Source organism: Patagioenas fasciata, chromosome 3 (assembly GCF_037038585.1).
Source record: "Patagioenas fasciata isolate bPatFas1 chromosome 3, bPatFas1.hap1, whole genome shotgun sequence".
Lineage (NCBI taxonomy): Eukaryota > Metazoa > Chordata > Aves > Columbiformes > Columbidae > Patagioenas > Patagioenas fasciata.
This window is the reverse complement of record NC_092522.1, coordinates 15,550,133-15,691,499: the sequence shown is the minus strand read 5'-3', so window position 1 is coordinate 15,691,499 and position 141,367 is coordinate 15,550,133. Positions and strand designations below refer to the sequence as shown.

At 44.0% G+C, this 141,367-nt stretch overlaps 8 protein-coding genes and 3 long non-coding RNA genes across 19 annotated transcripts in view; 3 read left to right on the top strand and 8 right to left on the bottom strand.

Moving 5' to 3' along the window:
- Nucleotides 1-27,202, bottom strand: part of DTD1 (D-aminoacyl-tRNA deacylase 1) — a 30,943-nt gene extending 3,741 nt beyond the window's left edge. For both annotated transcript variants that reach the window (XM_065835721.2, XM_071805867.1), the window contains exons 1-4: nt 27,043-27,202; nt 24,446-24,536; nt 20,467-20,702; nt 9,196-9,293 (exon numbers count right to left, since the gene is read on the bottom strand). In XM_065835721.2, coding sequence (XP_065691793.1) covers nt 9,196-9,293; nt 20,467-20,702; nt 24,446-24,536; nt 27,043-27,085 — 468 coding nt within the window. In that variant the 5' untranslated portion in view covers nt 27,086-27,202. The remainder of the gene's footprint in view (nt 1-9,195; nt 9,294-20,466; nt 20,703-24,445; nt 24,537-27,042) is intronic.
- A 1,030-nt stretch (nt 27,203-28,232) lies between these two features.
- SMIM26 (small integral membrane protein 26) lies at nt 28,233-30,501 on the bottom strand. The gene is made up of 2 exons (XM_071805866.1): nt 29,997-30,501; nt 28,233-28,913 (listed from the first exon to the last, which is right to left on the bottom strand). The coding sequence occupies exons 1-2, from the start codon at nt 30,493-30,495 to the stop codon at nt 28,729-28,731; spliced, it is 684 nt and encodes a 227-aa protein (XP_071661967.1). The 5' UTR covers nt 30,496-30,501; the 3' UTR covers nt 28,233-28,728.
- Nucleotides 30,339-32,510, top strand: LOC136100023 (uncharacterized). The gene is made up of 2 exons (XR_010651145.2): nt 30,339-30,753; nt 31,537-32,510. It is a non-coding gene; the product is annotated as an uncharacterized lncRNA (long non-coding RNA).
- On the bottom strand, nt 31,159-55,585 carry SEC23B (SEC23 homolog B, COPII coat complex component). The gene is made up of 20 exons (XM_065834744.2): nt 55,449-55,585; nt 52,957-53,192; nt 51,885-51,942; nt 51,164-51,250; nt 50,717-50,953; nt 50,245-50,330; nt 49,328-49,472; nt 48,655-48,813; nt 44,469-44,584; nt 40,764-40,887; nt 40,187-40,267; nt 39,769-39,858; nt 38,883-38,989; nt 38,545-38,698; nt 37,114-37,191; nt 36,657-36,818; nt 35,752-35,838; nt 33,689-33,844; nt 32,782-32,847; nt 31,159-31,633 (listed from the first exon to the last, which is right to left on the bottom strand). The coding sequence occupies exons 2-20, from the start codon at nt 53,175-53,177 to the stop codon at nt 31,544-31,546; spliced, it is 2,304 nt and encodes a 767-aa protein (XP_065690816.1). The 5' UTR covers nt 53,178-53,192; nt 55,449-55,585; the 3' UTR covers nt 31,159-31,543.
- A 6,451-nt stretch (nt 55,586-62,036) lies between these two features.
- POLR3F (RNA polymerase III subunit F) lies at nt 62,037-72,758 on the bottom strand. Of its 2 annotated transcripts, XM_065834434.2 has the most exons (9): nt 72,643-72,758; nt 71,293-71,410; nt 69,194-69,261; nt 68,060-68,127; nt 67,181-67,293; nt 65,143-65,286; nt 64,263-64,370; nt 63,310-63,501; nt 62,037-62,692 (listed from the first exon to the last, which is right to left on the bottom strand). In XM_065834434.2, the coding sequence occupies exons 1-9, from the start codon at nt 72,696-72,698 to the stop codon at nt 62,615-62,617; spliced, it is 945 nt and encodes a 314-aa protein (XP_065690506.1). In that variant the 5' UTR covers nt 72,699-72,758; the 3' UTR covers nt 62,037-62,614. The 2 variants fall into 2 exon arrangements, with proteins under 2 accessions (XP_065690506.1, XP_065690508.1); XM_065834436.1 differs by lacking the exon at nt 69,194-69,261 and having other exon boundaries at nt 72,643-72,739.
- Nucleotides 72,759-72,806: 48 nt separating this feature from the next.
- DZANK1 (double zinc ribbon and ankyrin repeat domains 1) lies at nt 72,807-104,366 on the top strand. The gene is made up of 19 exons (XM_065834514.2): nt 72,807-72,884; nt 73,510-73,566; nt 74,501-74,626; nt 75,281-75,434; nt 76,776-76,893; nt 77,258-77,354; nt 78,106-78,230; nt 78,773-78,858; nt 79,530-79,647; nt 80,615-80,728; nt 84,506-84,598; nt 86,503-86,625; nt 87,668-87,832; nt 88,474-88,702; nt 94,486-94,589; nt 97,272-97,346; nt 98,309-98,405; nt 99,576-99,661; nt 101,492-104,366. The coding sequence occupies exons 3-19, from the start codon at nt 74,518-74,520 to the stop codon at nt 101,525-101,527; spliced, it is 1,929 nt and encodes a 642-aa protein (XP_065690586.1). The 5' UTR covers nt 72,807-72,884; nt 73,510-73,566; nt 74,501-74,517; the 3' UTR covers nt 101,528-104,366.
- LOC139827509 (uncharacterized) lies at nt 93,084-100,681 on the bottom strand. 2 transcript variants are annotated; one of them, XR_011738152.1, is made up of 4 exons: nt 99,643-100,681; nt 97,915-98,085; nt 94,524-95,499; nt 93,084-93,675 (listed from the first exon to the last, which is right to left on the bottom strand). It is a non-coding gene; the product is annotated as an uncharacterized lncRNA (long non-coding RNA). The 2 variants fall into 2 exon arrangements; XR_011738153.1 differs by having other exon boundaries at nt 94,524-94,659.
- Nucleotides 104,367-104,479: 113 nt separating the features above from the next.
- Nucleotides 104,480-106,666, bottom strand: BIRC5 (baculoviral IAP repeat containing 5). The gene is made up of 4 exons (XM_065834515.2): nt 106,502-106,666; nt 106,300-106,409; nt 105,982-106,099; nt 104,480-105,736 (listed from the first exon to the last, which is right to left on the bottom strand). The coding sequence occupies exons 1-4, from the start codon at nt 106,625-106,627 to the stop codon at nt 105,653-105,655; spliced, it is 438 nt and encodes a 145-aa protein (XP_065690587.1). The 5' UTR covers nt 106,628-106,666; the 3' UTR covers nt 104,480-105,652.
- Nucleotides 106,667-109,714: 3,048 nt separating this feature from the next.
- On the bottom strand, nt 109,715-129,026 carry KAT14 (lysine acetyltransferase 14). 6 transcript variants are annotated; one of them, XM_065834674.2, is made up of 10 exons: nt 128,508-129,025; nt 126,320-126,438; nt 123,876-123,997; nt 121,205-121,386; nt 120,259-120,678; nt 118,792-119,363; nt 118,115-118,251; nt 117,430-117,605; nt 114,150-114,340; nt 109,715-111,535 (listed from the first exon to the last, which is right to left on the bottom strand). In XM_065834674.2, the coding sequence occupies exons 1-10, from the start codon at nt 128,761-128,763 to the stop codon at nt 111,362-111,364; spliced, it is 2,349 nt and encodes a 782-aa protein (XP_065690746.1). In that variant the 5' UTR covers nt 128,764-129,025; the 3' UTR covers nt 109,715-111,361. The 6 variants fall into 6 exon arrangements, with proteins under 6 accessions (XP_065690746.1, XP_071661963.1, XP_065690747.1 ...); XM_071805862.1 differs by having other exon boundaries at nt 114,150-114,208; XM_065834675.2 differs by having other exon boundaries at nt 120,259-120,675.
- A 3-nt stretch (nt 129,027-129,029) lies between these two features.
- Nucleotides 129,030-134,852, bottom strand: PET117 (PET117 cytochrome c oxidase chaperone). Its single transcript, XM_065834676.2, has 2 exons — nt 134,673-134,852; nt 129,030-129,182 (listed from the first exon to the last, which is right to left on the bottom strand). Exons 1-2 carry the CDS (start codon nt 134,766-134,768, stop codon nt 129,033-129,035), a joined length of 246 nt encoding a protein of 81 aa, XP_065690748.1. The 5' UTR covers nt 134,769-134,852; the 3' UTR covers nt 129,030-129,032.
- A 389-nt stretch (nt 134,853-135,241) lies between these two features.
- LOC139827510 (uncharacterized) lies at nt 135,242-136,675 on the top strand. Its single transcript, XR_011738154.1, has 2 exons — nt 135,242-135,841; nt 136,400-136,675. It is a non-coding gene; the product is annotated as an uncharacterized lncRNA (long non-coding RNA).
- Nucleotides 136,676-141,367: the final 4,692 nt, after the last annotated feature.

The window sequence follows — 141,367 nt, the reverse complement described above, 5'->3', positions numbered from 1 at the left end:
AATCGCAAATTATCCAACACCAAGCCAAACCATGGCCAAACTTGCTGCAACAAACCTATAAACAGCTTTTGCAGTCTGTATCCCTTTCTTTTACTGCAGCACCGAGGCTCCTAGCAGTGACTCTTTTTCAGCAATAATGATGCTGAAAAAAATCCTTTTACCTCATAATTCTGAAACTTGTAACTCCATGAAACTTCATTGTTTCTGTAAATAATGTGATTATTGAATGACATGATATCCCTTTCCCTCTAACTAGTGCTGCTTCTTACAGAAGAAAAAGCCTAAGACACATGACAACAACAGTTTAAATTGAGTTACCTTTATCTTTGAGATGGCTGTGAGCTAACCAAATAAAGCTAACCCTGGATTTTCAAAACATGAAAAGCAGTAGTGTATTCACACTGTGAACCTTGTGTTATTCAATGAAGAATCCATGTCCATAATGTATATTTGTTATATATAATTTACATATAGATATAGAAATGGCTCAATATATGACAGCATGTCATACTACCATGTTAAACATGCCTATACTCACCATTTTCCAACATGGTCTTGGGGGCAAAGAGCATTCTCACTAAGGCTTCTGAAGTGCATACAGTTATAGTATATCCAGTTTTATAAAAATAAATATATATGTGTACATATAGTCTGATGTACAAGAGGAGTAGCATTTATAGGCTAAACAGCATGCAACAGATGGTCTTCAAAATTATGACATGTATATTTATCACAAATGACTTCATGTTACCTAATTCTGCAGCTAATTAGTTTGAGAACAATGTAGAGCAGAGGGCAAACAAAACAGCAGATAGACAGAGATAAATCCAGATCTTCACATCCACCAGATAAATTTCCACCTTCACATCCACCTCTGTAAAAGATCCAAAGCACTACTCATGACTACTCAACAACATCTCTTCCTCACAGGCCAACATCCCTAACAGAGAAAAAACAGGAGCAGGAATACCCTTTGAATATTTAGAACAACTCCCAGGTTAGCATCATCTGACAGCAGTATTCACCCAGCTCAAAGAAAACTTACACAAATTCATTTAGATGAGATGAGAGGGTAAGTTGATAAACTTTGTTAATCCATGCCTCATATGAACAGGATTTACTTTTTTAAAAATTATAACTAATTAAAGGTAAAGTTCATTTATTAACTGTTTCATTAATCTAAAACTCATATACTTCTGAAATAGATAAGGATTTGTGGTTACCTATGGACATGAACACACACATGTGGTCTCCAATCTGTGCATACCCTGCAATCACGCTATGAACCAAAGTTAAGACACAAAGATTAAAATACATTTCTTTGTAAATAAAATATACAGTTTCATTGTTATTATGCAGGCAACAAAATAATTACAAATCTCTTAATTTTTTCATTTCTGTGCTTATAAGGTGCTCAAGTAATTCAAAAGGATGCATTACAGGAGTATACTCCACTACAAAAGAGCTGCCAATGAGTTGAAAAAAGTTAGAACAGTTGACTTTTTGGTATTACAGTGAATAAAACTTCAGACACACAAGTCTGGTTCAATGAAGTGTATTTTTAATGTTTTCCATTTAAGCACAGAGTGCGTTCCATATTCATCGTCTCACCTGCAGAAATATTGTGAGCTGTTTGTGTCTACTGCTGTGGAAATGGTGCACCAGTACATAAAGTGTCTAGCTCAGCTTCACATCTATGAACCAAAATTCATTATTTTCTGAGACATCCTGGAAGGCTCCTAAGAATTCCAAGTGTGGGCATCTTACAGCAGGAGAAGCACTGTTTCACGGCAAAAGTACTGTGTCCGCCTAAGATGTAGTGCTGGGTTGGTGAGCAACATGTAACAGTTACATCTACGCAAGCGCTGAAATGTTCACATTTCTAACACAAGACTGACATTTTGCATGTTGAGCTATGACATGCTGCATATAGGAAAAAATTTGTGCACAGGATTAGAATCAGTGCCCCTCACTTCAGTAAGACAGTCTTAAGTATAGACATAACAGGAGTAACCAAGCCTGAGAACTCATGTGGAAAACAATTTCAGACGTAAACATGTATATGGCAATACTTTTATCTCAAGCCACAGTACCCTGGAATCACTTTGGGTTATGATTTTGGCCATAACCAAAGCCCATAAACGAATCTACTGTTCAGAAGTCCTTTATGGTCCCCTCTCAGCAGCCAAAACCTGTGCTTTGGGGATCAGTACCTCATCTGATCCAACTGCTGAATATCTGAAGCCTGAAAGAAGTCAGAGAAGTCTTGAAACATCTCAGGTTTTAAGATCATCTCCCTTGTGACCACGCACCGAAATGCAAGCGTCCTCAGTCCATGGAAGGCAGCTTTTCTTTTCTCCCATTGTAATACAGATATTTTACACTGCTGAAACACTGTAGACGAGCTAATAATCTCTAGCTACATGGACATTGTTTCATCCCCAACATCAAAAGTAACAGTTTTGAAAAATATCAAAATTTACATAAGTTGACAGTGTCTTTGGTAAGTTCTATCCTGACGCAATTTAACAGTACACTAGAAACGAAATTCAAAAAATTGAATCATTACAGTGGAAAGCTAGACTTCACTGTGAAAGAAGGTTGCACCAAGGCAGAAATGTCTGCTGTTATGTCAGCTGTGATACTATGTCACATAAACTTTGCAATCAATTTGCTGTAGCAAAAATATGCAAACAAACTGGCACACCAAGTGCCCAACTTGAAAATGCTAACAATTATCTAGGTTGGTTGTTTTGCTGAAGTTCTTTTCCCACATTCAGAAATGCCTCAGTGTCGGCCTTCCTTGAAGGTCTATTTTGTTGAATACAGAAACATATTCTTCATTTTCCTTTTTTTCTCTATGATCAGTGTGTACACAGAGGTTGCTGGCTGCTCTGGAGACAGCTTTTCCTTCTGCATAACCATGAATAACACCAGGAAGAAGTGAATGACATCAACAAGAGAATTACTTTGTTAGCTGTCTGCCAGAATCTGCCAGAAAATCAGTGGCCGTGTTCATGTTTCTGGAACCTCAAACTACAATAAGATCTGCAGATGTATGTTTCAAATTTCAGCAGTGGTGTGCCAAGCTGCTACAATTGCAAATCTAAAAAAAAAAAAAACAAACCCACCACAAAGTTAAGGGCAGGTTACACTTCAGGAAGAGACTGATCCTTCAAACTGCCATAGGGCATTACAAATCTAGCAGTTTAATCCTGATGCGATTAAGCAAATGATAGCCCTGAGATAAAATGATTATCAGAGGTTTACTGCAAAAATAAACCAATGGAAAGGTTGTGACAGAGAAGGGCAGTCCACACAATCCGTTAAGGAGACAGCAGATCATCTGACTTTTTCCTTTTACTTTCCACACATGTATACCTTCAACTTACAATCAAAGTGTTAACAGCAGCTTTTTTTCTCTTTGAGGACATAACCTTTTTGGCCAATGAGCAGTTCAATTACATCCTTCATTTTGCTCCTAGAAGAAACATGAGCAGCACACAATGAAGTTACACTATATGGGCCCAAAGCTTGAGGCAAGAAAAGTGCTACCAGCCCTTCATCAGTTCACCTGGTCTAACTCACTGTCCAGGGCCTTGGAAAAATTTCCCAGCCAAGCAGTTTGTCAGCTGTATGGCTTCTCCACTCCTCCTCCTCCCTCCCACTACTGTGTTCAGTTCCAAAATACGGTTTAAAATACAATGTACAAACAGGTCCACAGAGATCTATTCAGTGTCTAATTAGAATATATACATTAAACACTGAAACTGCTAAGCTACTTTCCCTAGCAGAAGAAATAAAAAAGCACTGAATATTTCCAATCTGAAGTCCATAATTATCGATAATGGCTTTAAAGTTCAAAGGGCTTTTTTTTTTTGGATTGTCACCATACCATCGCCCTGGGCACCCTCTAAAACCTCTTTCTGCTGCATATCTGTTTGGCTGCTTCTACTATTAATAGCTAAAAATTCCTATGAAAAAATACCAAGTACACCTGCCTAACCTTCTCCAAAACAGGATATAAACATACAAAGCATTCTGGGCATCACTAACCTAACCTCAGCAATGATAACAAACTTCACCAAGACAGGACAGAAATTCACTATACTCAGCGCTGACCTCTCTAATTATCTAAGTGGATGCATTTAAGTTCAAAATTGTTTCACCAGTTAAAGGCTGGAAACCACAACCCTTGTGATTTGTACCTGAACATCAGAAAAAATACTTTTGTTTTCTGCATCATAGCCAAGAGTGAAGAGAAATACTTGATTTACCCTCACTCTCAAAGACTATGTAGGAAATGTAGTCACTACTATTGAACTCAGAACAGAATCACCACAGACGTATATTGACCTTCTTCCATTTTATATGTTTTTGTTTTCACATTTCTTAGCCAGCTTCTAATTCCTGGCTTCATTTTGCCTTTCAAGCAAAATTTATTGTACATCAGACTTACCAAAAGGCAACTTAAGAGCTAAATTAAATGCCGCTATTTTTTATTTTCCTATTATTCCATTCACATGTCCAAAATTGCAAAAAAAAATTAAAAATCTTCAGAAAAGGCCCAGCAATCACTGACTACTGCTGGTGTAAGAATCTTCTAATTTACTTCACACTTTCAAATAATTTGCTTACTATTAAGTCAGACCACAACAGAACTGAACAGTTCACAACAAACTAAACTGTCATAGCTTTCCCTGATCACTAGGGTTTCACAAACAGCTGGGATATTCTCTTTTATGCATATATAGATATATATATATATACACACATTTTTAATATAAACAAATATATATTTCTTGTATGAAGAGGACTTTTAAAATTAATTTTAATTAGCTATGTAAGTGATTTATTTATACCTCTCTAGCACAAGGAATATAAAAATATATTTGGATTAGTTAATCCAAATGTATTTTTACTAATGACAGGGTTAAGGAATTCTAAAGATCAGATTACCAATTACAAGCGCAGACAATTGCTCAAAAAAATACAGGTATTTCATTGTCATATCCAATGTCAGAAAAAAGCTATCAGCAATTATTTGTCTAATGTCTTTCTGTTAACATCACATTAAACACTGCAGGATGATTTGTTTATCTCTTCTTGCTAATGCAGAAAGCAAAAAGATAAAAAATACAACATCTCTGAGCCTTTGTTCCCATGCTACAAGTAAAATCAACAGACTGTATGACAGCAAAAAAAATGCAACAGTTGGGGAAGAGGAAAAGGAATGACAAATTTAAACTGGTTCTTCCTCATCACACGTCTTGTGATGAGATGATGGCACACATGTCAAACAACAGCAAGATGCTTAAGAGTGTCAGAAACAGCAGTTCCTCTGACTATGTGTGTTAAGGTCCCAATATGAGCTAGAAAAGATATACAGTAACAGTTAAAAGAGCTGCCAGTTTTCAAGTAAATGGGGTTCTTTGAAATGTAGCAAAGATTAAATTATTTGTGCATCCAAAGCACAGGCGGCTGGTTATCAGCGTCTATGCCATTGTAAGAGCTCATCCATTTCTGTGACAAACAAGAATCCCCCACATCAGGACCTGCAATGAGCTGGAACTCAGCAGGTGGCTCATTAAACGTGTGCAGGCAACATATCACAGAGGGCAGGCAAGTAAACGTACATTACTCTTATTCTCATATCCAGACTGTTCGGTACCTGCCCAGCTAGCCCTTGTATGCAAGGACTCTGTCCTCCTTTTCACGGGGCCCAGCGACTGACTCAGTAACAAGATACTTGGTGTATCCTCACCTTAATACAAATTACCGTGTTCTACAGACATTCTTCACAATAAGCCCCATCTTTGCTGATGAAATGAGGTTTAAAGAGGAACAGAGGGCAATCAGCATGTGAGACTGAAGTAGAATCAGACATTCACATTAAACAAAGACTTCGTGCTAGAGAAAGTTTGAAAACAAGCATCCTTCCCAGTCTTCAGCCCATGTTGTGGCCAGCAGGAAGGTGGTGTCAGACGAGAAAAGCAGGCAGCCTTGAACTCTGAGGACAAAATACTTAAACAAGCCACAAGATGGAGCCCTGGTGGTTCCGCTTGGGTTATTTTACACCCACACAGAGGACAGCAGGGGTAAAAGCTCTCTCAGTGGCTTTCCATTTCAGTCAGAAACTGCACCATGACATCCTCCAGTGATCCACCTACCCTTACTCCAGTGCCTCCCACTGACTGCTTGAGCAAAAAGGACTGGTCACCAGAGACCAGACACCGTGGGGCTCCATCTCATAGTCACAGGCAGCAAGACACAATGCTGCTATCCATCTGGCCACTAATGCCCTCAACTGCAGGCTACAATACATGCTACTATACAAAGGAGATGGCCTCCTGCATCTGAGACAGAGCCATGCAAAAGCATGGAGAATTTGTGCATGGAGGCAGCATGGTGGCATAGAGGGAACACGTCCTTTCCTATTCCACAAAGAGTTGGAGTGGTAAAAGCAGCGGGCTGATCTATATCATAAACATGGTACCTGAAAACAGCGGGCTATAACTCTCTTGAGGATTGATGAATAGTTGAAAGAGGACATCAAAGCACTCTGTTCTCTGCCATCCAGCTTTCTGCAGACTATTTCCCAGGCAAATCAGGCAGCAGCTCAGTCATTCCGAGTGGGAATGTGAGTGCTTACATCTACAAGCAGCTCTCACTCCAAAGACAGAATTGCTGCTGATAACCATTCCTGTTTTGGGCTTAGAACTCTTTGTGCTAAAGCTGTGCAGGTACAAAAAGAAAGACCAGGAGCAGTTGTAGTTCTTTCAAGGGCTAAAACATCACAAAAGTATTCAGAACAAAATTTGGAGCTAAAACAAAACCAATTCCAAACCAAGATACCTTAGATATCTAAGGCAATATGAGATCCTTCCTTTGGTTTCCTCATGCTCTCTTCCCTTTAGGCTCCAAAGACTTTTAGTATGGTATTTTGAGATATGCAGAATTCCCACCAAATACAGCCACCAGATGCACTGCAGTCATCACAGAACCTATAAGCAGGCTTTAAAAGAGCAGGTATAAACACACATGGCTGGATGAAAAACCCAAATGTCTGATTTTTAGTTCAGAAAAGTGATGGTCAGATGGTGACTCAAGGACAGACCCCATCAGCAAAGTGATTTTATCTTGCTGGTCAACTGGTCAGGTAATTTGGTAGGATCACAGAACATAGGAGAAACTCCAGGTAGAAAAACTGAACAGACTAGACTAGAATAATTCAGTTGGAAGGGACCTACAATGATCACCTAGTCCACCTGCCTGACTAATTCAGGGCTGACCAAAAGTTAAAGCACTTTGTTAGGGACATTGTCCAAATGCCTCTAAAATACTGACAGGCTCGGGGCATCAACCAAGCCTGTTCCAGTGTTTTACCACCCTCTTGGTAAAGAAACGCTTCCTAATGTCCAGTCTAAACCTCCCCTGGCGCAGCTTTGAAACATTCCCATGCATCTTATCACTGGATATCAAGGAGTTCTGCACCTTCCTCTCCACATCCTCTCCCTTAGGAAGCTATACAGGGCAATGAGGTCACTCCTTGGCCTCCTTTTCCCCAAACTAGACAAACCCAAAGTCCTCAAGCCACTCCTCACAGGACATTCCTTCCAGCTTTGCTGCCCTCCTCCAGATGCATTCAAAGACCTCCACAAATTGTGGGGCCCAAAACTGCACACAGCGCTGAAGGTGAGGCCACAACAATGCTGAGTACAGTGGGACAATCACCTCTTTTGACCAGCTGTTCATGCTGTGTTTGATGCAACCCAGGGTGTGATTTGCCCTCCTGGCTGTCAGGGCACACAGTACTGACTCGTACGGAGCTGCTGCTGATTGGCATGCCCAGATCCCTTTCTGCAGGGCTGCTCTCCAGCCACTCCTCTTCCAATTTATACTTGTCCCCACTGTTAGTTCATCCCAGGTATAAAATACGGCATTTGTTCTTGTTAAAATTTATGTCATTGATGATTGCTCAGTGTTTCAATCTATCCAGATCCTCTGCAAGGCAGCTTGTCCCTCAAGAGAATCAACAACACCTACCAGTTCAGTATCATCAGCAAACTTACTAATGGTGCATTCAACTCCTGCATTCAGATCACAGAAAAATGTATTAAACAAAACTGGCCCTAGAATTGAGCCCTGAGGAACATCAGTGGTGACCAGTCACCAGCCAGATGTAGCTTCATTCACCACAACCCTTTGAGCTCTGCCCTGCAGCCAGTTCTTCACCCAGCACACTGCGTACCTGCTCATCTCACAGCTGGACAACTTGTCCAGAAGGATGCTGTGAAGGAGAATATCAAAAGCCTTACTAAAATCCAGAAAAACTACATCTACCACGTCCCCTTCATTACATACGCAGGTGACCTTATTGTAGAAGGATATCAGATCAGTTAGACAGGACTTTCCCTTCATGAACCCATGTTGATTGTGCTTGATGACTGCACTGTCCTTTAAATGCCTTTCAGTAGCACACAATATAATCTTTTCCATAATTTTTCCAGGTACTGAGGTTAGATTAACAGGTTTGTAGTTTCCTGGTTCTTACCTTATGCCCTTCTTAAAAACCGGAACAATAATTTTAACAAGGTTAAGTGAATTGTTATACAAATAGAGTTGGTGTGGCCTTGCTGAAGCACAGTTAGTAATAACAATCCCCTCACTTCTCTTTCAGGTTGTAAAAGTTGATCACTGTTGTGTTTAGAGAATGAGAAAACCTTATCACCGCATTTAGCTTTTAGCATAGCCTGCGCTGTTCCTCAACAGAGCTAACTCTCCGCTCCGCTCCAGACTTAAATTCAGGACTTAAATTTGCTGTTCTCTTGTTTCTTAGAAAGACGCAGCTCTTCAGCTAGTCCTTCTATTGAGCTACCCTCATGCAAAAGCCCCTAAATGTCACGAAACTTCACTAAAACAAGGTGGGGGGGGCGGCAGGGCAGATCCAGACACATTAAAAATATAGTTAATGAGTCATGATTAAACAGCAACCTTAATTATGAGGAAGAATACACTGTAAAAAGTTCGTTTGCATTACACACACATGACCTTTACCAGGACAGCAGGCAGGAAGCGCAAGGACCTCATGCCTACAGAAAGCTAGATTGCTTCATAACAGGAATGATACAAATTCGCAAGGGAGGCACAGATTATAGATTCACCCTTCCCAGACAGGCACTCTGGCTCACTTACCTGTTTAGGGTCAACTGTGGCAGCCGGGGACTCCAGTTCTATTGTTACAGGACCATCGTTCTGGATGTGTACCTGCATGTAGGCACCAAACTTGCCATCTGAAAAGGGAAGAGACAGGAAGTTCTGAGGGCTCTTGAAAGAATAACAGATAGTGCAATCTTTCCCAAAAGTGCTACTAAAAAGGGAAAAATAAATGCATAGAACGATAGCCAACTAACAAATTGCAGAAAACTACTAAGGAAAAAACAGTCTATATGCACTCAGCTTTGTGGTCTGACATTCAGAGACAATAAATATGCAGCAAAGTACAGTGATGTCCACAAAACAAGTCTACAGATTAAGGTGCTCACAGTTTAGGATGGGCAGGATAGTTCTCACAGGCAAGGAGATGACATTTTAAAGGATGTTGCAGCTAAGTCTAGGGATCCAGTCCAGCTAACTAGTTCATTTTTTCAATAAATCTTATATTTGGGCAAAAGATAAAATGATTCCAAGTCTATTCTGAAGCAGTTGATACTGAATAGTCTAGAGCAGGGGATACAGGTGTACAGCTCAGTCCCAATCTGCTACAGTAATTTCTACATTCCTGTAGAATGGCAACCCAGGTCATTCTTTGTCAGAGTTTGGCAAAAAAGACATTGTCTGCTCCCTCAACCCTGCCTACTTCATGGGAATGCACTTCTGAAATCAGAAGTGTCTACCCATTTTTCATCAATAGCATTTATTAGCACACACACTGTGGCACAAACCACATTTTTTGTAAGCATTTGAGAAGTTCACAACACAAGAGACTCCTAAGATTTTTACCCTGTATAGTCTAGAAAAGCCGTATCTTTGTATGCTGTTTTCTCCTCACATCTCATTTTTCTTTGTGCAAGCTTCCTGGCTTCGTTTTTTCTCGTCCAGTTTTCTACTCCTCAAACTCACCCCACCCCCGGCTGAGCCTACTTGACTGCTTGCTCCTACATATTCTCTACTCCTGCCATGCATGCCTGAGTAGCCTTTTGAGACCCTCCTGTCAGGGACAGCAAAATGAACAGATACTACTAAATCAATACAAATGCATGGAATTTAAAAATGTGTGCTGCAGCAAGCAGAAAGCAGGTACCAAAAGACTGGAACAGCATCACTTACTGGGAAGGCAGGTCTGGAGCCTCCCCAGCAACACAACCAACTACTCTTCCAGTACCACCTCTGGCAGTGAGCAAGAACAGGCTGAAAGCAGTAAACTCAAACTACAGTGGAGTAATCACCCACTAGGAATATTTGCATAAGACATTGTAGAGCTACACAGCAGCTTTCCATGGCAACATGTAATGTTGCTGACCAAAGACTGGTCAAACCAAACTGTATTGATTTTTCAAGAACGTGTTATTGGGAACAACGAGCACTGGAAGAGTTTTCAGTCTCCCCCTGGCACACATGAATCAGACAGAAGTCTGATATTTGCTTAAAAGAAAAAGGAAAAAGAAAAGGCATGTCTGGCCAGCACGCATGGGTCATATCACAACACAGACAAAGCCAAGACGTTTAATGCTTTCTTCACCTCAGTATTCAACACTGATGATGGACTCGGGGGCCCCCATAGCCCTGTGTTAGAGAATCATGTCTGCGCAAAACAGTAAACTTCCAATCAATCCAGAACTTGTATGGGATTTGCTACTCCAGCTAGATCCCCGCAAGTCAATGGGGACTGATGAGATTCATCCAAGGGTGCTTAAAGAGCTGGCTGAAGTCATAGAGAGACCTCGATCTGTGATCTTTCAATGCTCTTGGGAATATGGAGAGGTCTTGGAAGACTGGAAGCTGGCAAACATTGTCCCAATCTACCAGAAGGGCAACAGGGATGACCCTGGCAACTACAGGCCTGTCAGCCTCACTTCTGTGCCTGGAAAAGATTATTCTGGGAGTTATGAAAAAACATCTGAATGACAATGCAGTCATTGGTCCAGCAAGCACAGGCTAATAAGGGGAAAGTCTTGCCTGACCAATTTAATTAATTTTTATAACAAGGTTACCCACCTAGTTGACCAAGGGAAGCCTGTCAATGTGATCTTTTTGGATTTCAGTAAAGCGTTTGATATTGTCTCTCACACTATCCTCCTGGACAAGATGTCCAGCACACAGCTGGGTAAACACACAATGCAGTGGGTGAGCAATTGGAGGACAGGATGGGCTGAAAGGGTTCTAGTAAATGGGGTTATGTCGGGCTGGTCACCAGTCACTAGTGGGGTTCTGCAGGGATCCATCTTATGGTCAGTACTCTTCAGAGTCTTCATAAATGACTTCAACACAGGACTTGAATACTAAGCAAGTTCGCTGATGACACAAAACTGGGAGTAACTGTTGACACTTTCGAGGGCAGAGAGGTCCTGCAGAGGGATCTGAACAAATTGGAGAACGGGGCAGTCACCAATCGCATGAAGTTCAACAAGGGCAAGTGCCGAATTTTGCACCTGGGACACGGCGACCCTGGCTTACATACAGACTGCTGGAAAACAGCTCTGTGGAGAGGGATCTGGGGGTTCCGGTCGACACCAAGTTGAACATGAGCCAACAGTTGAGCCAACTGTTGGCTATTTTCCATTCTCTGAAGTGAGAGTCTCTGACATCTGTGGGTGAGTTCCTGACGTTCACTGCACAGTAAGGGGGAAATAAAGCTCCTTAATCCCAGGGCAAAGTCATTCTCACTCATGGCTTCGCTTTTCTGAACACATTCTGCAAGTGCAGAACGGCATGTGCTGCAGCTCATGACAATTTAGCCCCTTGTCCAGAGAGGATGACTGCAGTTCATCAACAAGGCAAGTTAGTTCAGATATATTTAATAATGATTTTTAGGGAGATAAATGTACAAAAGATGGAAAAGTTGGCTCATGTTGGCTCAACTGGCAGCCAAGAGGGCCAACCTGGGTGCATCAAGCAGAGCATTGCCAGCAAGGTGAGGGAGGTGATTGTCCCGCTCTGCTCTGCACTAGTGCAGCCTCACTTGGAGCACTGTGTGCAGTTCCGGGAGCCACAGGATAAAAAAGATATTAAGTTACTAGAAAGTGTCCAGAAGAGGGCGACAAATTTGGTGAGGCGTTTGGAAAGGAAGCCATATGACGAGCAGCTGAAGTCACTAGGTCTGTTCTGCCTGGAGGAGAGTGAGGGGAGACCTCATCATGGTCTACGGCTTCCTCACAAGGGAAGGACGAAGGGCAGGCACTGATCTCTCTGGCAACCAATGATAGAACCTGAGAGAATGGCAGGAAGATGTGCCAGGGGAGGTTTAGGTTGGACATTAGGGGAAGGTTCTTCAGCCAGAGGATGGTGGAGCACTGGAACAGGCTCCCCAGGGAGGTGTCACGGCCCCAAGCCTGACAATGTTCAAGAAGAGACTGGACAATGCCCTCAGACACATGGTGTGAACTGTGAGGTTGCCCTGTGCAGGGACAGGAGTTGGACTTGATGATACTTGTGGGTTCCTTCCAACTCAGGACGTTCTATGATTCTATGACTCTATGTTTCTATGAGACCTACTGCCCAAGTGCTTTTCTAAAGGCTGCATGCCACAAGCCACCCCATGAGCTAGAGACACAAGCTCTGGAAAAGACGAAAACTAAAGCGCTGCACAAGTCTGCTGGCAATGGTCCAGCAGCCAAGGAAAATGTTCCTGGACTGACCACTGAAGAGTCGTAACAACAGAAACATCAATGGAAAGGGGCAAGAGCATGATCCGAGGAAGTATTTTTATGAAAAGGAATGTGATCTACTAAACAGAGAGCTACAGAATTTTACCAGCTGCACTCCTCAGCCTTTTTCTGCCCCACAGAGGAGGCAGCAGAAGAGAACCTGTGCCCAGTGTTCCAGTTCACTGTCTCTACTCAGGCTCCTTTGATCAAATGGATCTTCTTCAACGTTTCCCATGGGCAGAGAGATGTTATGGGTGTTGAATCTAGAAACCCAACAAAGGCACAGTTACCACAGCTGTACACTGCCAGGTCCAAACAGTGGCAAGGTTGAACATGTATTCCCAGTAGGCACACATGCACGAACACATACATGCTACAGACACACACGCATACATATCTATACACACAGCCAGTGCACAGATATCAACACAGACACACTCAGCACCCACAGGAACACAAACAGCACCAACAACCTCACCTTGAAGCCCTACTGGCTGATCAGGATGAAGGTCCATTAGTGAGAAATATGTACATATATACAATGGGGACCCCTCCAGTACCTAGGCTTAGACACTCAGTCCGTCCAGTAGCTTGCCCAAGGATCTTGGCCTCCTCAGGTGCTGGCACCTGGCTATACAAGTCCCTGAGGCCGGCAGCCCTGCTCCTGCTGCTGATACAGACCCCCTGGCACATCCCCACACCCACACCTCCCTCCAGCTCTCTGGCAGTTTCCTGGCTCCCCCCATTCTTACCCTTAGAGACACACTCATGCACACACACAGGTCTCGTCCGTAGAGACCCCTGCTCTCTCCAGCAGCTTGCCAGGACTCCTCCAGTCCTTCCAGGAGCCAGTTCCTCCTGTGGTCTTACCCTTGGAGACACACATCCAGACCCAGTTCTGGCCACCACAGTTCCTTGCCAGCTCATCCTGCTGTGTATTTACTCACTCACCCTCACTCACAGACACAAGCCTCAGACCCAAGGTCCCGCTCCAGTTACTGCACTCAAACCCCCATTCACACACACACAGACAAAACAGTGGGTCGTTCAAATAGTTAGAAATGGACTTCAGTAAGAAAACAAGGCAGTCTGTGTTGATCAAGTGCAGGGCATGGACACAAGTGTACTGGCCACTCATTGCTTGCATGTGGCTGGCCCTTTTTATACCCATAATCCTCTACATTTCCATGCTTGTTCCTCCCAAAATCACCTAGATCCACTCCCTTCCCTGGCTTCAGTTCCTCACCTAAACATCCCATAATAGCTCTTGTGCTACCCCAAAATGCTCTCCCCCTGAATGTGCCCTCGTATCCCTAGGCACTGTCTCTGCTCAGTCCACAAGGTGCTCTGGAGACTCCTCAGGATGGGCATCACACCTGGACCATGGGACTGAGGGTCCCCCAGGACAGCCCTGGGAAGGGCCTGGACAGGGTTTACAATCCTCCAGGTCCAGAATTTGGGTTTCCCTGCCTGTTTCTGTGCGCCTTTGTGTGTGTGAAGATCAGTTTTGTGTCACATAACCTGAGGAGAACAACTGCAGCAGGAGTGAAAATGTCTTCTCATTTGACAGCTCCAGCGTAGGGTAAGTACCCTATGGAGCGAGGGGACAACTGAGGCTGCAGTGGCATCAAAGAATGGCACATCACAACTTACTGCCACATCAACAGCGACTGCTTTTCAAAGGTGCAGCTGACTTGACTGGGTAACTTGGGTAAACAGAAATACCATGAAGCTGCCAGTATTTCAGGAAAGGATCAGTGTGTTCTGAATGCTAGCTAACAGTGCAGAAGAAAAAAAGAACAGAGTTACTAAATAACTACAGAAAATAACAGAAAATTTAAAAGACAAAAGTATTACAAAGTAAAAAAATTCAAAAATACCTGTTCTCATTTTAAAAATTTGCAGGACCTTGGAACATGTAAAGGGTCCCACTGAGAAAATATGTCAGAGCAATCAAAAAGCTAGGGATTCTAATTTTCCAGCACAGTTTTCAAAACCTTTGCCACCCACGATAGATGAGAACCTGCAGAGAAAACTCAGGTAGCTTCTCCCTAAACCCATAGTTTATGGTCTCACTGGTGAATCATGCAGATACACATTTTCAAAGATGCCTCTCAGTTGAGAAATAAAAGCTTGAAGAATACTTGGGTTTTTTTAGCTGCATCTGCACCTCTGAAGTCTTATCTACCATAATGTATAAGAGTCTCTTAGAGAACAAATACCAACTACAGCACAAGAATCTCAAAGAATTGTTTCCTGCACAGAAACAGAGAGCTTCTGCATCTGAGAAGCACAAAAAAACAAGACTCTGTACTTTCATGCAGACCATGAGGGAAGGATTTACTAACATGCTTAGAAAGTGTTTACATTGCTTCTTTAGGAAGACCAAGCAGATCATAGTTATATTTACAGTGTATATGGAAAGAGATGTACCTATACTCTGATCACATAAACCAGGCAAAACTAATGCATCTTTCTTCAACAAAATAATAAATGAAAAATACCATCTTTATTAGTGGGAACACAGCTTTTCAAACAGATCTCTACACATTGTGTAATCCCTCTGCTGTACTTTACTTTCAGAAAATGAGTACCTTTTCCGGACCTTAAAAAAAGATAAACTTCACAGACCCCTTTTTTCAAAGGCTGACAAACTAGTCAAACAAGCCCCTACTTTTATCAGAACACTCAAAGCACTCCAATGTCACAAACACTTTCTATCTTTTTTTGGCACCAGAACTATTGCCAAGGGACATCTTTCTATAACCACTCCCTCCCATTCTCCTCATTCTTAAATTTTCAGCCTTCTGACCAAGGTCAAGGTGAATCACAGCTCAAAAAGTTTAAGATTTAGAACTAATGGAAACAGTACTTAAAACAGGTATGTCTGTTAATGCACTCCTCTGTAGCCTCTATCTTCCAGACCTTCTTCTCAAAGACAGAAAGGGTCTCAATGCCTTGCAACCACCACAATATGAAAGGCAGTGTGGGTTTCTGTCTCAGCAACTTCATTGTCTCAAAGGCTTTAAAAAGCCAACTGAGGAAGAATTTCTTCACAGATTCCAAAATCCCTTTATTGATCTGGACCACCACATGCCCTCATCTTGAGGCTTCCAAACATACTGCAAAGGTGATGTTATTTGCAGAAGTAGCTGTCACCTTCCCTTATAACAAACTGATCTGCCCTGTAGTTTCAGGGACCATGGTCCCTGCACAGTGTGTGCTTTCCTCACGGGATGCATCTGGATTTTCGTACTGGCCACTCCCTTATACAACAAAACCAAAGGGTTCCAGTGGTCCATTGGGACAGCTAAAACCTAGTTTCACAATTTCTTCTTAAATCAATGCCTAAACCCTCCTTAGAAAGAGATGCTTCTTCAGCAGAATTTGCCCCAGTGTTGGTTGCCTGCCTTAAAAACATGTTCCTGCTCTCCTTCCCCTGCCCCAGCGTCTACCGTAGTTTCAGTATATGGCAATTCATATAACCTGCCAGAGAAGGCACTTTTCATGTGTGTGTTATGTCATCCTGCAGAAGTAACCTGAGAGACAAGCCTGACTCCCCTAAAACAGACTGACATATGTGGTACCACTGCATTTTGCATTCACCTAAGATCACACTGGTGGAATACATCACCTCTGCAGCAGACAGGCTGCAAAGGAGTTGATTATCCTGCCCTTGAGTGCAACTTCTCAAACCCTGATGCAGACAAATCCCTCTTCTGCACAGGACTGCAAAGAAACTGAAGACATCATCTCTTCCATCTCTCTGTCCCAAGAGTCTGTCTGGGTTGATTTTCATTTTTCAGTCAGAAGGAAAGGAAGAGAAAGAATCCACCCTCCCTGGATGTTGCTTGTTACCCCACCAACTTCTACTGTCCACGGGAGAGACCAGTAACTTACCCTTAAATACTCTTTTTTTTTTCCTGCTTTTTATATCACAAAGCTCATCCATGTATTAAGAACCTTTCCCCACTTTAAGACTTCTTGACTGATCAAGTCACCTCCTTGCAATATCCTCTGCAACAAAATAGGATCCTACAAGTATCATTAAAGCGAGAAGTTTATTCTGCTGGACACCTATGTCTTCAAATTCCTTTTCCCTTTAGAATCTGCCATACATACCTCCCTCAGAGGCAAAGAAGATCTTGATCTGAGGTGAGACAGACAAGCCACATCTAAGATGTAAAGACTTGAAAATGAGATACAACTTACTTTCAGAATATTTTTTGGACATATCTCAAGCTTCATGACCTAGAAACTTCACACTGGTTTTATTCATAAGTTATTTCTAAGCTTATCTACTTGGAAAGTTATTCCTAATTAGCCCCATGCCGGTACTCTTGCTCCACATAAGAGTACTTATTCCAAAGTGACAACACTCACAAACGCACTTAATCAGAGGGAATAATTCTGCTTTTAACTTGCACCAAACTTTAATCTGAATTAAACTCTGCCTTGTGCAGCTGTCCTCTCATATTTACTAAGATATTAAGGGAATGAGATATTTCACACTCTCTGTCCTGCTAATCCTTACTGCTTCAGAAAATTAAATACACATTCAAGTAAGAGAGTGAAGGCCCTGACACACAAGGAGAAGCCTTGGTAAGCCTAGGTTTTGGATATTAGCTTGCACAACAGAGTACACAGGCCTGCATTCACCAGCTCTGCTCCTCAGAATGGAGTGAGGTGTTCAAGAATTAATTTAACAACAAGAAAGCAAGACAAGTAAGGACTTATGATACAGCCTTCTCTTTCCTAGATATGGGTGTCCACCTGCAGTCTTAAGACATCTGCGTTAATTTAGGAGCCACAGTTCTGAGCCTTCTCCAAGACTTTGTTTTGCCAAACGTCCCCCTGCTCTGGGTGTGAAAGAACGGTTTGCATTTCAATTTGGGGAACACTTACCATTCTGAGCTCCAAGCTGGCAAGCTTCAGATAGACCAGATACCAGATGGAGGAAGTGCCTGCCCAGCACCTACAACAGTGGCACACGTAGTAGCTCAATTTCCAACAGCCGAATTAATGTACTGACAAAACATAGGGACTAGAAAAAAAAAGGCTCTTTGGCAAAATGGCAAGACATTTATCGATCTGTCTTTGACTTGGCTACACAAATTTTACTTTAAATTATTAAATTATTCCTCTAAAATGCATTAAGCAATTTGTTCGATCAAAGGGAAAGGCACCTATAGCAATCCAGAGAATCAAAATTTCATCTCCCAATACGAGTACAGACTTAGAAGGTAGAAAATAGAGCCTCATGCTGATACACTAAGCCTATTTTAATAGTCCAGAAGCTGATTCACCAGTGCTCCTTCCCAGTGCCCTCCCATCACCCTTCGTAACACAGTAACATGTAGGACAGCCTCCTGCAGGTCAGGTTCTCATTTCCTTAGGACTTTTTCACAGAATCGTAGAATGGTTTGGGTTGGAAGGGACCTCTGGAGACCATCTAGTCCAACCCACCTGCTAAAGCAGGTTCACACAGAGCAGATTGCACAGGAATATGTCCAAGTGGGTTTTGAATGTCTCCAGAGAAGGAGACTCCACAACCCCTCTGGGCAGCCTGTTCTAGTGCTCTGGCACCATCAAAGTAAGGGCAGAATTCAATATGTTTGCATGCCACACTAAATCACAGCCCAGGTATTACAATTTCCCAAACTTATTCTTACACTCAAGCAGTCCTGCTCACATATAGCCTGCCTGCATGTAAAGGCTCTGCGCTCTAATACACCTCAGCTCAGGGAAACTGTAAACTCTACTGACGAAACCACAGGACTTGGTCTACTATCCAAGTAGACTTGGTCTACTGTCTACTGCCAAGCTTCAGAAACTTTGTATGCACAAAAATAAATAGATAAGACAAGCAAACAAACAAAAATAACACTGGCAAAGCAACTAGCACAACAGAAACTTTGATCATAAGAGTCTAATAGATTTAGATGGAGCACAACATAGACTGGCACAGTCTAAAAATAAAGCAAAATTAGAAATTAACAGGTGGCTCCAGTGCTGTCAGTTAGTTTCAAATGCATGTGTTATCTGACACAATAGCACAGGCAGTCACTCTTGGGTTTCTAAATCTATGTTTACAGCATGAAAAAAAAATGCAGAAGTGAAAGCTGTTTTGCCAGAAGCATTGGCAAACAAGTGCTCAAATATGGGCAGTTAACAAGAGTGGCTATTCACTTCACATGTGTAACCATTATTCACTGAAAAGAGAAGTTCAAAAAGCTGCTGTCAAAATATAAACTGTTTGAAAGTATTTCAGAAACAGAGCATTTTCCAAAACCTAAGCATAAAGACGTAGATATACAGAGATTTATCAATGTTTCCACACCTCGTTTAAATGAAAGAAGTCAGTCCATACTTGTCTTTAGTTTACCAGGACATAAAGATTCAACTCAAATCTTATCAGAGCAAATCTTATTCCCATTGATTTCCCAGGAGTTCTGTTACCAATTTCAGAAGCACAGGAATGGGTCCTAACTTAGTCATAACAAAGATAAAGACTCAAAAAGCACATACTCTGAATTCATTAGAAGTTAGCTATGTTACAGACTGAAAGGGATGCAGGGAAGGGATATCAGAAACGCATTCCTTATCATCAACAAGTGTCGACTGGAAGAACATATCAAGCTACTGGAAAGCTGACATAAGATGGACATTTTATATGTGCATTTCACTGTACCTCCTTGGAAAGCACTGGTATAATTAATTAGCTTCATCTACAGTCTGTATGGAAATTAACCTCTAAGTCTTTCCATAGATATCAGTTCTCTGTCTTTTTCTCCTTTTTTTCCTCATAAGGAAGGTAAGGTTGACTACTACCTATTAATAGCTCCTATTAAAAAAATAGTCTCCTACACATTTGTCTTCTGGGCAAGTGTAAGAAAAATTCAAGTTTAAATACGAAAATGGCCAGAAAGAAAAGAGAGAAGCAAACAGAAAAGATTAAGGTGGATAGAGCACAAACGCAAAGGGAAGCCAACCATTTTTTGGTAAAGAGAAAACAGTTGCGTACACGGCATAGAGTTCAGAAAAGACAGTCTAAATCAAACACTGTTCTCAAGTAGTACATTACACCTCCCACTGCCATCATTACCATCTAACAGAATGTAAAACTAAAGTGACAGATGGAGCTACACTGTCCACCACACACTGGCAACGCCTCCGAGCCTGACTAATCACATATGCCTCAGAAAAAATGTTCCTAATCTAATTAATGTGGCTACACAGCACAAAGCATCCAGCCTTTGAGGGAGCCTGACCCCAGAGCTTGTTCTCATGGCTGCAGGCTCTCTGGGTTACGTAAGAGTCATTGCTCACGTTGTACAACAAATAACAATACAATAGCATCTACGTGTCAAACTATTCCAGAGAAACGCCAGGAAACAGCTTGGCTAGAGGAAGACTGGAGTCATCACCCCGCCAGACTGCTAGTGAAAATACCATAATATCCCCTCATCTACTGCCATGTAAAGACTCCTTTGCAACACAGACAGAAAATCACAGAATAAAAAAGTAACCATCAGGCAAGAGCACATATAAACAAAGCCTATTGGTTACATCAAGGACCTTACCAACCTTTTGCCCTTACCTTTAATAAGCTCTGGTTTGTAGGCTTTCCTTAGCTGCTCTAGGAAGTTGTTATAAAAACATTCCGCCTGCTCTGTGGGCATTGCCATGTGGTAGTCAGGCTTGTTTCCTTTCAGAATGCACTGCAGAGTAAATTGGCTCACACACAACACTTCATACTGTTTATCCATCACGCTTTTGGACCAGTGCTTCCCACTTTCATCTTCAAATACTCGCAAGTTCAAGATCTTTCGAACCCTAGGAGAAGAAAAAGATAATTCCTGAATTGTGCCATGTAGGATCAACAGGTACAAGTTAATGCCTACCACACAGGATAAGATAAAAGTGAAGGCAGGTGAATATTCATTCTGTCTCCACATAACAAGAGATGCCCTTGTCCCTTCCTTCCTAAACCATGGGAATCTCAGCACATTAGGCAGAGCCATAACCAAGAAAGCACATATAACAGTCAGACCATTCATTAACATGATCATTTTACAGAGCATGAGATCAGGACAGAATAACTGCAAGTTACAGGGTGACATAAAGATGGCATAGGAAGTAAGAAACTTACTATTTACTATCTGATTTCATATGTCACAACATTATTTAACTTGTGAATAGCTTTGAGAAATGTAATCTCCCCACCACAATGGGAAATCACACTCAGTATGAAAGGAGATGAGATGATCACGGTTGTTTCCAAACATGATTCACATATATTCCTTCAGCTTTGTGACCTCCTAGGACTCCTCCTGAACCAGGTCCCACAGGCCAGATGAGGACAGCACTTTTTCATCTGGATCATGGAATCATAGAGTGGTTTGGGTTGGAAGGGACCTTCAAAGGTCATCTACTCCAAACCCTTGCAAAAAGCAGGGACATCTGCAATTAGATCACGTTGCTCAGAGCCCCATCCACCTTGGCCTTGAATGTTTCCAGGAATGAGGCATCTACCACCTCTCTGGGCAACCTGTGCCAGTGTTTTACCACCCTCATTGTAAAAAATTTCTCCCTTACATCTAAGGTAAATCTCCCCCCTTTTTGTTTGAAACCATTACCCCTTGTCCTATCGCAACAGGCCCTGCTAAAAAGCCTGTCCCCATTTTAGGCTCCTTTTAAGTACTGAAAGGCCACAATAAGGTGTCCCTGGAGCCTTCTCCTCTCCAGGCTAAACAAACCTCTGATCATTTTCGTGCCCCTCCTCTGGTCCCTCTCCAGCAGCTCCATGTCTTTCTTGTGCTGAGGGCTCCAGGTGGGGTCTCACCAGAGCAGAGTAGAGGGGCAGAATCACCTCCCTCGATCTGCTGGGCACAGGTGACAGGAGGAAGACAAGGAACAGTCCAGAACTGCAGGTGGCAGCAAAGCAGTGACTAGGACACGTTTGTGTTTGTATTAAGGTGGATATTTGGATCTGGGGGGTAGGACTGGTTTGAATACTCAGAGAAGACAAGGAGACTTTCACAAATAGATTCTGAAAAGCAGCAGGCAGACCTGCAACGTAGTCTATGGCTGGACTTTGATTGATAACAAGACTGTATGCATGCCACTCTCCTGTCTTTGGTTTCTTCTTTTAGCTTCTACAAATCTGCAGCATCTATGAACAAGGGAGCATATCAAGTAAAAAGCATTTCAATTGCAGCCATCAGTCAGACATTTTACACTGCACTAGAGGTGAGGCAGTTAGTATAAAATAAAGCTGAGACTTTTTTTTATGGTCATAGAACAGAATCAAAGAATAGTTTGGGTTGGAAGGGGCCTTAAATGGTCATCTAGTCCAACCCCCGTGAGGCAGACTCACAAAAACCATCTCTGCCAATTCGTACATGTCAAAGACAAACAGAATAGTCTCCTGAATGAAGTGGACAGTTAAAAGCCTGAAAGAATCCAGCACATAGACTTAAATCGCTGCCACTGCTATGATTTAACAATAAAGATGTTTGTGGCTTCATTTACAGCAAAAGAGCTGGTTAAGCTGGTTTCTTTCCTTCCTTTTTTTTCAGATGCTGGCTTCCTGCCTTTCCTCTGTCAGTCACTGCAATAACTTGGTGTTGCAAGCACAGTTGATATAGATCACCTACTTGTAATATTCTGAAGTAACTTTCACATTCATCGAGGCAGGAATGAGAAATGACAATAGAGCAAATGTTACACACTGAGAAGGCTAACAGTAGAGCAAGCCAATGGAGCATGTCACGATAAAAACACTTTCAGCTTTGCTGCAATCCTCTACAAGTTTCACATGTTCATAGAATCATAGAAGCATTTTGGTTGGAAGAGAACTTCAAGATAATCAAGTCCAACCATAACCTAACTCTGGCACTAAACCATGTCCCTAAGAACCTCATCTAAATGCCTTTTGAACACCTCCAGGGACGGTGACTCAATCACTTCCCTGTTTCTGTGAATTAATTTTTCCTAGTATCCAGTCTGAACCTCCCCTGATGCAAACTGAGGCCATTTCCTCTTGTCCTATCACTTGCTACTTGGGAGAAGAGACCAACACCCTCCATGTTACAACCTCCTTTCAGGTAGCTGTAGACAGCGATAGGGTCTCCCCTCAGCCTCCTTTTCTCCAGGCCAAACAGCCCCAGTTCCCCCAGCCGCTCCTCATCAGACTTGTGCTCCAGACCACTCACCAGCTTAATCGCCCTTCTCTGAACTCTCTCCAGCACCTCAATGTCTTTCCTGTAATGAGGGGCCCAAAACTGAACACAGCATTCAAGGTGGGGCCTCACCAGCGTACAAGGGGATGATCACTTCCCTAGTCCTCCTGGCCACACTATTCCTGATAAAAGCCAGGATGCTGGTGGCCTTTTTGGCCACCTGGGCACACTGCTGGCTCATATTCAGCCACTGTCAATCAACACCCCCAGGTCCTTTTCCTCCAGGCAGCTTTCCAGCCACTCTTCCCCGAGCCTGTAGCGTTGCCTGAGGTTGTTGTGACCCAAGTGCAGGACCTGGCACTTGGCCTTGTTGAACCTCATACAGTGGGCTTCAGTCCAACAATCCAGCCAGTCCAGAGCCTTCCTACCCTCCAGCAGATCAACACTGCCACCCAATTTGATGTCATCTGCAAACTTACTAAGGGTGCACTCAATCCCCTCATTCAGATCATTGATAAAGAGATTAAACAGAACTGGCCCAAATAGTGAGCCCTGGGGAACACCACTCCTGACTGGCTGCCAACTGGATTTGGCTCTGTTCACTGCAACTCTCTGGGCCCGGCCCTCCAGCCAGTTCTTTATCCAATCCCACTCTCTACTTTCTCGTCTGCATCTGCTAAATGTTGTTTTCACCCTCGCTCACATTCTCCTCTCTTTGCTGCTTGAGCCTTTGCTCTCCTTAACATCAATTAGCTCTACTACCCATTTCTTTCATGCCTTCATAAGAACTAAGGTCAGCCCTAGAACAACAAACAATCCACATGAGACAGAAGAGGACCCTGGAGAACTCTCTATTGCATGTGTTTGCCAGTTGAATGACAATATTTTGTGGTTGTGGAACAGATGGCCAAAGCTAATCCTCCAAGCTGCCAAAACTGATTCACCTTCACAGAAAAGTAACTCACAAGACCATCCAGCCATTTGGAAGAACAAAACTTCACATGTGCAAGCTGAAATTGGAATCTGAGGTTCTGATACATCCCATCCTTGAAGGATGGAGCTCTTCAAGGTAAATTCATAGAGTCAAAAGGACAGATATTTTAAAAAGGGAGATCAGAAAAACTCAACATGTTGATTCTTTGGTTTTGAGTCTGTTCTTGATTAAAAAAAAAAACACATAGGGAATGGAAACAGATTTTTCTCAATGGAATGTAAAAAGAAAACTCTAACTAAGAAACCTGTGTTCAAGGTAAAATCTGAAGAGAAACTAACAGGCAAACTTGTGTTTCCCAACAGGAATGACCTATTTGTTTGGCTACTGCACAGGTATCACTGATTCAGTGCCAGAAATGCACAAATAAAAGAGTACAGGGCAAAAGGAAATCTTTGACTTACATGTGCTCCAGCTCTCTTTGTGTATCTTCCAAAGAAATGCCCAGCAGCACACAGAGGCCTCGTCCTATTGAACTTATTTGTTCACCGCCCACTGGGGAAGGGAGGGAAAAAGAAAAGTAAGGCTAAACACACTGTCTTGTTTTATGACATAAGTAAGTACTGACTTCAGCTGGCAACTGTACAACCACCAGAGAAAACATCATTCTAAACTCTTCTTCTCTGTCTTAAGAGAGTAAAGATCATGTAAAAGCCCTCTTTCAAAAGTCTTCCCAACATCGCGACTTATTTGTGGGGGACTAGCTCAAGATGCTTACTCCAGCATTTAAAAACAATGTATAAAGATTCTCTACTTACAATTGGATTGGCAGTGCTAAAGAGAGAGTTGGCAGAACTCTCTCCAGTCCTTGTAAAAATTATCCACCTGGTTGATATCTATAAGTGTATTCAGTTTCTCTACTCCACCACTCCCTACATATTTTGCATTAGTTGTGAAAAGGTTGATTTCTATTGGATATAGTCCTCAAGGATTTTTTCAAACACGACATTGAACAACCTGCAAATTCTACCTTCCTACTTGGGAACACGATCTTTTTAATGACACTTAAATAAAACACAAACCATCACAGATTCACTGTGTTTTCCTAAGAAATGTTCGAAATTATGCCAATTTAATTAAATTATCTTAACATGGCTGAGGCTGCGATGACTGTAGTAAGATTTAAATGAGGTCTTAAAACTGAGATAAGTGCCAGTTATGCAGCTGTTAAAATTATATCCAGGCTTATGCAACTGGGGAAAAAAAAAAACCTCAAAAGTTCTGTAAAAGGGAAGGAAAGCAGGCTGTGAGTGAAAGCTGAAGGCTTGTGTCTGTGCACCAGTGGTCAGATCCGGACTATTTCCAATAGGCAGAAGCAAAGCAGGGGAGGAAAACTCCTCTCAAAACATCCTCCTTTCCATCCAGTCTGGGTATGAGCCCTCCAGCTCAGAAATCTATCCTCCCACTAAGCACAGTACTATCTCCCTCACAGAGGGACATGCCAAGCTCTTTCAACAGCCAGAAGCAACAGTTTCAATTCTACCCAGAAATGTGGCATTAAATCAGCCACAATCCCAGTGCTAATGGGGTCTGACCACTATTGTACCCGCAGTACCAGCTGTGCACAAAAGCTGGGCTCCTTATCACAGCCCCACTCTTCCAATGCTTCCTGACCATCCATGTGCAAGTAGAGGTTATTTATTTAAGGCACAGGCTATCCTGCTGCACACCACCTCACCCCTGGGCCCCAGAGCAGGCACACTTACTGCCTCACATGCTAACTTCTTGACATTTCAAGCATCTCGAACACAGAAGGTCCAACCAGTGCAATAGCAGGGACATACCATTCAGATACGTCATTTCTAGCAGCAGCAGCTAGGCAAGCACCAGGGCTATCACATGCAAGCATTGCATGGTGGTAACAGGCACAGTACTGCCCACATGCACAAGCAACATAAAAGGGTGAGTCAGGCTGCACTACCAATATGCTTGTGGTGCAAAGTGGAGACTGCAATTGTAGTGCCGGTGCACGCAAGCCATAGGAGAAGGTGACTGGAACGGCTCTGCCAACACACACGAGCAACACATGGAGGTGTCTCTGATTATAGTGCCAAATATTCAAGTAATGGGAGAAAGTGATCACAACAGCATTGCTGACGCACACAAGCAACGCAAAGAAGCAACTGTGACCATAGTGCCAGCACGTGTGAGCCACGCAAGGAGGCAACTGGGGTGGCTCCACCAACACACACAAGCAGTGTACAACAGTAACTGGGCACTTCTGACAAAGCAAGCAATGCAAGGAGATGACTGTGATCATAGTGCAAATGCAGGCAAGCCACGCAAGGAAGCAGCTCCTGTTATAGAAACAACACATGCAAGCCATGGGCAAAGATACTGGGATAGCATTGCTGACACACACAAGAAATACAAGGAGATGACTGCGACTGTAGTGCCAACACATGCAAGCAATGCAAGAAGGCGACTGCAACTGCACTACCAACACATGACAGCAATGCAAGGAAACAATTCTGGTTACAGTGCCAACACATGCAAACTATGTCCCTGGCAACTGGGACAGCTGACACATGGAAGCAATGCAAGGAGGAAACTCTTACTGTGCCCAACACATGCAAGCCATAGGCAAAGGTGATCACAATAGCACTGCCGACACAAACAAGCAATGCAAATGACTGTGACGGTAGCGGCAGCACATGCAAACCACGACACAGCGCGGCTGGGATGGCACTGCCGACACGGACACAGCCCCGCACGCCTATGACGGACAGCCCGGCCAGCACACACAGCTACGCGACCAGACGCTTCCCCGCGCGTGGGGGCAGCCCGACTGCCCACGCACGTCAGCCGTGGGAGAAAGCGAGAGGTGCAGCGCTCTCCACACACGCAGACACCGCGACGGGACGGCACCGACGGGCCGCTGGAGGCCGAGGCGGGGAGGAAAGGCCCGGCCGGGGAAAGATGGAAGGTAGGGGCGGGAGAAACCGTTCTCCGCCCGCCCCCGCCATCCCACTTCCCCTGGCCCCGGTGGCGACACACTGACCTGTGACACTGGCCTGGGCCACCCGCTGAACGATGGCCTTCATGGTGGTGCGGCCGCGCAGCGCAGGCCCGGCGCCGGTGCCGGTGCCGGTGTGAGGGGAAGGCGGCGGCGCTTGGCAACGGCGGCCCCTCCTGCCGGGGCGCGCTGCTCACAGAGCCCCCTGGCGGCTCGGAGGTGCTGCCGCAGCCTCCCGGTCAGAGCCGCTGTCGGCCCGCGGGGTGTGTGTGGTACAACGGGCAGAAGCGGTGCCCGCCGGGGCTTCCCCTACAGGAAGCGTCTGTAGAAAACGGAGGTGTGAGTAGAGGCAGGCGAGGTGCCTACAAATGTTATGCGTGCAGAGAAGGTCCCTTCCTCTAAAGGGAGTTGGTCCCTATAGGGTCCACCTACAGAAAAGAGCAAATGCAGGTAACCAAAGCAGAGTCCTCTATAGGAATTACTATAGAGGCACAGAGATGCATCCATGGAAAATTAGTGGATGGGAGAAGCCTTCTGGAAAAGGAGGTGGTGGCTACAGGAACCAGAGGAGCACATATAGAAAGGTAGGTCTGTAGGAGTATGGGCTGAGGCTCTTCGTGGAAAAGCTCTTACGGAAGATGACATGCAGGCAGAGGAGCTGAAGACAGCTTTCTATACAGCAAGGTGGTGTCCGCAGGCACTGTGGAGATGCTACAGAGACCAGTGGTGGTGTGGCAGGGGAGAGTGTCCTAGAGAAGTCTATGCAGACAGCAGGCAGTGCCTATAGAAACAGGGAGTTGTCACCAGGGGGAAGCCCCTACCGAAAGGGAAGTTTGCTTGTACAGGGTCTTGGGACAACTTCCTCTAAAGCTATGTCTATAGGGGGAAGCTCCCTGCAGAAAGCAGGGGCTAGAAGTGGCCTTCTGGAAGTGGTGACTGCAGGGAGACCCTATATCAATGAGAGTCAGCAGTGAGAGAAGCTGGGAGAAACACCTATAGACAACAGTGGCCAGAAGCTGCCTACTGTGAAAGGAGGTGATGTGCATAAGGACTAGGGAAAGCCCTGCAGAATGGAAGTTAGTCACAGCCACAGCAGCTGGAGGGTAGTACCCTACAAGGGGAGGCTGCACATATAAGGACCAGGGGAACCCCTGTAGAAACAAGTGCCTGCTGGAGGGCCTGGAGCAGAAAACTTAGTAATTTTTCAGCTTACAGTAGCATTTCTGCACTTGTAATTCAACTCTTGTAAGCTTTTATTTGAAGGACAATTAACAACTCTCGCACCCGAAAGATTAAACCACATTCCTTCCTGTTCACTAATCGTCCTTAAAGTATCCATTTCAGAGCTGATCAGCTGAGGAGCCATTCCAGGTACATCCTGGGTCACGTGGATACATCCTGGATCACACAGACATATCCTGCACACCAGCTGGGAAATCAACTTCACAAAAAGTCCAGTTTTAGTCAGACTACCAGACACAAGATAGCAGGGCAGCACACAGACTCATTAACATCTCACAGCCCAGCTCGCATCTAATAATTTGAATACATGTGGAAAGAATAGCAGTGATCTGAGCAGATGATAAGGTCTGCAAGTTCTGTGAAGCTGTCAGAGATGGAGCTGTCACTTCAGCAATGCAAAAGTTTTCCACCAGCAGTCTGGTGCCAGGCACCAGGACAACTTTCTCAGACAAGCCAGCTCCAGCACAAAGTCCTGAGCTTCCGGACTACTCAATTTTCAGAAGGAGGGACATCATTAGGGTCAAAGAATGATTTCACACGCCTGAGCAGCCGAGTAATAGGAGGTTGAACTTCCCTGTATGTTACTATTGTTGTCACTCGAAGTCCTAAAGCTGTGTCTGTAACAAATACTTCCTGATGGGGTCCTTGTTGTGTCTGAGGATCACTTCCATTCTCTAAGGAATAAAAGAGAGAAGGGAATAAATAAATAAAAGGGGTAAAGGGGGAGGAAAAATAGCAATAAAAAGGTTTCATCCCTTCATCATGGCAAAACAGAAGCCACATACATCTTTTGTTTTTCCTCAAATTCTGACAAATTTTAACAGTTTGGTGACTGTTTAGACAAAAAAAAAGTTATTTATTACAGTAAATTAGCCTGCTGCACTAGTACTGGATTAGTATCAGTAACACAGTAGCAGCAGTAACAGCTGGCTTCCAAGCTATCCACCTTACAGCAAGCTCCACATCACTACACCTTAGTAAACAGCAGGCTGCTGAAGAAGAGCAAGAGGAATGCAGAGTCAATGGAATGGAAGAGAATATTTCAGTTGGAAGGGACTTACAACAACCATCTAGCCCAACTGCCTGGCCACTTCAGGGCTGTCCAAAAGTTAAAGCATGTTATTAAGGGCATTGTCCAAATGCCTCCTACATACTGCGAAGTTTGGGGCACTGACCATCTCTCTAGGAAGCCTGTTGCTTGACCACCCCCTCGGGAAAGAAACACTTCCTAATGTCCAGTCTGAATGCACCTGCTGCAGCTTTGAACCATTCCCACAGTGCAAATAAAAGCAACAAGTTGGAAAGTGTCTAGACCTCGTTCCTATCACCGGAGATAAAGCGGATGCTTTTCCCATCAACATGGGACTTCTTCCACGGGGATCCTCCTCGGATGCCGGGAGGCACCGGGGTCACGCCAAGCCAGCAGGAGCTCGCCTCGGGCCCTGACTGCTCGCCCGTCCTGTGCGGAGCCCTCCCACCGCTGCCTTCCTCGGCCAAGAGAACGGTCGAACCGAGGCCGAGAGAGACCGAGCGCCAGCAGCGCCCGCCCCCCGGGCCCTGGAAGGTGTCCAAGCCCCGCCCCCAGACAAGCCCCGCCCCCAGACAAGCCCCGCCCATCCGCTCATTCCCCCCCAGCCAAGCCCCGCCCTCTCGGCCAGGCCCGCCCACAGTCCCCGCACAGGCCTCCCGCCGCCACCACGCCCCGCCGAGGTGACCCCAAGCGGTGTCCCCGGACTCGGAGCCGCGTTAGCCCGTACCGGGCTGACCGCCGCCCGCGATGTCGCCGCCGCTGGTGCGGCTATAGTGGATCATGGCCCCCAGCATGGTCCAGCCGCCCAACGAGTACAGCAGCGCCGCCCGTGTGTTCCACACCGCCGCCCGCATCGTCCCCCAGCAACGCCCGCGTTCATTGGTCGAATCCCGCCGCCAATGGGACAGGCAGGGGCAGGGAAGCGTGCCGCTGCGCGCATGCGCCCTGGGTGCGGGGCGGGAGCCGCCGGAAGATGGCGGCAGGGGGCGGGCGGTTGCGGTGACGGAGAAGCCGCGCTCCTCCTGGAGAACACAGCGCCTGGGTGCGCTGCGAAGGTCTCGGCAGAGAAGGGGGCGAGCGGGTGCACGGCAGCGGCTGAGAACCGAGTTTGGGCGGGAGCTCCGCCACGGAGGCGGCGGAGGGGGCTGGGGCGGTTCGGCTCGGCTCGGCCCTGGGAGCCCCCGGCAAATGGTCTCGTTCCGGCGCACAGCCCGAGGCAGCGGCATCGCCCGTTTCCCTGTCGGTTTTCAAGCCTATTAATGCTGTGGTAATGTGAGAGAAGGGTGGGGCTGGCTTTCAGGCCCTGCGTGACGGTGACACAGGCAACGCTTTCACCGGGCTGCTGTTTTTCTCAAAGCCTGGGTTATAACGCCCCCTTCCTTCCATCCGTCAAAGAATTCTCACTCTCTAATACTTGTTCTGTACCGTCTTACCCTTAGAAACACCTCTTTGACTCGTAGCGAAAAAAGACTGACAAGCATCAGGTAACAGCAACTGATGTCAGGAGGATTGACCCAGGCTCTTCTCAGTGACAATCAATGACAGGACAAGGGGCAATGCATGCAAACTGGAACACAGGAGCTTCCATTTAAAATTGAGAAGAAACTTCTTCACTGTGAGAGTGATGGAGCACTGGAACAGGCTGCCCAGGGGGGTTGTGGAGTCTCCTTCTCTGGAGACATTTAAAACGTGCCTGGTCACATTCCTCTGTAGCCTCATCTGGGTGTTCCTGCTCCAGCAGGGGGATTGGACTGGATGATCTTTCGAGGTCCCTTCCAATTCCTAACATTCTGTGATTCGGTGAAATTATTTTCTATAGCATATATGTACCCCAGTGTTACGTTTTCATAAATGAAAAGGAGGTAGACCGAGTCCACTGCTCTTACAGGTAGGGGTAGCACTAAATAGTAATGCTCTTATCCACTTTTATTTTTTGATTAATACAGTCCCTGGTTGATAAAATACACCTTTTAAGAAAATGTAAGATTAAAAATTAAGCTAAAGACTGTTAAAATCTATATTGGCTAAAACATCCTTTAGGTCCAATTACAATGTATGAAAGAGCGGAGGAAACAGAATATAGACAAAAGGGAATACAAATAAATTAACAGCTAGAAGGGCCAAGTACAAAACTGTCCCTGAATATTTATTTCATTTCATACTTAAAAACCTTAGTCTAAAAGAGAGAGAAAGAAATGTAAATAAATTGTTCCACTTCTGTCATCAACATGATCTATGTAACTCTTCTGGTCTTGCTTCTGGTTTAGATCAAAGTCATGATGCACTGGAAACTGCCAGCTTTTTCAGATGGTCCATGAATACTTGGAGACTGACATCGTCTGTCAAGATCGGAGCTCCCGATTCCTGAAAACAAATAAAAAAATGGCCTAAAGTAGTGGTGGCAACACTGGGGACTAAATGGAAGCAAATCAGATGTCAGCACTCTGAACTAATTGCCTGCTAAATCAACCAATTTTTCCCTGCAAAGGACAGATCTAGTAGAAAGATGCTACTTTTTGGCAACAGCTCTGACACTATCCTCTAGTGCAATCTAAACTACTGGAAAAAATAAAGCCTCTTCTTTCTAAAGCATTAAGAATTTTGCTGCCTATAGCTCTACACAAACAAGATAAAGAGGATATAAAGGTCTAGTATTCTCAGATAAATTAGATCTACATATATCTAAATGCTAATTACTTTTTCCAGAATCCTAAATACACTCGGACCTAAGAGATTTAAATCATATTTGTAGGGGTAAATTTCTAGATCAGGTCATATGCAACCTGTAAGAGCATATTCTACATCAAATTAGCTGCTTCCTTCAACAGCAGCCACCAGAGAAAATTCTCCTGGTCTGTCTGTGCCCCATGTGTAGCTGGGATACAAAGAAGGAGATCTAAGGGGCAAAGAACTCCTTTAGGGGATCACTCATCTGCTGAGGTGCTGAGCTGTTCTGGCAGCACCTCCATTTGGACAGCCATTCCTCGGATCCACTGAGAAAAAGCCTCAAAGTCAACTGGATTTTACTAACAATTTGGGGGCATTCAGTACAAGAACTGTAACCTGAGTTTAGTCATCCAGGCTTAAAAACTGTATTCTGACCATCTTGTCATCTAGTGTTCCGCACCAGTACTGTTTATCTTATCAACATCCATGGACTTGAATAAACAGGTTGAATAAAAATCTGACCTGCCTAAGCTTTAGAGACAAATCTAATAAATCACAGTTGTGTCCTTTAAAATGCTACGAGTATTGCAGTCTCTGCAGGCAATTCCATTATCAGATCCTTTGGTACACAGAAATAACCTTGTTGCTTTGCACTGCAAAGCACTGTAAGATTTTCAAATCCAGTCACATGTCTGCAAAAAGCTCTTGGGTAAGAAACAGAGAACAAATGTAACCTGCTCATGTTTTGTGGCCTTTTGGTGAAGCAGAATGGCTACTGCATAGACAAATATGTAAACAAACATTTTACAGTATTCTCAAACACAAGCAGCTCTTCCCTTGCTTACCTGTCCCCATGCATAGAGGTTATTGTGAGTCTGAGAAGGGTTCACTTTAGACAAGAGGAACCGGGCCTATTCAGAGAAAACATTTGAGAAGTAGTTACGTAAAATTGCAGACCTGTCAGCTCCCTCAAGACTTCTTATCGCTTTAGATACATGACTAGTGATGTTCTTCTGGTTTTGCAAAGTACTAATTTAACTCAGAGTTTCAAGCCCAGAAACAGCCCCACTCCACAGATGACTTGTCTCCAAAGGGCATGGAGTACTCTGCTACAGCAAGCGGCACGCGCCTGGCAGGATAGCTCTGGTTCCTTGTGACACAGGCATCTCACCAGCATGGTCCTTCGCATGTTCCCACCCCTTCTTCAGAAGAGGTCAGTGGAGAACCAGCATAAGATGGTCTCATCAGAAATTAATACCAAGCTTTTGTTTTGGAGCACCAATTCCTGCCTCTCTGCGGCTAAAAACAAGCCAGACACAGATAAGCATTGCACAACTGCTATTCCAGGAAGACAAAAAATAGGAACTATTTTATATCCTCATTCTGCATCTGAGAATAAAGGAACAGATGGTCAATCATTCAGCTTAACTTACTGTCCTAGCAAGCTAACTGCACTCCCTGGATTGGATAAATTTAGATACATAGCCAAATATTTTTCCCACTTCTTTGGAGAATAAAAAGATAATTAAGCTGGCTTTTTCATTGTTTTTTGTTGGTTGGTTTTTTCCATCCTCAGATTTCAAAAGCATATCCAGTAATTGACTTATTAAAACACAATGTTATAGTAAGAGCTCATGAGAAAATATGCAAGCCACAGTATTTAACTTACAGAACCATACTTTTAGTAAAGCAGAAAAAGACAGGTATTTGCTCTGTTTAACAACAGAAAGAGTTCCCGATAAGCCTCCTTACCTGACTGCCCCCATGTTCAGTGTGGATGTAACGTGGCATCGGGAATCTTGTCTGCAAGATTTCCTGAGCATCATCCAGTGGGGCTTGCAGCAGGTGCTTGAAGTTTTCATATTCAGGCATGTCCTGGTAACCAGCTTTCTGCCACTGTGCAATAGTCTATTGATGGGACAGGGAGAAAATGAAAAGATACTAGAGATGTCTGCAAGCTTCTGTTTTTTAATGTGCACATCTGAAGAAAGCAGAACATTTCATGTACTTCTGCTTACAGATCACATGGCAAACGCACACGGCAAATGCACACTTTCACTACTCTGGCAATCACATAATTTAGTTTCTGTCCCTGAATTTAGGAACCAGCACTCAACACAAAAGCTGGTAGCACTTAGTGCGGTGCAAGAGCAATTAGTTGAAAGTGATCTTCAACCCTTTAGGTTTCAGCCTGCACCAACAAAGAAACACAAAGCATTTATAAATCACTGATATTTTATATCTGACTTGGTCTTAAATTAAGCAGCCATTGCCTTACAGTATTTTCAAGCTACCTAACCCTATACACCTATACATTTGCTCTACACATATGCAGGTCACACAGTTAGCTCTTCCTTTGTCTAAGTTTCACCCACTTGCTGAGTGTGTTGCTCTGCAGGAGTAGGTAGGAACTGTTTAAGGAAACTGGAAGATTTATTGTCATTGTTGAGACTCAAGCGTTCAAATCCTGTTCACATCAGTTGGGTATCCCTGCTCACTTCTCGAAGGGAACAAATATTATACAGAGGGAAGTCGAGAGGTAATAACAGAACTGCCGCAAACTGTCATGCCAAACTTCCAGCATTCTAATAGCAGTCTTTAAATGAAGTAGCTTAGTTCAAAAACAAAGGGAAGAGTTAAAACACCTCACAAAAAGTTCTCACAAATAGGAATGTTTGTCCATAAACTAAGATGAGTTAATTTAAAATATTTCAATCTGGTGCCATGTTCAGGTAGAAGAAGCTGGGTGCAGGCCACTCCCCAAGCAGGACTATAAAAGATACAAGGGGGAAAAAAAGGGCATGAAGGAACAGGGAGATTTCCAGAGAAAAAAAAAGTGGAAAGCCAGCTTCCTCTACATCCCTTATCCCATAACTGCTTTAGGGTGTGAGACATTTCCATTCTGCAGCTACAGGAGCACATGAGTCACTTACAAAACCTAACAGGACTGAAATACACATCTACAGGTCTGTGTACTGAGGAGGCACTGGAAAGGAGGTTGTAGCATGGAGGGTGTTGGTTTCTTCTCCCAAGCAGCCAGTGATAGGACAAGAGGAAATGGCCTCAAGTTGCACCAGGGGAGGTTCAGACTGGATATTAGGAAAAAATTCTTCATGGAAGGGGTTGCCAGGCATTGGAACAGGCTGCCCTGGGAAGTGTTGGAGTCACGATCCCTGGAGGCATTTAAAAGGCATTTAGACGAGGTTCTTAGAGACATGGTTTAGTGCTATGGTGATCCTGAGGGCCTCTTCCAACTGGAAAATTCTATGATTTTATGAAAGCCAAGGCTTTGGATACTGGTATAAATCTGGATGTTCAGAAGAAGCCAGTCCCTAAGCACTTACCTCAGTCACAACGGAAGGAATATAGGAGCAACTGTCAAAAATGTTCAATATATAAAAGCAAAAACTGGAAAAATTGGTAACTGATTTCTTTAAGAACAGCAGTATTTAAGTGTCAAAACTCAGAAGCCAGTATGTCACTTATCTGAAAATCAAACTGCAGCTCTCTGCCCTTGTTAAGGAAGTTTCAAGTTTCTCTGGCCTTTTCCAAGCATGGTAAGGGACTATCTTCATTGCCAAGCTAACATGACAACTACTCCTCAGTGCCAAATACATCCTTAGTGACTCCAGTAGGATTATTTTTGTTAAGTCAGATTGTGTGATACTTGTATTACAAATAGAAGCACGTATATGATGTCATTATGTTAGTGTGGGATTTGCCAGCAGCTCTCTTCATACCAACAGTGACACCGTCTGCATACCCAGCTGGTGGGAGAGAGTACAAACAGAGAAAGAGAACGTATTTCACTGTACCTCACCAAGGTAGATAACAATCTGGAAGAAAGTATCCATCAGTAGGATTCTGTCAGGAAGAATACTGCTGCTGTCCAAAAGCACTGGCTGGGGAAAAAAAAAAAAAAGAAAGTCAGCCACTTTTAAGTCCTTGGAACTGTATTAACTTTCATGGTTGGCTGAACAGCTCGCTCCCCCCTGCCCCTGTAGACATGACTCCACCAACAGCTGCTCAGTCCACATGAAGACCTTGCAGAGTGCAGTCAGCCTCCTGCAGCAGGTTAACAGCTACTGTATGAAACGCAGGATGCGAGAGAGCAATTTCTATGGCTATCCAAGTTTAATCTGAAATAATCTTGAACAAAAGTATCTCAAGAACAATAAGGAAAAACATGAGGACTCTGGCAAATGCTGCCAAGGTTTCAAAATGTTACTCTGGCAGCTTCTGCGTTTCCTTCCTGCCAGATGCTCCTAATTCAAGGAAGCTGTCAGTGTAAGGGAATCTATGTCTGTCCATTGAATAGTTGCACATAGTTAAAAACTGCTTCATAAACAACTGAAAACAAGTAGCTGGTAAGAGATATTATGACCTGGAAGTGCTGAGGTTTGCTGATTTCTGTGGTGCAGATGACAGCCTCTAGCAGAAGCAAAAGCACAACTGACAGCTGCTGCAAGATTCACCAGATGACTAGAGGCAGGGGTTGTGGATTTTCTGGTGCAGGTTTTTGTTTTGTTTTGCCTTTTATTTAATCAAAGCTGTAAGTTTAATGAAAACACAATTCATATTTCACACTGCCCCATCACATCATTTAATAACTGCCTTGGTTAAAAACATATATACAGGGGCCTTTTTGCTGAAATCGTGTCACTCTGAGTGAATACTCGTTTTGGATTGATCCACCTCGTCCTGTTGAACAAGGACTCACCTCAGGAGGTCCATGGAAAGAATAAGCATAAAGGATGGGCTGGATCATAATGAGAGACTGGGTCAAATCTTGCCTAGCAAAGTGGTGACGGTAATAAGAAGATTCATCTGGACTGTTATTGAAGACCTGCAGGAATGGGGAGCGTCGCAGATGGAACATGAACTGCATCAGAAAGAAGAGTGAGAAGAAAAACAACAGTAAGGTGCAAAAAATTCTGCAGCCAAGTCCAATCTTTCTGAACAGCAAATTCTTTGAAAAAAAAGTCTACACTCTATTAACTCTTCAGAGTTATTCCCTTAGCAGTCATTTGCAGCACTGAACTAGAAGACTAGTCCACCAAATTAGAAAGTCATCTGTTCCTCCCTCTTGAATCTGATAAATGGTACAAGATGTTTTATCATCACTCTCACTCACTCTTGCACACTTTTCCCACCCCTGTGGGAAGTGAAGTTCTTACCTGAGGATACAAAGAAAATGATTCTGACAATCTGAAGGAGTTGGGATCATCTTTGTTGTATTGTCCAAACTTCTGACACTGTTAGAAACAAAATGGATACTTTGGTTATCTCTCTTTTTTTTTTTTTCTCTTTTTTTTCAAATTAACACTTTTTTTTCTTTTTCAAAGGATGTTCTGGTTGATTTTGAACAGAGCAACCAAGGCATGAACATGAAAATAACTAGTAATATAAAATTTACAGGCTATTTTTCTTTAAGTCTGTTGTTTCTGTATCTTACTGGAATGAGAATGATGATTTTATCTATTTATCTATTTTATATACATATATTAAATTCAGATTGGAAATTATCTAAGAATGAAGGAAATAGTGTTTCTAGTACTACCCTTTTTTCCCATTAAATCAGGGATAGTATGTTATACTTAAGCTGCTTTGTACACTATGAAACACTTTTGCAGCAACTTTACTTCTTTATAGAGCAGCAGCAGACGGGCATTTCACTAACGGCTTAACTGAAAATAAGAAGCATCAATGGTTTTAGCAATTTAACTATAAATGACTTCACAACCATTTCAGCATGCAGCATGTCCACATGTGTTTTGGTACTCAAACTTTTATTTCATATTGGCCCTGTTTTCCAGTGTCTGATGTGCCACATCTCTTGGTATCAACTCCACAAGGCCAGAACCAACTTAGGCAATTCAGGCTTACAAAATTCCAAGAAAGAGATGGCATGAAGTTGTGGAAGCGATTACTGCCCTGAACTTGGCATCAGTGAGCCAACACCTGAATGCTGTGTTCAGTTTGGAGCTCCCCAGTGCAAGACAGACATGGATATACTGGAATGAATTTAGCAGGGGCCACCAAGCCTGTCAGGGGCTGAAGTACCTCATGTAAAAAGAGAAGCTGAAGAAGCCAGGTTTGTTCAGCCTGATCAAGAGTGGGATCAGGGAGTCATATTGCTGTCTACAGCTAGAGGTAGCTGGAGAAATGGAAGTTCTGATGGGGGGAGGAGAAAAGAGAACAAAAATTATAGTGACTGTGATCAAATATTGGAATAGGTTGTGAAGAGAAGCAAGAGAAGCTCCATCTTTGAAGATCTTCAAAACTCAACTGAAGAAGATCTGGAGCAAGCTGCTCTAACTTCAAAGCTGGCCCTACTTTGCACAGGGGAGTTGAACCAGAGACCTCCAGAGGTCCCTTCTGTATGTTGCTATCACTTCTTTAATTGCAGGTTTAACCCCTTCAGCATTATGGGATGTTTACACACCCTGATCAAAGTGGCTTCTGACCTATTGCATACTAAACTACGTGACTGTGATCACAGCACAAATGAAGCAAATCAATCTGGAAAAAGAATGGTACTTTTTTTTTTCCAGAGGCCACTTTTACTAGAATCAAGAATGCATCCAACTGCAGCCTATCGGTCTTACCAGTCTGATCAGCTGTCTGTCCAGCCATCGCAGAACATCAGGTCCCTCCTCAGACTCAGCTCTGTACACTCCCAGTCGTGCCATCAGCACAGCAGCTGCTTCCTGGTCAAACGCCGCTTCTATATGCTGGAGTTGAGTCTGTGCATCTGCCCAGCTACAGGGTTAGCAAAAGGTTAGTGCTCTGTACATTCACCTTCAGCAAAACGCAAACCTGATTCATCCTCCCTGTGCCAAATACTCTGTGGCCAATGCACGTGACAAAAAGCTAGAAAAATTCCAGCACAGACTGCAGCTTAAGTTTCTGCCATTCTGCCAAAGAACCAGCATGAGATACTCACTTTCTGGCTATGGTGGTGACACGAATGCGTTTCTGCATACTGGAGTGTTGATACTGAGTGACAAACTGCACTGCCCCTCTGCCTCCCTGAGGTATTGGTGCATTGTGCTGCAAAGGAAACAAAGTAAGCCTTCAGAATGGGCTGGCTTTTCTGCAACTCTGTACACTACAGAGCACTCCAAAGCATCATTTGAGCAGTCATAGAATCTGTACAAGCTACAGATGGACCAGAGAAGGAACACACATCTGTTAGTGTTGTGTTTTTCCAGCAGCCCTCAGAGTCAAGTGGTGCTGCGCCCATTTAATATTGTGCCTGAAATTTTATCAGCTTGTCCATTTAAGGACAGCTGCAATTTATCTCTATAGCAATGAACATAAGAATGGCAGTACAAGGTCTGGGCTAAGGTCCTGTGAGCCCACCATCCTGTTCCCAACAGTAACCAGTCCACACAGCAGAGAAGACAATGAGAAACATGTGCAATAGAATCCCTCTGGGGTGGCCTTCCTGGCTTCTAGCTGACACATGTTCAGAAACTTCCCCAGCCAAAAGTTTTTTCTGAGCCATTGAGTTATTACAACTTGGAGGATCGATTCTCCAAGAATGTGAAGGTATTTATCCTTATATTATCCACAGGATGTACTGGCAAAAAGACAATTTTTAATTCGTTAAATAAATATCACAGGAAGAAGACAAGGAAATAATGCACTTTTTGCACAGAACAAAAGTATTAGGCAATTTATGCATATTAACAACCTCTTTGGCACAAAAACACTTGGTTGCTTTGCAACCATCCATCTGCAACACAGAGGATGTCATTGCTTTTCCTAGCCCTTGGTGTGTCAGAGACAACAACAACAACAATAAAAAAAAAGAAGCCGGGACTGACCTGATTAACCACTTCAAAATAAATGGCCAGAGTTGTGCTGGGATCCAGACTACAAATCTTCCATTGAGATGTTCCTCCAGTTCCAAGCTCCTGCACATAATTGAAAATAAAGCATTTTTGTCTCTAGAGCACATAAGGCAAGCTTATGTTAAATTCTGTTCAGAGGTATAAGTTACAGCAGGCCTTCTAGATTTCCTGTCTTTTGGGTGTGAATGAAGTTACTGAAGGACACAGAGTTAAAAGCAAGCCTTATGGGGCAAGAATTTAGTCTAGGAAAGACGAGCTTTTCCTAAGGGTGTTTCCAAATTGTTTTTCTCCTTGAAAACTCTGACATTCTAGCTGAGTTGGAGGTCCAGACAGAAACTTTGCACTGTTTATTTACTTCTTTGTTAAAGGTTTTTCCACGTCAGAAACTTACGTTTTCAGAGACACATGGCCCTTTAGCATTCAGGGATATGCACGGTCCAATAGCTCCTGCAATTTTCAGCTCCCTAGAGGTCTAGAACAAGGTAAAAAAAATTGTGGATTTTTTTTTCAGATCAACTCAGTCCAATAGAATACACACAGTCTAAATCAGCATTGATCAGATGATGTGTGCACATGACTGTCAGGGAAAGTATCTCTGAGTACTTTCCCAGATCAACTACTGCTACAATTAGTGAAGGTAAGAGAATCTACATCGTCACATTTTAATAATGAAGACATAGTTATAGTGACCATGAGAAAGTGTGAAATGTTCCTTGCTGAGTGAGGAGAGGCTGAGCTCAGCTGCTGCTTTTTAAAAAATAAATAAATAAATAAAAACCCATCACAACACAAATTTAGTAAGCCTCCAAACAAAGATTCCTCCACTCCAAACAGTGCTTCTCCAAAAACAGGCACTACAGCTGACCTCAAACATGTAGAATTTGCTACACCCCAGATACTTAATTGACTTCTGAATGAACAGCATTGTATTTCCCAGTTAATGTCATCCAATGAAACTAATCTCTCACCTTCACATCCAAAGTTGCACCAAAAGCCATCCGAAATTCCCCATTGAACCCTTTGTTAAATACCCGCTGGAAGGTCTGCTTGAAGAGAGAAGTATTGAAGGAGTCTCCCATCACCATGTGTCCTCTGCAAAAGAAAAAATAATACACAAGGGAACTGAAGCAACTGGAAATCAGAAGTAAAGCACAAAGGATACATACCCCTAACACTCATGCACACAAACACATGCAGAAACTGTTTTAAAGCATGCCTTTGAATAGGTAGAATTCACATCAGGAAATGCAGATTCATGGGTGCCTCCTCCAAAGCCAGACAAGTTAATGCTCCATTTTTGCTAGCTTGCTTTCTCAATTATATTTCTTGCCATCCCTTTAGCTGCCTTAAAAAATGCCTGTGTTAGAAACATCTCAACCCAGAAAAGGCTTTGCTCACCCTGCTTCCCCTGAGCAAGGCTTGGTGCACATCTGGAACCACCCATGCTACAGAGTGGATGGTTGCACCACCACAGCACAAGGATGGGTGCATGGACCTGTGCTGTGCCTTCCCTAAGTGCCTTGGTAAAGCCAGGCCTGATCAGATGGGGCTTAATAACACAACCAAACGGTCAAACAATCTCTCTTCTGCTTATTGAGCATTATGTGATTATTTACAAACACCTTGCATTTGCTCACACTATAATTTGGTCCCTAGAGGCAGTAGATTTAAAATGGCCAATAAAAGATATGAGTGCCTAAAAAGGTCAGTTGAGCACACAGCATTCCTGACAGAGACCACCAAAAGGAGTGTGGTCAGTAGGCTGAGGGAGGTGATTCTGCCCCTCTGCAGACCCCACCTGGAGTCCTGCATCCAGCTGTGGAGCCCACAGTATCATGGTGTATGGTGCATGGCACAGCACGGCACGGCGTGGTATCACAGTATGTTTCGGATTGGAAGGGACCTCAAAAGATCATCTAGTCCAATCCCCCTGCTGGAGCAGGAATGCCTAGGTGAGGTCGCACAGGAATGTGTCCAGGCGGGCCTTGCATGTCTCCAGAGAAGGAGACTCCACAACCCCCCTGGGCAGCCTGTTCCAGTGCTCCGTCACCCTCACTGAGAAGAAGATTTTTCTCAAATTTAAGTGGAACCTCTTGTGTTCCAGCTTGATCCCATTACTCCTTGTGCTATCATTGTTTGCCACTGAGAAGAGCCTGGCTTCATTCTCATGGCACTCACCCTTTATATATTTATAAACATTAATAAGGTCACACCTCAGTCTCCTCTTCTCCAAACTAAAGAGCCCCAGCTCCCTCAGCCTTTCTTCATAAGGGAGATGTTCCACTCCCTTAATCATCTTTGTTGCCCTACACTGGACCCTCTCCAGCAGTTCCCTGTCCTTCTTGAACTGAGGGGCCCAGAACTGGACACAATATTCCAGATGGGGTCTCAGCAGGGTGGAGTAGAGGGGAAGCAGGACCTCTCTCAATCTACTGACCACCCCCCTTCTAATACACCCGAGGATGCCTTTGGCCTTCCTGGCCACAAGGGCACAGTGCTGGCTCATGGTCATCCTGCTGTCCACCAGGATCCCCAGGTCCCTTTCCCCTACACTGCTCTCTAATACGTAATTTCCCAACCTATACTGGAACCTGGGGTTGTTCCTGCCCAGATGCAGGACTCTACACTTTCCCTTGTTAAATTTCATCAGGTTATTCCCTGCCCAACTCTCCAGCCTGTCCAGGTCCCGCTGGATGGCATCACAGCCTTCTGGCGTGTCAGCCACTCCTCCCAGCTTAGTGTCATCAGCAAACTTGCCGATAGTACACTCAATTCCCTCGTCTAAATCGTTAATGAATATATTGAACAATATTGGCCCCAGTACTGACCCCTGAGGCACTCCAGTAGATACTGGCCTCCAACTAGACTTCGCACCATTGACCACCACTCTCTGGCTTCTCCCCTTAAGCCAGTTTGAAACCCACCTCACTACTCTATTGTCTAGACCACACCTCCTCAACTTAGCTGTGGGGATGCTGTGGGAGACTGTGTCAAAGGCTTTACTGAAGTCAAGGTAGACCACATCCACCACCCTGCCATCATCCATCCACCTTGTTACATTCTCATAAAAGGCTATGAGGTTGGTCAAGCATGACTTACCCTTGGTAAAGCCATGCTGACTGCCCTTAATAACCCTCTTATCCTTGATATGCCTTGAGATGACACCAAGGATAAGCTGTTCCATTATTTTCCCAGGGACAGAGGTGAGGCTGACTGGTCTATAATTACCCGGGTCCTCCTTCTTGCCCTTTTTGAAGACTGGAGTGACATTTGCTTTCCTCCAATCCTCGGGCACCTATCCCATTTCCCAAGACTTGGCAAAAATGATGGAGAGCGGTCCAGCAATGACTTCAGCCAGCTCCCTCAGCACCTGCGGATGCATCCCATCTGGACCCATGGATTTATGGATGTCCAGACTATTTAATTGCTCCCTAACCCAGTCCTCATCGACTAAAGCAAACTCCTCCACTGACCTGGCTTCATCCGGGGTCTCAGGGGTACAGGGCTCCCCAGGACAGCCTCCAGCAGAGTAGACAGGGACAAAGAAGGCATTCAGTAATTCTACCTTCTCTTTATCTTCTGCCACCAGGGCACCCACCCCATTCATCAGTGGGACTACACAGGAAAGACCTGTTGGGAATGGGCCAGAGGAGGCCACAAATATGTTCAGAGGGCTGGAACAGCTTTCCTATGAGGAGAGACTGTGAGAGTTGGGGTTGTTCAGCCTGGAGAAGAGAAGGGTCCAGGGAGACCTTATTGTGGCCTTTCAGTACTTAAATGAGGTCTCTAAGAAAGATGGGGACAGACTTTTTAACAGGGCCTGTTACAACAGGACAAGGGGTGATAGTTTTAAACTAATGGAGGGGAGATCCGGGCTAGACATGAGGAATAAATTTTTTACAATGAGGGTGGTAAAACACTGGCACAGGTTGCCCAGAGAGGTGGTAGATGCCACATCCCTGGAAACATTCAGAGCCAGGTTGGACAAGGCATCTAGTTGAAGATGTCCCTCCTCATGGCAGGGGTTTGGACTAGATGACCTTTGAAAGTCCCTTCCAACTCAAACTACTCTATGATTCCATAAGGTTTTAATCAATATGGAATACAGATATTTACCCCTTAGAGATGTCACTTCGAGCTAGATCAAAGGAAGCCAAGAATCCCTGGAAAGTGCAAGTGAGCCACTAAACAGAGAAAATCTGGCCCACACAAGGAAAGCTTCTAGCCACCATGTCCAAAGCTCTGTTCTTCTGATGAAACTTAGTCATGCACACACCACAAAGCACAGCATCTCTATCTCATCAGCTCTGGAAAGGATATTTGCTGTGTCCCAAAAAGGCAGAAAGCATCTGCAAAAGACGTGTTGCACCATGCTTTAGAATACCTTTCTCAAAGCAGGACATCGAGTTTTCTACCAGCAGTGCTAATTCACATGCTGTTTTGGGACTTCAGAAATGTGGTCTGGGATCAGGGGAGGTTTGCCGTGTAATTCCTGGCAAATTCAAACCACAGTTTAGAATAGAATTATAAAAACCTCACCCTTTTGCCCTGACAGCAAACTTAACTGCTTTCTGAACCACTGAACCATTCTCCCACACAAAAACAAACAAACAAAAAACAACAAACAAACAAACAGGTGCCAACAACTTTGTGCTCTCTTGCTATGAACATACCCGGTGAGGTTTGCACAACACTTCATCTCTAGCAGTCCAGTCTGATCCAGGGCGCAGGCATAGATGTCGATGCAATGCCCGCTGGCTGCGGTACGATTCGCCAGAGTCTCGTAGTACTGGGGAAAACACACACTGTGTTTAGGATGCCACAATGGGCAATTTTTCTACTGCTCTCCAGCTGAGGCAATACAAGAAACACAAGGCAAAATGAAGCAATTACCAGTGCTGTGGTAACTAAACAGCAGTTTGCTCCTACTGCTCTGTTGGAGCACACTTCTCCCTCTGAGGATGTTTGCACTTGGATAAGCTTGACTTGCATGTCATCAATACAGAGTGCAGAAATTGCATGGGAACTTTGTCTGTGACAACTTAGTGGATACCCAAAGGTTTCCCAGTGACAGTTAAGACAACAGGTGTCATACTGCTTTGTCTAATCTGACAGGCACATTTCATGCCTGACATTTTTACTGTTTTAACTGTTGTTTCATAGGCCAGGAAGACGAAGGGGGCTTTCTGGAAGACAGATTTTTTTTCCTCCCCAGAAGGAGATAAAATGATGTCAACGAAGGAACTCTCCTCTCACCATCAGCTAAGAAAAAACACTGAAATACTTATCACAGAATCACAGTATGTTAGGGATTGGAAGGGACCTTGAAAGACCATCTAGTCCAATCCCCCTGCTGGAGCAGGAACACCTAGATGAGAATGACTCCAGAGAAGGAGACTCCACAACACCCCTGGGCAGCCTGTTCCAGTGTTCTGTCACCCTCACTAAGAAGAAGTTTCTTCTCATATTTAAGTGGAACCTTTTGTGTTCTAGTTTGTACCCATTGTCCCTTGTCTTATCATTGGTTGTCACTGAGAAGAGCCTGGCTCCATCCCCGTGACACTCACCCTTTACATATTTATAAACATAAACGAGGTCACCCCTCAGCCTCCTCTTCTCCAAGCTAAAGAGCCCCAGTTCCCTCACCCTTTCCTCATAAGGGAGATGCTTCACTCCCTTAATCATCTTTGTTGCCCTGCGGTGGACTCTCTCCAGCAGTTCCCTGTCCTTCTGGAACTGAGGGACCCAGAACTGGACACAATATTCCAGGTGTGGTCTCACCAGGGCAGAGTAGAGGGGGAGGAGAACCTCTCTTGACCTACCAAGTACCCCCACTCCTCCCACCTTGGTGTCATCTGCAAACTTGCTGACAGTACACTCAATTCCCTCATTCAAGTTGTTGATGAATATACTGAATAGTACAGGCCCCAGTACCGACTCATGATGCACTCCACTAGATACAGACCTCCAACTAGACTCTGCCTCATTGACCACAACTCTCTGGCTTCTTTCCTTCAACCAGTTCCCAGTCCATCTCACTATTCGATCATCCCGTCCACACTTCCTCAGTTTAGCAGCAAGGAGACTTGGCAAAGATGGTGGAGAGTGGTCTAGCAACGACCTGAGCCAGCTCCCTCAGCACCCGCGGGTGCATCCCATCTGGACCCATGGATTTATGGATGTCCAGATTACCTAACTGGTCCCTAACCCAGTCCTCATCAACCGATGCAGACTCCTCCACTGACCTGACCTCCTCTGGGGTCTCAGGGGTATGGGGCTCCTCAGGACAGCCATCCAGCAGAATAGACAGAGACAAAGAAGGCATTCAGTAACTCTGCCTTCTCTTTATCTTCTGTCACCAGGGCACCCACCTCATTCATCAGTGGGCCTACACTGACTCTGGTGTTAGTTTCATCTGTGATGTATTTGAAAAAGCTCTTTCTGTTGTCCTCGACCCCTGTCACAAGGTTTAATTCTAAGGAAGCCTTAGCTTTCCTAGTTGCCTCCCTACACCCTCTGACAACAGCCTTATATTCTTCCCAAGTGGCCAGCCCCTCCTTCCATGATCTATAAACTCTCCTCTTCCACTTGAGTTTGTCCAGCAGTTTCCTGTTTAAGCACGCAGGTCTCCTGGTTCCCTTCCTTGACTTCCTTTGTGTCAGGATGCTCTGATCTTGAGCTTGGAAGAAGCAGTCCCTGAATGCTAACCAACTATCTTGGGCCCCTTTTCCTTCAAGTACCCTTTATCTGAGAAAGCACAAGACTGTACTGGAGAAGTAACTAGACGGAAGTCTTTTTTTACCCTTCTCTTGTGTATATTAAATTGTGGGGATGTTCAAAAGGCTCGAGCACTTCAAGGACAGCCACGTGAATACCTGGACATACTGTTCCCACATCAAGAGAATGGAGTATGTTTGTTCCTGGGGAAGGACAATGGGCAGCTATCAACATAGCAGTGAATGCAGGCTTGTGTTATGTCCTTTGCCCCCATTTAGTGTTCTGACACAAAATTCAGTTGTTGTTTTGAAAAACTCCCAGCCAGCACTAGAATCATAGAATCATTTCAGCTGGAAGAGACCCTCAAGATCATCGAGTCCAACCATAACCTAACCTAACTCTGGCACTAAACCACGTCCCTAAAAGCTTCATCTATGCACCTTTTAAACACAGTGGTGACTCCACCACTTCCCTGGGCAGCCTGTGCCAGTGCCTAACCAGAAACCTTCCATGAAGAATTTCTTCCTAATATCCAATCTGAACCTCCCCTGGTGCAACTGGAGGCCATTTCCTCTCATCCTACCACTTGCTACTTGGGAGAAGAGACCAACACCCTCCATGCTACAACCTCCTTTCAGGTAGTTGTAGACAGCGATAAAGTCTCCCCTCAGCCTCCTTTTCTCCAGGCTGAACAGCCCCAGTTCCCTCAGCTGCTCCTCATCAGACTTGTGCTCCAGACCCTTCACCAGCTTCATCACCCTCCTCTGAACTCTCTCCAGCACCTCAATGTCTTTCCTCTAATGAGGGGGCCCAAAACTGAACACAGCATTCAAGGTGGGGCTTCACCAGCGTACAAGAGGATGACCACTTCCCTAGTCCTGCTGGCCACACTATTCCTGATCCAAGCCAGGATGCTGTTGGCCTTTTTGGCCACCTGGGCACACTGCTGGCTCATATTCAGCCACTGTCAATCCACACCCCCAGATCCTTTCCCTCCAGGCAGCTTTCCAGCCACTCTTCCCCAAGCCTGTAGCATTGCCTGGGGTTGTTGTGACCCAAGTGCAGGACCTGGCACTTGGCCTTGTTGAACTTCATACAATCAGTCTCAGTCCAATGATCTAAATGGCCTTCCTACCCTCCAGCAGATCAACACTCCCACCCAGTTTGGTGTTGTTTGCAAATTTACTAAGGGTGCACTCAAGCTCCTCATCCGGATCATTGATAAAGAGATTAAACAGAACCAGCCCAAACACTGATCCCTGGGGAACACCACTTGTGACCAGCTGTCAACTGGATTTGGCTCAGTTCACCACAGCTCTTTGGGCCCAGCCCTCCAGCCAGTTCTTTATCCATCTCAGAGTACACACACCCAGGCCATGAGCTGTCAGCTTCTTCAGGAGAATGCTGTGAGATATGGTGTCAAAGGCCTTACTGAAGTCTAAGTACACAACATCCACGGCCTTTCCTTCATCCACTAAGCAGGTCACCTTGTCATAGAACGAGATCAGGTTGGTCAAGCAGGACCTGCTGTTCATAAACCCATGCTGACTGTGCCTGATCTCTTGGTTGTCTTCTACGTGCCATCTGATGGCACTCAAGATGATCTGGTCCATGACCTCCCTAGCACTGAGGTCAGACTGACAGGCTTGTAATTCCTCAGATCCTCTTTATGACCTTTCCTGTAGATGGGTGTCACATTTGCCAAATTCCAGTCAACTGGGACCTCCCCAGTTACTCAAGATTGCTGACAGATAATGGAAAGTGGCTTAGTGATCACCTCTGCCAGCTCCCTCAGCACCCTCAGATGTATCCCATCTGGCCCCATAGATTTGTGAGTGTTTAAGTGATGTAGCAGGTCGCTAACCATTTCCCTTTGGATTATTGGGGCTTCATTCTGCTTCCCACCCCTGTCTTTTGTCTCAGAGGGCTGGGTACCTGGAGCACAACTGGTCTTACTATGAAAGACTAAGGTAAAGAAGGCATTTACTACCTCAACCTTTCCATCATCCTCCGTCACTGTTTCCCCCTGCATCCACCAGAGGATGGAGATTCTCCTTAGCTCTCCTTCTTTTGATAATACATTTATAGAAACATTTCTTATTGCCTTTTACAGCAGTAGCTAGGCTCAGCTCTAGCACCTACTTTGGTGGCCTTCTTCATGAACCTTGCGTTGTCCTTCTCTATATCATGCCAAGAACGGATTGGTGTTTTCAGTTCATCTCCTACCACCATGCCTGGTCCCTGTGTTGGTGGCCCACCTGTAAACAGCATTATTCTGGCTCCTGTGTTTGGAAATGTGCCCTAAAATAAAAACAAATACATATATCAGAGAGAGAGGGGAAAAAAAAGTAAAAAGGGGAGAGTTATTAAATGGCAACAATGCTTTCTTTAGAGAAGCATTTACATGTGTTTCTGCAATGTCATTAGGGATCTGCCTTTGCTAGAGGCCACCATGACAAACAGCGATGCATTTCCTGACAATCGCAGCACTCTCAAGTTTAGATATGCTACAACAAGCCTCATGTTTTCAAAAGAGGAAGCAGGCACTTTCGGTTCTTTTTACTGACATCTTAGATGTTCCTCAGATAAACCCAGTGCATAGTATCACCCCTACATGGTGATACACACAAAAATCAGAGACCTTTAAACACCTGCATGTTTTACCATAGATGTAAACTCCCACTCCACACTAGCTGGTGCTAATTCATGTCAAATGTCAGCAGAAACAAATTGCACCTCTGCAGCCCAACATAACTGGACCACAGACCAAGCTGGACTGACACCAGCCCATCTCATACAACAGCACTAAAAGTACCTCTAATAAGCCAACGGCAATTGACAGAGCTACTCCAGTGGAACGTAAAGGCCTCTTTCCCTGGGTGACTGGCCATGGGTCCCTTTGCAGTTCTCCAAGCAAATCTGTTAAATTCATGTCAATCTTATGTACTGGTTGCAGAAACCTGCAAAATGTCAAATAAAATATTTTCCTGCTTGTAAGTCCTTCCAGTTTAGGAAGAAAGTGCCTCTGTTCCTGGCACGCAAACACTGTATTGAGATAATTATCAGAAGCAAAAAGTCATGTGACATGTTCCCTTCTTACATCCAAACCTTACAAGATAACAGGTCTGTGCAAAATGAAAAAAATTCATCAAAACAATACATCAGGATCTCACGAGAAGTCACAGAAAATGTGGGAAAGAACTTCAATTGTTATTTAGACTACCAAAACATACAAGAGCTGCCACTGAAAAAGAGAGGCTGAGAGAGAAAACTGTACTCAACAGAGGGAAATACAGCTTTACTGTTCAGGGAGTCACTGCTTGCCTGTCAATCATTTTTCAGACTTGCTGAGTCAGGGGGTAGGAGGTGGTATGTAAGATTGCTATGCATAGATGAGGTCTCCCGTTGGCTGGTCAATCAAAAAGGCAGACCCTTGCTCCAAACAATTCATGAGCAATATGCTTTCCAAAGACAGTTACTCAATGTTTTTCAAGCAGAAGTCTAGCCTGAATGGAAATCATGTTCTTGCAACTGCGAAACCAAGATACAATCGAATTCTAGTATACTGTCTGCAGCTTTAGCAAATGCCATCCATATATATCAATTGATGTAGGGAAAAAACTGTGACAAGACAATACCATCTGAATCTTCTTACAAGGACTCCTCTTGGGAAACCCAAGTTTAGAAGCATGACCCCAAACAGGCATAAAATATCTGCCCTGTGCAGCTTACCTGCTTGAAATTGCAGGTTGCTCTGGAGTTTGAAGAGGTCTTCCCTGTTGAATGGGGACAGCTGGCCTTAAAAGCCCAAGCATATCCTAAAAAACAGTAAAGAGGAGACAGAGGAGATGTACTATCCAAACACTAAATGTATTATTTAATGACAAGCAATATACACTGAGGCCAGCAACACTATAGCATTAAATACACTAAAACCTGTGAAATTGTTAACATTAATCTTTGAACTCTCAATAGGAATGGCTCAACGGGTCCTTTATGCAAGATACAGAAACTCTATCTCGAACAAGCTTCCAAGGAATTTATAAAGGAAAATGACAGGACAGATACTGGGAGGGAAACACACTAACAGTTAAGAGCACTGAACCCTCCTTCCTCCCTGAGAGCCAAGAGCTTGAAAGACCAGCAGTGGTGCCAACAGAGCTAACAGGAACAAACCACTGGCCTAAGAGGTGGCAGAACATACCTGTATCTGTTTAGCTGTCAGGTCCTTCGTGCCCCTAAACACATAGCTCTTGGAAATTCCTTCACAGCTCAGCTCGTGAACCTGGACCATTCTGCCAAAAGTGATAAGCCCCACTAGAGCATCAGCAGGCAGTAGACTTAGGGACATCTGGAGGGACTCCTTCAGCGCTTGCAAGTCCTCCTCTTCCAAGCACGTGTCGACAACATAAAGGAAGATCAATGGCGTCTGCGGACCTCGCTAATGTGGAAAGAGATGTATTTACTAGGCACATACATATGCCAGGTGATACTTTATAATACCTCCAGACAAACATTAAAATGAGCCCTGTCTTAGGCACCTTGCAGAAATGTTATTTATTTGCATTATCTTAAGTAAATCTAATACACGCATAAGCTGTCACAAACAAGACAATTCTGGGAGCTTGAAAATTGCCTATGATTCTTTTACCTGTACTATATATTCAATTGTCGAAAACTGAGGCATAAGCTCTGCTGGTTGATTGATGTCAGATATGCCTGCATATGCTGGAGGGAACTGAAAAAGAGAACAGAAAAACAGGACAAGGAAGTTGCAAGACAGAAATGTAGGACCCTCTTCTGCAGTACAGAGGCTTCCCTGCTCATGACACAATTATTCAACTCTTTTTTTACTGTCAGTGCATCAACCTGATTAACTCATGACAAGAGACCCACACTGCTGTTTTCCTAAGCACAGACAAGTGGCCAGCAGTACAGACAGCTGCTCAATCCAGTGTAAATAAAAGGTGGGAGTAAAGCAGTGACCGTGCATTAGCTGAAATTCATTTCACAATGCAACAGTTTCTGATGGTAAAAATCTACTCAAATCTAATGAATTTCATACTCAGCAAGAACAGTAAACATCAAGTGCAAAAACCATGCTGGAAACACATGAGACAAAATAACCTTTTTATCTCCTTCCTAAGCCCCGCATGCTGGTAAAATCACTGGCAAAACTGAACTGAAAACAGACAAGATATCAGGTAGAACAGACCCATTAACAAGTACTCTGGTCTAGGTTCAACAAGACAATAAGGCCAAAGGAAGAAATCTAGAAAAGTGGAATTTATGCTTAACATCCGTTGCCAGGGGAGGCCATCAAGAAAATCCTGACTGAAAAGATATAAGGGCTGATGTTTTTTCCAGCTTACCTGATTTCTCTGAAAACAGAAGTTACAAGCCCAAAGCTTGGCCCGATAATCAACTTGGCTGCAAGTGAAAGAAAAGGCATTAGCATAACTACAGGAACAATTTTACAGCACTGCTTCACAATTACCTATGCTCATTCACAGCACTGAGGAAGAAACAGAACATTGGACATTGCAACTTGAATGACAAGTTTTAGGGATTCAGGCTCATGTTCTATTGCCACGAAGTCCATTAGCTCATCCAGTCCTGCCATTTCCAGGCCTGTCAGCACGATGGACCACTGACAGCTCTCCAGAGCTTAGCCTTTGTCAGACAAAGACTTGGGTCTAATCATTCTTTCACTATGCTTTAGCTTATCTCAGTCATCTTATTGTTTGTACAGCTGTAGCACACAAGTGTTCCAGTCGCAGAGCAGCAGGAGCCACTTGCCCAGATCCTGTGCAAACACTGAATAGGCTGTTCCCTGCCCCAAAGAGTTTACTCTCCTAAGCTCGTTAGGGCATTCTGTAACCACTGGTACAGTAAAGCTTGGCCGTATTCTTATTTCACGAATTTCATCTCTTCTTACTTCCTCTTATTGGCCTTCCCTGCTTTTCCTCAGTCCAATGCTACACTCCGAGTATGTAGGATCATCACACGATTTTGGTACCCTGATTAGTCCTCTTAAATTCTTAGCGAAACTTCAAAGAAAATCATGCCCCTCCTAATGCAACTGACGTACAAGCAGCAAGATGTGTAGTACAAAGCAAGAAACCAAGCAACCATCTAAGTCCAGAGAACAATATCACTACAGTTGGCATCTTTGTTTATTTTAAGTTTCATCGTTCACCACAAATTCTCTGGAATGGTAAGAGGACTGGCCATTTTCATATCCTGTCTCATCTCTTTCTGGCAGCTCTAGCAACAGGCTGGCATTCAACATATCTCGTTAGGCATGCGTGGATTTTAACAAACCCACTACATCTAAAGGAAAGGGGCTGCCAGGCACCAGACAGAGAAAAAGGGAAATAAGGAAGTAATGAAGTTCAGATAAAAAACAGCCTCTCTGAACATCCACAGCCAAGAAATTCATACCAGAGTGGGTTGAGCACCGCTTTGCAAGTTGACCTGCTACAAAGCACTGGTTCATACTGCACAGGTGGCAGATCGAGACGCTCCTTCAGTGGGGTCAGAAGACAGGCCAGGGGGACAACCATCCTTGTGGCCTCCAGCCTGCTGGAGGGCCACACATTCCAGCTGAAACGCACTCCATCACGCTCCTCATTTTGCTGGATGAACTCCAGGTATGTTGCCATGGGACTGCAGAAGCTCTGAAAGGACATAAACAGCACACATTCAGACAGCGATTGCCTGTTTGGACAACAGTCTTGCAAAGGAGGTCAGCAAATCAACTACATGTAGGCACAAGACATTGCAGGACAAAGCCAATATGTTATAATGAGTTAATCCCGCTATCAAATGAACCATGTGACTGCATTAATCTCTTCTGGCTGGTGCTCTCATCAACATCCCCGACAATTAAAACCCCACCAAATCCAAGGAAGAAACAAGGAAATCTGACATCAAAGCCAGAATACAAGGGGTTTCTTTTCATGTATTTAAGATCCCAGTACTCAGGCTGGCCTCAAAGCAATCCTGCCTGACTTGAGTCAGATTTGCAGGACACCCTGAAGCCTTTGGCTAAAACCTTGTGGGCAGAAAAGGAGGCCAAGTCTGAGACAAAAATACTCATCATAAATGTCATCTGGTTGACAGCCTGCCTTGCTTACAGATGGAAAGGAGCACCTGACAAAAAGGCCAAAAAAGGTCTTCCATGATTTTAGACACCCTCTGTACATGGCACCATGTCCCACTTCCAGTAAGGGAGGAATTGAGAGTCCAGCAGACTTCAGAAAAGACATGTCATTCAAGTAGGGGTATCCCCAACACATCAGAGAAGTCATTTGCCTTACTGAACTCTTCAGGGTAAGAGCCAGGCTATCATGACCTTTCATGTCTCTAAGAAAGGGAAGGACAAGCCTAACAAAAAAACCCACTTGTTGAATCCAGCCCACAAACACCACACAGCACAGGCAGCAACTGACAGAGCCAAAAGCAGCAGCACCACGACCCACTCCAGACAAGGAAACTCAGAGGTTCACCTCCGCCTGCAAATGCTCCAGGATTACCTTACTCCTGATCCTCACTGCAAGCAGGAGCTTTGGGAGAGCCATAGGAATGAGAAATCAGAAGAATCACCTCCCCCAAAGGAAGTTTTGATGTAACATTTTCCTACAGACCTCCAAACTCATCAACGTTTTCTTTGTCTTGCTATGAAGGATGTAAATCAAACTCAGTGCATTGCCCTGTATTTCCACTCCCACCTCCAGACAGAAAAACAGAAAGGTTCAGCAACACAACCCCACCACAAATCGGTCTGTCAGGGTAAAAGTCAGAGCTGAGTTTGTCTGTAAAAGATCCTACATAGCAGAACAGAGAGATAAACATCTGACATCTCAGGTATGCAGTGCAACTGCAGTGTAAATTTACTTCATGTTCCTGCAACACCACTCTCCTGACCCGGGCCAAGCCCCAGTCAGGTTTGGCATGGGTTGCAGCCCTGTTTTGGGGTCAGGACAGCAGGAAGGGAGGCACCCCCAACCCAAATAGAACTATGTAAGGCCAGTTTAGGACCCAGTGCCTGCCCAATGTGCCAGCTTCCCCACCAGAGCAGGGCCCTCCGGCCCCAGTCATGCAGTCATCTCCAGGGCCTATCCTGGCATTGGGCAGGTCCCAAAGCCCCTGCCCAGGAGAGGACAGACCCTACCGAAACCTCAGCAAATGAATGGTGGTAGCACTGCAGTTTCTGTACAGGATTTGCCAATAGGACACACTGCTGACCCACCCCAACCAGCAGAGCCACAGGCAATGCTGCTGCTCCCTAACAGTGCTGTGAGTAACACTACTGATCGCCCAGCTGCTGCCCTCGGCACAGCTACAGGGGACACCATTGACCCCTAGTGAAGCCATAGGGGCCACCCCTGACACCTACATCGCGGGTCCCCAGCACTGCCACGGGGTAAAGCACTGACCCCTCCACCGCTGCAGGCGGCACTGTTGACCCAGCACCGGCTGAGCCCAGTGCTGCCCCGGGAGACACTGCCAGGCCCCAGCACCCTCAGAGCGGACAGTGCCGATCCCGGCCCAGGCAGAGCCACAAGGGACACGGCTGAGCCGCTGGGCTGCTCTGGGGGACACGGCTGAGCCCCACGCAAGCGCTGCTGTGCGGGGACATCACTGACCCGCCCCAGTGCCTCCCACAGGGGAACCACTGAGCCTCCCCAGCCCCTCTGTAAGGGCCACCACAGACCCTCCTCACAGGGGCACCACTGACCTCCCACAACCCCCACCCATAAGGAACACCACTGGCCCACCAACTCCCCTCACAGGTGACGCCACTGACCCCTACAGCCCCTAATATAGGAGACACCACTAAACCCCCAGCCCCGCTACAGGGGACACCACCACTCGCAGTCCCCACGCCGGCCACAGGACAGGGATCCCCGGGGCCGCCCCGCAGCACCCACCTGCCCGCCGCGCCGCTCCCCGCTGCCGCCGCTCTCTCCCGGCAGGCCCCGCGCGCCCGGCAAGGCCAGCTCAGCGGTGTGGGGTGCCCTCAGGCAAGATGGCTGCCCCAGCACGCCCCACCCTCCCCCAGCGAGGCTCCACCGACATCTTGGCTAAGGGCACCCTCCGCGCCGCTCTGAAGGCGGGGAAGCGGCGTGACCCTACCAAACATGGCGAGGCGGCGGCGTCAGAGAAGCCATCTTGACTAAGGGCGCAAGGTGCAGCGTTGGAATGGAAACAAACGGGATGCCCCTACTAAATATGGGGGGGGAGGAGTCACATTCCCCCACCGGAACAGGGTGCTGAGCTACGGGATGAGGGAACTCACTCTTCCCTCAGGGTGCTCGGCGGCTTTGGGGAGCGCTGCCACATTCAGCAGGGAGGGTCGCCTTTGTAGGTGCAGAAACTCGTGGGAAAAGATTATCAATAACAACTTACTAATAATACAGGCAGCAAAACAAAACAAACCTGAAAGGCCCAGGTGGCCTCATCTTTGCCGCAGTTCTCAGCCCCACCCCGAAGCTGTGAGGCCACCCAGGCAGGGCTGGCTGTGGTGAGGAGCCAGGAGGAGTCCTGGTTGGAAGCTGAAAAGTACCAACTGTCACCATTTTCCTGGTTTGGCTTGAGGACACACACCCTTTGACAGCACAGCTCTTGCTGTTACATACCTGGTTGCTGGCATTTGTTTTCACACATGCCCAGTCCCAGTAAGCTGGATTTTCCTTCTTTGCTGTTCCCAGAAAAGAAGCAGGAGCTTGTGTTACCCTCACAGCTGGCTTGAGGCCACAGTGGTTCATCACCCTGTGAGGAAACCTGTACCCCAGCCTGCTGGGAAAACCTCAGTGCTTAGACCTGCAGCAGCGAGAATGACACATATAGAGACGCACGCACAGAGTTCTTGTTAGCAGTGAGAGCAGAGCCAGGCCGAGCTCAGCCAAGCCTTCTTTAATTAGCCTTTCTCCATCTGTAGCTTTACAGATACAGGCCTGGACCAAGAGGTTAAACAGGATGTTTTTCTCAAAAACTGTTATTCCAAACACACACGCCCAGACCCAACATTCACGTGCCATACATCCTCGGGGCAGTGTTCCAGCCCAAAATATCACTTCTTCACAAACGGACAATCCGGTGTAACCTGTCAAGGCTGCCTTGTTTTGACTGATTGCTGTGATTTAATCATGTTAGTACTAGTCTACTTTGACCATCCAGATGCTCATGTTAGTATCGGTCTTCCTTTATCATCTGGGTGGCTGAAGCCATACATCCTGCTGTTCCCACACAGACCCTGTAGTGAGGAGAGATCCAGGGAAGATCATGATATCCAACATGATGCCAACATGCCTGTGGACGTGTGGCAGAGGTTTGACCAAGCCTGACTTGTCTCAAAAGCTCATCTGTGCCTTGAAACTGGGCAAATATGTTCCCTCTTTTCACTGTTTTCTGCTCCTTTTGCTTCCCTCAGTCTCTTCCAAAGCCAAGGAGGAAAAGCCTGTTCCTAGTGAGGCTGATGATATGAATCCTCCACTGCAGCCTCATGTAATGCCATGTGAGATTTGTCTTGTCTGCATGTATGCATGTAAATCCATTGCTGAACACTGTGAACTTTCACACATACTTCTAGAGGCAAAGGCATTGCAGTGAAACATCTTGACCCGCTTCTGATAGTTTGGGTGCTTGCCTGACATTCATGCAGTGGTGTTCCTATAAATATTCCCCAGGCTTCTGTGTGAGCACCACTCAATCTTTGCTTAAAGGAAATTAATGCCCTGTGATCAAGTTTTCTCACCCATGTGCTGTCAAGCTTCGTTTTTTTTTCTGTTTTCTCACTTTTAAATGCAGCAGAAATCTATGTTTTGAATATTTTGCATTTTTCTTAAAGTCATTGATCAGAAGAAAGCCTAAAGTTAATTCTGAAGTTGCTTGGTAACACCTCAAAACAATAGGAGCAACATGACTGAAGTGCTATGCAGCAGTGTGGTCCTCCATGCAGGTTTGATCACCAGGCTCTCCTTTTATCAGGTATATCAGAACTCACCCAGTTATCATGTTGTTGTCTGCCTACACCTCTGATATAGCATATTAAAAAAATAGACATCTACTGATCCAAGTTAACTAGCAGAAGAAAAATAAAATCTGGCCAAACTGTGGAGCTTAGGGTACCTGTAGATGCTCTTTGTTGTGATCAGCTGCAGAATGTTCTTTCTTTCTACTCTGTGAGCTACGTGGGACATATCTTACACTTTTATTAGCTATATGAAGGTTTTGATAAAACCACGTATAGGCAATGTGGCCAACTTTGACATGTAATAAGACATTAGGAATATAAATGTGTTTTAAACATTACTGCACAGTCTATCATTGAATGCTTGGCTAAAAAAACAGAAATAGGCAATCTCTTCTCAGTGTTTAAGCACCTGTAAAAATCAGTGACTGCTTCAGGTTCACAGGCTGTGCTAAGGGTTTGATTACACTAGCAGCAGCAAGAAGTTGAACCATTGAGGAGAAAAAGACAAGGTTTTCAGCTGTGTTCTCTGTGCCCCTCAAGATACTTCAACAGACCCTGGCAGTGGAAGAAGATCCAATGAAATCTCCATTGAGCTGGTGCAGAGTTTGGATTCATCAGCAGTCCTTCTTCCCTTCCCTGGAAAGGACAGAAGGAATTGCCTGACAGATATGGGACATAACTGCCTAAGTACACAGATAGGGGCTATTTTCAGAACACTGAATTCCACACGAAGATTTGGTTAGAGTAGTTTTTGGATAATGCAAGAGCCATTCAAGTCCTTCTTCCCAGGGCAGAAAAGGTGTATGTTCCTCTGAAGCATTTAACAGTGGAAATGTTCCAGATCCAAAACAAAGCAAAAAAAAAAAGATGCTGTCTGAGCAGAACATTAATATTGCCTTCCCAGCTTCCTAAGGCAAGCTGTGTGCTTTGCAGGGGTTAAATTTGCTTGTGTAAAATCTGAACACGAGCAGAAAGGAATAAAAAAGCAAAAGAATGCTACCTATGCTTATATACTAAAGAGTATAAAATTAAAATTACTGCTGTTGTTAACATCCACAGACCCAGAAGTTGCTCTTCAAGCAGTACCAGTAAGAGGCAAAGCAAATGTGCTCCTCTGGAGTTGCTCGTTTATCCTCATTTTACATCTTCCTCACATAGCCATGTCTCAAAAGCGAAGCACAGAGCCTTACTGGGCACCAGGGCTTCAAAGCTATGCGGTGCCCACTCTACTAGAATTAGGTTAGTTAAAACGTTGAGTAACTGTTTCGAGTTTGCAAGAGGAGCAAAATCCTAAAGCCCTGTGTTTCTAGACCAAATAACTGAAGTAAAACCTTTCCCATTCTTCTGTTTTCCGGAAACAATGGCAAGCTTGCTCAAAAAGCTAGAGAGGGAGAAAACACAAAGACTACTTACGTAAGCCTTAACTTCTTTTAACAACTGAAAGAGAAGAATGCTTTCAGCTCCACTTCCCCTCCTCCCCACTTCAACCCAGGATCTCCTGAAGAGTGCGTGAAGTGCAATAATTAACTTTCTCAGGTAGGAAGTGAATATTTTCAACAAAAACTTGGACACCACCTGTGGACCATCTCACACAGTAACTTTCTGTCCTCTCCAGGTTGCCGGCTAAGCTGGGCTCAGTGTGGCCAAGCGCCTGGCTACCCATTTCTCAGATTAAATGATAAAGAGTCCAATCTACATGAAGTCAGAGGGGAAGGCTGCCTGTGTGTAGTGCAGGACAGCCCCGTTTGAGGTGTATATACCCTGTTTCCAAGCATGAAGTGTTTGGCAGCAACAGGTGACCCAGCTGTCCCCGCTCACCATTGTTTCTTCCCAAAAATTTCACTGCATGAGGAGGCAAAACAGGAAACCAGAGCATGGTTTAAGAGTTTCCCTTTTCTTTCTTGAGCTGTAGGGGAGCCATACCAGGATGGGACAAAAGATGGCACTCAAACAGCACCAGATGCACAATCATTGCACTCCACACCTCCAACATGGGCTTAAAAAACACACACCACACCACACCACAGGAAAACCCCAACAGCCACTCAGCACATGTTTTCCCTATCAAAGCTTCAAGCTTGCCATAACTGTTAATGTTTTAAACTTTGGACTGTAAAGACCAGACATGTTAAACAGTACCCACTGCTGTACTCTCCTTCCGTTCACAATAAAACCTGGTACTGATGTTTCTCTCGGAAATTAAAAGCAATCTTCTACTTGATTCTATGTGAAAATGGCATTCGGGTGTGACCAGCCTGCAACTTGCTTTTGTACAGTCCGTTACCATTGGGGAGGAAACTGCTGAGAACAGCCCGGTAGGTTCACAGCAGGGTCTGCACACCCAGGGTTCACAATAATGGGGCTGAGCTCACCCACCCAGAAGGTAACTTGTGGTCCTGCAGCAGCTGAACTGCAACCTCTTGTATGAGACATGCATAAAGAAATGAGCAGATCATGCTCCCAAGTGGTCACCCATTACCTTTAGCTCTCAACTTTCTACACATATGTGTTTTCCAGTACTGGAGCTAATAGAGTAGCTTCCTCAAAACATTACATTTCATACCAGTTTGTAAAGGGAACGGCTTTGCCAGGTAAAAGGGAAGACTGAAGGAACTCAAGTAGGGGGGAAAAAAAAAAAATACTATTAAGGTCAAATCCAAAACAAATGAGCCAGAATTTCAAGCGCTTAATAAACCAACTCTCTAGTACTTAAAGCTGTTCACAGACAGCAAGCTCGTCATCCTTTTTCTTACTACCAATTAATTTGGTTACGCTGCATAAAGTGACATACCTACATGATAAAGACTTTGTTTCCCTGAAAGCTATCTTCTAGTTGCAGTAGAGCACAAACAACATGTTATCTCTGCAGCAACAGGATTCAGCACCCCATTGTGTCAGGTCCTCTTTGAAGGCAGGAAGACAAAGGCAACCCCATCCACACACCTCAATGAAATTACCTTTGGCCATCTGAAACTCAGGTTAAGGCTCCCTCCAGTGAAGTGAGCAGCATTTTCCTCAGGCTTCAGTGTGTTGAGTGGTTAAAGGGGCAGAAAAAGAACAAACATCTGATCATTTCACCCCCACATCACTTTTGTAAGAACTTATCTGCTTCTGGAGAGATATGCATCTCTGTCAGCTAGAGACAAAGCTGCAACAAAAGAGCAAGCCAGCTGTGGGTGCTCACACTAGCTAATACAATCACACTCCTCTCATGGACAGCTTATCAGTTTCAGTTGTTTGCTCCAGCTGGAGACAGCAGCCTATTTGCAAACAAGGAACCTTTGCTTCTGTATCTATATCGTCCCTGTATGGGACAGGAACCATTTATTCTGTTTTATTATCGGTACAGCACTTAGCACCATTAGCCTTCTGTTCACAACCCACAGTGTAAGTAGACGAACAGGAATTGAGCGAGATTTGAACTTATATGGGATCCAGACAGTTTTTAGAAGGTGCAAACTCCCAGACAGTATTGAAATAGCTATGTTAGCCCACCATTCACCTGGCATGCTGGTAACTCCTTCACCATTGCCCTCCCAACAGTGTCCAGGAAGGCTTATTTTCAGACAGAAAATGTTGAAAATCGCTACATGCAACAGGTCCAGTGTTGTGCTTGGCCCACTAATTGTTTCCCAGTGCTGGAAGGCTATCATGAAGATGCTGCATGATTGTATAGAGATCCAGGAAGATTAAGCCACATGTAGCAGGTTGTACTGGGACCAGACTGTCTCTGCACTTTCACATCTATGCTTCCCTGCCTGCTAGTACTTCATCCAGACCTCTTGTGTTCTGGATGGTGGAGAGCTGGTTGTACCATATATGCACAATGTTCTAATTTATGAAAAAAGGAACTTTTTCCCCCCTAGAGGTTGCTTGATTATATGCAGTAACTAATTACCATAGCATTGTTGGTACAAAAATCTTTTTACTTCCCAAGTGAGATTTGAACCTGCATTTTGTAAAGGCAGTATCACCCCTCTCATACTGCCAGACAGACGTAGATAGCCAAAGGAAATTAGACACAGCTCTCTCAAGAGATCCATGGCCCAGCATGCCCTGGGCATAAGTCTTACACCAGCCACCACAGTCTGCATGCTATTGCTAATTCATCAGTCCAGAGTCACACAGAGAAGGAGAGTCACTTCAGAGAAACACAAACTGGCTCCACATCACAGGAAGAGAAGATTGTGCTTTTTGATGATATGCCAGTATCATGCCCCTCTCAGACCACAAAGTCCAGAGGCCATATTTATGTACACACAACTGTCACTGGCATCTTTTACAACCCTCAGGGTATTCAGATAATCTATAAAAATTTTTCATGTGCCATCAGGCCAGAGGAACTACTTTTCTCTTCTGAAAAACACATCTTCCCAGAATACTTCCGCTTAAAATTTCAGCAGACACATGTACATGATGCATCTGCCAGAACACACCAATACAGATTTGACAGTGATCTTATAGCTGTCTGATGAAGGAATAAATACAACAGATGCATCACCAGGAAATGGCAGCAGTGGAAGAAATGAAGCACAGCTGTACATAAGAAAAATCAAGATTTTAATGGCAGGTAAGAAAGATAATAAAGAATCAGTGAGTTCTGTTTGACATATTTTCCCACATCAGATTCTTAGTCTTCCATTAGATGGCAGGTATCATAGGAGAAAAGTGTCAGCTTTAGGACTTAAGCACTCACCAGTAGCATTAGTCTGAAAGCAAAGTTTGGGATCTCATTCTTGGCAACACTCATTAGCAAGTTTTTCTGATCTGCTAATGACTTCTTTTCTCTCATTCAGAATGAATGAGTGCTCAAGACAGTACTTGGAAGCAGTGCATCACCACCCAGCTGTTGTATGGCTGTTTTCAAGTCACACAACCAATTTTTAGTACAGGAATGGATCTACTTTTCCACTTCAGCCTTGACCTTCAGTGCTGACTCAATTTCCAGTCCACTCACAGGACTGCTCACACAGATAGGCTGCTCCTTTATGTTTCATTGAAAATAAAGTCACTCCATGTCCTGAAGTTGCTCACAAATTTTTAAGTCCACTTTGAAAAAAGCAAGTTGCTTTGTCACCTTGGCTGTGAAGCAGAGATTTGAGTTCACAGTTTTCTTTCACTTTAGAACTCCAGCCACTCTGTCATATAAATACAGTTTGATGGAGAAATCTCACCACCTTCATGGCAATCATCAAAAACCTAAAAAAGAAAGTCCTGTGTCAGTAATTTTATATATATATAGCGAGCACGATCTAAGTGGAAGTAACACGCTTGCATGTTTTCTGCTCCTTCCCTAGTAGAAAAGCAGTAGCCTAACAGAGACCAAAATCTAGAAAGTCCAATGCCAGCTCTGAGGAAGAGTAATGTGAGCACAATGAAGCAAAACAGACCCCGCTGTAGTAAATGATGTGAACAGACACAGTGGCAAGTTTTACCCACATATCAGTTTACAATCCAAGCAGGAGAGGCCAAAAGCCAGAAAGAAGTAAGTTACCTTGTTAAAAATCATAAATAGGCAAACTTGGGATGGGAAAATATAATAATGTAATTTGGAATGGGCTACACTTGACAGCGCCCTTTCACATACAATACAGTAAAGAGACATGTAAGTGGGAAACATCCTGGTCTAAACAAAAGAACCTGCCTCTTACACCACAGATAAGGCATCACAGATACCACTCATAAGCATAACTGGCTTAGAAAGCCATGAGGATCACTCATGGGCATAACCTTGCATTGTGCTGGCTAGCCATTCACAGGACTGTATTCAAAATTTGCAGGCACCCACGTATTTATATACAGAATTAGTTACTTACAGGACAGAGTCCACAGGGCGTCCTGACTAATCCAGTGGGCTGTATGAGAGGACTAACAGCTCTGTACAATTTCATCTGTCCATCCACACTGCCTACTGTCCCTTCCTTTGCAGCAATAATAGTCATCTCCACTTTTCCATCGTATATTAGTGTATTTAAAATGGTTTCAATGTCTTCCATTGACAACTCTACCTATGAAATAATTTGCCAAATAAGTATTAGGAAAGACACGTGCCAATAAGTCCTGCAAGGAGGAAACAAGCAAACACCATGAGTAACAAATCCTTCAAGTTCTAACCTAGCCCAGAAAAAGGCACTGCTCTCACTGGGGCACTCTATGGGGTTGTGCAGATGCAAGAAGTAAAGCAAATAACAATACCTCCTACCTCCCAAGCACTTTTGGATTACATTAACCTTGGCTTACCAAAAAGAACTTCCCTATGCACTTCAGGTGTCTACATTATCCTAACACAATACATTTCCAGTTTTACAAGAAAATTATTGTGAAAGAAGAAAAACAAACAAAAAACCCAGACTACTGAAGATAGGCCTGTTGATAGTGACCAATAATTGCAGGGTGTTTTAAATATTTTTTTTCGGTTTTTTACCTCCCTTAAAACTGCTTGAAGTGCATAGGCAAACTTTAGAGAAACCATAAAATATATCCCAGTTGCGACTGTTATAGGAATACTTATTCCAGTTTCTATCAGCAAGCATCTGAACGCAAATTCTTCTATGCATCTTTAAAAACCCACACATACAAACTATCCCAGAATCCCATGCATCACCACTCACCCTCCTCAAAAGCAATAAAGTTGCAAAGCCCACCTCCATTACAGTATCTGTAGGGTACTAAAGCAATTATCAGACCCTCACCAAATTTGCAGGGCCCAACTCCTGCAACTAGTTATACACTGACAGTTTTGACTGTAGCAAGATGAATCTATTCGGACCTTACTGATACCCAGTTCACAGATGTATTTCCACACCTCATGGGATGAGGCAAATGAGCTGTTTCTCTGTATCATAGGGTTCTGTTTGCTCTCTCGAGCTGCCTCTGCCTGAGAAAAAAGCAAAGATGTGTTACAGCCAGTACTCATAGCCAAGAGCCTCCTTCATGGTTCAGTTTCAGGCAGACTGAAGTATAAAAGTTGATTTAGAAGCCATTTCTAGGACATGTTTCTTATTTAGCACTTAAGCCTATGTCCTTAAAACTGATATAGGCAAGACAAAGCAGTGCACAACTAAGTATAATTTTACACTAAATATGACACAAAATGTAAACAGTGATTTAGACTGATATGAAGGAATAGTAGCATTTGGAATTTTGTTAACAAAAAAAGCTTCTGCTGTACCTAGCACCAGTTAAAACATATTTTAATAGAATAGAGAAATGCTGCAATTTGCATAGGACTTATTTAATGGCAAGCAGGCTTCTCTGACAGCTAAACTAGAGAAAATTGTCTTCTAGGCAGAGCTGACTGACTACTGCCTTCTACCCTCTCAGAAACTAGGAGCTCTGCAGGGAAGGCAGTGACTTCTGCTAGATTTTTTTGGTCCTGTGTTCTTTGCTTCCTAGCTTGTCACTGGACCTTGGAGACTGAACACTTCACTCCGTGTACAGGGTGTGAAAATATTAATTATTAAAATACAACATTAAAATGCTGTGACAAAAACAATTGTCCAGTACAGATTTGCCAATCCTGTTATAACAATGGCCAACACTTATGGAAAACACTATGGAAAACTTAAGCCCTGCGTGTCACTGGTTTTATAAATAAAATAATTACTTGCACAAAACAAGTGGAAGGTGACTTTAGTAGCGGCACTCACCTTACTTTGCAGAAATTTAAAACACTGTTGATTTAACACCTCCACAAATTCAGACTCAAAGTCTTGGTCACTATACCAAGCCCCGCCAGTCACTGACCGGTCTGGCTGCAGGTTATAGAGCATATACACCTTCTTCTTGGATGCCTGTTAGAGAAAAGCACATGGCTCTTAACAGCTGAAAGTCTTCTATTTGAAAGGAATATTTAAGAAGATTTCTGCAAATGAGATTTAGTTCATTACTCCTAAAATCTAGGGCACAGCAATCCAGCTGACTTGAGCTATCCTTAACATGGAAATAAAGAGAAGATCAATACCTTTAGATTCCTAATCATTTTATAACTGGTGTTTTAAGAGAGAATCCTAATAACAATGTACACACAATACTAAACTCTGAGATCTTCTTCAGTGAGGCTGATTTTAGCGTATTGACTCTGATCCCCCACCACAGTCAAAGGAGGGCAGGAAGGTGTGCTTAGATGCCAAAGACAAACAATGCAGAAGCTTTCAGCTATTTCTGCAGGATTCAACCCAAGCACTGATGACAGAAGACCCCTTACATAATTAAAACCTGCAGCTAAAGTTAACTCTTGTGAGCCCAGCCCTTACTGCCACACCTAGACAGGGTAAATGGGAATACTGCTTCAGTCCTGATCTAAGTAGTCAGTTAAAGGACAATTGTTGTCCAGAGGACTACTCAGCAACCACTGAAGCAATGTTAGCAGCACTACATCCCTTAGATAAAGCCAGCATCTGCCACAAGAATATTAAAAAGCTACTGCTATGCTCAACTTCTCTATCTCCATTTTATTTTTATTTAGAAGGTTACCCTCACCTCTCACTCCCCTCTGCCCCCTCCAAAAAAATGCACACCTGCACATGCCAAGGTATAGCCTCTACAGTGCAGATGAGACTCGCACACAGAAGAGGCACACAACATAAAACTTCCAAAAGTTTACAAACAAGTGATCTTCGTGGCTTACCAGACCCTGCAAAAGACAAAATCTCAGCTGGAAACCAGCAGAATGTCCAAAGAACATGCTAACACCAATGACTTGTAATTAAGCAGGTAAGGGACAGCAGGATGCTCCATGAGTGCAAAACAAGCATGAAAAGGATAAGCCCTATTCTAGTACATGAACTATTAGCACATAAGAAAGTACTTGAATAACTGGAACAAAATAGAGGAACCAAGACTAAAACGGAAACAAAGGTTTTAGAAATTGTTTGAAGTAAACAATACAAATCCAGCATGAAGGAGATAACTGAAGGGAGTTTCAGGATCTGCAGGTAAGGGGAACCTTGCAAGGCCACTTGTAGCTAGGTAACCATATCACTAGTCCTGTGTAAAAGGGTGAGGTTGCTTTAGTATCAGAAATAGCAAATTGTGGTACAGCAACATTGGGACCAATGAAGAAAAAGTAATTATTGCATATTGCTTATTTGGGTGGAGACTAGTGGAGAAAGGAAAAACAGGTAGTAGAAAAGAGAATTAAGAAACAAGAACAGAGAATAAGGTATAAAAATCAAATATCAAGAGAAGTCAGGATCTGCAGACTTGCAGGAATTAAGCCTATTGGGATGCTGGAGGGAAACCCACCAGATGCTGCCCTAGTTTTATGTCCTAAACCTCAGGTACGGAAGAGCAGAGAAAATGGTGATAGAACTGCAGATTAGTAGTAAGCACCACACAACAGCGATAAAGAATTTAAAGAACCAAAACTGCGACTTGATAGTAATGGTGTTAATTAGCAGTGGTGTGAAGAGTGATAAAACTGTATATGAATAGTGATGTGTTTATTAATTAGATTGTTAATCAGTTTGTCAAAAGTGCGTTGATTGTTTAATAAACATAATAGCCTCTTGTATCTGTTGCACCTCAAACCTGAATACTAAAGGCAGAATTAAATGCTGGTGCATAGTCAGTGAGAAAGCTGTAGGGAGAATGAGGTTTCTCTGCTCTCAGTCTCCTGTTCAAACATACACAGCATGCAGCAAACATTTGAAATGGCTAAAAAGCAAGAAGTCACAAAATACTCACTGCCACAGATTTAACTGCTTTAATTAGTTTCTTGCTTTCCAAGTTTTTCAGAATCTTGTTGATCTCTGTTAAAGGCAAATTACTTTTGTATCTAATGTCCCTGCTCCAAATACCTGTTTAAAAAGAAAGAAGTGAACAGAAATTAATAGAAGAAACCATGTATTTCTGTACATACTCACAAACCAAAAGTCATATAACAGCATTGCTTGACTCGCTTGCCAACCACAGGATGTATTCTCAATCCTACCACTCCTAGCAAAGCAAAAGAGAGGGAAGGGACAGGAGGGAACGGAACAAACAAAAACCCTGACAAAACCAAGAAATGCATACCACAACCACCACACTGTCCTGCCCTCTGCCTGTCCTCGGAGAGCTCTTACAAGTGGGCCCTATTTCACTGCCAACATGAATACATCGGAGAAACATTCTTGCATTTTTAGGTAACTTGTGTTTGCTTCAGCAGAAAAATGACAGCCAATTCTACCTGCCATCTCTCAACCATAGTGTGCAACAACTGCTGAGAAAGCCTAGTTACTAGACATTAAATCCGATACAGATACCGCATTTTACTTTAAGCGGTTTGTGTTCTGCAGATTCATCAGCTTGGCAGTCCCATAGATAACTGGTAATTCATATTCCAAGTATTCTAAAAGAGCCCCCCTCAAAAGTCAACCAAGACAGGCTGTTATTTTAACAGAGAAATATGTCATCTTCTCCTTTGTTTTTAGAAAGTAGACACACGGAACACTAGCTACAGACCTGGTATAGGGTCTCTAGATTTTATATTTGTATTGTCTGGACAAGCATTTAAAAGTCTGGACAGAAACACTTCCATACGTAAACAGAGTTCGTACCATTCACAGTTATAATTTATTTTACCTTTGTTGCCTGCATCTTCTATAATTTGGTAAACCAGTTTCTCTTGATTGTCAGAGCCTTTCATTTTACTGTAAAATAAGACAGACATCAGGATTTTTGAGAGGTCCAAAATCTGAAAGAAATTGGATTTGTTTTAAATTAAATACTATGGAAAAAAACAATGCACAAAGGGAAAAAGAAACAAAACCAAACCAAACCAACCAAGCACACAACAACAAACAACTACACAATACCTAGCCATTGGTAAATATAATACATGACACTAAACCTCTCTGGATCAAGCCAAACTTGCCTGCAAGAAGCCACAGTAAAGAAAAAAAAAAGAGTACAGTATGAAATAAAAGTGACTAAGCAGCAGTCACTCAACTTGTCTTAACAGTTGGGAACTCAGAGTCACATATTAACACAACTGTGGAAGGTTAAATACAGCACAGAGCATATTTCAGGATAATCTGCCTCCAGACAGAATGCCTACAAAGGAACAGTAGCGTGCTCACAACTCTAAGACGTGGCTTTCCACTGGTCTAAGGAAGCCTGAATTCAGCAATCTTTTTCCCATGCATTTTAAAGAGAGGGTGACACATCTGCATCAAGAGTAATTTTGAAGGATATTTCTTCTCAGAGCATGTCTAGGCATCTTCTGCTCAGATTTACATAGGCAACACAAGACACAGTTTAAAGGTACATTTTAATAAATCAAAGAGCATAAGCACTAGTTCAAGTGGCCTCCTGGAACAACTGTAAACATGAGTGCTGATCCTGTAACATGAGCAGTGAGGAAGACCACAGAACCACAGTTTGCAAAGGATATGGACAGGCTTCAGCTGGATTTCACCTGAGCATATACATATGTTTGCACAGATGACTTCACTGTCACCTGGACCAGGAACTTTGCTAGCAAGTTAGAACTGTAGTCTCATGGCACCTTCTGTTCAGTACAAACCACTATACCTAGAACAGTTTTCAGGATCAGCTCAGAGGAGTTAAATCTACCCTCCGGAAACAAGCAGTTATGTTCTGTAACACCCATATTACAGAATCCGTATTACATTACTTAGTGTATTCTGAGCAATACTGCATGTGAGTTGCAGATTTGTGTTCCAAATATATTCATCTAGCAAACACAAGGCTTACCTTGCGTTTTGAGACTCTTTGATTCTATATAGGAGACCTGCATTGCTCCTGAGAAGGTCCAGTTGCCCCTAGAAGAGATGGGCACAATGCATTTACTGTCCTTCAAACAGCTTGTTTCAGAACATGGCAAAAATCTTCTAATATTCCAAATTAAAAACCTTATTGCATGTCAACTGAATAAAGTGAAAAACTAACACTTCTAACCACTCGAAACAATAATACCTGTGAGGATATTTATTTCCCTACAAGAATAGTAATACCTGTGAGGATATTTTATTCCCCCTACAAGTAGCTGTTTATCATCAGTTGTCAGAAATAAAAAATGCAGTTCCTGTCCTCTCCCACAACATCCCTGCAATTCCTACTATTTCTCCTAACTTTCACCATTGTACAAGGGACATCACATTCTTGTATACTTTGCTCTTGCTTTCCACCAAAACACTAATTTGCATGGCTACCCAGAAATCATGTTGGAGCTCTACTGCACAAATCTTGAACAATTCTGAGTCCCAGTAGCAAAGTTCTACTTTTTACTAACTAGAAACCACTGGAAAATTGCCAGCCAGGATTGACAGCGGCTCTCAGAGGCAAGTTACCAGCACTTCTTACAACACAAAACATTCGTTCTGCCCTTAAAACTTGTGCCTAAGCCAGGCAACTTTTTAGTTCCCATTCAGAAAAGGCAAGCAATTAGACAAGCCCAAGAACATAATTGTGTATATAACAGCATAAACTAACATTCACTCTTTCATTGCCAGCTAATCTTTTCCCCACAGTTACAGCCTTGTTTCTTACAGATTTGCATTATGTGGTTGATTGAAGCTCACACCTCAAGATCATCCCCTTCAATGCTTTTTTACAGATGAAATAGTTGCAGCTGATCTTAAGTGAAGTACCTGATGCTTATAAAGTCTGAGCTCTCACTGCAGTTTTTCCCCCATGTTTGAGGTACTTACTACATCTCCCCACACACACACCCCATGCCCCAAGGCATCTATTTTTAAACAAATTCTAGAGAATTCTTCATTGTGAAATGCAGCCAATTCAAAAGGTACTGAATACACAAGCTCACATCCAACATGCTGATCAATCTCATAACTATAACAGAAAGACCACAAAGAGAGAGATTTAGACTACTTCCACTGTCACCTAGTATGGCTCCAAGCTAAGAAGTTTCTGTTATGAAACAAAACAAAAAACACTGCACCTCACTCAGTTTGGATACTTTCCACCACTGCTCTTTCTGAGAAAGCCCTTCTTTTCAACAATGCTCTCCCCACTGCACCAGTCAGTCTCCTGACTTCACATACCCCTGAAGCAGCTAGCTAAGGAACTGAAAGGAACCTTGACCCTTGAACATTTAGCTGATACTCATGTTTATGCCACACTGAACTAACATGACTATGTTATGCTATCTGTTCCTGAACATGTGGCAGAAGTTGACAGTGATCCCTGCTCCTACCTTAGGCTCACTCCTGATACACTAAAGTCGAATGCCCAGGGAGATGTGGGACATTTACAGAAGATGCAAAAAATCCCTTGAGGTGTTTCAACTGCTTTTTATCAGAGTAATCTACAACCTTGGGATTTTGTGAGGGGTTCAGAGAAGACCTTCACATATGAAAGTATGGAATAACATCCATTCTAATAACATCCTCTAGCTTACTCATTCCCCATCATTAATCGACCTTGTGGTTATCACCCATGCCTGTCTCACCAACTGCTGAACCACTGCAACTACACCTGCATCTGTTACATTAGACTATTGTATCACATGCTGCTTTACAATGAAACGCACAGGAAAAAGAAGATCAAAGAACTTTAGACATATAAAAAAATCAAATGTACTTCTCGGTGGTAGCATCCTCACCTAGGGAGATATAGTTTTATGGTAAGCTTGTATTACTGCACGGAAAGACTAAGTTGAGGTATGTTTTAATCGGCTATGGCAACCAAAGTAAGTTATGGTATTAATAACTGTACATTATAGCAAACACCACTAAATCCAAAGGGATTAATTTGCTAGCCCTGCCCAATTGTGTGTACGAAGCGTGCGCTGGGTTGGCTGAAGTAATATGAGGAAGGTGAGATCACCCTACCATTGAGAGCAGCCTGTTGATCGCCATGGCTCGCTGCTGGGCTTCCATGTGAGGCATATCATTTTGAATCACCTGGTCTGTGATACCATGAGGGAACTGATGGCACAGCTCAATAATCCTGGAGGCAGATCAAAATAAGATTAAAATCATGTTCTGTTGCATCCAAACCCAAATCCAAACAGTATTATATTAGAGTCAGAATGGAAGAAAGGGAAAAGAATGATCCAGGGAAAAAGTACCAGTGAACTGTTTCTCAGTCATATCTATTGAGGGAACTTAGCATATACTCCCTGTGCTAACAAACACAACTCTGCAACTGCTGGACAAACTACCTTTACTCTTCGTGACAACACTGAGCATGGTGCTCCATTTTACTTTTACGTTGCTCTCATTAATAAGTACATGGATTTTCTGCTCCCTGCAGTTTCATTATACAAAAGCTTCTGATGGGAAGGAATTGCTAGCGAGTCAGAAATTGCAGATACTGATGAAATCCTGTTTAGAATCCACTAATTTAATGCAGAAAAGTTGCAATTCCCCTCTGTAAAATTTTCCAAGAAGAGAAAGACACGAGGACAGCAGAAGGTAACCAGACCCCATCCCTCACTGCCACCTCAGCACTTCCCAGCCCCAGCACAAAATACATAGAATCATTTCAGTTGGAAGAGACCCTCAAGATCATCGAGTCCAACCATAACCTAACCTAACTCTAGCACTAAATCATGTCCCTAAGAACCGCATCTAAATGCCTTTTAAACATCTCGAGGGATGGTGACTCCACCACTTCCCTGGCTTCCCTGGGCAGCCTGTTTCAATGCCTGACAATCCTCTCCACGAATAAATGTTTCTTAATATCCAATCTGAACCTCCCCTGATGCAGGAGAGACCATTTCCTCTCATCCTACCACTTGCTACTTGGGAGAAGAGACCAACACCCTCCATGTTACAACCTCCTTTCAGGTAGCTGTAAGACAGCGATAAGGTCTCCCCTCAGCCTCCTTTTCTCCAGGCTAAACAACCCCAGTTCCCTCAGCTGCTCCTCGTCAGACTTGTGCTCCAGGCTCACAGTGCCCCCCAGCACCAGCAAGCCTTTCCTCCTGGGCCATCATCTCCCGAGGCTCTGGCACGTCCGGTGCCCTAACTACTCCCCTCACATCTCTGCCACCTCCCCCCAGGACACTTTCCTCACCTCCCTGCCAGTCCTCACAGATCCCCAGCGCACCCTGCCCCTTCACAGACCCTTCTTCCCGCCGATAGGGCCCTCACCGCCCGGCAACCTCCCGCCCAACACACACGCTGCCGCCCTGCCTCTCACCGGGACGCCCTCCCCCGGCACTACCAGCCCCGCACCTGCTCTCTATATCCATAGGGTCGGGGACCTCCGGCTTCACTTTCACCTCCGCCATGACGAGCGTAACGCGCCGACAGCTCAGCCGTGACGTACGACCGGCGCGGTGAGATGACGTCAGAGCCGCCCGGCGGCGGAGGACGAGGTGGGTTGCTAAGCAGCGAGACGCGGACCAATGGGTGGCCGCGCTGGCGGTGCCAAGGGAGGGAGGGGTGGAGGAGCGGCCGGGCGCGCGGCGTCTGTGGTAACGGGCGGGCGGGAGGGGCGGGGGTCGGGGTGGGATCGAGCGGTGATCGAGCGGTGATCGAGCGGTGATCGAGCGGGGCGGGCTGGGGTGGGCTTTTTACCGAGGATCGAGCGGCGTGAGCAGAGCTGTGGAGTGAAGCGGGGTCCAGTGGGGTGGGCAGGGCTGCGGCTGGAGTCGTGCAGGGTGGGCAGGGGCTCGGTAGCAGGGGTGGAGCGGGATGGGCGGGGCTGTGGGGTGGAATCGAGTGGGGTAAACAGAGCTCTACAGCGGGGATCGAGTGGGGTGAGCAAGGGCTGTACGAGTGGGTGGGCAAGGGTCTGCCACAGGATCGCGTGGGTGGGCGGGGCTGTGGGACAGGATCGAGTGGGGTGGTCAGGCTGGTGCAGCGGGACCGAGCGGGTGGCAGGGGCTGCACAGCAGGGATGGAGCGGGGCGCAGCAGGGTGAGCTGAGCCGTGAGGGGATGGGAAGCGAGGCCTGACCTGGCACAGCAAACGCAGGCAGAGACAGAGCCCATGGCGGGGCAGGGGCTGCGCATGCTGAGGGGGGCGGCAGGACTTGTTCTGTCCCGCCACTGCTGGGCTCTCAGAAAGCTGAAACGGGACACTGTGTTTTTGGTCCAGGTGTGCCAAGAGTAGCTGTGTCTTTGAGGAAAAATATTCTCTGCCCCCTTTTGTCAGGTAAACGTCTGATCCACCCATCGTTGTGTCTCCCTGCAGCCCAGGAGAGTTTGACTGCACTCCTTGACTGCTGTTTTGGGCAGCCCAGCTGAGCAGAGGCAGCTGCAGGCAGCGCTGTGGCGTAACCTCATGTAGCCCCAGTGAGAGTGTGGACTAACACCTCCCATGCTGAATCATTACTGTATGCATTGATGAGTAATGTGAGAGATGTTTCTGGAGGATTGAGGGGTCAGTTACAAGACCAGATCCTTCTAGTGTAGACATGTTTCCTGGCCCTGAGTATCAGTTCCCAAGATCTGAAGTGTATCTTTTTGTATTGTAAGAAGTTATTGTATCCAAATGCAATTTTTCACACTTGAATTGTGTGGCATGGTAATGACTAAGTAAACTATGACAAATCCTATTTGGCACCTGTTTTATAGGTATATTCTTAGTGCATACAACAGCCGAGATAGGCTTTAAGTAATAGCTGTCTTGCTTTAGTCGTTTTCAGGACATCTTGTACATATTCAGATGGCCACAATGAAACAAGAGGCTGGTTCTTCCTGCAGAGAAAATGACACCAAACCTGCCATGATTAGGGTTCACATACCATGTATTGCTGATGTATGATGCTAAAGCATCTCACTTGAATACATGGAAATCAGATTTAAGCTGGTTTAGGCCAAAGTGAAATGAAAGCAGTGGTGCTCATCTCAAGCTTTGACCACAGTTCTGCAACAGGAGAATAGGTTGGAAATGTGATGGTTGATAGGATCTTATTTCTTTTCGATGTCAAAATCATGCAAAGATTAATGAAAACTAAGTTTAAGTAACCTGGTGTTCTCTCCATTAAGAAAAATAAATGAAGACAAGGAATCACATCGAAAGACTCTATTTCTTGATGCATTCTTCTGTTTAGAAAAAATATTGTCTGCCTTTTTGTTTTTTAAAGATCACTGCTGAGAAAAAATGACAGCTGGCTCTGTCTCAGTTCCTCAGGTCATACCCCTTCAAATCCCTCTTCCAGGGAAGGCTAAGCATGAAATAGACACAAATACTCTTGTTGAAATAAAATCAGGTATGAATAAGAGCTTTGACTGTATGTAAACCCTTTTCCTGTGTGTTCATTTGAAACTTTAGCCTCTATACTTTTGTTTGCATTTAATTATGATTCTTAGGAGTGCCGACTTCATTAAGGAACTTATACAATTAACCAACAGGTTTTGATACACCAAATATACTTGCACTTAATTTTGTGCATTCAAACAATATTATTGACATATTCATTATTTCATAGATGTTAGCAGTCTTAATTGCTTCCAACAAGGTCTTAAACTGCTACATCTCACTTTAACTGCAAAACCAGTGCTTGAAAGTATCATTTGCCAGGCTCACCCCAAAGGTTTTCCTTACAATATTTGAAATGCCATTTTGGACTGTGGGAGGAAATATATTTTCTGTCATTAGAATGGGTAAGCTTTTACAATGTTTTCATTTTTTAAAAATTGCACAGCTACTTTATGAAGGGAAATATTGCTTATAATGAAACTGCATTTGTTGAGTGACTACTTTTTCATGGGAGGAACAGCTTTGGTCCCAAATGTGCAGTCATTCATGGAACTGCTTTTTTATGTAAGAAAAATCAAGCAGAGTAGTGAGTACTTTGAAGCACAGAGCTTATATTTCAAAGGCTGAATACAGTTTGGCTGATTACTTTCTCTCCGTCTTTCAGATACACCTGATGTCTCCATTTATTACACATTGGATGGAAGTAAACCTGAACTCATTAGGAAACCTGGCCATGGAGAACACAACACTTTTAAGTATAAGGGTCCTATCGTATTACCAGTTGGGAAAATAATGGTCAAGGCACTGGCAGTTACAAAGTAAGTATCCTGTTTTATTTTAGTTGTATTTTGGCAAGGGACAGACATTCTGGTCATGACTTAGAGCCATGTTGTGTAAAGCACTCCATACCTCACAAATGTGAGATGCCCCTTTCTCCAGCCAGTTTACAATCTAAGTGATCTTCCTGGGTTGTATTGACTTCACTTTCTTATAATGCTTTTTATCCATTAAGTGTTCAGCTGGATTATCTCTTAGATGTTTATCTCCAGAGCTGTGGATGCAGGCCAATGATCTGTAGAGGCTGTGGGTGGGAAACTAATGAAATATACTCAGAGCACATCCTTTTGAGGGTGGTCATAAAAAATGCCAGAGGAACTAGTATGGTTGTTTCTCAGGTCATCCAGTGATTCGGCAGATTTATAGAAGCTGGTCTACCCAGGAATCTGCTTAGTTTCTCCTGAAGGAGCACAGAATGCTAAACCTCACAGCTTAAGTACAATGTTAATGCGAGGGTAAAGTAAAAATACAATACATAGAAAGAAAACTGGATTTTGCTGCATGGCCATTGACTTTCTCCAAACTAACTTCAAGCTTAGACAGAGAGAGGAAATGCATTCTCTGCCTGTACTCTGTTTTATTATATTTTATTTCCAAGGAAAAAGAAACTTCCACTGCAGTTGGGGATTTGTGCTTGCTGTTCCCCCACTGTTAGCACCCACAGGTATCCTTTGCTTGTGTCTGCACCAGAATATATCAATACAAACCTGGGTTTACCTGTATTTTCTGATATCACTATCTGGATTAACACTTGTTTCCAGCATGTTTTTATTAAGACGTTTTCAGGTGGGCTAAATATATGCTCTAGAATCACAATAAATCCTGAATAAATGGTTTAGTCATTTATAGCCATTTTAATGTTACTGCTGTAGTTCAATAAATGATAGAACATGACAGTTGGTATATCAAATGAATATAATACTACCTGCTGCTTGACTGGGAAAATGAATATGGTATTATGAATGGAATAAAAGTCTTGCTCTCCTCTATTTTCTGTGTTGCTGGCAAACAGTAGTTACCTCAAAAAGCAGATACAGGAGTATTGAGAGTTTTACATGTAAAAGTTGTTGAGGGATTAAAATATTATTACATTTTTATTGATAACTTCTTAGTGTGCACATTTTAAACTGGAAAAAAAAAGAACAGAACAAGGCAGTAGTTATTTGAGAGTATTGCTCAGGATTATATTTACTAACTGAAATAATGACTCACAATCTTGGAAGAGATGTACCAGCAAATAAGCCATGTTCATCAGTGATATACTTTTTACTGCACATAGGTTTGTGGCATATATATATAGCTTTATGAACATTGATTTTCAGGGACTGCAGAGAGAGTACAGTTGTAACAAAGGTATTTCTGGTAGAATACAAGCAACCAAACATCCTCTTCTCTGTTGAAGACAATGACAAGAATTTCCTAAAAGATATCACCACACAGGCAAGTTTTGGCAAGTTTATCTCCATGTCTGAATATAAAATGTTGTATGTATGGCATTACATAGAGATGAAAACCTGATTGCCTATAGTTTTTATAAACTTTATTACTTCTGCCCATCTTTGTTGCCTTCATCGTTTTTGTAATACTAAGATTTCAAGTGGGCATTTTTTTTTAATTTTCTTCACTTGCCTCTCATTAGCAGTTCAAGTCAAATATTTTAAAAATACATTTATTATCTAAGATTTTCAAATGCTTGCATTGAAAATGAGCATGTATTTTTAAAATCATAACAAATAACTATAGCAGGAGAAGATTAGTGCAAACCAAACATTTCATTTGGAAGTCAAATGGAATTACTTTTTAGGAGAGGAGAGGTGGGATGTTTACTACAAAACCAAAGAAGAATGGAGTGAATGTGGAAATCAAGTCTGCTTGGGGTGAAGCACCCCAAAATTTTCAAGGTATAGTATTACTTCATAAGACTGAAATAGACTTCTGTCTTAACTCAAAATGTGCAGTATAAGGTTTTCCTCTTATATCATTGGTAAAACGTGTAATTTCAAAACCATCTCAGAAGACAGAACACCCTGTGGGAATTCTATTTCTGTTGTTCAACACTGCAAATAGAGAACAAAAATTAACTTCCATACACATCGCATTACCTCTTAAAACATATTAAAAATTAATTCATTTCTGAGCAACATAACAAAGCCCAGTCTATAGTTCCCTTTGTACCAGAAAATGCTGTTAAATTGATGGGATTGCAAATCCTTTATGGAGTTCTTTACCAGTGTTTGCTTGCAGTAGTATTCCAAATGAAGTACACCAAGCAGAAATGAAAACTTGACCCAGATTTTCTCTATACATTAAGCCTGTCATTCCATAGTAATGGACATAGTACTGTTTAAGAGCAGGGAATCATATTAATGTTTACTCATTAATTTACTCTTAGGATCTGAGGTTATTTTGAGCAAGCAGGAAGGAAGAAAACCACAAATTGAGAAAAATAAAAAAGTAAGCTCTTTCAGAGAAGAATGATGTCTCTTGTAGTTTAATTTCCTGTAATTCCAGGCAGTTTATTTGAACCCAAAATCTGGATGTCAAATACATTTTAAAATATGCTTAGCTATTGGAATTTAAAATGGTTGAATGTAATATTCATGTTAACTGCATGAAGTGAATGACAGTGGAGTAACAGTATTGTAATTTTAGATTTTGAAACAGAAAAAAAGACTGCTCACATGTCCCTGCAAGGACCACAGCTCTCTGCCAATCATTTGGAAACAACAGAGTACAGAGAGGAACCCGTCTCAGCACCACCAATAGATTCATTACAGGTAAGCAAAGGGGTTTTGAGGAAAACTGTTAAAGGCTGTCATCAGAATTAAGCTCTGAAAAAGTAGAGAGGTGAAGATTTGTGATCGTTTTCATATAATATCTCAGAAATTAATGCCTTTGGCTGTATTATACACTACTCATTTAAATTTACTGGTCATGGCAGACTAGAATAGAAGTGCCCAAAACAACACACAGTTATCAGTAAGGACAAAACCAGGCAAAGCAATCTAACAATACCTCCATTCCTACCAATTCTCTTTTAATACATTACTGAATCTGCAATTAGCAAATAATTATTGCTATAAGTTGGCAAGTTGATATTTAAAACTTAATATTTAGTAACTCTGTCTTGGAAGTAAGTAGCAATACATTATTTTTATTGGAAGAAGTTGTGGGTCCTTAATGCAGCTAATAGGGAGATCAAGTGTGGTAGATATTAATTAAATCAATGCATTTCAGGGCAGTGTGTCTCAAATAGTTACTCTTACATTCATTTTTCAAATAACCGCTTATTAAGGTTATAGAATTACCTTTATTTCAGTTTGCTAGTTCTTCTGCAGTAACAAGCCGGAAAAGCTTAGCAAGCACACAGGTGGCAAGGATCCAGAGGGAAACAGATTTCCTCAAGTAAGTGAGTTCTCTTTTTAATATGTTTGTTCTTGGAAAGTAACTGAGTAATTGGCTTTGGAACCAAGTTGATAATATCATGGGGCCCTATAAAAATGAAGAAAGCAAAGACATACACTGGCTCACAACTGGAGAATGTGATCTATGCAGGGCTTTGAAAAGTCTCTTACATGTGGTTTTACTTACATCTCATCATACCCAGTTACCAAATATCTCATCATTTAAAAAAAATCCTGATACCTGTAGGATCAGAGGAAAAGCTGTCTTTTTAAATTAGTGTATAGCCCTCCCTACTGTACGTGAAAACTGCTCACTGGAGTAGTCTCACAGACTTATCAAAATTGAAAGTGTTATGTGATCTACATCAGTGGTTCCTCATGTTGCAGCAATGAGGCCTGATACAGATTGTCAGGAGATTGTTCACCTCACAGAGTGAGGAAGAAAGTATGAAATTCCATGGCAGCCAGAGAGCTTTCAACCTTGTAAAGCTGTTTAGAATTCAGAACCTCATATAATGGATGCTGGGGCATGGTCTGGTGCACCACCATAGCTTGGAAACCACAACTGAGAAATCAGTGGCCTAAGTCCTGTCACAACAGTTTCCAGATTAATCATTATTATGCATCAGTACAATAACAAAACAAGCTGAGACAGTTTGCTTTTATTTTCAGATGTGCACGCTGTTCTGCACCTCGCCTGTCTGACCCCTTGTCTCACTTCTGTCAGGAATGTGGATCTCCTATGCCACCTGTGCCAGTACATCGCTTCCCACCCCCTGAAGGAGCACAGGTCAGCAGAACATCAGAACAATCAACAAATCTTCTTTGAAGAAAAAATTCCTCAGCAAATTACACATTCAATGCTGGCAAAACCATTATTTAATCACGCTTTCGTTTGTGAAGCTCTGTTCTGGTTGCTTTATTTGATTCAATACCTTTAACAGTGGACCTGATGTAATTCTTAAATTATGGGAAAAATTAACCATAGTTTCCTTCAAGTGCCATATATATTAATAAGGATAATGATGAAAAAGTAAATAGTGTTTTATTCACTTGTGCCAGGAAGCATCACCAAATTCAGATTCCTCCTCGTCCTGTAACAATTACCACATCTTCAGGACCTGCATATGCATCTTATTCCAGTGCTAACTACTGCAGTTAGTTAATTATTGACTAGTGCTTATATGATAGCTGTAGAAGATCTAGCTAATATGCCTGAAACCTTGAATGGTGGCATGTGTGGACATATGTAAGGGCACTGAGTTTTTACAGTGATACCTGTGACCATCTTCTCTAGGCTCTTCCCAAGAGATAATAACCTGATCTAACAAGTCAATAGTGTATTTATTTTCCCCTGTATCATCAGAAAGTTGTCTTGTCTGGGGCAATGTTGTAGTTTCAAGTGATGACAGAGAATATTCAGCACCTCTTTAGTTTAGGTTTGTAATTTGGAGGATTTGAACTACTACCTGCACACATTTTATAGTAACATTTGAAATTAATTGAAAATTTACTTAGTACCTTTCTGGCATATTTTTAGTGGTCAGCAAAACATTCTCTTTCTAGTTTTCTTTGTATTATCTTAATAGCCTTTGATCTATGAGGATCAATAGAAGCATTTGTTGCTGTCAGTTTCTATGTTTCCAGTGAGTTTGCTGCTGATGTAGACTCTAACCAGAAAAATATTGAAAATCTCTTTATAATCTTACTGATCTCATAATGGTCCTTAACGTGCTGTGATGTGGCTTTTTCTTCAGATGGCACCGTGTCTTGAATGCAGACATCTTGTGCCAATGAATACACCCACTTGCATCGTATGTGAGTCGCCAATAGCTCCACAGCTGCAGCCCCAAACCAACATGTGCATAAAGGTAATTGAGAATAAATATAACAAAATAGCAATTTATGTCCTGACATGCATTTTTCTAATGGATGACTTCATTACAAATATTTTGATCCAACTTGGTTTGTGTAATTACATTATGACAGATTTAAGAGTTAGTAAAGGGGTGTCAAACTCATTTTCAGTGGGGGCCACATCAGCCTCGTGGTTGCTTTCAAAGGGCCAAATGTAGGAGTAGTTACATTTATACAGTCCTAAAATTACATTTGGCCTTTTGAAGGCATCCACGAGGCTAATGTGGCCCCCTGAAAATGAGTTTGACACCCCTGAGTTAGTACGATGAAAACCACCTTGAATAGAAAGAATCATTAAAGGTAAACCACATACACTCAGGAAAGCATGCTAAAGAGCACGTGATGCAGCAGTCTGAATGACAGGAGTGCATGCACATGTTTCCTAAAGAGATATTCTATGATTTATGGCCTTAGTATTACTAACCATCCTAAGTTTATTAAATATGTCTTCATGACTGGTCACCTCATTTGATTGTAAGTGCTTAGCACAGATGGGCTGGCAGGACTGGGGCAGTGGGTATATTGCATGGGGGAGCCTTGTGTGGGTAGACAAGGAGTTCCTGTCAAAACTCAAATATAAAAAGGAAGTATACAGAAGATGGAAGCAGGGACAGGTAACCTGGGAGGAATATGCAGAGATGTTGTTAGGAAAGCCAAAGCCCTGATGGAGCTGAATCTGGTGAGCGATGTCAAAAGCAACAAGAAGGGCTTCTATACGTATATGAATACCAGAAGGAAAACTAGAGAAAATGTGGGCCCCGCAGCTGAATGGATTAAGGGACCTGGTGACACAAGACATGGAAAAGGCTGAGGTACTGGCTGCGCTCTTCACTTCAGCCTTTACTAGTAAGATCAGCCTTCAGAAATCCAAGGCCCTGGAGACCAGAGGAGAAAGTCTGGTGGAAGGAAGACTTACATTTTGATGGAGGAGAATCAGGATAGAGAAAACTTAAAAAAAGTGGATATACATAAGCTCATGGGCCCCTGATGGGGGATGTACTTATGAGTCCTGAGGGAGTTGGGTGATGGGATTGTTCAATAGTCTTTGAACAATCGTGACAACTGGGAGAGGTTCCTGAGGAATGGAGGAAATGAAGTCTCATTCCTATCTTTAAAAGCACATGAAGGAGGACCCAGGGACTTACCCTGGAACAAGTAATCCTGGAAACCATTTCCAGGCATATGAAGGACAAGAAAATTGTTGGGCATAGTCAGTGTGGATTCACAAAAGTGAAGCCAGGATTAACTAACCTGATACCCTTTTAGGATGAAATGACTGGCTTGGTAGATGAGAGGAGAGCAGTGGATATTGTCTACCTGAACTACAGCCTCACAGTGAAGCTGCTGAAGTATGGGCTGGATGAGCAGTTAGTGAATGGATTGAAAATGGGCTGAACAGCTGAACCCTGGGAGTGATGATCAGTAGCACAATGTCTGAATGCAGGCTATCAACTAGTAGTGTACTCCAGGGCTCAAGACTGGATCTGATCCTGTTCAACATCTTCCTTAGTGATCTGCGTGATGGGGCAGACTGGACCCTCAGCAAGTTTGCTGATGATATGAAACTGAGAGGGGTGACAGATACACCAGAAGTTCATGCTGCGATCCAGAGGGACATGCTGGAGGAATGGACTGACAGGAATCTCATTAAGTTCAACAAGGAAAAATGTGAAGTCCTGCACCTGGGAAGGAGCAACCCCCTGCACCCATATATGCTGAGGGGCACACACCTGGAAAGCAGTTTTGCATAAAAGGCCCTGAGGATCTGGTGGACACCAAGTTGACCATGGCTGAGCAATGTGCCTTTGGGGCAAGAAAGTCTATGGTGTCCTGGGCTGTATTTAGAAAGTGTGTTGCCAGCAGGTCAAGGGAGGTCATCCTTCACCTCTACTCAGTACTGGGGAGGCTGTATCTGGAGTACAGTATTCAGTTCTGGGCTTCCCAGTACAAGAGAAACATGGACATACTGGAGAGAGTCCAATCAAGGGCCACAGAGGTGATTAAGAAATTGGAGTGTCTGGATGAAAGACTGAGAGAGCTAGGACTGTTTAGTCTAGATAGAAGAAGGCTCAGACATTGATAACCAATGTCTATAAATACCTGAAGGGAGAGTGCGAAGAGAACGAAGTCAGGCTCTTTTCAGTGGTGCCCAGAGAAAGGACCAGAGGCAACAGACACGAACTCACACACAGGAGGTTCCATGTGAACATCAGGAAACACTTTTTTACTGTGAGGATGACTGAGCACCTACACAGGTTGCACAGAGAGGTTGTAGATTCTCCATCCTTAGACATATTCAAAAACTGTCTGGACATAGTCCTAGGAAACATGCTTTAGGTGACCTTGCTTGAGCAGGGGGATTGGACCAGATGACTTTCAGAGCTACCTTCCAACCTTAACCATTCTGTGTGATTTTGTGATAATTGCAAAGGATGCTGAAAGGAAAGTACTGGCTGAAGACAGATAAGAAAGAAGATTTGTAATCTGAGGCTTGATGTCAAAGTAGATCATAGAAATTGGTCCAAATTTAATGTTTTATGGTAGCCCTGATGTAGGTGCAAAGGCAGACCTGAACTATCTGGTGGCAGCCTTCAAAATATTAGACTAATTACACTTGGCTCTGCTGGAAACTCACATGTTAATAGTGAATGTCCTAAGATCTTTTAGGGCACCCTCATGGTATGTTGTTGTTGTTGTTATTGTTATTGTTATTATTATTCCTTGCAGATACCAGACTATCTGTTTTCATAGAATCATAGAATGTCCTGAGTAGGAAGGGACCCACAAGGATCATCAAGTCCAACTCCTGTCACTGCATCTGACAACCCCACAGTTCACACCATGTGTCTGAGGGTGTTGTCCAGTCTCTTCTTGAACACTGTCAGGCTTGGGGCTGTAACACCTCCCTGGGGAGCCTGTTCCAGTGCTCCACCACCCTCTGGGTGAAGAACCTTTTCCTAATGTCCAACCTGAACCTCCCCTGGCACATCTTCCTGACATTCCCTTGGGTTCTGTCATTGGTCACTAAAGAGAAGAGTTCGGCACCTGCCTCTCCTCCTCCCCTTGTGAGGAAGCTGTAGACTGTGATAAGGTCTCCTCTTAGTCTCTTCCAGGCTGAACAAACCAAGGGACTTTAGCCCCTCCTCATACAGCTTCCTCTGGACACTCTCCAGTAGCTTTATATCTTTTTTTATCCTGTGGCTCCCAGAACTGCACACAGTGCTCCAGCTGAGGCTGCACCAGTGCAGAGCAGAGTGGGACAATCACCTCCCTCACTCAGCTGGCAATGCTGTGCTTGATGCACCCAGGTTGGCCCTCGACTGCCAGGGCACGCTGTTGGCTCATGTTCAACTTGGAATCGATCGGAACTTCCAGATCTCTCTCTGCAGAGCTGAGTCTGTATGTACAGCCAGGGTTGCCGTGTCCCAGGTACAAAATCCAGCACTTGCCCTTGTTAAACTTCATGTGGTTGGTGACTGCTCAGTTCTCCAGTTTGTTCAGATTCCTCTGCAGGGCCTCTCTGCCTTTGAGAGTGTGAGTGCAGTGACTAAGCAAACTAACATTGATACATACATATAATATGTACCTTAATATATACATATAATATATACAAAGATCTGGAGGTATTGATACTGGATCTCCTGAGGAAACTGTACCATAGTTTTTTAAAAAAAAATGTTGTTCGTAGTTTTCAAATACTATGTGAAATGTATTTTTTCTCTTTTTAAAAGGGCAAAGTAATTTGTCAGGCATGTGGCACAGGAAATCCTCTCCACCATAAACACTGTGTGACTTGTGAAAGCAAACTCCCTGAAATACAGATGGTAAGGCTTCTTGCATCAATCGCAGTGGGGTTAATCAAATCAAAGCATAACATCCTTTCACTTTGGAAAACAGAATCATATCACTGTGTGCCTATGGTACAAAAGCAGAGATTCCCTCCCTTATGCCATATGCAAGCCCAGCATTCCCACGGATGTTCCATCACAAATGTCCAGCTAAACGTAAGTGTATCGTATACTTTCAGGTTTTTCCTGTGGAAGTCAGGATTGCAAATGTCATTGTAAAAGCTCAGAAGGCTCATAGTAAATGAGTAGTCTTGACTCCAAGGCAGTCTTGTTTGCATTCATGTTATTTTCAATTGCAACAGAAAACTTGAGTATACACATCAGGACGATCACTCTTGTTGATTTCAATTATTTTGTGAAAATAAAAGCTTCTTTTACTTTATTTTATCTCTATTTGCTGCTTTTCCCGCATGCATGCAGCTACTATGCTTGTGTTTGGCTGTGACTCTGCACAAAGGTGAGAAAAGCAACAATAAGCGTTGTCCCCAAAATGGCTGTTTGTTTCAACTCCCCATTTAGATTGTTCATTTGTTCCCTTAGAAGAATTTTACTTTCATTTCTGAAGAGCCTTGTATTAAAACCTTATGGTACATTTAATTTCTTCAGGTTATGTTAAATACAGAAATGAGAGAAGAATAATGATTTGTGAGTTTAAATCTTCTGATTATATTGGAAACCTCCTGAGTTCTAAAACTGTCAGTAGCTAGAGGTAAAGATCTCTTGTATAGCCACTGAGGTGTCATTTCAAAGTGAATTTCAGTAGGAATCTATACTTACCTAAGATAAACATGTGTTTAGGTGCTTCACTGGGTGTAGATATTACTACATAGCTGCATATGACTTGAATGGTGAGATCTGTAGTAGCTAAGAGAGAAAGCTAAATGCTTACTAACAATTATTAATAGGAATCAGAATTTTTACTACTAATGGTGATTAATTAGTGATAACCAATAGTAATTCCTGAATAATTAATAATTATGGTATTACTATTAATGGTTATTAAATAATTTAGATTTAGAACCTATTTAGACTCATGCTCTTGTAAATTTTATCTTCCAAACGAACCCCCAAATTACATCATTCAAATTACAATGCAGGCCACAGAGGAAAGTGTGGCTATTTCATGTTTCCTTACTTGCTGTTGTGGTGTATGCAATCAAAATAATTTTCCTTGGGTTCTGTTCCTTATCTATATTCCTGACTTGCAGAGAAAATAAACTGCCTAAGCCCTGAGGCAAAACCTAGCAAAACTTTTTAAGACTCACTTGTCCTAACTAGGATCTATACCCTACCTGTAGAAGTTTCAGCTGAATAATCCATTTTATTTTGAATACCCGTGTAAGTTAATTGTAGTAGGAAAGCTAGGTAGTATATAACTTGTATACGGTTAAAGAACGCAAAAAAAAAACAAAAGTAGCAAATACCAAACTGAGAGAAAACTCATGGTCTGAACACATTCTGCTGTACTGCTACAAGGAAAGGTACAAAGGAAAAATAGCTCTTGTGTTTTGGATTTGAAAATATAAGTTTATCAGGAAAGAAACCTCCCTCTCAACTTCAAGTGTACTTGTACATGGGCCGTATTAATAAATACTCAGTGTACAAGGATGTAATTGATAAGGAATTTTGTGGGGTTTTTTTCACTCAGTTCTGCTACAAATATTTAAACATTAATGCCACGTTTTACTGTGGTTTTGTAATGAAAAGAAAATATAGCTCTGATCCAAGTCAGTCTGTTGCTTATTCTAAGCTGAAATAATTCTTTTAGGCTAAATATTACTTTATGTTATCAAAGTAACTTTCCTCTTTTCCCTTATTTGGCTTGGGAGCTTTTGTTCAAAAGAAGTGTTTTCTCACTAATCCTTGTTTTGTTTTATTAGCCCATGTTTGGAGGAGACACTCCCTCACCCTACTACAGCCAGCAAAGGAAGACAGTTTTGTGCTCAAAATGCAATCGTGTCAACCAATGTGATGCCCGTTTCTGTGACTGGTGTGGAGCCAAGGCATGTGCTCTCAGTGTTTGTGCTGACAAATCTATTTTTACTTATCTGTGACCTAAAGCAATTTCAATATTCTCTTTGCAAATCTCCCATCAGTTAGTACACAGCTTATTAGTATCAAAATACTTGCTTAGAGCACACAGGATTATGTAAAGAAAAATGAAGGGCTTAGATGGCATCCCCACCCCTCAGCAGTCAGTGACTTAAGGGTTTAGAGGTGTATACAAATTACCATGAGTCAATGACCTGATGCTCATTGCATCAGTTGAGATGCAATAGCTGTGTAGTTTGCAAAGTAACTTATCCATCAACGGTTAAAGTACAGGCTAACCTAATGCAAATTTCTCCATATCTACATTGGGCTATGGTCACCTATCCAGGCAATTAACAGAGATGAGATGATGCATGCGATTTTTTTTGGCTGAAGCCTTTACTAGCTTCAGTAAAGACAAGTACTTAACTGCTGTTCAGTAGAGCTTTGCATGATACAATCAATGTAAACAACTTCCCCTAGCTTATATTTTATAGGTACAGTTTTCAATCTAAGATCACTCTCAAGGAGAATATTTTTGTTTTCTGTTAGCTGAGTCTACATAAAATTTGAAACATTACCCTATATGCATACATAAGCATTGGTCCTGTACTGTACCAGGGGACTCAGGGATGGGAGGAGTGGTGGTGTTAAAACTGAACTGTAAACAACTGCCATCAATATTCAGTATCAGAGCACCAAGCTAGTAACGACAGGGCTTTGCCAAAGAAAATAATTATTTTTGAAAGTATGTGTTAAAAAAGATACCATAATGCTAGACTTATCTGGAAAAAATGTTTGCCTCTGTAGCATAGTGTTGAGATATCTGAAGATTTAGTGCCTTGCATCTGCCCATGTGTTAGCAGTCTGATAGCCTGGTTAATATTTCTAATCTTAACAGCTTTGGGTAGCACTACTTTACTTCCTTTTTTTTATTCATGCCACCGCTTTTATAATTCCTAAATGATGCATCATATGTTTCTGTAGTAACAAGTGTTTAATTGAACTTTCCAGCCTGGACCTCCTCCATCCTACTTTACTTGTTTCAAGTGTGGCACAAGCAACCATCCGTATGCTCGCTTCTGTGGGTCCTGTGGTGTTTACATAGAGCCTCCGTCAAGGATGGGTTCTCAGAACAGCAGTCTTGTAGATGCTGGGGACTCACTGGGGTTTTCTGAGGTAAGACATATGATATTACAAAACCAGGTTTGAACGCAGATAAAAGGCTCATCCACTGTGGGTGTAGATTCACACAACTCCATTAATTTCCTCTTTGAGACAATGGTGTGGCCTGTGAGCATGCTGACAGCAAAACTCAGAATATATTTATTCTGAGAACTGCTTTCTACCAAAAAGTAGCCTTAGCCAAAGGCCTTAATCCTGCTTTGTTCTAAATAGCCAAGTAAGAAACAATCGGCTTTTCAGAAGTCGTAGCTCTTTAAGTACTTTTATCTTACTACGTGTTAGTTATTTGTGTCCTGCTGATACAAGGTATTATTTCATGCATATGTAACAGTGTTTTTGAAACTGTGTTTTAAGAAAGACTGTAATACTTAGCAAGGCCAGCTTTTGTCCTGCAAAAGCATACCTGTCATTCTACTGGCCATCATGAAGAGTTTTGCTTTTCCTTGAATATTTGTGATAAGTTGCATCATTGTTACAGGCTGGTAATTAGAATCAAGAATTGTTGATTATTCTTCCTGCTAGCTTATTTGTTCCTTTATGATTTTGTGTACTGTTCGAGTTAATTTCTGCTTGTAAGGCATTTAATTCTGTCTATTTATATTACTTTCACTTTTTCTTCACCTCTACCCCAACAGGATAAACGATTTCAAACTCAAGTTGCCTGGCAGCCTCTTCCTGTCTCCTTGCCCAAATCAGGGGCAGAACTAAAAGAAAGAGAAGATAAAGGAACCCAAACCATTGGACTTTTTTACCCATCTAGCAAACTGTTGGAAAAGAAGGAACTTGAGCTGATTTCACACCAAAAAAAAGTGGAAAAGATGAGTGACCATAACCCTCTCCTGACAGCCATTAGTCCTGGAAAAGGTCAGGAGTTTTGATTTTATGTTTTCTAAACAAAACTGCGATGTATGACCTTGCTTTTTCTCAAAAAAAAGATTATAGTTTCTGGAATGTGCCATCCATCCGTAGGACATGGATTTATATTATTACAAGTCTGTCTTCTCACCAGTCACTTGTAAATGCAGTGCCTTAGAATTCACAGAACCATAGAATCATTCTGGTTGGAAGAGACCTTCAAGATCATTGAGTCCAACCATTAACCTAATACTGGCACTAAACCATGTCCCTCAGAACCTTTTAAACACCTCCAGAATGATGAAACCACCACTTCCTCGGGCAGCCTGTTCCAATGCCTGACAACCCTTTCCATGAAGAAATTTTTCCTAATATCCAGTCAAAACCTTTGCTATCACTGATGTCCATCAATAGCTAAAGGAAAGCCTCACTAATAAAGAGGGTCTGGTCGAAGCAGTAAAGGTTGAGGGCTGCCTGGGTTGCAGTGACCACGAGATGGTGGAGTTCAGCATCTCGTGTGGCAAGAACAGAATAGCAAGTAGAATTGCAGCCCTGAACTTTGGCAGGGCTAATTTCGGCCTTTTCAAGCAATTGCTGGGGGAAATCCCATGGGCAAGACTGCTTGAAGGAAAAGGGGCCCAAGAGAGCTGGATCACATTCAGAGATTGCTTCTTCCATGCTCAGGATCAGAGCATCCCCACACGTAGGAAGTCGAGGAAAGGAGCCAGAAGGCCTGCGTGGTTGAATAGGGATCTGTTGGGTATGCTCAAGCAGAAGAGGCGAGTTTACAGGTCATGAAAGCAGGGACTGGCCACTTGGGAGGAATATAAGGCTGCTGTTAGAGGATGTAGGAAGGCAGCTAGGGTAGCCAAGGCCTCCTTAGAATTACAGCTGGCGAGAGGGGTCAAGGACAGCAAGAAGAACTTTTTCAAATACATAGCAGATAAAACTAATACCAGAGGCAATGTAGGCCCACTGATGAATGAGGTGGGTGCCCTGGTGGCAGAAGACACAGAGAAGGCAGAATTGCTGAATGCCTTCTTTGTCTTTGTCTACTCCGCTGGAGGCTGTCCTGGGGAACCCTGTACCCCTGAGACCTCGGATGAAGCCAGGTTAATGGAGGAGTTTGCTTTAGTCGATGAGGACTGAGTTAGGGAACAATTAAATAGTGTGGACATCCATAAATCCATGGGTCCAGATGGGATGCATCCACGGGTGCTGAGGGAGCTGGCTGAAGTCATTGCTGGACCGCTCTCCATCATTTTTGCCAAGTCTTGGGAAACGGGAGAGGTGCCCGAGGATTGGAGGAAAGCAAATGTCACTCCAGTCTTCAAAAAGGGCAAGAAGGAGGACCCGGGTAATTATAGACCGGTCAGCCTCACCTCTGTCCCTGGGAAAGTAATGGTGTCATCTCAAGGCATATCAGGGATAAGAGGGTCATTAGGGGCAGTCAGCATGGCTTTACCAAGGGTAAGTCATGCTTGACCAACCTCATAGCCTTTTATGAGAATGTAATAAGGTGGATGGATGATGGCAGGACGGTGGATGTGGTCTACATTGACTTCAGTAAAGCCTTTGACACAGTCTCCCACAGCATCTTCACAGCTAAGTTGAGGAGGTGTGGTCTAGACAATAGAGTAGTGAGGTGGGTTTCAAACTGGCTTAAAGAGAGAAGCCAGAGAGTGGTAGTCAATGGTGTGGAGTCTAGTTGGGAGGCCAGTATCTAGTGGAGTGCCTCAGGGGTCAGTACTGGGGCCAATATTATTCAATATATTCATTAACGATTTAGACGAGGGAATTGAGTGTACTATCAGCAAGTTTGCTGATGACACTAAGCTGGGAGGAGTGGCTGACACGCCAGAAGGCTGTGCTGCCATCCAGCGGGACCTGGACAGGCTGGAGAGTTGGGCGGGGGATAACCTGATGGAATTTAACAAGGGAAAGTGTAGAGTCCTGCATCTGGGCAGGAACAACCCCAGGTTCCAGTATAGGTTGGGGAATGACCTATTAGAGAGCAGTGTAGGGGAAAGGGACCTGGGGGTCCTGGTGGACAACAGGATGACCATGAGCCAGCACTGTGCCCTTGTGGCCAGGAAGGCTGATGGCATCCTTGGGTGTATTAGAAGGGGGGTGGTCAGTAGATCGAGAGAGGTCCTCCTTCCCCTCTACTCCGCCCTGGTGAGACCCCATCTGGAATATTGTGTCCAGTTCTGGGCCCCTCAGTTCAAGAAGGACAGGGAACTGCTGGAGAGGGTCCAGCGTAGGGCAACAAAGATGATTAAGGGAGTGGAACACCTCCCTTATGAAGAAAGGCTGAGGGAGCTGGGGCTCTTTAGTTTGGAGAAGAGGAGACTGAGGGGTGACCTTATTAATGTTTATAAATATATAAAGGGTGAGTGCCACGAGGATGGAGTCAGGCTCTTCTCAGTGGCAAACAATGATAGGACAAGGGGCAATGGGATCAAGCTGGAACACAAGAGGTTCCACTTAAATTTGAGAAAGAACTTCTTCTCAGTGAGGGTGACAGAGCACTGGAACAGGCTGCCCAGGGAGGTTGTGGAGACTCCTTCCCTGGAAACATTCAAAGCCCGCCTGGACACATTCCTGTGCGACCTCACCTAGGCGTTCCTGCTCCAGCAGGGGGATTGGGCTAGATGATCTTTTGAGGTCCCTTCCAATCCCAAACATACTGTGATACTGTGTGATACTGTGATACTGTAATAGCAATATCAAAATTATGGTTACTGACCCCTGTGAAGCCTTACTAATTTGCTAGTAGTTTGATTTCCTCAGATCCTAGAAGATCAGGACAGGTGTCCTATATTTGAATTGCAAACCACTGAACAGCTACCCCACCTCCCAGCACCCTTCCCACCCCTCGCAACATGATGTTCAGTTAGAACTGCGATACCACCTGCTTGTATTGTTTAACAGAACTCTGAGACGCAGGGGATCATAGCTCTTGAAAAATACAATGGGGCTTGTTTATGTGAAGAGCTTGTTTGGGGTGCTGTTTTGGAATAAATTATGGAAGTTTCAGAAGCAAAGGAAACTAGAGAAAGGGATTCTTAATAGGATTACAAAAACTAGGATTGCTAGAAATCTTGAGAGCTCTTGTAGGACCCATCTTCCAGCTCCCCAGAGGTATTTGTGTGTCTACATCGCTCATTGCAGAGACCATCCACGCACAGACTCCTGTATCAGTACTGCAGATAACTTTGTTTCAGTCCGTGGTTTGATCAGTTAGTTCTTTGTGAAAGCACTTAACTGTTTGCTGCCATTTAAAAGTTTGCAATTTTTAGAGATTTCAGTTTTACTGTCCTGGAAAAACATCAGCTTTCAGGATCCCAAACCCTTGAACAAAGTCCATCAGTATTAACTAGGCACCTGTTAAATGGCCCGATTTGGAAAATTGTCTTTAATCTCCCAGGGCAGTCCAGCTTTGCAGTCCAGAGAATAAGTTAATTTATATCACTACAGCATCAAACCATGGTTTGAAGGAGCAGTTACTTTTTTGATCTCCTTTTCCATCACTAGATCTTCTCTACAATCAGAGGGTCAGCCTCATAGGCCATCATAAGAATTATTTGTTGGGTAGAAAAAGTTGCTAAAGAATGTTAGAAATTCCTGTTTTGAAACTGTATATAAATATCCAGATGAGGCACTCTTCTTTTAAAAATTATCACTAGGGAAATCTGTTTTCTTGTTCCCATACTCTGAAACATGGTGTTTTCTCTTATACATCACACAATGCAACACTTTACTCAACATGTCAGGGAGCTTAATTTAGTCAGAGATAATAAAGGACTGGCCCATAATAGTGCTGAGGAAAAAAAAAAAAAGTAGCACTGAACAGTTATATATCTCTATCAGAAGTACAGCTCTTGACTTGTGAGTGAGAATTCCTTTCACTGGAAAAGGTTGGGAAGAAATTCTGAACTGCTTTTGAACTATGTTAATTTTATCCATTTAGCAGCGGTAACATTTAAGTTGTACAGTGTAATGTAGTCTTCTTTAGACCCTGCCAGGGACTGAAGAACATATTTCATTCTATAAATCAATAAATGTCTGTTAGAATCAAGTTTTTCATGCTGTTCCCTTTTCTTGATGCTGAACTGTATATATGTCTTGAAACTACATGTGTCAACAAGACCATACACTATCACGCAGGAAAATCTTGTTTATATATGCTGAATACCTTCATTATTTCTTCAAGTCAAAGAGTATTAGATGTTTTTAAATATAAGTGATTAAATAAGTTATTTTAAAATTACTATTTCGTGACCATACAGGCCTTATTTTCTTTGTGACGATTAAAAAAAAAAAAAAAGTTGGGACAGGAAGAAACAACAGCAGTACCAAAACACTAATGGTTTGATTTGTACTGTATTTCTCTTTTTATTGCTGTATTTTCAGTCTGTTTTGAACAGGAGCCAAGTCATTTACCAGGTAAACCTTAAAAAGAAGCCTCCCCTTTTCAACTGTAACAACAGCAAATCAGAGTCATCAGCATGAATTAAAGTATTCCATCAGTGCTGCCAAAAATCCTTTCACATGTATTAAAACCCCAAACATGCAATAATACGTTCCTGACTATCTGGATTTTCTGAAATAAATTCTGGGGATCTAGTTATGAGCTAGTTTATTGCAAAAAAGTACTGACTTCTCTGGAGGGATCACTCACCAAGTAGCAGTCTAGCTTAGATTTTTTTAATTACTATTTTCAACTTCCATTAATTTTTGCATCTGAGACCACAGCAGGGAAAAATTTCTATTGCTCTGCGGATCCTTCATTTTTATTCCTTTAAAACTGCCTAACAAATAAGACTTGCTGTTTTAGTTTATCATAGTTTCTACCAGTTTGGTCTTGGAAGATTCCTCCAAACACAAATCCTTGTGCACTTGTATTCTCTTGTAAAAGTCAGAGAGCAGCACTTTTCTTCTGATTTGGCTTCTTTTGACTGTTTTGAGCTTCACCTAACCTGAAGAGAAAGATAAGGTCAGATCAACTTCATTATTTAAGTGAGGTTACCAAGCCTACACAATTTATTTACAACAAAATAAATCATGCTCTGTACTTTCAAGTATGCTCAAAAATCAAATTAGCCAGATCCAGATATCAATTACGTAAGAATGAGAACAAGTCTTTTTTTTTTTTTTCTTTCTCTGATGAAAACAGAATGTTGCTTCGGAAATACTTGGACAGGAGCTGCAAGAACTCTAAATGGCTTAAGATGAGTTTGAATCTAGGTGCATTCAGCCCCTCATGTTTCATGCCCTGAATGCTTAAGCTCTTAAAATGCTGTCCCATATATAACTGAAAGGAATTTATTTAGGGAATAATTTATACAGACCAGAATGCTGCGCAGCTTGAGTTACTATGTCTGCAGTTCTCAGATTTGGCTTATTGTTACCTGTGAGTGATCTGAAATCAACTAAAAAAACGCTCAATCATGAACAAGTGCTTAGTTGTAATATTGTACTTTTTTAAAAGTGATCTAAAATAGTGTGAGATACTCCTTCACACAGGGTCAGTTTTGATTATGAAGGACAATTTCAAGACATAATTTTGTTGTGAATAGAGGTGGCCTAAGAATGAAATATAACCTATGGATAAGACAGTATAACTTGCTTCTCATTTTCTTGATCAGATTAATTTTCTAAAGAAAAATTCAATTTTTTTTTTTTTGTCTCAGTGAAAATATGCTATCTTTTAAATCATCCATCACATGAGTATATGAAATCCATGACAGTTTCATGGATTTTTATCCTGCTTAACTCTCTCTGATCAGGTTACTGGAGAAAACAGCTGGATCATGTCTGCACTCACCTGAGAAGCTATGCACAGAACAACCTTGAATTCAGGGCACTGATTGGGGAACCTCGAATGGGAAAGGTAGGAAGGAGTTTGTAAGTAATATCTTCTTATGGAGCATCATGAAAATATTGTGGCTGCTGTGGACAATCTGTGGACAGAAACTGCAAAAATAAATGTCTCCCTTTTTAGATCTTGGCCTGTTTGTGTGTAATTTTTGTTTTGTTGTTCCATTTTTTGCTTAGTCTTTCACTGAAGATTTTTTTTCTGCTTTCTGTCCTATGGCAGTTTCTATTCTTCTTTCACCTCACAGCTAGAACAGAAGTGATAGAAGCCAGAAAACCCTTGCTCAGCTGCTTTTACAGTATCTCACAGCAGGCAATCAAGAAAAAGAAGGATCACTGACATCTGTGTAGTTGGTCAGTTAAATAAGCCCTGCTAAAAATGGAATGTAATGATGTGCTTGCTTCTGCTCCAAGTTGGATTATACCAGCAATTCTCTTTGGTTATATGATCTGCTTCTAGTGTAAATTATGCCAGCATCATAGGAAGAGGGTATTGCTTTTTTTTCTGGAGATGTTGTCTTCAGGTTGTCACCAAACTGCATTAAAATGATTAAAGGGATGATAGCAAGAAGGTAGAAACTGGAGATTCTTCCCAAAGGGTCTTAGAAGATAGGGCTGGTATGACAGAGAGATCATTTTGTCTCTGTCCTGAGTGGGGGATCAACTCTGCCTAAACTGTTCCTGACAGAAGCCTTGAAGCTTTTCAGTCTCACCAACAATGGAGATTTCACAGTTGCCCCAGGGAGTCCACTTCTGCACTCAATTATCCTTGCTGTTCAGCTGCAGTTCTGCATTGCTTTTTTTGGCAGCCCCGCTGAGTTAAGGAGTTTCATTCCTTCACACTGCTTCCTGTGTGCTGTCAGCACAACTGCTTGTGGCAATGTCCTGTGGACTGGATCAATGACTGACCCGGGCTAAAAGTGGTTCTAGAGGTAAAAAAAAGGGCATCAGGGCTAGCACAAAAGTAGGTTGGCAGTGAGCATCTCGAAGTGGGGTGCAGGCAGAAGTAGGGTTGGGAACTCTTTGAAGTGGCATAGCTACTGGGAAGCTTTTTCCCAGTGTTTGACCTAAGTCTCTATTGTTACAGTTCAAGCTCACTACTTAGCCTGTCCTGACTGATGTGGCACACCAGTCAGAAAAAAAAAAACAAAACTGTTTTAGCACACAGAAACAACTACATCAATATTGGGGATCAGAAATCTAGTTCTCATTTGGCAGATTACACTTTTGGGAGATATGAAACACCATCAGATACTTTGCATCTGAATTCTACACCACCTGAGACCTATTGGGTCCAAGACCAGTTGTGCTCCAGGTACCCAGCCCCCTGAGCCAGAAGACAGGGATTGGGAGCAGAATGAAACCCCAGTAATCCAAGGGGAAATGGTTAGTGACCTGCTACACCACTTGGACACCCAGAAGTCTATGGGGCCAGATGGGATACATCCAAGGGTGCTGAGGGAGCTGGCAGAGGTGATCACTAAGCCACTTTCCATTATCTATCAGCAAACCTGGCTAACCGAGGAGGTCCCAGTTGACTGGAAATTGGCAAAGGTGATGCCCATCTACAAGAAGGGCCAGAAGGAGGATCCAGGGAATTACAGGCCTGTCAGTTTGACCTCAGAGCTGGAGAAGGTCATGGAACAGATCATCTTGAGTGTCATCATGTGGCACATACAAGACAAACAAGCGATCAGGCCCAGTCAGCATGGGTTTATGAAAGGTTGACCAACCTGACCTGAACAGGCTGCCCAGGGAAGTGGTGGAGTCACCATCCCTGGAGCTATTTAAAAAGCATTTAGATGAGGTTTGAAGGGACATGATTTAGTGCTAGATTTAGGTTATGATTAGACTCGATGATCCTGAGGGTCTCTTCCAATCAAAATGATTCTACAATTCAGTGTGTTCAGAAGCTGTAGTACAAGTATAAATATAAAAGATATCTGCTTGATGGAAATGAAGTATAGGTCCAGTGCAACTTGTTTCCTTTGCTGGAGGATTAAAAAGATATGCCTAAAAAGTACTGTATTGCCTAGAGAAGGCTATTCCTGCTGTGTCATGGCTTTTTGTAATTCTATTGTCTTGAAACCACTGCCCGCGGAATTAACAGCCATGATTCACAGTAGATGCCAACTGAGTTTAATGCTGCTTTCTCAGTTTTCCTGTAAATTAGAAATATAATTAATCTTATCTTGAATTTCTCAGCCTGCTGCAATATAATCTTGTCAGCTTCATTCCAGTTCTTCGTAAACCCCTGTGCACTTTTTTATGTATAATTTCAATAGCCTTCTTGCCAACACTACTGTCTCAATGAATTAATATAGAAAGGTGCCCACATTTTACTACAGGTTGTGCTCCTATAGACTGGTACAACTCAAGCAGAAACCAGTTATCCTGGAGTAGGGAATCCTAAGGACAGCATGGGCTTCTATGCAGCTGCAAAATCTGTGTGGAGAATGACTGAACTTTAATGAAACATAGCATTATTACATCTTTTGGATTAATTTAGCATTTCAGTCATTCTGATATTTCCAGTTACTCAAAATACCACCTGCCCCTTGCTGAGTTAGATGGGAGGTGTTGGTACAATATCACAAGTAGGCAAAGGCCATGTGTGATTTTGTTGTGTGGCTCCATTCCTAAAACTATTTCTGTGTACTTTTTGTAAGAAATACTAATCGTTGCTCTTTCCCTCTAGATTAATTCTGCTACCATCCATGAGGATGACTATGAAGTCACTATTACATTGAATTACGCTCTTGCTACTAATAAGGTCAGTTCGGGGGATAAGGCCTGTTGTTAGGCAGCTGGTATAAAGCTGACACTAGAGCAGTCAGTGTAATACTAATACATTTTAAATTCAGGTCTAAACAAGAGATAGTTTTGTTCAAGGGGTGTTAACTCATCACTTCAGAGAAAGGAATCTCTTTTTGTATTGGAGCTGGCTGAACAGGTATCTTTATGTGATTAAGCCAGACTTCATGGTTATGTTGTTAACATCTTGCATTTCATTAGTTTGCTATTAATTATTAACATTCTTCTTTCAGCTGTTGCTGTTTGATCATTCTAACACCCCCTAGTTCTTGATCTTAGAGCCTCCTTCAGTATGCATACTGTGCTCTTAAGAAACAAGCTTAGTAATAATTTTCAGTGGATTGGAGGTAATGTTTACCAGAGCTTCTGTTAACTGTATTCAAACACTCGAAATCTCTACCTCCAGAATTACCATGTTCCAAAAAACACTTGCATATTCATTTCCAGCTTTTCAAATATGAAAATCTACCATTTCTAAGATCCAAAATTCGGACTGTATCTCTTGTGTAGAATCTTTAAAAGCTTACCTTGCCAAGTGGTGCCTCCAAAGGTGTATCACATCATTTCACAAGTGAGGAGTTAACCAGGTCTCCCAAGTGGCAGACACACTTTCATTTGGATGGGAATCTCCATTTTGTTGAGTGAGGTTGTGTTGCACTTTTTTTTTTCTTTTTTTTTTTTTAAATAAAAACAAATACCTACCACAAGGTTTAGGAAAAAAAATTACATTATTTTACCTCAAAACAGAGTTCAATTACATATAATAATTAGTCTTCTGTGAATTTGAGACCGATATTTAAAAGCCTATATATTTTTTTGTATGCTGAACATTTTCATTTTTTAACCACTGTTTGTGCCATTAAGATTGTAACAGCATTACATTATAATCTGATTTACTGCTTGCATTTGATGATTCTACAGGATATTCATACTAATAGATCAATGAAGTTTAGCAATCGTTACCTGAAGTCTGTAACAGAAGTTGGAGGCAGACAAGATGGCAGTCAGACTAGTTTTGGTGAGATTTTTTTTTTTTCCCCTCTGCCTTTATGATAGACCATAAATGTAGTAGTCAAGAATACAAAAGTAGTGCTTGGAAGGTTAGACACTGAGACAGGCAAATGAATATACTGGTACATCCTGCACCTCTTTAAGTCTCAAAATGTGGCTGAGTTGAGATTTAAGCAATGTGCAGACTCTATCAAAAACTCATGGGAGTGCTTCATCCCTAGAGGATAGCTGGAGAGGCTAGTAAACTGCAGCAGCAGCTCCTAGCAGTGTCTTTATTATAGGGATAAAATTTTAAATGCTTTGCATATTCTTTTACAATAGGAACTATAAATGTCAGTATTATCTCCACATTTGAGCTGTGCCAGGGACTTCGGCCTCAGCACATTTGGCAAAGATAAGAAATTATGAAATACATCAAATTCTAGACCTGGTTTTCAGAGATGCTTAACTTGCATCTCCCATTGGTCTCAGTAACAGCTCAACATTATAGGCATCTCATATTGGACTTAGGTTTTCATTAAATCAACTAGTTGTAAAGTCAACATTAGAATTCAGAAATTCCTACAGTATAATTTGACATACTTCAATTCACATATAAATTCTGGCCAGTTTGTTCTTCTAATCTGAGACTGGGCAAGTGGCAGCCACAGCACTAGGAGCTGGTTTTCTGGAGTGTCAATAATGTGACACTCCAGGTCAAAGGGTCCTCACATGCTATGTAATTTACTTATCAACTCTCCTGCACATTGTTAGATTGTATCTCTTAAAAGTAATGGACATATATATCTTGTCTTGTTCTTAAGCATTTGAAGGCTAAACAGCATTGAAAAATTGTAAGGTTTTTGGTCAAAACAATAAACGGATCTGAGTCAAGCCTGGTGAACAGCTGCAGCTAGTTAAAAAAAAAAAAGACTCAAACCCTCCAAAGTTCACATTTCATTGAATCTTCATTTCAAAATAGCAAGTTTTTAAGTCTGCCTGAGTGTAAACCTTTTGTTAAAACCAGTCTGATCTGCATGAAATATTTCATCACTTTCTCTTGTAGAAAATTGATAAATATTGCTTTCATTTCAACATAAAATACTTTTGTGGATAAATTATTTCCAGATCTCTCCCCCAAGTTCTTTTTAGAATACTGACTTTGCTTTGAATTAACACTTTTTTTCCTTTCTGTTAGGCAAAGATGATCATAATCTTTTCAATTCAAGAGGTAAAATAAAGAGAACAAAGTCAAGAACACTTACAGAAAAAGATCAGCTCCCCGTACGTATCTTCTGCCAATAAAGCAAAAACTATTTGTAGAGTAGCACTAACATGAAGGAGGACACCCAAGGGTAAAAATAGAAAGCTTTTAACACTGACTGGAGTGGGGAGGAGGGAAGGGGTCAAAAGTTCAACTTAATATAAAATCTGAAAATTGGAAGCTGACATTTATTACAGAGCTGGAAATAACTAATCATTGTTAGTACTGAAATCTTAATTAGATTGTTGCTCACATTTTTGGGCCCATTCTGTTTTACTGACACAGCATTAGGCTTAAAGACTGTTGCAGATGGATTTTGTTACAGTTTTTTCTCATAAGCAACATCAGATGTTGGCATTATCCTCTTCCCTTGACCCTTACTGGTTGGTTTGACTGCACAGGACATACTCTTGGCTGTGCTAGAACCACTGTTCAGTCAGACTGTGAACTAGACAGGAGAAGACAATCTACACAATAAGCTTTTTAGTCAACCTCAGCACAACTGAGGGCTCACTTCATGCAAGAAGCAAGACTTTATTTCCACTAGAGAGCAAATATCCTGGAAGCACTTCTTACTAAATGGATTGTCAGTAATGGCATAGGAATTTCCAAATGGGAAAGACACATTAATCTAAGCTTGGAACAGTGAGCTGACTCAACAGGTGGAAGAAGATATGGAGCTTTGTGATGAGCCCAGAGATAAAAATGCTTAGTCGAGTGACTGGACTTTCAAAAGGAAAGAGGAAGGAGGTAGAAACCTGTCAAGAAATAAAAGGAAAAGTTTTAGGTTTTGTGGAGTCTTAGTTGTTTTAACATTCAGTAAAGTAACTTCTGTGAGGCAAAACATTCCTTTTGTAAATAAAACATTTCTACAAGTTCTGGAAGCTTCAGAATTTAATTCTAGAGCAAAGAAGTTGTGCCCATATTTAATTTTACTGTGGTGAGCAAATCTTTGTACAGCCCTGGAGATCTGCAATGATGTAAAGCTAATAATTTTCAGATACATTTGCTGAATCAAGCCCTCAGTAGTGAGGTATTATCCTGGGTTATCCAACACTTGCTCAAATTCAGAAAGACATTCCCACAGAAGGGTTGTGGATAATCATACTAAGGCACTACACTGCACTCATGACACTGTGTGCATTTTACATCTTTTCTGAAAGGCAGAATATGGCCCACCTACTTGTATTTTCACTATGTGGAATGTTACTGGCTATTTTTGGTGGATAAACTGGGTCCAAATAGAAAAAGGAAGAATCATTTTGGTAGAACAATTGCTCAGTGAAATAAGCTACTGCTTGCTGAAGTTTCCCTTTCCAGCTCTTTGATGATTTACTGCATGAATGTTATCCTGGTATGAGACTTCAGCTTTATGCTTGGGAGGCACTATCCTTGCAATGTAACTGTCTTAAGATAGAAAGAGCATTTTAGAGAAGAAACAGCCTATTTTACATTTATATATGTTCTCTGCAAATTTCTTTTTGGCTGGTGTGTAAAGCACTCTCCTCTCAATTTGTCAAGGCCATACAGAAAAAAAAATATGCTAATTTTATAGTCTAGGGTCAAGTCCTCTGTATAGCAAAAGCAAGCATCATCTCTACCTTTTCGCTGTGTGGTAAGGTGCATCCTGACTGTGTGATCTACATTTGACTGCTCTTGTTAACTCTGGCTTTGAGCTAGGAGGTGACAAATGTTTTCAGATGAAACAATACCCCACAGTTTGAACAGTTCTCTGTCTTGAGCATAAAGTCCATTTGCCAACTTAAACTAGCATAATATTAAAGCAAGGTGGAAGCTGCAGAATCTTTATGGCCTTTAACAGCTCACCTTTCCTCTCCTGTGCATTCTAGGGAGCTGACCTAAACTGCATCAGCGATGAGGAATGACCTGCTCTCACAGTTGCTGTCCTTAACAACCACGTGGAAGCAATCCCCCTACTTGTGCAGAAAGGTGCTGACATTGACCAGCAATCAGGACTATAAGTGAACACTGATTCTCTGTCTCTGAACTTCTGAAGATTTACCAAAAAAGCACTTGTGCTCCAGTTTTAGAGAGGATTAAGTTCCCACCCCTTCTCCACAAATCTGTAGTCAAGGAGCTCCTTTCGAAAAACAACCCACAACTGAGCAAAGATAATGGTATTCGGAAGTCCTTTCAGTTGCCAGCTTTCTCATAATTTCTGTTAGGAAAGCGGCTGTTCTATTCAACTCCTTCCCCCACCACTTAAACTTAATATGATAAACCACAGTAAAGCCTACCAGAAAATAAAAAATAAAAACCAAACACACACAAACAAACAACAACAAAAAAACCCCAACACATAACTCCTAGTGTATTCTATATCCTCCTATTAATTTTCCGTAGTTTTAATTTGCTAGACCACTTCTCCATGTGCCAGAACAGTTTTAGAATAATAGAAACAAAGAATCATTTTGGTTGGAAGAGACCCTCAAGGTCATCAAGTCCAACCATAACCTAAATCTAGCACTAAACCATGTCCCTAAGAGCCTCATCTATATGTCTTTTAAACACCTGCAGGGATGGTGACTCCACCACTTCCCTGGGCAGCGTGTTCCAGTGCTTCACAACCCTTTCCAGGAACAATTTTTTTCCTAACATTCAATCTGAACCTCCCCTGATGAAACTTGAGGCCATTTCCTCTCATCCTATCACTTGCTACTTGGGAGAAGAGACCAACGGTCTCCATGCTACAACCTCCTTTCAGGTAGTTGCAGACAGCGATAAGGTCTCCTCTCAGCCTCCTTTTCTCCAGGCTGAACAGCCCCAGTTCCCCCAGCCGCTCCTCATCAGACTTGTGCTCCAGACCACTCACCAGCTTCATCAACCTCCTCTGAACTCTCTCCAGCACCTCAATGTCTTTCCTCTAATGAGGGGGCCCAAAACTGAACACAGCATTCAAGGTGGGGCCTCACCAGTGTACAAGGGTCCTGCTGGCCACACTATTCCTGATCCAAGCCAGGATGCTGTTGGCCTTTTTGGCCACCTAGGCACACTGCTGGCTCCTGTTCAGCCTGCTGTCAATCAGCACCCCCAAATCCTTTTCTGCCAGGCAGCTTTCCAGCCACTCTTCTCCAACCCTGCAGCATTGCCTGGGGTTGTTGCGACCCAAGTGCAGGACCTGGCACTTGGCTTTATTAAACTTCATACAACTGGCCTCAGCCCAATGATCCAACAGGTCCAGATCCCTCTATATGGCCTTCCTACCCTCCAGCAAATCAGCACTCCTACCCAACTTGGTGTCATCTGCAAATTTACTAAGGGTGCACTCAAGCCCCTCATCCAGATCATTGTGTAGAGATTAAACAGAATTGGCCCCAGTACTGAGCCCTGGGGAACACCACTCCTGACTGGCCACCAGCTGGATTTGGCTCCATTCATCACAACTCTTGGACCCGGCCCTCCAGCCAGTTTTTTATCCATCTCAGAGTACACACCTCCAGATCATGAGCTGTCAGCTTCTCCAGGAAAATGCTGTGGGATATGGTGTCAAAGACTTTACTGAAGTCTAAGTACACAACATCCACAGCCTTTCCTTCATCCACTAAGCAGGTCACCTTACCATAGAAGGAGATCGGGTTGATCAAACAGGACCTGCCATTCATAAACCCATGCTGACTGGGCCTGATCTCTTGGTTGTCTTGTATGTACCACATGATGTCACTCAGGATGATCTGTTCCATGACCTTCTCTGGCACCAAGGTCAGACTGGCCTGTAGTTCCCTGGATCCTCTTTCTAGCCTTTCTTGTAGATGGGCATCACACTTGCCAATTTCCAGTAAACTGGGACCTCCCCAGTTAGCCAAGACTGCTGATAGATAATGGAAAGTGGCTTAGTGATCACCTCCACCAGCACCCTTGAATGGACCCCATTAGACTTGTATGTGTCTAAGTGGTGTAGCAGGTCGCTAACCATTTCCCTTTGGATTATTGGGGCTTCATTCTGCTCCCAATCCCTGTCTTCCATCTCAGAGGGCTGGGTACCTGCAGCACAATTTGTCTTACTATGAAAGACTGAAGCAAAGAAGACATTTAGTACTTCAGCCTTTCCCTCATCCTCTGTCACTATGTTTCCCCCCGCATCCACCAGAGGGTGGAGATTCTCTTTAGCCCTCCTTTTGTTGCTGATGTATTTATAGAAGCATTTTTTGTTTCCTTTCACAACAGTACCCAGGCTCAGCTCTATTTGAGCTTTGGACCTTATTTTCTCCCTGCATAACCTCATGGCATCCTTGTAGTCCTCTTGAGTAGCCTGGCCAGTCTTCTTCCCTGCCAGCTCACCTTTCAGCACATGGGGACAGCCTGCTCCTGCACCTGTAAGATTACCTTCTTGAATACTGACCAGCCTTCCTGAGATCCTTTGCCCTTCAGGACTGTCTCTTAAAGGACTCTGCCAACCGGCCTCCTAAAGAGATTAAAGTCTGCCTTTTGGAAGTCCAAAGTAGCAGTACTGCTGACCGCCCTCCTTACTTCTCCTTATGTATTACTTTCTTAGGTAATAAGCATATTGCTTATTCCTCCTTTTCAGGCACAACACTGCTTTCCAGGAGGCAGTGCTGCTTGGACTGGAGGGAGGGGTGTATCCAAGTCCTGTTAGTGTAAGTACTGCAGCTGGGCCTCTAGCTCAGCTACAGGCTGCCCACAGTCTGCTTGCACAGATGTAGTTGGCAATACTGAATGGCCTGAGCCTGCCTGAGGCTCAGTGCTCTTATTTCACAGCAATGTCCCAGCAGGAAGCAGCATCCAGAAATTCTTAAGTCACTCTGCATCGACATTTACCTACAAGCCACTTCACTAATTCCAATAACTTTGAATGAATATAAGTAGAAAAAACAATCTGTTCTTTATTTACAGCTGCAGTGCAAGCATAAAAAGAATGCAAGAGGACAATCACCATATGATTTGGCTGTTGGAAATAATGAAATTATTTCATTGTTCACAAGTCAGCTTGGATAGGGAACATTGTACAAACTTAAGAAACCCAGGAACAGTAGTCTCAATAGTGTGTGATTGCAACTACCTTTTCCCAAGATGGAGCTGGAGGTTGAGTTTGGATGCACCTAAGCGCACACTTCCAGTTCTGTCTGCGGACTTCACAACCCTGTACAACCAACTCAGACCTTCTAACACCCACCTATTCTGTACAAGATTCCCCCATTCCTTCAGAGCACAATTCTTCACTGTCTGTGCTCAGTTCTGCAAGATTTGTTTTCCTTTCCAAACCTGTGCAAGGAGAGGGACCAACAAAACCTTCCAAAGCACAAGGACATTTTAAGGAGACCTGATAAACACTGCTGAAGATGGTTTGACACTTGAGCAATAGCACTGTAAGCTGTACTTTGATTAACTTATTTTCCATTTTGGAAGTTAACACTGCATTCAGTGCAGCTCACTGCATTAAAAGTCAGATTATTTTCCTCCAGGAAACTGAATAAAATTACTTTGCTGTTTTGCCTTTGACTTTTATTTATAAATGCATCAACATGAGGCAGCTGCCAACTACTAACAGAAATTTACAAGGATACCAGGCACACTAAGACCTGGTATAAGTAGACATTATTAGCCAGAATCCTAAATCCCTGAAGGAATTTTATAACTCCTTCCCCTTTTTATTTCCTAAAGTATCCAAAAGCATTAGTATATGGACTGTAAAAATGGAAGTGCCTGCCAGCTCTTGCAAGAAACACAAGTTTTTGCACCAGAGCTACCAGCATCTTCAAATTGGAAACAGCTGTGTTTAAAAAAAAACAACAACCACAATTAAACCAACAGGAAGAACAGGAGAACCCCTGCAGAAAAAGATTATGTATGCAGTGCATCAGACCCCAGGTACTTCCCAAATACACTCAGGTGAGTGAAGAAGAATTCAGCCAGCTTCTCACAGAAACAGCTATTCTGAAAGCAGTCTCAGGAAACAGTCATTCAGTCGAAGTAGCAATGCCAGAGCACAGACACAAGACAGATGTCATCAGCAAGCAAGAAGCTACAGTAGCCTAGGAGCCTGCATTCTCTATGTAACGACGCGCAGCCTTGGCTTCATCTTCCACCTCAGTTGCCTTCTGAGAAATGTCTTTTTTCTGCAAAGAATAAAATTAGTACGTTACTGTCCACCAATAAACTGAGCATCATTCAGTTTCAAGGGGAAAGTGGGTTACCTCTTCCCTAAGACAGAGAACCAGGAATGAGGAAGCAACAAACTACTTTGGCAACACCATGGTAAGAAACCAAGAGGCCAGCTAAACAATCCCAAGACTAGAAACTAAATAACTCCTCCAGAATCTCAGGGCTGTAGAAGAATATTGTGGTGCCAATGTGTACGTACCACTGCATTTCTCATTCGTTCTCTGTCCAGCTTCAGGAACTCTCGCAATGTCAGGTCGGTAGGTTCTTTCCGAAGGGAGAGAAAAGCACAACCTGCAGAGTGTTTTTTGTGTTCCTCCCTGAAAGAGGAAAAACAAACAAACAAACAAACCAACCCAAACCAATTCACAAGACGGCACACACTGCCATTCTCCCCTGCCAAGCACCTCGGTCGCCAGCAGTGGTTTCGCGTCTGCCGCCATCCCCCCGCGCTGCGGCAGAGCTGCCAGCGGCCGGGAGCGGCCTTGGGAAGGGGCCGGGGGTGACACCCACTACTCACAGCGGGTCGTCGTCAGGCTCCCAGCCCTCCAGCTCCTTGAAGCAGAAGAAGCACTGCGCCACGTCGGGGCCGTTCTCGCTGGGGCGGTGCACGAAACCCGCCGCCGCCATCTGCGGCCACAAGGAGAACGGGAGGGCCCGTTAGCGCCGGCCGCCCCCGCCCGACCCCACTCCCATGGGTCTCGCTCCCCCGCCAGACTCACCCGCTCGGGCGTGCAGGCGCAGCCCTCAGTGAAGGGCCAGTTGCGAAAGGTGGCGGCGCGGGTGGGAGCGAAGTAAATCCGCCATTCCTCGGGCAGCGCCGCTGCCGCTCCCACGCCGGGCGCCATGGCTGCGTTCAAACGGCGGCGGTTGGGCGCGCGGGGCAGGGCGGGAGCGGCGCGGCCGCGCGGGCCGCCGGGAGCCGTAGTTCGGCCGCCGGGGCCGCCTCTGCGCTCCCGGCAGCTCCAGGGCAGCCGGTGCTCGGGGCGGGCAGGACACGCTAGCAGAGCCCCGGGCCGGGCGCAGTGCCAGTCACCTCCAGCCCTGCAGCGGCTCACAGAGGCCTGAGCCTCGGGAGACAAACTGCACCGGCCCAAACCGCCCTCTGGGCCTCAGGCCTCCCCCAGGCCTCGGTCTGAGGTGCGAGCCGTGCCCTCGGCAGCCCGGGGCTCCCGTTCCTTCCCCGCCCCACCACCACCCCACCCCGCACAAAGCCCATCAGCGGCGGCGCAGCCCTCGCAGCGGTGCCGGCGGGGCTGGCAGGCGAGAACAACGTGAGGAGCATAAGGTTTGGCAGGAGCTAGCAAGGAAAAGGATGCTCTTTTTTAAAGCCTCCAGCGCAAATCCAAGTGAAACAGGACATGTTTGCCAGTTTGACCTTTTTTTCAGAAAAAATTGCACCCATAAGAAGGTGCCACGGGTTTCTGTGTTGACAGAGCTGGCAGAGAAGCACAGCAAGAAGGGTCCTGTTGAGGCAGGACCTGTTCAGAGATGCTCCCACTGCTCTGTGACAACGGCTGCCTGTTCTTGCCATGGGCAGCACAAGTGGCTGAACTCACCGTCTCTGCCTAACACTGCCTGCCTGGAGAAGGAAGCGGAACCGGCAACCTGGCTCGTTGCCACTGGGGCAGGAGGCAGCTGGTTTTGCAGGGTGTACCGCCTACTCATCCATTACAGCACCAGGAGCTTGGGTTTTGGCACTGTCTGAAGCGGCAGGCAGTGCTTGCTCAGAGAGTCTTCTCTAGAAAAAACACAAAGGCTAGACAGAAGCAACCCCATGGACCAGGTTACCTCCTTGAGCAAGCCAATGTAAGCAAAGTAGTCAGACAAGGGATGAAGATGGCTTAGCTCAACCACTTGCTAAGATCTTATCACAGGCAGGTGGGTCTGCAAAGAGGCACATCCTCCACCATAGGTGGCAACAAATGGATCAAGCAGACTTCTTGCTTCTTCCCTCAGACTGAATATGAAACCTGAAAAGAAGCATTCAGCACATACACGTACAACATCAGGACTCTCAGGAAAGAGACTTCCCAAAGTAAATTGCAAAGTATTACTTTACAAAATTACTGACCACTATGCAGAATAATCCTAGTATTTACCCAGCTTAGCTACTGTAGATCAACGGGTGTGATAAGCTGACCACACTGGGCAGCTTCCTGGTTGTGAAGTATCAAAGCTCAGACAAGCACATGGAAACATTCAGGCCTCATTGCTCTATTAAAAAAGGTGAGGTTCCACCTTTATTCTCCCAGGAAACTTCGTTGTGTTAAACTAGTCTGCATTTGGCAATCACAAACGCTGGTACAGTCACTGCGCAGCTCAGGGAACCATGGAGTAATCGTGTCATTAAGCAGGGTGGATGTTGGCTTTCTAACCACAGCTAACATAACTCATCACACTGGTCTCTGAGGCACAAAGAGGTAAACAGAGGGGTAAAAAGCACACGGTTTGTTCCATTGTGTGCCTTGGAGGAGCCTCATTTGTTGCAGAGGCCAGCTGTGCATGATCATTCAAGCAGCGGCCTTAAGCTGCCATGAGCCATTTGGGTTTCTCATTATTCAACATTTTGGGGAGGAAACATTCTCTTGAGAGGAGGCTAGAAGTGGTTCCTGTGCAGCCACAAAAAGAGAGAGAGAGCTGCAGCAGCTGTTTTATAGCTACTTCAAAGGCTGCGTAATTCTGGTGCTCACTTAGTGAGGGCAGGTAGAGCGCCCTGACAACCCTGATGCATTTCCCTTGGGCCGCCAGCCCCTATCAGATTGCACACCTGATTTCACATAGTACTTGTTCTGAGGCTGGCCTCAACCTCCTGTCCTCAGAAGACTTGCTGAAAGTGGGGGGTCAATTCCTGCTCACCAAACAGAGCCTCTATGCTCTGTGCTCACTCATATAGCCAGCAGAGTAAAAAAAACTCTCTTACAGACAGGTGGTGTTGCCAAAATAAAATAATGCAGATACCACAGACTTCACCAGTGTCCTTCAGATTTGCCCTTTGCAAATCAGGAAGGTTTTCTTGAGTCATGGCTATTCATCTTTGCCCAGACCATTAACAAAGTGATCTTCAAGCCAGCCATGCTTGCACCCTGTTCTGATCAACAGGGAAGGAACTCACAGAAAGCAATTCAAAGCCGTGCCAGATTTTGACAGGCAGCACGAAGGAACAGGTTGCAGATCATTCTCCACATAACACTAAGAAAGTAAACTTAGGCCTACAGTCCCAGGAGTGTGCAGTATAATAGGTATAGCAGTTTTCCAGCATATTTCCAAGAAATATGGTCAAATCAGCAAGTAACACAAATGCTGGTGCACACATGAAGTTGCAAAGCTATTTCATGTTTCTGTAGCCTCCAGAACAGCAATATTGATCTCCATCCCCTGTAACCTTTAATGAGTTCATTTTTACCAGTTTCCCTGAAGAAAGTAAATGCTGGTATTTCTACTTTTCCAGGTGATAGACAGATCCAAAATAGCTGAGGTGCAAAGGCTCAAAGGCACTTAATTGCCTTTGAGGATCTGGGGGTAAATGAACCACCTGGATAAAACAAGCGGTCCGCAGAACAGCAGGAATCCCAGGGCTGTTGTAACGCTTTCTTCACTTGGCATCCTCCCTCTGACGGATGAAGCCATGGAAGCATAAGCACAGAACAAGAAGCTTCTCAAAATCTCCACAATCACATTGGATGTGATACAGAACTGGCCATCTTCTTCAGACTATTTTTATCTCTTAATTCTGGCTGACACAGAAACAGCCTGCTAGGGCCTGCGTGTGTGCGGCTTCTGTGCGAATGCCCAGTAGAGAAATAATGAGTTTATTGTGTTGCTCCACTGCCTACACACACGTTTAGCATCCTCTACCGGCCGTACCTGAGTTTGCTAGGTTTCAATGAAATAAGAAGATGGACAAACAGCTTAACAAACAGTATGACTACATGTAGGCTTTTCCAAGGGAAGGGCTTTAATTCCATTCATAAAGACATATTTTTTTCTTTCTTCTTTCACTAACACTGAACAGTTTCACATAGTTGTAGAACAGGCAGAAATGTGCTTGGATGCATTCTTTTTCCCTCCCACTAACACTGCTTTTGTTTTGGTGAGGATGTACATTGGCTACACAAAAACATACTTTGTGTCCATATCTCTGCTGTTACCATAACAAGGACTCCATTAAGGGAACTAGTACTATTAGCCAAGTACCCAATGGGTATATACCATGGATTAAGAACAAAGAAGTCACGTTTGTTGCGTAGCTATCTGTGGGGCCTGAAGTGAAAGGAACAGCACAGTAGATGTAATTCATATTTAAAATGCACAGACTGACCTTTGGTCAGGCAGCAAAGCAAACTGCCAGCTTAATGTTCACCTGCAATAAAAATCAGGGAGAGAGAGCAGCTGCTAAACAGTGTCAAAGGACTAGACCCCACTACCAGAGAAACGGTTTGAGGTTTGTATTTTTAAAATTCATGGTTATTTCCATTTATTCTTTGCTTTCCTCTTTACTTTTACCTAGAGTCATGAAATCACAGCCTAAATGCTTCAAGAACTGGAACTGTCTCACCTCTACCCTCTTCTCCCCCCCAGCTGCAAACAGATTGCTTCTACAAACTAGAGCCTGAATTTCAAACGTCACCACTAACTTTTGTTCTGTGTTTCTTCTAGTCAGTGTGTGCAGCAGGAGGAGGTGGATGCTGTAGCCTGTGAGGCTGGCTCTGCAGCTAGAGGTGTGCCCAAAGGGCTGATGTGCAGCATCAACAACTGTCAGAGAGGTTGTAAGATTTCAAAGAGCTGATTTGGCAGCTGTTTTGTCCTACTTTGCCTAACTGCAAACCTGCTTGACATCTTGTTCCTGAACACAAAACACTGCACACTACAAGAACTTCACATTGAGGTTGACGAGGGGAAAGGAAGGCAGCAGGGAAGGAGTGGAAGAAAGACATCTCCTCTGAGTCTGCATTCAGGATCACATGAGTTCACACACTCATCATTATTCCTAAAACATTGTTCCAGTATTGCTGTTCTGGCATGTGTAGAGCTTTCCTGAAGTTTGCATCCAGCTAGATGCCCCAATATCTTATTTCTCTTCATAGATTCAATAACTGGTTCCTAACAAAGCGATCAAATCACAGGAATACTGTGGATGATTTAAGTTTAGATGTTCATTTCCCATAAACAAAAACAGAAACAAAAAACTTGGGACTGGGTTTCAAAATCAGAAATCCATGGGCCCCTCTGAAGTGACATGTCATTTTGTTTGTGTGTTTATTTTGTTTGTCTGTTTGTCAATGAGGCTCTCCAAAGTAACAGTGGCAGGAAAACTCCCTATAGAGAATTTCAGTCTTCCAGTGGTTTCAGCATGTCCCAGTTGGCATGTCCAGGCCTCTCCCCTTGGAGTGTAGGAATCAGTCCTCTTGGATTGCAGTTTCAGCACACAACATAGCAGTGTTGACACTGAAAGTCCTAGGGACAAAGGCATCGGTGTGTTCCAGTTCTCACATGGTAGCCAACATTCTCCACTGAAAGCAGTGGTAGTTCCTCACTTGATGGACTGGGCTTTTTACAAACCCCCAGACAGCTCCAATGGATCAGCGCCGCAGCCTGAGAAAGAATGCATGCTTGCACTCCTTGCTGTCCAAGGGATAATATTTGTCATAAAAATCCAAAATGTATTCTTCAGACTTAAATCCAAACTTTTGGTAGAGCAGCATAGCAGGGTTGCTTGCAGAGACGTGAAGGGTTACATCTTTGCCCATGCAGGTCTGCCAAGGGAGGGGGGAAAAAAGAAAAGTATCACAGCAAGAGAATGAGATGGCCCCTAGGGGAATGTGGAGGTGAAGAGATTCATCAGTTCAGGTATTCGAGTTACTGAGGTAATGTGAGAAAATCGCAGGCCTCAACAGAGAAGTTACCACAAATAGCAGCTGAAAGGTGAAGAGAACACTGTTGTTCCTCCGAGCCTTTGTTTCTGGGACTCTCTGACAAGGAAAACAAGTTTTGGACTATAATTGGTCAGCTTTCCATTGTCAATTGCTAAGTAATTGTTAATTAGAAATAATCTTGGTGTACAGCACTAATCTCAAATACATTTTAACAATGGCCTGAAGAAAAGACAAAACATGCCAGAGGACCAGGCACTGCGCTCCTCCCTGTCAGCAAACAGAGCCGAGCTCGCTGGGACTGCAGGAGCAGCCCCAGCACACCTCTGGGCTGTCACACTGGAATTCCTGTCTATCCCACCCAGTTCCTCTCCCATCCTTCAGGGCACAGCACTCACCTCCTGAGAAGGCAGGGAATACAGCTCAGATAGCAAATGGCGCAGCTGATTATTCTAACCAGCAGCTTTCTCATAAACATGCTGATATAATATTTTTTTCCCTGCTTTCATCTAGTGTTTTAATAGTGTTCTATTTAAATTGAATGTATCGTAACTCTAAGTGGGAACAGTTAACACCCTTTACAAAATTTTCATGGTAGATTATTCAAAGGGAAAGCTCTCACAGGGATTTAAGAAAAAAATCTGGGTTTGTTTTTGGGAAAAGGAAGTTGGAATGAGATGGCAAGAAGATGCAGTTTAGTCCTTTGAGCCAGATGCACTAGAGGGTAACTTTTGAAAACAAACCCATCGGAAAGGCATCATTTGCATCAACACATTTTCTGTCAGATTATGCTGTTCCCAAGAATCCATCCCCAAACTCAGCACACTGATCCAAGAGACAGAGAATTACCCTTTATCCAAACAGGCTATGAAAGCGGCTCTAGCTACAGACATGGTGTCAGCCCAAGCAGGCTGTGAAGCAGCACATACAATCTGGCAACTGAGGAACAGGTCACAACCACCATTTCTTCTCTTCCGTGACTAGATACCTTCTACCACCGACAGATACTTGGCAATGGAAAAATAAATCTAATGTGAGCCGACAGTATACTAGTGATCTCACAATGCTAGCAAGCCTAATCAGCCTCAAACCTGCCTGGCTTTCCTCAATGTGATAACTTTATGCTAGTCTCCCTGCAAGCAGAATTAGGTTAATTGGCTGTGATATATCCTACAAAAAGCTGTGATGATTTTCTACAGCTGACTTGCCAACACATCTCAGGTCTGCTGCAGAGACAGGACTCCAGCTGATGGATCTCTGCAAACCTTGGCGCATCGCTCATACCTGTTTTCACTGAGTGTTGACATCTCCCATCAACAGACTACAGTTGAGGGCAATTTACTTAAATGCTTTACACAGAGACACTCAGGAAATGTAAGGGATGAATTTAAAGTAGGTTGGTTAGTGGCTTGTGTCAATATGCAGAACAACAGAGAGGTGGACACTACAGAGAGCTGTGTAGGTACAAGAGTTACCCTTGGGTGGCCCAGAAGAGATACCCTCAGTGGAATATACTTTTCCAAGCTACAGATCACTGTTCCCAAGGCTCTGCCAGCACTCCCTACTTCTCTTCAGCTAAATGAGTATGAGGAAAAGGGCTTCAAGGGTGAGCTTTTGCTAGTGCAGCTAATCTTGACTGAAACAAGTTAAGGAATGTTTCACATTGGCAGGTCTGCCAAGAGAGTTCAGGGAGTGGTAAAACTGTGGACCCTGAAGAGGCACAGCTGGGCTCTGAAAATGCCATCTGTCTGCATCCTCATTCAAAATTAGGCTGGCTTTCCTGCAATTTAATTCAAGAAAGTGAATAGAATTAAGGCCACCTGAATAACAGTATTCTTCAGAGATTTAATGAAGTTTAACTACTTTAATGCCACCCGTTTAGTTAACTCAGATTAATTTTCCCAAGTGTGCCTGTGGAACAAAGCCCAGTACAAGCTAGTCTGAACAAATCTGAATGAGTATGCAAGTGCTTATTCTTTAACTTCAACTCAGCTGGATTGGAACTAGAGTATTAAAAGTGAAAGAGAATGATTAAGATCAGCAAGTGATTTAATGCAACAGCCCTTGTCACGGAATAAACTCTCAGGTGTAGCCAAGAAAGCTGCAATAGCTTCTAACTGAACCTCTCCACTATTATCTCATTCCCTCCTTTGACGCCCAAATTTATGGTATTACTGTTATGTGAACTATTGACCACTGAAGAACACAAGGTTAATCCCAAGACAGTTGTAAATCCACAGCACCTCAATAATTCCAAGGACCTGTCCAGTACGGTTATTCTTCTAAATATATTATAGTTTTTGCTTTTGAAGTGATTTCCCACCATAAATGTTCACATGAGCTGCTGACAGTGGACAACCTGTGTAGGTGTGTAAGCAAAAAACCAGCAAGGGGAAAGAGACAGAAATGAGGAACAACACTTCTTACTTTCTAATATTTGCATGTGTGCTCACAAGGAGAGGTAGTTCTTTAGGAGACATGGGATTTTTTCCATTACCTGGATAAGATGGTAAATCATGAAGGTTGCAATCCCAGCTCTTCTCCACTCAGGGTGAACTAACAGAAAAGAGATGTAAGCTTCATTGTATTTCACATCTGGCACCATAAAGCCAAAGGCAATGATAACTTTCTTGTAAAGGACGACAACGCTGAAGTCTGGATATTGCAGACATTCTGACAAATCAATTCCTATGGAGAAAGAGCAGTTGAAAGCATTGCAAAACAAAATAAAAGTGTCACACTTGCACAGAAATTCAGGGTTTTTAGGCCTTTTAGAAACACTCGATCCCTACCTTTTACCTTTGTTTCAAAGCTCCGAGATTGAGAGATGCTTTACCCAAACATGCAGACAAAACGAGATGTACTCACTAGTGGGGATTCTTGTATGGAGAAATTAACACAGCTGATTTCTTCCTAAATGACTTGAGGGTGAAACTAAAACTCAAAAAACATGTTCTCTAGAACAAAATGATTTTTTAAAAAATCACATGATCTCAGCACCAAACTAATCCTTTGTTTGTATTCTAAGCCATACCAGCAGGCTCTGCTAAGAACCCCATTCTCAGTATGGATGTGGATAAAGATACTTGCATGTGCAGATGTAAGTTTGTGCCCTTTGCCTGAGTTTGCTAAGGGCTGCAGTAACATTAATGGATAAGGGTTTGCTTTTCCATTTCACCTGGGCTGGGCCAGCACCAGGCTGATGTACACTATTCCTATTCCAGTCAGCAAATGCTGAGGACCTGCCTGAAGACAAAGAAAGGGCAGACAGTTTAGAGCGGACCAGCCTGACAGACTGGGTCAACCGTCCCATTCTTCCTGCAAACTCTCTCCAAACGCAGCAGACATGATACTGGACTTCAGCTTTGATAGCATTACCTGCCTAAGGTTCCCATCGCTTTTCTCCACCTCATCTTGAGCTCCTGCTGCTTCCTTTGTTGTGCACACTCAGCTGTTTGTGGACCTGCACTGTGAACCTGACCACAGCCTTCAACACTACCACAACATTTCTTTTTAGCGTGTAAATTCTCTAAGCTGGGGCACGAAGCAGCCTCTCAGGCAGTGGTGCTTCTGTGACTCAGAGGCTGGACAGAAACGCCTGAAGCTGGTGAAGTTTGTTACCTCGCCTAATTATATTGCTGCGGCAGCCTAAGAGGATCCACACACCACGTCAGGGCTGGGCAGTGCAGTTCACAGCACAGAAGACTGTTTGGTAATTTGTGTGGACAGGCTCTACATGAAGTGCAAGACATAGTGGAGCTGTGCCATAAATGTTAGTTTCAGCCTCGAACTGGCATTCATGGATATATTTGGAATGTGAGATAACAAAATAGCAGAGTGTGTCTTTCAGTAATGTTTATCTGTCTTGATGGGATGCAAGACTTCATAAAGCACTAGGCACAAATAAGCGGGTGAATTATTTTCTTGCTCGAAAGTAAGCTGGGTGGAGTAAGATGTGGGAGGAATCAATTGGCAATAGGGAGCCACATTAATTATCTCAAGGCTGCAACTGACTGGGAAGTGCCTTACAGCATGTCTGTACAGGAATGCTACATTGCCCTGAGCACACTGATGTCTACAAAACGGTGCTGTCCCCTCCGCACTCAGTTATTCCTATAGGAAGATGCTTAGCTCAGTAGGGTTTACCACTCAGGAGATATTTCCCGTTAGAACATGAAGGCACAAGATACTGTGAGAAACAACAAGGGGGAATCTTGCTTCACATCAGCTCATTTGTGGTAACTACCAGCAAACTTGCTTCTGCCTTGTGAGAAACAAGAATTCTGACAGGAAGGATATGGAGAGGTGGAAGAACTAAGGTCTGGGCTCGCCCACCTGGTCAAGTGCCTAAAACTTAAGGACTCAGTCAATGAGAGCATCACTATTAGAAGACAACTGAGTGCACCTAAGATGTCATTTACTGATGATAGCATCTCCAAGCACACTTGTTTCAGATGCCTAAACGTAGGTAGAATTTCAGCTGTTTCTCTGAACAACACTGCCAGCTCCATATCCCACCGCCTCTCACAACTGTACTAGCCTGTTGTGAAGCTAAAGCCTTCACATCCACAAAGACACTGTGCTTTCTCTCCTAAAGCATCATCACCTCACTTACCTCGCCTGCTAAAACAGAACCAAGGTGCAATAAATCGCAGACTCTCAGACTCAGAAAATTTACACCATGGAAGAGATTTTCATTCCTGTTTGGAGACCGATGGGAGTGTCAGCCTTCTGATTTAACGATGAACAGTTCACAGTTGGGTGGAACACACCCACGCTCCTTATGTTAAATAAAACAGGGTGAGTCCTTAAGAACTTAATGAAGGTACGACCCAACTTGGCCAGAACTTCAAATGTGTTATCAGAAGAGGAGAGACTATGACAAAGGTGTTGCTCTTCTGTTGGAATTGCAAGTGTCCCCCATGAGCTCCAAAACAGCTTGTGAAAGGGAAGATATGTCATGTTATCTCCCCTGAATTGTACAGTTTGGACAGTAGCACAAAGAGCTTGGATCCTGACTGCAGCATATGAGCGCTGCTGAAATACAAACCCTGTTGAATCACTATCTGGAAATCAAAATGTAAAGCAGTTACTTGGAAGGAATAAAAGTGTGTACTATCTGTTAACTTAATTAGTCTGCCACATTGTTTGTTGATCAGAAGCTGATTCATGCCGTAGATGAACATCACTATCATTATTTCAGAAAAACTAGAGACTACAGCCTCATAACTGCCCCCATAAAGGGCAGCCACAGTCCCTAAGAGCCTATAGTTCCAGAAATGACACATAAAAATCAGTACCCAGGCTTTTCTATAGCTTGCAAATACTGAGGCTTGAAGAAATGAAGGACATCACAGCAAAGGTGGCAGTTGTAAGTGCAATTTGCAAACTGCTGGGAAGAAACTTCCTTATGAAGCTAATGAGCAGTAGATCTCTGGTATAAAACTGTTTACTTTGCCCCAGATTCAGCAAAACGTTTCACTGGATGCTTAATTTTAGTAACTGACTACTCCTATTGGCATCAATGATGTTATCCAAAACAACCTCTTTCTTTAAGTGCTGTGCTAATTAGGGCCTAATTGCCCAGTTCTGAATGATCTCAAAAGACAAAGACACCAAACCCATGTCTCCATCTGAACTGCATTCCTATGACATCAGATAATGGTTTTCTAAGAATCAAGACAGACACCAACTGAACAAAAATTTGGCCCGTGAATATTTTTTTTCTGAACAAAAGCACTTCCTTCTTAGAAAACCAAGCACTGAAGGAATCTTACCAGGCCAGAAGAATTCATGGCACATGGAGTTTATAGTGGGGATGTGATTAGGGCGAACATAGCAGTAATCAATGGGTGCTTCTCGCTCAGCCTTCCAGTTGAGATCATTCCTGTGTGGATACGCCCGGATTTCTGCCAGCAGCCTGAGTTTTGGGGGCTTTGTCTCATAGTCACGCCTGCCAATAACATGAAAAGCAAACACAAAAGGCGAGTGAGCAACAATAACTGCTACTGCAGCTGAATGGGTACTGCCCATGAAATATTTTCTGACATGCTCAGCTTGGAACAAAACAAGTCTTGCATTCGTATAAGAAAGCAGCACCCAGCTCAGCAAAAACACCCTTCTGTCAGAGGCCAGGACGCTCCTTGGATCTGTAGCATGTGAAGCCAGCCTCTCCTTACCACAGGAGCAAAGAAATCACTGTCCTGACCCAAGAGCAGGTACAACTTGCACTGAATTACTATGGTGATTCCCTCTCTGCCCTGCCCTCTCTTGGAGATTCCCCTTCCCAGTGCAGAGCCAGATTAACTACTCAGCTAAACAAAACACTATCCTTTTAGAGTTACTATAGTATACTGGGTTGTACTTCAAGGATGAGTGAGGAGCACTGCCCAAGAAAGGTGTCCTCTCCATGGGCTGTCAGTTCACAAGCCAAGAGCAAATTCACCCTCTGGCCAGCTGTACCTGATGTAAGGTTTCAGGACACGGGATGTGTAAGGACTGACAATACTGTGGTCTGTCAGCAGGTCTTCTGAGCCTACCAGTCGGTACAGAAACTTTGTTGTCTGCTGTCGATATCCCTTCATGGCTGGCAGCATTGTCTATATGCACAAAAAATGCAGAACATTTCAGGAACATTAGTCAATGACTTAAAACAGGGGAATCATATCAACAGAGGGAGAATAAAGGCCTTTCAATGTGACAGGATGGACTGGACCCACAGCATGATGGTCCCACCTCAGAGGACTTTGCTGTGCACTCTCAGATTTAGCATCCAAACCTATGAGCTGCACACATGACTCAGAAAAGCGCTGCAAGTGATCTCTCTCCTACATAGCATGGAAGAGCAAACGCCTATTTGGTTACTTCAGGACTCCACCAATGTTTGGGCAGGGCTGGAGTACAAATACAGAGACATTTGTGGTGCTGACACTGATAGACAGCTATGCTGTATGACCATGTCCCAAGAAGAAAGGGGCTTGTGAGAGCATTGGTGGGACACAGCCCCAAGTCAAAATGACTCTTATTCACATAATCCTTTTCACTTTGAGAGGCAAATATCCACGGGTGACACTGGCGTTTGCAGCAAGAGTTCTAAAACAACCTGTGCCAAAAGCTCAGTTAGATTTGGAAACACTCACCTGGTATCTGTCCAAGATCCTGAAGTCCTGGCTAGTAGTTCTGTATGTTGCTTGCCCGATCGGGGACCTGGAAACACCTCCTTCTTTGGCTCCATAAATCCCATCAACCAAGAGCAGTGCAGCGTTCACAACTTGGTCCAAGTCAAAGAGTGGCAGTCCTCTTTCCCTCTTGGCCTGCCTGACTATCAGCTTGCGCCTCAGTCTCCGGGCCTCTGGGGTCATGCTCGTGGCATTGGGACAAGCTTCCAGTCTCTTCAGCAGCAGCTTTTCCTCATAGATGCTAACAGAGGTATGCTTGGGAGCTCTGGGTTTAGCATCCTTCTCCAGCTGTGGCTTCCTCTTGTCTCGTCCCCTCACCTGCAGAGATGTGTTTGACTCTTCAGGATCTTCACAATCACCTTCCATCCTTTCTGTTTTTTCTTCTTCACTCTCCACTTCTTGCTTGATCTGCTCAGCTGTCTTCACTTTTTTTCTACTTGTTAGCACAGTGCCAGCGCTGGCTGTCCCACTGGGAGGAGGCACATACTCTATTCCTGGGTCTATGACTCCATCCCCTTCCATCTCCTCATCATCTGTTCAACAGGTCAAAATAATCCAGGAAAAAAAATTTAAACATCAAAGCCCCATTTCAAAAAGGGTTGTCACAGGACTTTTCTGCTAAGGAAAAATAATGCAGCTTTACCCAATACACTCCATTTTCTATATACTTCTGGACCTCCTGATTTTCGACATGAGACAGCATAAGGAGTCCAATTTCAGGACACAGAATCAATCCTCCTGCAGTTTGGCACCCTAAGCCATAGCATGCCTGAGCTGCAAGCTCATGCTCTTTGACAAATGTTCAAGTGTTGAAAATTCCTGAAGACTGGGGATCAAATGGTCAACCTGGTAAACTAGCTTATCCTGGAGAAGTTCTGTTTAATCTGAGGGAACAACTAGGAGTTACAGAAGCACAGGATTTGTCCCTCTACAGGTCACTATCCTTCCTTCCATCAGTAGGTGCTTTATTCTCTTCTTTCCTGATTAGATTGAGATCTGTCTCCTTAAGGAACTAACAGCATTCAGCCTGCATCACTACTTTGCAACCTGACTGAAATTTTGCATCTGTTAATTGGGATGTTCTCCCATTTAAGAGCATTTGAGACAAAATTAGAGTTGCTATCTAACTGTAACCTGTGTTGCAGTGAAATGCTTATATGGAGGGGTGCAACAGTTGTTAGCTGAAATCTTCTATCCACTGTTTATTCAGCATCCCCCAGAAGACGATAATGGTCATTCCTTCTGCCCTTAGAAACTGGCAATACAACTATAGAAAACTAATCTAGAATTACATGCAACTAAGACAAATGGAATTTTACCAGTTACTTTCCATCTTTTCTTGAAAAGATCCTACAGCTCATTGGAAGTTTTATTTTTTAACATCTTACTTGATAACTATGGATGACTTATAATCATGGCATTTCTTACCATGAAACAGAGCCTGTGGTGGCATGACATCTGGGATGAGATCTGCTTCTGAGAGAAGGCTGGGAGTAGCTGAATGCGAGGCTGGAGTGCCAGGAGCAGAGAAGTCCAGAGATGGGGAAGGAGATGGGCTTGTCAGAGGAGTACGATCTGAAGAGCTCAAGGAGGAGAAATCAATCACCTCTCCTTTCTCAAGGACAATATCAGGACGACGGCCTCGACTGGTGAATTTAACGGGAGTGGAGGAAGTACTCCGGTCCAGGAAGCCGGCTGCCTCCTTCTGGGCTCTCCGAATATCCTTGGCTTCCTGAGTACGAGATCTCTTCTCCTTCAGCTCCATGGCTGATTCGACTGGATTGCGGCTTACCCGCTTCCTGAGTCCTTCCACAGTAATGATGGGATCCAGAGGTGGCTTTGAAGCTGCTAAAGAAGATAGTTTGCTTATTCTAAAAGCCATTGAGCTCCTGCAGTCACTGCATACTTACTATATGGTCAAAAGAACACCTGGACTACAAATTTTGGAAGAAGTATTTTCAAAATATGCAAGAAATTCACTCCAAGACACGTAGCATAAAGCCAATGCATGACTAAAGCCTCATTAGAGCCCAGTCTTGCTCCTCTGCACAGAATAGAATTTGCATCCAGTGACAAAAGTTAAAAAAACCTTGCCCATGGTAAAGAGGAGCAGAGAAACTACAGATTTCAGCTAAAAAAAAACCCTGCACAAATCTCAAAAGCCTTTAAATCAGTTAGCACAATGCAAAAAGGTAATAAAAGACAAGCTTTCTCATACTACAGCATATGCACCATAGTCCTCTTAAGTCAACCACTACAGCAGAGCAAAACTAAGAAGCTGTCCATGCACACAGACACATGGTTTTAAGTAAACTTCCAGCTCTGTCAGCTCTGGCCCAGCTAGGAACCTACACACCATTGGGGAAACAGTTACCTTTTGCCTTTAGTGCAGATGCAGACAGTTTCTCTCCTTCAGGTTTCATTGTTGGGGGTTTATTATGGACCAGTTTCCACCATCCTGGTTCTCCAAATTCCTGTGCGCCTGAGCGGAAAAACAAGGGGCTCCCCACAGAGAGACAGCCAGCGACTGTGCTCCACCACGTCGAGGTCTTTTTCCTACAGTGGGAGAGGGAAAAACAAGTGTTAAGTGCCCACATGCCAGCTGTGCTTCCACCTTAAAGCCTCCTCCCTCTGCCAAGATGGAAAGGGTAGAGTGCTTCTGCCACTGGCACTGATGCAGGGGGATTACATATTCCCTATGACCCCATCCTCAAAGAGGAGAAAGATTAAGTAATTTTTTCTCAGAGAAGCACCCTGAAGAGCAAGCTAAAATGTACTGGTGGGCTCTTATGTGTGAAGCGCTGCATACATATGCTCATAAATGCCATGCAAATGCAGCATGGCAAGATGGCAATTTTTCTTTTGTCAATGAGCTGCCATACACTGAGCCTACAGAGTAGATGTCTATCCTGCCACTGGAACCCTCGGCCTTCAAATGCTGACCTTGCCACCTTCATTAACAATTTGACGATACAAGAACAGAAACAGGATCCTAGTGCTACTCGTGTTGACCTGACTTTGCAGAGCCATATTCCATTACTGAAGACAGCAAACAGGACTCTGGGTGTACAGGATGGGAGAGGCAAAGGAAAGGTAGTGATAAACCAGAAGGAGAGACAAACTTAATTTAAATGCCTGCCTTGACTACTTTGAGATTTCATTTAGCAAAGCACACAGAGCTGCAGGACAGGATCCCTAAAAGCTGACTTCACAAAGCTGGTTGGGATCCAACCACTCTGCCCTCCACAGCTGCAGCCTTGTCAAGCACTGCAGAGAAGCAGAGTTAGGAGTCTGAAAAGTAAATCACTGAGGACAAGTGAGCTGCAGAAGCAGCAAGGTAACAGAGTACATATGCTTGTCCCACACACATGCATGTGATATATACTGGAGCCCTCTTTTAGCTTTGTGTTTTCTTTTATACCATGGAAGGGCATCCCTACTAGTCAACATACTTGTCAGCCACAGCCGCTGAACTATTTATGAAGCACCTTGGGCACTTGGAACCAGGGAACTGCATTTCAGCCTTTCACTCTGCAGGGCAGTGTCATCTATTGGGCATCTGAGCACTTTTTTTTCCTCTAAGAACTGGTCACAGTTTAGTGAAGAAGTGAGAATATTTTTAAATTGCCCCTGTAACCATTAACTGAGGTACTCCCTTGGCTACTGGAGAACTGGGTTCATGGTGCAAAGTCTAAAACCCTTATTTGCACAGGATCTCAGGATCCCTATTTGCCTTTGCACACCTCCACTGGCAAAAGCTTCAGTACTTGGGCTAGGCTTGGCCAAGCAGGTATTCACTGCTGAGTGTTGCAGTTACAAACCTTGGGCTACTGACCCTCAAGCAAGAACGATTAAACTCAATTGCCTCATACCAGAGTCTGGAGCGTTACAGTAAGTCTGGATAAGCTGTATTTTAATATGCCAAGGAAGTAAAGCATTGCATGCCCTGAACCGCTACACACATCATTCAGCTGTCCTTGCTCCATCAGTGGCTTGTCCAGGCAAGTGGGGAGACTACTGTCTGAGGCCAGTAATCACTTCATCTGAATTTAATCAGAACAAGGAGTGCCCTGTTCCCAGGGCAGGTCTCAAAAGACAACAGCAAACACTGGGAGGTGATGGCTTCCTGAGCAAGGGACAATGGGCCTTCAGCTACCTTTTTGTCAGGGTCCCTGTGGTGTCCAGAGGGGACAAACACTAACATTTCTGAGAATAGAGCAAGGAGGCACAGACAAGCAGTGAAAGTAAAACCAAAAAGCAAATCCAGTTAGGGAGAAAGGCCAGATCTTGCAACAGAGAAATCCCTGGGGAAGAAAAGAAGCTGTGAAGTCAATCAGGTCTATAACTTCAAAGGCTTGCTCAGTTCCTCTCCTGCCTTCATAGCACGTGGCATTAATAATGAGACTTGTGTTTGACAGCTGCAGCACCCTCAGAAAAAATGTGTTGTTCACCTATACAGCACACAAATCATCACACTATGAAGGCTGCCCTTTATAAGAAAGGTTCATACCCTGACAGCTTCTTTCTTTACACACACTGAAAAACATCTCAGTGGTTTGTAATGCCTGCTATGTAAAAGCTATTTTATTAAGATCCAACACAGGCTCACAGACAAGGCACAATTTTTCTTTTTGGAGAACTGGATCCACACAAGCTTTATAGCCAAGTAACACGGTACTTTGCTAAACCTGTTGTTTTTACTTTAAAGCCCAGTGATATACGGACAAGCTTGTCTGTTGTGTCTATTTAGAAATATTCAAAGGCTTTGTAGGTTCATATGCTACCTCCAGGACAATGAGAAGTAACTTAAAATATATGCATTTATATCGCTTTTGTGTGACACTTGTGGGGTTGTTTTTGCCCTCTAAGAAAAGAGTACCCCTCATGCATACATTCAGTTTCTCAGTATTAAATCCTCCCATTTTCTCACTACTGAGGCTCAACAGAGACATAACCAATTAATCAGGATTCTTGTCCACCTGCGCAACAGGTTTTAAGTCCTTTGGCTCATCAATCAGATATTCAGGGAAACATCGCATCTTTACCTGTTCCCTAATAAGAAAGTCCAGTGTTTCTCAATAAAAGCACAAATATCTTCTTTCCATCTGAAGTACCCCTGACGGCCTGTTCCCTCCAGCGACAAATTGTACATTGCCAGCATGACAACCTGGAACAGAAAACATCGGATACAAGTGAATCTTTTCTGTTTCATCTGCTGAACTGCCTGCCACAGCCACCACGCACACACAAATCTGTGCTCCCTCATAAGTATCTTGGTTTTGCGACATCTCACAGGCAACTTCTGCAGTCCATCTTCTTCCTGATTGCACACTGACCATTCTTGTCTTTCTGTTGTCAGATGCACAGTCTCCCAGAGAGTTCTCCATCCCAGGGAAATAACAAGATGCCTAGTTATGCAGGTTTATGTTGAGATACAAGATTTCACAGTGGTTGTATAAATTAATTATATCACAACTGGAATCTGAATGTAGCATGGAGGTAGGGAAAAAGTCTTTCAAAAAATGGCCACAAGTAATCCCACTATCTAATCCATCAGAAATGTAGTGACAATCATCTTTCTAGATACTTAGTGTTACATTTCGAACTGAAGAGACTGTAAACTCTGTAAAATTACATGATATCTACTAATCTTCCTGGGTATGTAAGAATTAAGTTTGACTCCAGGTGATAATCATTAAAGACAATCCTTTTACAGCTCATTCATCCACATGCTTCACAACCAAATTCAGTCTGACCTATTACACATCTAAACTAAAGGGCAGGTTTGAAAAATATCACAGCTCTTTGTAAGTAAATCCTAGGTGACAAACTGTTAATTACATTTACCCACTTCATTTGAATACAACTAAAGTCATACAGCTGCAATGGGAACATCTCTCCATAATCACACATCCTTGGTCAGATACCACTTCCAACGAGGACTTATTCTTCACTGTCAGAGAAGTTTGAAATGTATTTTTAATAGGCAGACGGGTCTCCATCCAGTGGGTTGTAACCTTCTGGAATGCATTGCTGAAGATAACAACATGATTAAATACAGACAGCCTTAATGTCCCTTGTAGCCTACTTCTGTCTCATAACTCCTCATGGTTTGATAACCATTTATCTAGGATTTTGTAGTTGTGTTTTGAAGTCAGGTGGAACACCATTTCAGGACTTCAGAAACAATTCTCTTTTCAGGTAACTAAAGATAAGGATCTGTTGAGGCCACACACTGGAAAAAAACCAAAAACGAACAAAAGAAAAACAAACACAGAAATCACTGTCCCTATTTTTCCTACTTCAGATAATCCTAGGGAAATAGTCTCTTCACTAGCTGACTTTCTTCCTTGCCTGTTTTGATTTTTCTTTCCCTTTGCCACTCTGGAGAGACACGGATGTAACGCCATAGCAGCCTTTGCTCTCCAGATTTGTAACCTGCTGAAACTCTGCCAGCCTGCTGGCCAGAGGCTGCTGTGCCAACCACTTCCCCTGCACAGCCCTGCACCAGGCACCACAAGAAAGCTCTGTAGGAGTTACAGCTAATGTTTTAAATGATCTGCTATGAGAGAGCACACCACTACTGTATCAAAGGATGCAAATAGGTTGGATATTAGGAAAAGGTTCTTCATCCAGAGGGTGGTGAAGCACTGGAACAGGCTCCCCAGGGAGGTGTCACAGCCCCAAGCCTGACAGTGTTCAAGAAGAGACTGGACAATGACCTCAGACACATGGTGTGAATCGTGGGGTTGTCCTGTGCAGAGACAGGAGTTGGACTTGATGATCCTTGTGGGTCTCTTCCAACTCAGGACATTCTATGGTTCTATAAAACAGATGTCTTGCACATACTGCGTGATGCTCAGCAAGTGGAAATACTAAATGCTGAGCAGCAGCTACTGCTCGATCAAATTCATTTTAGCAGAAGCAGACAGCACTGCCTGCCTGCTCCTCCAGCATCCTGCTTAGAGCAAAAGGACATGCATCACTCTACCCATATTGTAGTTGCTATATAATGCAAATTATTTTGATTGCTCAGGTGTGCAAGTGACTGAAAGAGCAAACTCTAGCAAGGACTGTTGCAAACAAGGAAGCAGACAGGTTGGAGCTTTGTGTTCAGGGAGCTGGGAAGCTTTATGCTTGTATGTTGCCACCTTACTAGTTTTACATTTGCTCATAAACACAAAAAACTGTTCATGCCCAGCAGCCAAATTGCATTACTTTTGCTTTTCCACACCTGCCTGAAGCCATGAATTCATTAACAACGTAAGGGGAAGAAAAAGGAGAAAAAAAAATGCAGTTTATACAATTATCTTTCAATTTACCTGCCAAATGCCTAAGTTCTAATATGCAGACAGTCTTTAACTAATTAATTTCTGAAGTTCATGCGTATGTTTCTTCGTTACCTATACCTGATCTTCCTTTTCTACATAGCACATACACAACAGACAACAATTTTAGAAAGTCCTGTGGTTGTTCTGCTGGCACTTACTTGTTGCCATGTTAATCTCAGCCGTTCAAATTGCTCCTTCCCATCTTCCGAGCAATCAGAGCAAGTAAATCTGAAAAAGTTATCTCCTTTGAGGTAGCTGAGCTGTTCTCTCAGTTGACCTGAAATGAATAGGCAAAAATCAATTTCTTGATCTCTTTATAAGAAAAATGCTGCAAAGGAGATTTGGATTCCCTACATCATCAGGCAGAAAAGTACTTTTTGCCTTTTTTTCAAAGTCCAGAGACCTAGGCAGTTCCCAGCCAGCATCAGAACTCTCTGCGATGGCACAGATTCATTCCACAGTTGCAGCAACCAGCAGTGACCAAGGGAAAAGCAAAGGTATAGAAAAGGGGCATTTTATTTCACATATGATTGCAGGTACAAAGCCAAGGGTTTTCTTGTTTCCATTGCATTTCTCATTCCTTCTTGCTTCCCAAGGATAATGTATCTATTTCAATGAATGTTTTCCCGCTCTGATGTGTTAAAAAATAGTATGCTGCTGCAAAGGCTATCAGAATATACAAGCTTTCTCTTCCATGTCATCTTCCCACTCACTGCTACATTTCTTTACAGCTCCCTCTTTCCCTGTCCTCAAAATGTTACTAGAGTAAGGTTGCCAGTCCCCATTTACAGCAGCCTCCAGGATGCACTTGCAGCAGATATAGTGTGAAGCTTTAAGGTATTTATTTCTTCTTTCCTTGAAAATGAGAAATAAAAGAACAGCCCAACATTATCAGGAAACACTTTACTGCAGTTGATGCATTAGATCACAAATCAGCAAAACACTTTAGTATATGCTTTGCTGTGTAAAGCTAACCCTGCGTAAAAGTTTGTCTGAACAAAAGTGATCTGCTGGGATACAAGTGCCTGTAAAAGCCCACGCATCCAAAGTCTGACAATCCAGAATTTAGAAAATAAACTCTAGTCTGTTGCTAACAGCGTCTATCTTATGTCAAGCAGCAGTAGCAGAGGGATCAAGTTCTGCAGCTCTCTTCAAACACCTCCCAGAGCTAGCTGCTACAGGCTGGACACGCTTCTGTGAAAGCTAAATTAAATTCATATAATTGGGAAACCATTAGAGTCGAGATTTAGCCATATGCTCTACAAATGTGACAAACTGACCAGGAAAAAAAAAAAAAAAAAAAAGAAGAAAAGTAACACTATCCCAAAACCCTTTCCTCCACAGGCAGAGCTTTACAGCAAGCGTCATTATCTCCATCTGAGTGAGTAGAGAAGCTGAGTTGTTCAGCCAAAGTCTCCTAAACACACCAGCAACACTTGGAAGGGTGTGCATGTTTCTCAAATCACATCCTTGCTCTTTACTAATTAATGAAGAAATTCCTATTTCTTTACAGGGAATGCCAGCTTTGGACACCCACACAGTTCATGGATCAAAGCGCCTAACGCACACTGCTGTCATCAGGCTTCCGGGCTCCATGCAATGCCGAGACAGCCTTTCTCCTTCAGCGCAGGATGGGACACAGCTGAATGATGTATGCACGTATGCAGGACAGTGTAAGGGATGAAGAGAGCAGCCCTGTGGGGAAGGACTTGAGGTTACTGGTGGATGAAAGGTTGGACATGAGCCAGCAATGTGCGCTTGCAGCCCTGAAGGCAAATTGTATGTTGGGCCGCATCAAAAGGAGCGTGGTCAGCAGGTCGAGGGAGGTGATTCTGCCCCTCTGTTCCGCTCTGGTGAGACCCCACCTGGAGTCCTGCATCCAGCTCTGGAGCCCTCAGTACAGGAAAGACATGGACCTGCTGGAGAAGGGCCAGAGGAGGCCACATATACATGGTCAGAGGGCTGGAACAGCTCTGCTATGAGGTGAAAGATGGGGACAGGCTTTTCAGCGGTGTCTGTTGTGATAGGGCAAGGGATAATGGTTTCAAAGGAAAAGAGGGAAGATTTAGATTAGAGATAAGCAAGAAATTTTTTACAATGGGGGTGGTGAAACACTGGCCCAGGCTGCCCAGAGAGGTGGTAGATGCCCCATCCCTGGAGACATTCAGGGCCAGACTGGACAGGGCTCTGAGCAACTGATCTGGCTGAAGATGTCTCTGCTCATTGTAGGTGGTTGGACTAGATGGCCTCTGAAGGTCCCTTCCAAACCAAACTATTATGTGATTTTGTGTTGCAAACAACATCCCCAGCGATGCAAGCAAGACACAATACAACTGGCAGGCTTACTTGCTGGAATCCACTTCTGGCACTTCTCACAGTAATAGGACATCTCTTCCATCCAGGATGCATCACCTTCATCGCTGTTCAGAGAGTCCCCACTCTGGTCGTGTGATAAGTCCACTGAAGCCTGGTCCTCAGACTCAACAATCAGGAGGGTCTCCCCTTCCACCTCACCCTCCTCCAGGCCCTCTGAGGTGGAGGTTCTGGTGGCTTCATCATCGTGGCGGCTCAGCAGCCCACTCATGTGAACATTATTAGCCATCCTAGATGGTGTTTGCGTAACAAGGAGCTATTCCTCCCACATCGACAAGTCCATCCACTCTGGATGTGTCGGCCGTCTCCACAGTCAAAGTACCAATGATAGACAAAATGTTTTGTGTCCACCCTATAGCTTTTGAGACTGGATTATAACCTATACAAAACAACAGCCTTTCACAGATTACCTCTTGCTTGCTTAAACACTTGCAAGTGGTTAGACACCAATATTCTCCAAATGTCTTTAATCAAACCTCTGATGACTCGGGATTGTGCCTAGGACTGGTGGGACCCTTTTTCCATTAGTGCCTTGTCTCTTTCTTCCATAAGCTGCTTTGTCAAAGCAATCTGCTCTTCTAGCAGGCGAATATTCTCCTTTTTCTGATTTTGACGCTCAAGATCTTGGAGAACTCCACGGTGCAGCCTCTGAAAACACAAGGGACAGGGTTGGTCACAGCCTCTTGGATGCTGAACATGATTAACCCCCACCCAGCTCTAATCCCTCCTGCAGGGCTGTTCACCAGGCTGGCTTTGCAAGTCCTCAGTCCTGTGCCACCACCTGTAGCCACAGCCACTTAATGTGGTTTGAATCTAAAACTACAGGAGCTGATACTCAATATTAATAAGCTTAAGGTACTTCACCAAAAAGCGCTTTGTTTGCACTCATTTCAGATGGGTGTGTTTACTAAGTGGTAAAGCTAGCAAGCAAATAAATGCTGTGCACCCATATTTCCTATGCTGTGCAAAAGGGATGCGATCTACAAAATCCCATTACCTCTGCCCTAAATCTTTACCAAATTCAGCTGATCTCCTCAAAACTTCTTCTCTGCCTGGAGAGAATTTGGTGGCAAACTGGAAATGATTTTAAGAAAAACTGCCAGGTGTCATCTTCTGTTTCTTTCTGCTCAGGTCTTACTCTTAAAAAATAACCTTGTAAACTCTTGCTGCAAGGCTGATCAAAGTCTCACAGCCTACTTTTGCCAAGCTTCGGAAAAAGCACTGCATTCAAAAAATATCCCCTTTACCTAAAATGTTTATTATAAATAACTAGTGTAACACACATCAGCAGTTTTCAAACTGGTGGGTAAGCCCCCCATGAGTATTAAAAGCCCTAAGAAAATTCCAGCTACTCTTTGTTTCCTCCATACACTTTTCTCTCTCTGCTATCTGGAAGGGTTTTTTCACTCTGATAATTAGCTGAAATGTTTAAACTTTACTTTTCACCAGAGGAATGCAAAATAAGTGAAACCAAAACCAGTGACGCAGATTTGGGTGGGAAAAAGGAGGGGAGGGACAAGCTGTGAACCAGCTGCTCTACTCCAGATGTGCACACCTCGAGGAGGTGAGGCAGCAGAGGGATATGAGTGTTGGGGTGATGAGATCAGACACAGGATGGAGGAGTTGGCAAGGCTGACACTAACTGAGGAAGGAAACAGGGACCATGTGAAGCGTGACTTCGGTTGTGCACGTGACATACGGCTGAGATACGGTTCCCTGGCAAAATCGGCCAACCAAAGTGTGTGTCGCCACCATCCTCCAGCTCCATGCTCCCCAGAGCCAGACAGCTCAGACAGGAGAAAACAACTCTCTCTCGTTTTTTTCCTTTGCAAAGCAAGACATACTCTGCTGATTTAACTCCCCAAGCTGGCTAACCAAAGACAAGTGCTAGTGCAAAGGAGAACATGGGATGCCCAGTCCACTTTGGTGGTTTGACTTGAACTCCTTGGGCAGGCCATATGCTTTTAGATATTCAGACCAGATTTCAAAGCCATAGTCAGAAGCTTATCAGATAATATGGTACATGAGGACAGAAACATTACACATGCATAGAAAAAGCTGAAATTATTTTTTAGAGCTGAGAACCTTAGTTTAGTTAAAGCATTATCTACCTGCCTAACTTACCAACTCATGCTCAGGTTGGATTTAGGAACGAGAAAGTTTCCCAGGTAACAAGGTTAGCCACTAGATACTGGACATATAATTGCTAAGCCAAATGGATTAAAAAAAAAAAAAAGGATGAATAATTTATTTGACCTGTTTGAATAATGCAAAAATGCACCTGCAAATAATTTATTTGAAAGCTGACCCTAAAGTCATTTTAGAAGATGTTTGTGATTATTATTTGACAAGTGGGGTCTTTGACATTATTTGACAACAGGGGCTTATTCTTCATCTAGAATGCAAATAACTGCACATTTCAAAGGGACTTGTTTCTCTTGTCAAGATTAAAATAGAGAAGTTTTGTTTAAGAAATATTTTATCTTGTTAAGAAAACACACAGACACATATATCACTCAATAATCAAAACTCTCTCTGGAAATTAAACTAATAAAATCTAATAAAACCAGCTTCAGTCAACTGAACTCAGGTTACAAATTAGTAATCACTGAAGTTCACAAACTTAAAATTTCATTACTATTAGTTAATAGCAATAAAGGATGTGAGGAGCTACAATGTAATTGAACAATTACATCAAGAATGTAATTATTTTCCTTCAGAAAACACAGCCATTTTGCAATCTTTCTGAAAGATTTCATTTACTATGAAAATGCACAGTTTGCAAAATACACCTTTCTAATTTGAGTATCACGAGTGACAAAGAACTATGAAAAAGTTAAACTTCTCACCATCCTCTGTTCTCAGAAGTTAGGCCTGCTTGTCTTCTGCATCAGTTTAGATAAATGTGCGCAAGCTCAATTCACTTTGTGCCTGGCATCTCAATTTATAAAAGTCAAAAGTTTATTAATCTGCATAAAGATAAACCTGAAATAATCCATACACCAGGACTGCATAATGTCCACGTTACTTATTTCCATTACATTCTCTAAATAACTGGGTTCCTTAAACATGCAGCCATTATTCTCTGATTTGAAGATGAAGAACTACAGAGAGAAAATCTCATATTTCATTTATAAAAGATAAACTTTGAGCCTTAGCACTCCTGAACAGTGATTTAAAATTACGTTAAACTGATTGCTGGGGAAAAAAAAAAAAAAAAAGAGCTGATCATTTTGGATTTGCTTCTGCAGCAGCAGCATCTTGAGGAATGCTAATATGCCTGCAAACATATACAGATTAGCATCAAATTCAGCTTTTGGAGAGATGACTTCTAATTCTAGAGGACTGGTTTGCAAACTCATTCGCATATGTACAGGTCAGGCACCTCTAAACTCACAAGTTACCTACACAGGGTTCACAGGCTGTGCCTATGCCTGGGTGTTAGGATGGAGAGCTAAGAACAGACACTGCATCTGTCCCCCAAACCCCCCTAAAGGTTTTGTCACTGACCAGCTAGATCCATTGACCCATCCATCTCTAAGGACACTCAGCAAAACTGTCTATCTGTTGGAAATGAACAATAGTGAGACAAATACCCTCTGCATCAATGGAAAAATACATTAAAACAGACCCACGGGGAGAAAGCTGCTCACCGTTGTCTCATTTGGGAAACCTAGAATCTCCACAGGCAGAAGCTTGCAGCAGCAAATTCAATGCTTTAAAGCAATTTGATGTCATTTTGCAAACCAAGCAATAGCTAAAGCATAGAGCAAGAGGAACAGGCAAAGGGCAACAAGTCCCTGTTTTCTTCCTGGTATCATTAGAAATATATATGAAGCAACCAGAAAGTGTTAACCAGATCAACTCATTGCTGATCCATCACTTTTTTTACTAGAGACATATTTCACACACCAGAAGAATGCATCCTGTAAACTTGCTATTGTGCCCTTAATTTACGTGTGTTCTGCATGTGACTTACAGCATCGCCCCTTTATACCAGGGGACCACTGTCTTGTTCACTGCTGAGACTGGGTCCTGAACAGGTACCCAGCCTTTAGTTTCACATTCCTTCTCCAGCCTGTTGCCCGAGGTGTTACTTCATGACACACAGATCCCATTCTGACAGTGGCATTATTCATTTACGCATAGACTGGTTTATGCCTGCAACCCCTACAGAATATGAACGTTTGATAAATATTGATTTATTTTCACAGTTTCTGTATGAGATGAAGGAGAGATATTAGCCAAAGATTAGAGTCAAACACATCCATTAAGTTTAGGCATCTCACTGAAACATCCAAGTGTGATTGTTTTCAGAGCATGTGTTGTCCTGCAGCACATGCTCAAATTACAGGTTTCATTTATTTCAGCTGCAGTTTAGGAGCATTTAGCACATATTCCTGCCAGAGCTCTGGTGGCTCAAGGCAGATACACTGAATTAGCTAGCAATCACCTGCAAAAAGCTGAGCTTAAGTGATCTACCCCGCACCTATGTCAGCTCCAGTAGGTGCAGAACCATTACCCATCTGCACTCCAAGAGACCAGACTTCCTCTTCCAGTTGCTGTCTGTGTCATTCAATCAATTTTCCAACAGCAAATTAACCTGCCTCTTTCCTTACCCACATCAGCCTAATCCTCCAGGATCCATCATTGTCAAGCACTGGCAGAGACAATGTCTTGAGGCGAAAAAAACCCTGTAATTATGGCCTGCATCGTAAAGCCCATGCAACAGGCAACTGAGCTGGGCTATGGACTAGCAACCTGACCTCTGATGGTTTGTAACTTCTGACTGCTTCAGACCTTTAACAACAGTCATTTAACATAAGCTCTTTTTGTATGCATTTTCTGGATTTTTTTTGTAAATAAGCAGGGTGAAATCAGATGTATGTCCTCATATCAGTACCCATTTGGCTCATTTACAGGGTCTAAACCTGCATGCTCATTGCCCAAATTTCTGTCATGTGCAACTTATCTATTCTTTAATCATGGGACTTTCAGTCCCTGGCAGGATTTCTTTGTACAGAGACCCACTATCGTCTGACATGACACTTCAGGCTGCAGGGCTCTCTTGCACAGGATGCCTGCCAGGAATTACCTGATTTTTGTGAATGTAGCACAGAAAACTTCCCTGTTTAATTAGCACATGGTATTTCTGTTAGCTTGCACTTTTCCTGTCCTGTCAAATCAAGAAGGGCACCAGGGCAGGCTGCATGGCACAGAACAGCACTGTTGCCCCTTCCACAGGAGGTATTTCTGGAGCCCAGGAAAAGCAGAGCACATGTATTGCCAGAGGGACAAGCACCAGCAGGAAGGCAGGCAGCACAGGGGAGAGCCCTGGGAATGCTGCCAGGGTGGTGCTCTTTGGCCTGGAGGGTGCAACACTACATCTTTCCTGCACCCTGACACCCCCAGCGGCTGGAGAGGATGAGGAAACCGCTGAGCCTGTCCTGACTCACCCCGATCTCCTCTAGCAGCCTCTGGCTCCTGAAGGCAAACGCATGGGATAAGGCATAAGGCATAAGAGGGCGGGTGCAGCTACACGAGCACGGAAAGGGCAGACGCCAAAGCAGGAGAAGGTGCAGAAGGGGTAGTTCGGGGAAACACCAGCAGCAGAGCTGGGGAGGCAGCTCACTGGCTGGGGGCTGCTCTGCAGGCACGGCTATGGCCTCCGGGATCGGCACACCCAAGCTCCCGCAGCCCCCAGCTTCAGACAGGGGCACAAAAGGTACCAGGACGCTGTGGCTCCAACTCCCCGCGCTCAGGGCCGGGCAGGCGAGCAAGGAGCAGCAGCCAAACACACGTGGAGCTGCTGCGGGGCCCAGAGGGCGAAAGGGCAGTGGGCGGGGCTGCGCGCGCAGGGGCGGGGCTCCAGAGAGGGCGGGGCTTCGCCCTGAGCCCCCGAGCCGAGCTGACAGGTGAGAGGCGGGGCTCCAGAAAAGGGGCGGGGCTCTAGCAGACACCTCTGTTCAGGCCTCCAGGTGGGGGGGCGGGGCTCAGAGGAGCGGGGGCGGGACCTCGAGCTAAGAGGCGGGGCCTGTCCTGCCGGTGGGCGCGGGCGTAGGGGCTGCCGCACGGGTGGGGCGGTGACCCGCTCGCCCTTCCCCCCCCTCCCCCCGCCCCGATTGGCGGGCCACTCACCTCCCGCTCCCGCCGCTGCTGGACGTGCACGGCCACCACGGTGGCGGCGGAGAGCAGCGCGGAGACAGCCAGCACCGCGCGGGACCGCCGCGACATCGCCGCCGGCGGCACAGGCGGCGCGTGCCGGAGCCGTCCGCTCGCCGCGGGGGGAAGGGCCGGGCGGCAGGAGCCGGGGGGAGAGGAGGCACGCCCCGCCGCCAGCCGATTGCATCGAGCCAGACCAGAGCAACGGATCGCCGAGGCGGGGCGGGACCGATCGACGTCCCGTCCCCCTGGGTGGGCGGGGAAAGCAGGAGCGGCGGGAGGGGGAGCAGCGGCTGAAGCTGCCGTCGCCGGCCGCCTACCCTGCGCGGGGAGCGGCCTCTGGAGTTTCTCGGCTTTCCTGCCGAGGTCTGGGGGACCCTCGCGCCCTCCGAGCCAGCCGCGGCCCTGCGGCAGCGCCGTGCTCCCGGGGGCTGGGTGCGGCACCTGCGCCTACTCGGGAGGCCGCGGCGGGAGCCGGTCCCGCAGCCAGCGCTCCGCCAGCTCGCTGACCGGCCTGGCCTGGCCCGGCCCGGCCCGGCCCGGCCCTGCCCTGCCCTGCCCTGCCCTGCCCTGCCCTGCCGCGGCTGGGCCTTGATGATCAGAAGTGCCAACACGGGCGGCTAAAAGAGGGCCTTTGCCCCCTCGGCACCGCTGCTGGAGGGAGCGTCCCTGAAATGGGGAACACAGGCAGCTGCTCTGCCGCCTTTCCCGAGGGGCTGTTTTCTGGAGCTTCCTGCCGGCGTGCACTTGCATTTCATGTGTGGTTGCAGCCCTGAAAAGCAAACAAAAGGTATTCTGAGTTCAAGAAAGACGTTTTGCTTTTATTGCAATAAGACCTCCCGTTCTGCACTTTCCTTGCCCAGAAATCCCAAACAGCAAAGGACAAGCAGCTGGAAAAAGCAGCTCTTCAGTTGTTTGGTTTCTTCTCATTGTTCAGTGTGTGGCCTTGGGCCTCGTGTTTTGCAGTTTTTTGTGTTCTGAAGACAACATTACTCCTTCCCCGGAGAGCTTTTCCCTGGCACCTCCTCACTTGAGTATCTGAGTGCTTTGAAGACAGAGAAAAATTTGTTCCCAGTGTTCCCGCATGAAGGCAACAGATCACTGTCGTGAATGACTCTGATGCACCATGTTCAGATGCACTTCAGGTGGAGGATTTCAGCCTTCCAAGACATTTTCAATGTAACACTTTAAAGTTCCGCCTGGCTAGTATGGAGCAGACAGAGGCTCAGGTCACACTCAGGGAGCTTGTCTGCACTCACTCTGCTGCTTTATCACCCAGATGAGCACATGGAGGTGCAGAAGAGTGACTCTTGCGGATGTATCAAACAAAAGGGTGTCTAGTGGGGAGGTGGGATATACCACAAGATCTCTAAAAACCTGGAGGAGGTCAGGGAGCAATTGTTTGCCAGTTCCCACAGTCCAGGGGTAACCAGTGGGTGTGCGGGTGGCAAGCTTAAGCCAAGTAGAAAGAAGTTCACACCATGCGTGATCAAGTTGTGGAAGTAATTGCCCCTGGCGCTACAGAAGCTGAACTTATCTACAGATTAAGAAAGGAACTGGACAAATTTCTGGAGTGCCCTTGCTGTCTGGATGTTGATTTTGGCTCATGAACTCTTTAAACCACAAATGAGTGGGAAGGTGGGAGGTTTATTGTGAAAGGTGTAGGCTTATTCCCAACTCTTTCCTGTTCTTTTTTCTCCAAGGATCAGCCACAGCTTGCTGCTAGGCAGGATGAAGGGGCACACAGAATTTCAAACTCAGCAGGTACTGCAGTCCCCGTCTAAAAACTGGGCCTGGATATCTCCAGGTGGAGTTTAGACGAGTTACAGAGTGGTTGCCGTGAGGGGATGGCCGCGTCACGTCCCCAGTCCAATCCGAAGTGGGAGAGGAAAACCAAATGTGTGAAGCTGATCCCTCCCTGTTATAATCTTTTTCATCTCTTTGCTGAATGAATGTGATTAAAATGAAAGGTGAAATTAGTGGGAATGATAATATTTCAATTGAGCCTAATAGTTTTGCTCACATCAGTGTGTTTACTGTTATTAAGACTTATGCATAAGTGCTTATAATGCATCCAAGGCCGCTAGAGTGCCAAGAACAGGGTTGAGCCAGATTTGTGGCAAATGTGAGCCAGGGCAGTGCCCTTGGCACTGTGGAAGGGCACAACTCAGCCAAGCTGAAAGCTGAGCGCATCTACCCAAGCCTGGCATTAATCACTTGAGGGGCTAAAACCCCTGCTGGGGAATATTCAGGCTGCTCTTTCACAGCCTGAGTTTCTTCCATGGTATTCTTCAGGTGTTTCTGCTCTCCTCTCTTCCCTCCCAAGGACCAGGGCTTGCTGAAGTGCTCACCCAGCCATGGACCAGATTAACAGCTGAGTCTGGCTTAATACCCTGCCACAGAAACAACATAGAAAAGCCAATTTTCCATTTTCTGGCCACTTTTCTGGCTGGGTTGGGTAAGCCCAGCCAGAGGAACACTGCAGAGGCAGGGAGTGGGGAGTGATAGAGGAGGGAAGCAGGAGCAGCCAGTGGTGATGCTGCTGGGGAAAGCCTTTTCAGCTGGCATTTAGCTGAAGGACAAGAGAGAAGGAGATTTCAGAGTTCCTCCAACAAACACAACGTTGACCACCCCAGGCCTGTTGCAGAGATGTCTCGTGGGACCGATGGGGTGTGTATGACTGGCAAAGCGATGGTAGCTCCTTGCAAGGGGACAAGCTGTGCTGCTGATGCTCTCAAACAAGGGTGAGGCAGAGGATGAGATTGTGCTGAGGAAAGTGTGGCTCAGGAGGGCCATTTTCTTTGCTGGTTCTGGCGGTTGCTCTCTACGCGAGGTTTCCCCAAGCAAACGTGGCTGCTAATAGCTGGTTCCTGGTGTACTATGCCCATACTTTTATTTGATGCACTCTTTCCTGTGCCTTGGCTTCTCCTTTGCTGGCCTGGCTGTAGCAGGATGCATGTCTCATGGAGACAGGGCCAAGCACCAGTCAGGGAAGGGTTGACTCATGTGTGAAGAAGACACCGAAAAGCTGAAGGCTGTTTTTCCCCTGGGCAAACAGCTCAGGTCTTTACAGTGATCTTGGATAACAAGTCTGAAGTCAATGCTTAGGGGGCATTTTTATCCTGGTTTCCAAAGCAAATGAAGCTTGTGCAACCTCTGTGCCTCATCCACCCCCTCCCTTCGCTTCACACACATACACAGGCATTCACCAGCTTCCTTAGTGAGGTTGCATTGCAGTCCTCAGTAAGACTTCCATGCTTATTTGCCCATACCAGCCATTTTGACAGATGTGGAGGAGTTCTAGCTCAGCTTTGTGTAATGAGTGGTTACACCAAGCAGGGGAGCATCCCGTGAAGGGAAGAGGTGGCCGTGTCAGCTCAACTCTGTATTAGTCACCAGAGAATCCAAAAAACAGTGCTCAGTTGCAGCTTGTTGTAGCAGGTCACCAGTAGCCTAAAGAAAAACCCTGCACAATATGACAGAGGATGGAGATAAAGTTTGAGCTGAGCTTGTTCTCGGGTTCACAGCCTGAACCACAGCCCCTTTCCCAGCTTCATTTCTCCCCTGTAATGTGTGGAACCAATCTCTCTTCTCAAACTGCAAACAAACAAATAGGAAATCCATAATGTATGTTTTCATAAAGCTTTTGGGGTGTTTTTATAGGAGTTTTGAGGAACTCAATGTCCTTCCCGCTTTGCAGAGCCAGCTCATGCACGTGCAGGCTTGCGTGCTCACACTGGCAAGTTTGCACACACCCGGGGCACTCCACCAAGACACAATGGCTCAGCTACCTGTCAGAAAGAAGACCAAAAAGAAGCCAAAACTCAACCTAAATCAAGTTCCCATCTGCTCTGTGAAGCCACTGGAATCCAGCCTGGAGATCCCAGCACAGTCAGCCCAGCCCAGCCCTCCCAGGCACTGCAAGGGTGCTGCCCCAGTACCTGACCACTCTGTATGGCACCTTGGCCACTGGCCGGGGGCCTGGGTGTGCAGTGGGTGTGTGTGCATGTACCTGCACAGCATCAGCCAGACATCTCGGTATAGGTATGGAGAGGACCACACGGGAGAGCCCCCGAGGAGGGCTGTGCTCCATGCCTGCTGCTACTAGCATTGATTTTCTTATTGTGGAAGCGCTAAAGCGAATGGCTGTGTCGTAGGTGCTTTTTTTCTCACCGTGATGCTTTTCCACTTTGAGAAATGTAATTATCCCCCCCGCCTGCCCAGTAGCTGCAGAACTATTTGCTGCAGTGTAGGCGTTGTCCAGGTGCGGTCAGACAGTGAATGTTTCTATCGGATTTGCTGAGAGGGAGGTCATATTGTCTGTATTCAAAAACTTGAAACATGCTGAATTAAAATGGAAATGCGTTAAAGGTTTTGTGTCCTCCCTCTGTAATTAAGAGGTAGGGCTGCTTCTCTATGCGGAGACCCAAAAAATAATTTAAGTTAATGAAGTGCATGTATTAAAAATGCCTTGTTTTGACCAGGTTAGCTTCCTCTCCAGGCAGGTGGAGGTTTGCCTGACTTGAGCGAGTTTTATTTTCTGATGGGTACAACTGAAGTGGCAGCCACCCCAGCTCATCCCTCCAGCATTTGTACAGGGGCTCCATCAGCCTCTGACTGGCTTTCCCCAGCAATTTGGATGAATTTTGTTGCTCTTCCCATGCAGACAAGCCCCGGGGCCCAGACAAGATCTTCCCAGGGAGCTGGAAGTAAACGAGTCTGATCATCCTGAGATTTTAATGATGGAGAAAAGAGAAAACCAGATGAGGCAAACCCTTCTTTTACTCCTTTTGTGAGCAAGGGAGCATTGAAGCTTTCCTTCCCTTTGTAGACTGCAAAACAGTTACTTTAGATTTGAATTTCCCTGAGCACTTCCTCCTTCCAGCTAGGAGGACAGGAACCTGGGGCAGCCGCTACATGAGCCTTGTGGGTTTTATAGCTGGGTGATGTGTGGTTACACGTTAGCCAGCCAGCCCTGGCGGTGAGCACGCCAGCAGGTCACCTCCAGGTAAATAAACTAAGGTGTGGGCTCTGCTGCTGCTGCTCGCCCCACCGTGGCCTCATTTCACCCTGACCAGAGGGTGCAACAGGGCCTCTGTGTCCACAGCCACTCCAGGCTCCTTCCCCAGCACCGCCATGACAGGGGAAGAGAGGACGGAGGTCTGGATGCTGGCCCCCGCCGTCTCGCCATGCTTTTCCCATGGCATGGCTTGTCTGTACCCTTCATTTTGGGGTGCTGCAGCAGGTACACGACCCAGGGAGCTGCACACCGGCTCCGTCCTTCACGAGTTTACCCTGAGTGGGGACGGGTGGTTATGCAGGTGGAGGCCAAAGTCTACCTGCACAGCAGTTAGGGGAGGATGTAAACCCAGCACTTTATAATTATATTGGTGGCAATCGCACAGACCCTTGCCCGTAGATGGTGGGAGGCAGGTATTGCAGCAGCACTGTCAGGAGTCGAGAGCAGAGACGCTTATGGGCATGGGGTTGTTTCTTGGTTGTTTTTTGTTTGTTTGTGGTTTTGTTTGGTTTTTTTTGTTGTTGTTTTTGTTTTGGTTTTGTTTGTTTGTTTGTTTGTTTGTTTGTTTTTCTTGTTTTTTTTCCCTGGCGAACATTGTAAAAGGCACCAGGAGATAAAAATCTTCGTGCAAAAGAAAAAAATGTTGGTGAAGTAATTCTGCAAGCAATTACTGTGTAGTTCACACGGCAAAGTTAACCCTGACCCAGCGCCAGGGATGCTGCAAGAGAGACAGGTGTGTGGGTCCCTAGCCCCCAAAGCTGGGGGGAGCCCTGCAGAGTGCTGCACCCCTGGCTCCCACCCTCCTAGGTTTCCCCAGGAGGAGGAGGCTTCTTCGGCTGTGGTGGTGCAGCTGTGTGGGGAGCAGGGAGAGGAGGGCTAACATTGGGGTTTGGCCCCAGCTGGGTGGGTGAGGAGGAGACAGAAGCACCCATGGGTGCTGCAGCTGCCACTGAGCACCGCCCCCCCAGCTGTCAAACCACAGCAGTAGGGAAAGGAGCCTGACTGGAAGCGGCACTGCTGCACTCCATGGGTGATTTCACAGGCAGTGAGCACATATCCCCATGTGCAACTCATCCCGGGCACGTTGGAGCACATTCTCTGCCACAGCACAAGCGGGACGGTCAGGGACCCTGACAGCAGTGCTAGGTTGCTGGTTGCATCTGTGGCACCAGCACAGGGAGTGGAAAAGGTCCAACTGTAACGTGGCAGCATTTGAACAGGGGCTGGGACATCCTAACCCATCCTGTGGCCTAGCTGGGAGCACGTTTGTGTTGGGGCTGCCGTCAGCAGTGCCAATGGCCAAGACTGTCCTGGCAGTCCTCCTGGTTGGAAAGGAGCTGAGAGGAGTCCAGATGGACTTCATCTTCTCTTCCTACTACTGCCAAATCCCCCAGGGAGCTACCCTGCAAGGGTGCTTGGCCAGGGGTGGCAGCGGTGAGACCATCCTTGAGCACCCAACCTGAGACAGTTATTCCTTCCTCCAGCTCATCATTGACTCTCTGTGACCTTATCACTGCTCCATCACGTTATTAATCTTCCCATTCCCCGCAAAAGGAGAGGGATGGCAGGGACAGCACCTACTACTCAGCTGGCCCAGCCCCTTAAAATGGTAAAGAAATGTATAAACCCTGTATGCATACAATGGGGTTTA

Coding starts and splice junctions, on each gene's coding strand:
- PET117 (XM_065834676.2), bottom strand. CDS start 134,768: ATGTCGCGGCGGTCCCGCGCGGTGCTGGCTGTCTCCGCGCTGCTCTCC. Junction 129,183..134,672: donor AGCAGCGGCGGGAGCGGGAG/GTGAGTGGCCCG, acceptor TTGTGTTTTCAG/AGGCTGCACCGTGGAGTTCT.
- KAT14 (XM_065834674.2), bottom strand. CDS start 128,763: ATGGCTAATAATGTTCACATGAGTGGGCTGCTGAGCCGCCACGATGAT. Junction 126,439..128,507: donor CCAGAAGTGGATTCCAGCAA/GTAAGCCTGCCA, acceptor TATTCATTTCAG/GTCAACTGAGAGAACAGCTC. Junction 111,536..114,149: donor TGATTTACCATCTTATCCAG/GTAATGGAAAAA, acceptor CTCCCTTGGCAG/ACCTGCATGGGCAAAGATGT.
- SEC23B (XM_065834744.2), bottom strand. CDS start 53,177: ATGGCAACATACCTGGAGTTCATCCAGCAAAATGAGGAGCGTGATGGA. Junction 50,331..50,716: donor TGACAGCTAAACAGATACAG/GTATGTTCTGCC, acceptor ACTGTTTTTTAG/GATATGCTTGGGCTTTTAAG. Junction 40,268..40,763: donor GTGCAACTTTGGATGTGAAG/GTGAGAGATTAG, acceptor ACCTTGTTCTAG/ACCTCTAGGGAGCTGAAAAT.
- POLR3F (XM_065834434.2), bottom strand. CDS start 72,698: ATGGCGGAGGTGAAAGTGAAGCCGGAGGTCCCCGACCCTATGGATATA. Junction 71,411..72,642: donor CCTATGGATATAGAGAGCAG/GTGCGGGGCTGG, acceptor ATCTGCCTCCAG/GATTATTGAGCTGTGCCATC. Junction 63,502..64,262: donor GTGAACTGGGTATCAGTAAG/GTCCGAATAGAT, acceptor ATTATTTCATAG/GTAGAGTTGTCAATGGAAGA.
- SMIM26 (XM_071805866.1), bottom strand. CDS start 30,495: ATGCCGCTGCCTCGGGCTGTGCGCCGGAACGAGACCATTTGCCGGGGG. Junction 28,914..29,996: donor CGCGGGCGGCGGTCAGCCCG/GTACGGGCTAAC, acceptor TTTATTCCTTAG/AGAATGGAAGTGATCCTCAG.
- BIRC5 (XM_065834515.2), bottom strand. CDS start 106,627: ATGGCGCCCGGCGTGGGAGCGGCAGCGGCGCTGCCCGAGGAATGGCGG. Junction 106,100..106,299: donor GAGCCTGACGACGACCCGCT/GTGAGTAGTGGG, acceptor TTCCTCTTTCAG/GGAGGAACACAAAAAACACT. Junction 105,737..105,981: donor AACGAATGAGAAATGCAGTG/GTACGTACACAT, acceptor TATTCTTTGCAG/AAAAAAGACATTTCTCAGAA.
- DZANK1 (XM_065834514.2), top strand. CDS start 74,518: ATGACAGCTGGCTCTGTCTCAGTTCCTCAGGTCATACCCCTTCAAATC. Junction 77,355..78,105: donor AGCACCCCAAAATTTTCAAG/GTATAGTATTAC, acceptor TTGTAATTTTAG/ATTTTGAAACAGAAAAAAAG. Junction 86,626..87,667: donor GTGACTGGTGTGGAGCCAAG/GCATGTGCTCTC, acceptor TGAACTTTCCAG/CCTGGACCTCCTCCATCCTA.